The sequence below is a fragment of the Colletotrichum spaethianum genome, assembly GCF_022836535.1.
Source record: "Colletotrichum spaethianum MAFF 239500 DNA, contig65, whole genome shotgun sequence".
NCBI classification, from domain to species: domain Eukaryota; kingdom Fungi; phylum Ascomycota; class Sordariomycetes; order Glomerellales; family Glomerellaceae; genus Colletotrichum; species Colletotrichum spaethianum.
The window spans coordinates 1-103,620 of NW_026054835.1; the positions used below are offsets into that span (position 1 = coordinate 1).

The 103,620-nt window shown below is 52.8% G+C and overlaps 28 protein-coding genes across 28 annotated transcripts; 10 read left to right on the forward strand and 18 right to left on the reverse strand.

Moving 5' to 3' along the window:
• Positions 1 to 1,297: 1,297 nt before the first annotated feature.
• Positions 1,298 to 2,195, forward strand: ColSpa_12497 (uncharacterized protein; the record flags this gene model as incomplete). The annotated part of the gene is made up of 2 exons (XM_049278709.1): positions 1,298 to 1,612; positions 1,749 to 2,195. 2 exons carry the CDS (start codon positions 1,298 to 1,300, stop codon positions 2,193 to 2,195), a joined length of 762 nt encoding a protein of 253 aa, XP_049134666.1.
• Positions 2,196 to 2,452: 257 nt separating this feature from the next.
• ColSpa_12498 (uncharacterized protein) lies at positions 2,453 to 2,888 on the reverse strand (the record flags this gene model as incomplete). Its single annotated transcript, XM_049278710.1, has 2 exons — positions 2,453 to 2,559; positions 2,633 to 2,888. The coding sequence occupies 2 exons, from the start codon at positions 2,886 to 2,888 to the stop codon at positions 2,453 to 2,455; spliced, it is 363 nt and encodes a 120-aa protein (XP_049134667.1).
• Positions 2,889 to 3,962: 1,074 nt separating this feature from the next.
• ColSpa_12499 (protein pim1) lies at positions 3,963 to 5,776 on the forward strand (the record flags this gene model as incomplete). The annotated part of the gene is given in 4 exon segments (XM_049278711.1): positions 3,963 to 3,992; positions 4,088 to 4,534; positions 4,596 to 5,466; positions 5,484 to 5,776. The coding sequence occupies 4 exon segments, from the start codon at positions 3,963 to 3,965 to the stop codon at positions 5,774 to 5,776; spliced, it is 1,641 nt and encodes a 546-aa protein (XP_049134668.1).
• Positions 4,034 to 4,306, reverse strand: ColSpa_12500 (uncharacterized protein; the record flags this gene model as incomplete). The annotated part of the gene is made up of 1 exon (XM_049278712.1): positions 4,034 to 4,306. One exon carries the CDS (start codon positions 4,304 to 4,306, stop codon positions 4,034 to 4,036), a length of 273 nt encoding a protein of 90 aa, XP_049134669.1.
• ColSpa_12501 (uncharacterized protein) lies at positions 4,653 to 5,027 on the reverse strand (the record flags this gene model as incomplete). Its single annotated transcript, XM_049278713.1, has 1 exon — positions 4,653 to 5,027. The coding sequence occupies one exon, from the start codon at positions 5,025 to 5,027 to the stop codon at positions 4,653 to 4,655; it is 375 nt and encodes a 124-aa protein (XP_049134670.1).
• ColSpa_12502 (acriflavine sensitivity control protein acr-2) lies at positions 5,494 to 7,256 on the reverse strand (the record flags this gene model as incomplete). The annotated part of the gene is made up of 3 exons (XM_049278714.1): positions 5,494 to 6,202; positions 6,271 to 6,715; positions 6,839 to 7,256. The coding sequence occupies 3 exons, from the start codon at positions 7,254 to 7,256 to the stop codon at positions 5,494 to 5,496; spliced, it is 1,572 nt and encodes a 523-aa protein (XP_049134671.1).
• A 1,820-nt stretch (positions 7,257 to 9,076) lies between these two features.
• Positions 9,077 to 10,789, forward strand: ColSpa_12503 (drug resistance protein YOR378W; the record flags this gene model as incomplete). Its single annotated transcript, XM_049278715.1, has 2 exons — positions 9,077 to 9,232; positions 9,290 to 10,789. 2 exons carry the CDS (start codon positions 9,077 to 9,079, stop codon positions 10,787 to 10,789), a joined length of 1,656 nt encoding a protein of 551 aa, XP_049134672.1.
• A 4,307-nt stretch (positions 10,790 to 15,096) lies between these two features.
• ColSpa_12504 (pectate lyase B) lies at positions 15,097 to 16,089 on the forward strand (the record flags this gene model as incomplete). The annotated part of the gene is made up of 1 exon (XM_049278716.1): positions 15,097 to 16,089. The coding sequence occupies one exon, from the start codon at positions 15,097 to 15,099 to the stop codon at positions 16,087 to 16,089; it is 993 nt and encodes a 330-aa protein (XP_049134673.1).
• A 421-nt stretch (positions 16,090 to 16,510) lies between these two features.
• On the reverse strand, positions 16,511 to 17,954 carry ColSpa_12505 (protease PrtS; the record flags this gene model as incomplete). Its single annotated transcript, XM_049278717.1, has 3 exons — positions 16,511 to 16,932; positions 16,989 to 17,207; positions 17,324 to 17,954. The coding sequence occupies 3 exons, from the start codon at positions 17,952 to 17,954 to the stop codon at positions 16,511 to 16,513; spliced, it is 1,272 nt and encodes a 423-aa protein (XP_049134674.1).
• A 2,555-nt stretch (positions 17,955 to 20,509) lies between these two features.
• ColSpa_12506 (uncharacterized protein) lies at positions 20,510 to 21,488 on the forward strand (the record flags this gene model as incomplete). Its single annotated transcript, XM_049278718.1, is given in 3 exon segments — positions 20,510 to 20,527; positions 20,538 to 20,981; positions 20,997 to 21,488. Coding segments are annotated over 3 exon segments (954 nt in total).
• Positions 21,489 to 22,098: 610 nt separating this feature from the next.
• ColSpa_12507 (UDP-galactose transporter 1) lies at positions 22,099 to 23,811 on the reverse strand (the record flags this gene model as incomplete). The annotated part of the gene is made up of 4 exons (XM_049278719.1): positions 22,099 to 22,368; positions 22,432 to 23,166; positions 23,237 to 23,701; positions 23,728 to 23,811. The coding sequence occupies 4 exons, from the start codon at positions 23,809 to 23,811 to the stop codon at positions 22,099 to 22,101; spliced, it is 1,554 nt and encodes a 517-aa protein (XP_049134676.1).
• Positions 23,812 to 28,348: 4,537 nt separating this feature from the next.
• Positions 28,349 to 30,213, forward strand: ColSpa_12508 (FAD-dependent monooxygenase yanF; the record flags this gene model as incomplete). The annotated part of the gene is made up of 3 exons (XM_049278720.1): positions 28,349 to 28,558; positions 28,622 to 29,045; positions 29,174 to 30,213. 3 exons carry the CDS (start codon positions 28,349 to 28,351, stop codon positions 30,211 to 30,213), a joined length of 1,674 nt encoding a protein of 557 aa, XP_049134677.1.
• Positions 30,214 to 30,680: 467 nt separating this feature from the next.
• ColSpa_12509 (uncharacterized protein) lies at positions 30,681 to 30,932 on the reverse strand (the record flags this gene model as incomplete). Its single annotated transcript, XM_049278721.1, has 1 exon — positions 30,681 to 30,932. One exon carries the CDS (start codon positions 30,930 to 30,932, stop codon positions 30,681 to 30,683), a length of 252 nt encoding a protein of 83 aa, XP_049134678.1.
• A 2,739-nt stretch (positions 30,933 to 33,671) lies between these two features.
• Positions 33,672 to 34,043, reverse strand: ColSpa_12510 (uncharacterized protein; the record flags this gene model as incomplete). The annotated part of the gene is made up of 2 exons (XM_049278722.1): positions 33,672 to 33,974; positions 34,032 to 34,043. 2 exons carry the CDS (start codon positions 34,041 to 34,043, stop codon positions 33,672 to 33,674), a joined length of 315 nt encoding a protein of 104 aa, XP_049134679.1.
• Positions 34,044 to 38,484: 4,441 nt separating this feature from the next.
• ColSpa_12511 (uncharacterized protein) lies at positions 38,485 to 38,999 on the reverse strand (the record flags this gene model as incomplete). Its single annotated transcript, XM_049278723.1, has 2 exons — positions 38,485 to 38,901; positions 38,964 to 38,999. The coding sequence occupies 2 exons, from the start codon at positions 38,997 to 38,999 to the stop codon at positions 38,485 to 38,487; spliced, it is 453 nt and encodes a 150-aa protein (XP_049134680.1).
• Positions 39,000 to 45,040: 6,041 nt separating this feature from the next.
• Positions 45,041 to 45,469, reverse strand: ColSpa_12512 (FAD-linked oxidoreductase azaL; the record flags this gene model as incomplete). The annotated part of the gene is made up of 2 exons (XM_049278724.1): positions 45,041 to 45,294; positions 45,352 to 45,469. The coding sequence occupies 2 exons, from the start codon at positions 45,467 to 45,469 to the stop codon at positions 45,041 to 45,043; spliced, it is 372 nt and encodes a 123-aa protein (XP_049134681.1).
• Positions 45,470 to 48,188: 2,719 nt separating this feature from the next.
• ColSpa_12513 (uncharacterized protein) lies at positions 48,189 to 49,727 on the reverse strand (the record flags this gene model as incomplete). Its single annotated transcript, XM_049278725.1, has 2 exons — positions 48,189 to 48,568; positions 48,818 to 49,727. The coding sequence occupies 2 exons, from the start codon at positions 49,725 to 49,727 to the stop codon at positions 48,189 to 48,191; spliced, it is 1,290 nt and encodes a 429-aa protein (XP_049134682.1).
• Positions 49,728 to 50,384: 657 nt separating this feature from the next.
• On the forward strand, positions 50,385 to 51,567 carry ColSpa_12514 (uncharacterized protein; the record flags this gene model as incomplete). Its single annotated transcript, XM_049278726.1, has 2 exons — positions 50,385 to 50,612; positions 50,869 to 51,567. 2 exons carry the CDS (start codon positions 50,385 to 50,387, stop codon positions 51,565 to 51,567), a joined length of 927 nt encoding a protein of 308 aa, XP_049134683.1.
• Positions 51,568 to 51,814: 247 nt separating this feature from the next.
• ColSpa_12515 (calcium/calmodulin-dependent protein kinase type II) lies at positions 51,815 to 54,211 on the reverse strand (the record flags this gene model as incomplete). Its single annotated transcript, XM_049278727.1, has 2 exons — positions 51,815 to 53,984; positions 54,063 to 54,211. The coding sequence occupies 2 exons, from the start codon at positions 54,209 to 54,211 to the stop codon at positions 51,815 to 51,817; spliced, it is 2,319 nt and encodes a 772-aa protein (XP_049134684.1).
• Positions 54,212 to 58,430: 4,219 nt separating this feature from the next.
• ColSpa_12516 (uncharacterized protein) lies at positions 58,431 to 60,497 on the forward strand (the record flags this gene model as incomplete). The annotated part of the gene is made up of 3 exons (XM_049278728.1): positions 58,431 to 58,670; positions 58,803 to 60,354; positions 60,406 to 60,497. The coding sequence occupies 3 exons, from the start codon at positions 58,431 to 58,433 to the stop codon at positions 60,495 to 60,497; spliced, it is 1,884 nt and encodes a 627-aa protein (XP_049134685.1).
• Positions 60,498 to 61,052: 555 nt separating this feature from the next.
• On the reverse strand, positions 61,053 to 61,818 carry ColSpa_12517 (uncharacterized protein; the record flags this gene model as incomplete). Its single annotated transcript, XM_049278729.1, has 2 exons — positions 61,053 to 61,367; positions 61,462 to 61,818. 2 exons carry the CDS (start codon positions 61,816 to 61,818, stop codon positions 61,053 to 61,055), a joined length of 672 nt encoding a protein of 223 aa, XP_049134686.1.
• A 176-nt stretch (positions 61,819 to 61,994) lies between these two features.
• On the reverse strand, positions 61,995 to 62,392 carry ColSpa_12518 (uncharacterized protein; the record flags this gene model as incomplete). Its single annotated transcript, XM_049278730.1, has 2 exons — positions 61,995 to 62,293; positions 62,353 to 62,392. The coding sequence occupies 2 exons, from the start codon at positions 62,390 to 62,392 to the stop codon at positions 61,995 to 61,997; spliced, it is 339 nt and encodes a 112-aa protein (XP_049134687.1).
• A 1,812-nt stretch (positions 62,393 to 64,204) lies between these two features.
• On the forward strand, positions 64,205 to 65,482 carry ColSpa_12519 (uncharacterized protein; the record flags this gene model as incomplete). Its single annotated transcript, XM_049278731.1, has 3 exons — positions 64,205 to 64,714; positions 64,779 to 65,202; positions 65,268 to 65,482. The coding sequence occupies 3 exons, from the start codon at positions 64,205 to 64,207 to the stop codon at positions 65,480 to 65,482; spliced, it is 1,149 nt and encodes a 382-aa protein (XP_049134688.1).
• Positions 65,483 to 66,380: 898 nt separating this feature from the next.
• ColSpa_12520 (putative ARM-like repeat-containing protein) lies at positions 66,381 to 69,490 on the forward strand (the record flags this gene model as incomplete). The annotated part of the gene is made up of 2 exons (XM_049278732.1): positions 66,381 to 69,356; positions 69,431 to 69,490. The coding sequence occupies 2 exons, from the start codon at positions 66,381 to 66,383 to the stop codon at positions 69,488 to 69,490; spliced, it is 3,036 nt and encodes a 1,011-aa protein (XP_049134689.1).
• Positions 69,491 to 72,021: 2,531 nt separating this feature from the next.
• ColSpa_12521 (sterol-4-alpha-carboxylate 3-dehydrogenase, decarboxylating) lies at positions 72,022 to 73,380 on the reverse strand (the record flags this gene model as incomplete). The annotated part of the gene is made up of 3 exons (XM_049278733.1): positions 72,022 to 73,065; positions 73,103 to 73,200; positions 73,275 to 73,380. The coding sequence occupies 3 exons, from the start codon at positions 73,378 to 73,380 to the stop codon at positions 72,022 to 72,024; spliced, it is 1,248 nt and encodes a 415-aa protein (XP_049134690.1).
• Positions 73,381 to 79,022: 5,642 nt separating this feature from the next.
• ColSpa_12522 (extracellular metalloproteinase mep) lies at positions 79,023 to 81,046 on the reverse strand (the record flags this gene model as incomplete). Its single annotated transcript, XM_049278734.1, has 3 exons — positions 79,023 to 79,209; positions 79,266 to 80,632; positions 80,687 to 81,046. 3 exons carry the CDS (start codon positions 81,044 to 81,046, stop codon positions 79,023 to 79,025), a joined length of 1,914 nt encoding a protein of 637 aa, XP_049134691.1.
• A 2,810-nt stretch (positions 81,047 to 83,856) lies between these two features.
• ColSpa_12523 (nonribosomal peptide synthetase 2) lies at positions 83,857 to 84,501 on the reverse strand (the record flags this gene model as incomplete). Its single annotated transcript, XM_049278735.1, has 2 exons — positions 83,857 to 83,991; positions 84,046 to 84,501. The coding sequence occupies 2 exons, from the start codon at positions 84,499 to 84,501 to the stop codon at positions 83,857 to 83,859; spliced, it is 591 nt and encodes a 196-aa protein (XP_049134692.1).
• A 581-nt stretch (positions 84,502 to 85,082) lies between these two features.
• On the reverse strand, positions 85,083 to 92,401 carry ColSpa_12524 (nonribosomal peptide synthetase 2; the record flags this gene model as incomplete). Its single annotated transcript, XM_049278736.1, has 4 exons — positions 85,083 to 85,127; positions 85,180 to 89,595; positions 89,893 to 92,317; positions 92,376 to 92,401. 4 exons carry the CDS (start codon positions 92,399 to 92,401, stop codon positions 85,083 to 85,085), a joined length of 6,912 nt encoding a protein of 2,303 aa, XP_049134693.1.
• Between the last annotated feature and the right edge of the window lie 11,219 nt (positions 92,402 to 103,620).

Genomic DNA, 103,620 nt, shown 5'->3' on the forward strand with positions numbered 1-103,620 from the left:
CCAGTCTCTTAACCACCCCAACGTTGTGGAATTACTGTCGGTCTTCAAGTCCGAAAGCGGAGGAGAGCAACATTTCAACTTTGCCTTTCCATTGGCGCTCGGTAACCTCAAAAGGCTGTTTCTCGGAGAATATGATCAAATGCTAGCGGTGACATCTCGGAAATCATTTCTATGGCCGCAGATGATTGGACTTGCAAGTGCGGTGACGTTTCTACACGAATCAGCCCACACGGCACATAGAGACGTCAAACCGTCAAACATTCTCATCTACCAAGACATTGCAACAGGAAATTTAGTATTGAAGCTTACTGATTTTGGCCTAGCAATCAACCTCACTAATGCGTTGACATGGCAAGAGGGCAGTGCCGCAGCAATGTCGGCTCTGAACTACGATGCCCCCGAAATGAGATTGGCTTTCATTAAAAGTCGAGAAAATAAGCTTCAGGAGCTGCCTTCGCCGAAGCAGCTGCTATCGAACGACGTCTGGAAGCTTGGTTGTGTGTTTACCGAACTGGCAACCTTCATCGCCGGTGGATCTGTTGGTGTGACACAATTCAGAGATGCAATCACTACTGAAACAGATAACATCTCGTCTGATTCATTCAACGACGTCCGATTTGATGATGGGAAAAAAGTCAAACCGGAAGTCATGGATTATATCAAGGGGCTGAGACCCAGAAGCCGAGAGATTTCTCAGATTGAGCCAATCCTCCACGCAATGTTGGATGATACATTGGCGAGGCCTACTGCTCGGGAAGTTTGCCAACTACTGATCGACGTAAGTTGATTCCCCACAATCTACATGATATATAGTCACTGCACCGCTGGATCGAGGACTGTTGTCGGAACTGTCCAACCCTTAGCTTTAGAAGATTGCTGACCTCTATTATCTGATTCCAGAAGACGGAATTGATCAAATACCCGTACAGTGACGGTGTAAGACGTGTTGGCCTACGGCCAGAAAAGTCCAATTCTAGCGTTTTGGACCAATTGAGATTGAAAATCGAGAGGAAGTTTGCAAATCTGATAGATTGGTCACCCATGCCGCCAATCGTTCGTCCATGTCATGAGGGTGAAGTGCAGGTCGTCTGGCAGGTAAGGTCACAATGTTGTGTCGGCTCATTGTATAACTGTTTTGACCATGCATTGTTAGTTCGGAAGAAGAGAGCTCTCAGTCGTCCTGTCTAAAGACGAAGGCCAGCGATACGCGCCGACGTGCGTCGCGACACTCGAGAATGGGGAACCAATACTGCCCACATCCACTCAAAATAGCAGAGCAAGCGCGGCAACCAACTTCATGGCCAATGCTCCAGCTCAGCCTGCGCAGGCACCAATCCGAAACGTACAAAATCCAAGACCGGGCCAAGTGAAATCACCGGGACAGCCAGTGTCAACTTCCATCCCGCAACGCCTCTCCGCGATTGCCAAAGAGGTATACTGGTGTATGGACGAGATCTTTAGTGAGCCCAAAGAGACCTGGCTACGTCCTGTTGCAGGCGACGCAGACATTACGGATGAAAAGTTCTACGAGCTCACAAACCGCGCTCTTGATAAAGCCAGAGGGGGCCTGATGAAAGACTGGTTGTTGAAACGTCTTTCGTGGAAGCGTTGCGTAGGCATAGATTTCAGGCAGGTTCGTCTTGAGATTCACTGTCCCGTTTGATGAGACATATTTGGCGTACCAAGAAGTCGATATGGCCAAAAAAACACCCAAAAAACCCAGTAGAGCTGACTACATGCCTTGCTAGTTTCACATAGTCAAGACCAACAGAGACCAAGTGCTGCTAGGACAGATCGAACTGCCGCCACAGGAGCACCTCGAATACGAACACGGCATGCTGACTCCCGAAGATGTCCACATGAAGCTAGCTGCAGTACAAATGGTGGCCGGTCTGATGGACCCAAAGACCGCTCGTGGGGAGAAGACTGTGATGACCATGCTCCCCAAGAAGAAAATACCGCCAAACTTCAAGAGGGAGATGGGAATGTGCGGTTGGGGCATCTACGCGCAAATGGGCTTCTCGGTCAAGAAGATCCTCTGGTGGCTCATTTTTTGCATGATTTCGATGTCGATATTCGCTGCTGTTTGGTTGGTATGCATCAACAGCACAGATCTGCAAAACGCCTTCATGCCGGCGACGATTGTGCTCACTCTGTTCACGATTGTTTTGGGAGTAGCCCAGAGTTTGGGCTGATGGGTTTCCATTGGCGTGAAGTTTGTTGTCTAATGATTAGGCGAAGACACAACCCTAACACCGTGTCCCAGAACTTCCCTTCCAGGCTTAGAATCGCTTTGTAATTAGCTTGCCTAAGCTAACCTGAGCGAACAATAATCTTTCCTAAGCACATAGTGACCCCGCTGAAGCGAGGGAGATCCTGAATTGAAGGCGGTCTATCTAGGCAGAATCGACTTACACCACGAGGATATCGTAACAGCTAACTATACCCTCGCTTAGTTGCCGTCCACGCGACGGCCAATGTAAGACTTGACATCAGAAACGCAGACGTTCGAGGCGTTGGTAGCGAGGTTCTGGCAGTCGGCGTCGGTGTACAGCTCAACTTGTCGCGCAAAATTGGTCAGTCACTTGCACGCTTGCACACGGCTGCGGAACATGCCCGGTGGGCGACTCACAGCTGAAAACCGGGGTCAACCCGCTAGCCGAGAACCTCTTGTAGGTGGTGTTGTCCACGCCCGGGGAGATGCGGTGGCACTGGCCGGCGTAGTCGGGCGGGATAGCCAGGGACTGGCCGGTGCCCTCGATGGGAATCGGGGTGCCGGTGCAGTTGGAGGCGGGGTCGTAGAACATCTTGATGGTGCCCATGATGGGGGTCGCAGAGGCGGCCGCGGCGAGGGCCAGGAAGCCGGCGGCGAGGGTCGTGAATTGCATTTTGGGCTGATTTGTCTGCAAGATTGGTTGATTCGAGACCTGGGAGTATTGCCCCGAGATTATGGGGAGCTCACCCTATTTAGTTTTTCCATCGCGGCGGTGAGGTCACTCCATTTCGGTGCCGGGATCGTTGCTGTGGAACTACTGTATAGTAATATACGAGTTGCGACTAGGATGGCCAACTTGGCAGGACTCGGTGCTCCAAGCCTCGAAATGATCGCCGAGCCCTCGTATTCTTTGCTGTTTATTTTTGTTGTATTAACAGGACAGTATCCACAACCGCCGAGCCTCCCGCCCTGGTTCATCCAGTCGGCGGCGGTCCGTCCACAACGACGGCACCCAAGACAGGGGTGAGGCTGTTAAAGTTGTGACCTGTTCCATTTATGGGGGCTGTCAACCACCGAATAGGTACTGCAGATCGACCTCGCTAGAAGTCCGCGGGTTTCCCTAGTGCAACGGGAATCTTGAGCCGCAGTATGTAGGTTGTCGGATCCTGCCGATCGGAAAGGTCGTTGAGCAAGTTGCAACTCCGTTGCCGAGCATTGCTCAAAGTAACCATTGTAGAACCCAAGTCCTGCGCCTGGACCTCTCTCGCTCGGTGGGATGTATTTCAACGACTTGCAATTCCCTTTACGTTCAAACACCATGAAATGAGCAATGGGGAAGCACAACTTTCACAACATCAGCTTCTAATTCATCTATCTGATGTCCTCACAGCTTATCCGCCTGTCATGCACCAGTCATCAGCGGTGACTAATCCATCTCACTTATTCTGGCCAAGGACCGACCAGTCTGCTGCCTGCTGAAGAACAGAGCCAATCAATATGATTGGTCAATTCGATCAGGCATCAGCTGCGCACCGGTTGTTGACTAAGCCCCTGCTGAGATAAGCTGCCTCTGACATGACCGATATGGTCTGAGCTTCGGGGTCTGGACGCCTTACAAAATGGGAGAGGGAGGTCGACGTTGAACACAGAACACCAGAAGAACTCCGGGTCGTCTCTGCAGAACCACTTTTTGCTTTGGAACACTGGCATACCAAAGCGTCTACGTATAAGCTTCTAATTCTGCGAAATGGTCACGACACTGCCCTCTCGCGCAAAGGTAAGCAAACCACGCACTGCCTTCGAACATCGCCAGGTCACTTACACCGTTCCGCACAGCAGCCTGCGCAACCCAGATCCAGATCCAATGTACAGCCCAGCCAAGCGGGCCAAGGAATTTCCCTTCGCCCTAGGAGGCCGACTGATGTACTCGACGTCGCAGTATGGGGCAGCGGCGAGAACTGCGAACTCGGTCTCGGTCCCCGCATCACCGAGGCCCCCAAACCCCGTCTCGCGGACAAGTACCTTCACCCCGACACCGTCGGCGTCGTGCAGATCTCTGCGGGAGGCATGCACTGCGTCGCCTTGACCCATGACGGCAAGGTCCTGACGTGGGGTGTCAACGATGACGGGGCGTTGGGCCGAATCAAGTCGCCAGATACCCCTGAAGAAGCCGCCGAGGACCTTTTGGATCCGTTCGAAAGCACGCCGAGCCAGGTAAAGTTCAAGGACGAAGTCGAGATCGTGCAGGTCGCGGCGACCAACAGCGCGTGTTTCGCTCTGACGGCCGAAGGAACAGTATACGGCTGGGGGAGCTTTGCTGTAAGTCACTCGTTCCCTTGTTTCCCTTGCTCCTCTTAAATCACTGCCTAACTCTTGTCAGGGAGGAGACGGCAACTTTGGCTTCCTCCACGACAAGCCGCCCAAAACTACAGAGCTACTACCTGTGCGCATCCCTGGCCTCGAAAACATCATTGAGCTGGCCGGTGGCGCAAACCACGTCCTCGCTTTGACCAACGACGGCAACGTCTTTGCGTGGGGCTCGGGGGAGCAGAACGAGCTGGGAAGACGCATCTTGGAGCGTCGCCGCTTCGAAACCCTGATCCCTCAGCGCATAGGCATGCCCAAAAACAAAACGGCCAAGATCTTTGCGGGATCGCATCACAGCTTCGCCATCGATACCAACGGCAAGGTCTGGGCTTTCGGGCTGAACAACTTTGGCCAATGCGGCATACCGACACGAGAGATTACCGGCTTCACGACCATCATATCGCCGACCATCGTCAAGAGCCTGAACGGATACGACATCCACCATATCGCATGTGGTCTCCATCACTCCATTGCTTGCACAAAGAGTGGGAAAGTATTGTCGTGGGGTCGATGTGATGACGGCCAGATGGGTATCAACCTTGACAAGGTGCCCAAAGAGCACATCATCTTCGACTCCCGGGGACGTCCTAGAGTCCTGAACGTCCCAACCGAAGTGCCCATACCTGGTAGGTATCTTGCAAGTCCGGCTCAAAACCTCCAACATACTGAACAGAGTCCAGGCACTGGAGCCATCTTCGTTGCGGCCGGAATCGACAACTGCTTCGTGGTTGCGGCGCAGCTGTACGCTTGGGGATTTTCTGCCAGTTATAATACCGGTCTGAAGACCACCGAGACAGTCGAGTCCCCGACCGCGGTGCCTTGCTCTTATGTAAACCTGGCGTCCGTTTACGCTGGAGGCCAGTTTGGCATCGCATCTGGGCCCAGTCTACGAACCTCTCAGCTCCCTCCCTTCACACGATGAGGAAATTAAGGTCAGACGCCTTGAGCTTCTGGACCCAGGTCCGCTCCGTCAGCGTGTGCGGGTCCACGGACTTCTCGAGGCTCCAGATGGTCTGCAGTGTGTCCATGGCGGTCATGATGAAGCCCCAGGGAGTCGCAATCATGAGTCTTTTGAGGCGATCGAGGATCCATTTCCGTCTTTCGGGGTCGGAAGTCCCCGCACCGGCAATGAACGTCGGCCAACAGGTGGCCTTGAAGTTGGGGTCCTCATCGTGGATACAGGAGAGGTGGTAGAACATTTGGCTGTCGAGCTCCTCGCGGTCGACGGGCACAAGTATGGAAGCCGAGGGGAGGGCATGGAGTATGTACAAGCAGGCGGCAAGGCGGTGGGCCGAACCGGCGTGGATTCGACTTTCAACCGGGATATGCCTAAAATACGAAATGGTCCGAGGCTCATACGCCCAGTCGTGGACATCAAAAGACAGCGCTTGCTGCAGTATTTGTGCGGCGCCCTGCGCTACGTCTGCCGCAGAATCCAGGTCTTCCGTGCTGCGGTTCGACAGCTGGGATGCCGCCAAGAGGATCTGCAGGATATCAGGCGGGCAGCAGAGGTAGCTGTTTGCAGCAGCCTTACCCAGTACGGAGGAAACTTGGGCAGACTGGTAATATGACTTGGCGGCCGGCGTGGACGCGTTAAAGGCGGAAGCCAAGATGTAGTAGCTGCGGCGGAGGAGTCAGATTAGATAACTCATTACCCAATAGCAAACACGTCAGACACATCAACTCACATGAAGCAATCCGACATGACATAGTCCCGTAACGCGACATCCGCCGTCCCCACGGGGGACAAATACGACATGATTCGTCCAGCGCCCTCGAGATGGGGCTTCCAGCCGTCCCTTCCGCTCTCAATCAGCTCCACGTTGACGAAGAACAGCACGGAAGCCAGCACCACGTCACCGCCGATGCCGCCAATGTCCTGCAGCGCGGAAGACAACAGCCGCAGGGCCTTGTGCTTGGCGACCAGAGCATCCGTCAGGGCTTGCCGCGCATTCAGGTCCGACTCTGGATCCGACGATAGCGCGCGGGAGAGATTGGACATGTGAGCCGCGGAGGCGGCCACGATGATGTGCTGCAGCAGGGGATGAGCCTTGGTTAGCGGGATGAGAGACCGGAAAGGATTCCGATCCGGGAGGTCCCAGGAGACAAGATCCCTGCAGACGCGCGTGGTGACTAGAGAGAGAAGAAAAGAACCGAGTTAGCCACTCTGGTGTCTTTCCCGAGAGATGGGATCAGGAAGGCATGGGGGGGGGGGTTTACAGTAGGATAGGTAGTGTCGGTAGTGATGCTCCACACCCTGGAAGAGAGGATCGACGAGGGTCCAGGGAGCCGACTGGGTCTCGAAGGAGGCGGGCCTGGCGGCCGAGACGACAAGAGCTGTGGAGTCGTCCTGGGTAGAAGCCGGAGGGTCCTGGTGGTCATGGCGGCCCGAGGCGGACGCGGACGCGGACGCGGACGGGGGCTCGAGCGTAGAGGCCCGGGACGAGATCGTCGTCGTCGTGTCGGCCGAGAAGGTGATGGTAGTCTTCCCCGCGAGCTTGCCGCGGCTCGCGACGCCCTCTGTCCAGCGGAACAACTTCCCGTAGCCCAGGCACTCCTGCCCGCCGGCTGTGCACTTGTGGCAGTGGGGGTAGGAGCGGTCACAGCGGAGGCGGCGGCGGCGGCAGTTGTGACATGGCTTCGTTGGAGCGTTGAGCACGTCGATGCGGGCCATCGCAGCTGCTTGGTTCTTGCAGGCACAGCTAGCGAGATGCTATCAAGGTGCCCGCGGGAGACCGGGGAACGCGTGGGCTGGCTGTATGCGGCCGTGTCCGTGTTTCACGGAGCGAAAGTGTCCGCGCAGACAGGCCGATACCCAGCTCTCGGTGAACAGCAAGGTTCCTACTCCAGGGCTGCAAGTCGACAGAAGCGGAATTTGAACGACGTGTGGTAACGATAACGTAAAAGGGCAGCGTCAGACAAAGCTTGGTACAGTCAAGAGGCTGCGATGCGTCTCGCGAGAGGGGGTGAGATGGTCTACGGTAGGAGGTGTTGGCTGTGACAGAGTGGTGGTTAGGTGGGCGCAGATACTGCCTCGATTGAGAAACGAATTATCAAGATATGCATGACACGGCGTCCTGAGATTGGTCATCGGCGGGGGGTCCTGCGTGTGTTTGTGTTTGTCATGCGAGATAGGAGTGCGTCAGGAAGAGAGAGCGGCAGATTGGGCGAACGAACCAGTGCAGACAGAGGGCGGGAGGTTCGACACGGAGCTTGGCTGGGTTGAGCAGCGTAGTCCGAACACCAGATCAGAGGGGCAGTTGCGGCGCGGCGGCGAGATGAGACGGTCGATTCGGCTGGTGTGCGACGTGAAGCTTCCATGGACACTCGGTGGCCGAAGCCGCCCGCTGGGTACCCATTCGATAAGCATCGATAAGATGCGACACTAGTCTAACTTTGGCAGCCAAGACACACAGCGTGCATACCCGTCCCACCTTTTTCTGGTCGAAGAACGACGCTCGGCTCGAAGCTTGGTCGGTGTCCTCTGACGTTAAGTTCACAGTCGTGTGTGAAAGCGCCGCTAAGCCGGTTTCGGCAGCTAAAGAACCCCACCCTGCGCTGGTCCAGCCAACGACAGCCAACGACAGCAATTGATGTGTCAGCGGTGCGGAATTGCAATTCCCTGTCGTTGCGTTTCGTCACAGGGTCCCCAGTAAATCTTCACTTGTGTCATCATCCAGGGCGTCATCGCAGCGCAGTCGGTCATCACCCAGCAGCAGTTCGCAACCACGATGGCCAGTGTGGAAGGCGAATACAGACTTGTGCGCTTTAGCGCCTGAAACCTGCTCCATCTCCAAGGCCGGCGCTAGGCTTCTCGATTCATATTCCGAACCGAACAGGCGGCTCTGCGTAATGGCTTGCTTGCTTGGCTGGCTAGCTTCCCCCATCAACGTCTCCGCCTCGCCGATGCAGTCGCCGACCTTAGACTCCCGCTCGACATTGACTTTTGTTACAGAAAGCGTGACCAACCTCAATTGGAATTATCGCCCAGAAAGGAAGCCAAGGCGCACGCCATGCCTCCCCTCACCCACCCGCCCCGCGAGCCATGTGAGGCTCTCTCCGGCACTGGAACTGGGGGCCAGACGGTGCCCCATCCCGGCCCGTGTGTTGAGCTGCGGTGCTTGTTCTGTTTGCCTGCCGTCCAGTCGTCACTCCACGCTGGGCCAAGAACGTTGCTGGTTCTAGCCGTGTGCAAATCCTGACGCCCATTCTCCACACTACAAGGCCACCCCCATTAGAAATTCTCTCCTTCAAAGGAACCTTGGCTCTTTGTTTGTGACTCTTGATGTATTGTCTCTGGGCCATATTTAGATCCGAGGGTCCTGTTACGCCTCGTTATCTTGACCCGATGTCCATTATCTGCTTCCATGTTGTCAAACATTGTATTTCCATGACCTAAACATCATCCCGTCCCACGGACAAGTGTAGACCGCCAGCGAGTACTTACCCACCTTTTTCGACCGTCGAGCATCGCATAGAATAGACACAGAATCAATGACCCAGAACGACACCGAGCGGGACGCCGGGCCTGACGGCGAGGCTACCGAGTTTGATGTCGAGTTTCTTGGTCGGCAGCGGCCGGCTGTCTTCAAGTCGCAGTGGTCCGAACTGGGCTTCTGCTTCTCGCTGCTGGGATCAATGTTGATGGCGGTGAGCTCTCCTGTTATTCCACGCAACTCATTCAACAAAATACTGAACTTCTCACAGGAATACTTCGTCAGCGGCTTCCACATCATCCTTCCGCCGCTCGCCACGGAGCTCAACATCCCCGCGGCATCCCAAACATGGCCGTCGAGCGTCTTCTCCCTCGTCACGGGCGCCTTCCTGCTGCCGCTTGGTCGGCTGGGTGACATGTACGGCGGCTATCTGACCTTCAACATAGGTCTCGCCTGGTTCTTCCTCTGGTGTCTCATCGCCGGCTTCAGCAACAACTATCTCATGCTGATCTTCTGCCGTGCTCTGCAAGGCCTGGGCTCCGCAGCTTACCTGCCTGCGGGCATCATGCTTCTCGGCAAGACCTACCGACCGGGGCCGCGGAAGAACCTCGTCTTCGCGCTCTACGGCGCCTTTGCGCCCATCGGCTTCTTCTTCGGAATCCTCATTGGCGGCGTGTCCGGCCAGTTCCTAAACTGGCGTTGGTACTTCTGGCTCGGCAGCATTGTCCTGGGCCTCATCACCGCAGTGTCGTTCCTGACGATACCGCATGACTACCGCGACAAGCGCCGCGAGGTCCGCATGGACTGGTGGGGTGCCATGACGATCGTCCCCGGACTGCTGCTGGTGGTCTACGCCATCACGGACAGCTCGCACGCGCCCAACGGGTGGGCGAGCCCGCAGATCCTCGTTACCCTGATTCTGGGCCTCGCCTTCCTGGTGGCTGCCTGGTACGTCGAGAGCCGCGTCGCCGCGGAGCCGCTGCTTCCCGGCGACCTGTTCGCGCCCAAGTCCATGAAGACGCTGGTGGCGGCGCTCTTCTTCGCCTACGGCACCTTTGGCCTCTTCCTCTTCTACTCGAGCTTCTACATCGAGACGGTGCTGCACGTGTCGCCGCTGTTGACGGCGGTATGGTACGTGCCCCTCATTGTAGGCGGCGTCATCATCGGTACCGTCGGCGGTTTTACGCTGCACCTGCTGCCCGGCCGGATCCTGCTCGCCATCTCGGGAACGGGCAATGTCATGAGCGTGCTGCTCTTCGCCATCATCCCCGAGAACCCCAACTACTGGGCGTACGTCTTCCCGGCCATGGTCTGCGGCACCATCGGCATCGACATCACCTACACGGTCAGCAACGTCTTCATCACGACGAACCTCCCCGCCCACAGGCAAGGTCTCGCGGGCGCGCTCATCAACAGCCTCCTGTTCCTGGGCATCAGCTTCTTCCTTGGCATCGGTGACGTGGTTGTAGGGGAGACGAGCCACCTCGGGCCGCGCAAGAGCTACCAGGCGGCCTTTTGGCTGGCCACCGGCGTCGCGGGCGTCGCCTTGGTGCTTTACGCCTTCGTCCAGATCGGGTCCGCGAAGAGCGACCTCACGATGGAAGAGCGCGAGCAACTCGAGGCCGAAGCTCGACAGCAGGGACAGGCGGTGCCAGTTTCCGAGAACACCACGCACAGCGCCGGCGTTCAGAACACTTCGGCGACGGCGACCGACACCGACGCGGAAAAATCAAAGCTGCCAGCGCCGGAGGGCCAGGTCCCGGCGAGATGAGGACCAATGCGTTGATGAGGGCTTGACACGAGCGCATAATGCCTTGCAAGTTAAAGAAATTAATCAGAAGATGTGGAGAGTCGGCAGGATATGTCTTCCCACGTCGCATCAGAAGGCGATGATCAGTAACCACAACGGACACCCAGAGTCGCAGCGCAGCGGCGGCAACTTTTGCAGATCAACGGGCACGAAGACTCCGCCAAGGACGTGTTGCGAAAGCGAGGCAGCGTCGTATCTGTAATGAGGAGGCTTAGAAGGAGATTGCTGCCCGTGGACCGCGGCTCCAAGTTCGACAGCGATCCCGCGAGGGGTGGAGGCCCTTCCGGCGGAAGGTTGCACTGCACTCGGCGGTTCCCAAAATAATCCCGGACCCCCCCACCACTACCAATCTGCCCAGAGGTGCCATGTGGCAGCGGAAACGACTGGTTCACCATTTCTTCGTATTGGCGACGAGGACTAGAGATTGAGCTGCCCAGTTGTCCAAAACAGCCAAGACGATCGTCTGTCAAAAAGTGTTGGGAGCAGCCCAGGACTGCAACTGTCTGCTTTCCGAGATAACCGTCTTGGCAAACCGCCTTGGCATTGTCGATTCATTGCTTCAAGAGAGGCAAATGTTGTTTAGTACATTTAGCAGCACGGCCTTTGTCGGAGCCGACCAATTTTGCATATTGCATCCGACTCGTTGGGGCTTCGAACACTACGCAGAGGGCGCTACTCGGTGGGCGCCCGAGGTAGAAACGGGACGGAAGCACGAGGTTGATTAAGGACATGCTGGATTTCCCCGCCACTTACAATGTTGTAATACCGAATAGACTGTGGCAAGGGTTCAGAGATTGGACAGGGCCGCGCATTGAAACATAGATGACTGTAAAAAGAGTGGGAAAGGAGTTGCATAGTAAGAAAAGAGGGGCCGGGGTCCCATCGGTCGCCCAACACATCACCCAATCTATTGTGTGCACAATCTCTTCAAAGTTTCACCTTTCCAATATTTCGTGACTGACAACAGCGACTCTACACCCTCTTGGGGGCCGCATTATGCCCGACCAGTACCCCCATTCGTGGACTCTCATCCCGTCGGCAGTGCCATCCCCCACCTAGCCTTGCACGTTGCCTAAAGTTATAGGCACCTGGTAACCGTCCAGTGTCAGGGTCGTCTTGTGGGCTGACGCAGAGTGGTCCGTGTGCGAAAGCTTCCGAGTGGAAGGAACTGGTATGAAGGACCCTCCCGACGTAAGGACACCGATCAGGGGATGTTGGCGCCGATGAGGACGTCTACTCCTTTCCAGAAACGGGTGTCCCAGCGCCAAAAAGTTCGACATTCGAGCGCTAAGGAATTAAGGTAGGTGCCAACAAACGACATGGCATGACTGCGAGTCCTCGGGTAAATAGTAAACAGCACGCTCCCACCCAACAGCCAGCACCACGAGGCCCAAATATTGAGGTGTCATCCAGCAGCCGATTTGCAAAGTCCCAAAAACCGTGGTACGCATCTGCTTGGAATATGTTAGGAAGTACCAGACAAGGACCCAGCATCTCGCGATTCATAGGGATTTTGTGTAATATGCGAGCTGCCATCCTCAATCTCCGACTCCCTGTCAGTCGCCTCGCCAGTCGTTGTTGAAAAAGTTGAAACGAGACCGTTGGCCGCCGTAGCGACGTATACACCCCCGTCAATGCCAAGAAACCAGAAAGGCCGAGGCTCCAGCTGTAGCCAGCGCCTCCGAGACCGTTGCCCGGATGGAGGCTCGAAACCAGGCAAAGCTCCTCTGGTTTTTGACTGCATCCCGCGAGTTGGGAATCTGATTCCTTTGGGGCCAGCCGTGAGACATTGGTTCATGCTGGATCAGGGAATGGAGCCCCAAGTTCCGGGGACCAGCTACGACGTCGCCGATGGACAGGAGGATCAGGCCTCGCGACTGCGGCGTCTACACTACCTGCATCTGCTGCTAACAGCTACAGTGTTCTGAATCCGGCTGGTGACGTTGGGCCCCCCCTGCAGGTACTGGGTCCCCCCTTTCTCCAGAGTCTAGCTTTCCTAGCCAGTGACAGGGGAAGAAAAAAAAAGAAGTTGGAAAATCTCCTGCCATCCTGTCATGTCCACATTTTCCACTCCACGATCCGGTCAACGCCCAGCTGCCATGACGCAGGGGGCACTTGACGGGAGGAAAGAAAGCGGTCCGCGGACGCACTTAGCGCGCCGCTGTTGACCGGCACTATGGCATTGGAGGGTGCGAGTGACAAGCTGCATGCACGCCGCAGAGAGGCGCAGATTGGTGCGACGACCTGAACCTGAAGCTCTTAGGAAGGCCAAAGGAGCGCTGAGCTGTGCCTTGCAAGAGACGCGGGAGCCCACGACGAGACCCATTCCACTCGAGTAAGGATCGGTCACACAGCGCCGGCGGAGGCTGTCAGTCAGGTCAAGCGCAAGAAAGCCTCCGATCCTACGGCCAACGAGACGCATCGCTCACCGCGAGTTGGTGCTTGCCCGTCCTCGTCATGTTGTCATGTTGGATGGAGAAAATACCATATCTGAGACGAATCCCCGACCCCACAACTCTACCTGATTTTAAATTCAATGTACGCCGGGACCCACCCGCCTCCCGCGCCATTCCCCGTTCGGTGCCCCTGGCCCCCCACCGCACCGCCGAACTCGACCTCGCCCGCCACCCCGGGACATCCTCCGAAGGTGGACGACGGCCAGCAACGGATTAAGACCAATAATCCCCTTGACCGCACCGCTTCCAGATCCTTCCTAGCCCTCTCGCCCGATGCCACGCTGCGTCTGCTTTAGTCCAGTGTATCTGCGCGGCCCTGCGGCATGTGGGAGAATCCGGCCGCCCAGCATTAAGATGTTGGACAGAGAGAGATTCGCTACTGCCCCATTCAGAACCTGCGCACCCACGCAAACGATTCAACAAACTGATGATCACAATCGACGAATCCACGCCGTGACGTCTCGACTCGCCCAAACTCCATCGTTACCCGATGCCATCCAAGATTCATCAGCCCCGAGACCACTCCTCATGGCTGCCTCTCCACTCCAAGTCCTGGGTTCGAAAGTCCGAGCCTCCCCCTTTTTGCCGCCCATCTGGCCCGTGAGTAGTCTAAGAGCCCAGGGAAAAAAATAAAAATTCATCAGATCAACGTCGCTTCGCGATACCCCGGCCCCGACTGCCAGCCCGTTCCCTCGGTCCATAGTGTAGCACCATGGTCCCTCCTGCACCCCTGTCCGGGCTGTCAATTATTGCCAGACTTCATTTCGCACCTCTACTGCCCACGCTCACCCTCCCATCCCTGTCCGTTTCCAAACGTCAGTTCGCCCTGACTGGCTTAGCCGCTCTTGGCAGGAAATCGAATAAACGACGTCTGGCCTCGTTTCCCCTGAACGAGCAAACAAACCACCACCGGCTGGCGTTTACTCACTACACCGTGCCTCGCAGGATGTAGAGTGACCACCCCTTCCCCGTTCTGGCACCTCTGCCTCCCTTGTCCCGCGGCGTCTAATTCGTGCGATTTTCTATAGGTTGCGGTCCCCGCGGGGCCTGATTCTCTGACACCGGTACTAGTTGGTGTATGCGCACCGCCCACAGACAGCATAGAGGCACTCTACTCTGTACGTCCATACGCAATATGCTTCCTTTTCAAGCTTGAACCAGGGGGGGGAAGGCGGGCTCGCATAACCCTGTCGGACCTGTGCGTGATTGAGACGATGGGCCACCTGCTCCATCAACCATCAACAGCTCCGTGGGCGTGGTTCCTCTCGCCAAGGACCTCCCGACATTAGCCCAGGCCCAGAGGCACACGCAAGTGCCAAGAAACCGTCGTCGAGGAGCCTCCTCCTTGGTACGATTCCGCCAAACCTCTCTCTCTCTCTCTGCAATGGCACCATGATCCCCGCCCAGACCAGGGGAGCAGCGAAGCGGCTCACGCGTACGCAAGCCCACAGGACAGCTCCGCGCAGGAGGTGGGTGGGCAGAACGGATGACACGACGGGCGGGCTGCCCAAGCTTCTCCAGAGATTGGCCTTGGGCTCTTGGCAACCCAGAAGCTTGGCCAAGAGATCGTCTCGAACCCCGAATACATAAGAGCCGTCGTAGTCCGACCTCCTCGTACTTCTCATTCTGATCCTCATCCCGCTTCACTTCTTCAACCTTTCAGCTCTCGCGCTCTTTGCATTCATTCTCTAAATCACGCAACATTCCATTGCATCCTTTCGTTAGACGTAGATCGTCAACACATTCTTTTACACTTCACCACCCACCACAAACCAGCACTTTCTGCAGCTTGAAAAGATCAAATCCGTCAAGATGAAGTTCAGCATCACCTCCTCCATCGCCGTCCTGGCTGCCCTGGCCAACGCCACCCCCACCCCCACCATCGTTGACGGCTCCGCCGTCGACCCCCGTGCCGTTGAGAAGCGCGCCACCATCACCGACGCCTGCGACCTCGGCTACGGCGCCGGCACCACCGGTGGCGCCGGCGGTACCACCACCACCGTCTCCACCCTGGCCCAGTTCACGGCCGCCGCGACCTCCAAGGACGCCGCCGTCATCGTTATCAAGGGCGCCATCACCGGCTCCGAGAAGGTCAGGATTGGCTCCAACAAGTCCATCATCGGCGCCGCCGGTTCCTCCATCACCGGCGTCGGCCTGTACGTCAACAAGGCTGAGAACGTCATCCTGCGCAACCTCAAGATCTCAAAGGTCAAGGCCACCGCCGGCGACGCCATCGGCATCCAGGCCTCCTCCAAGGTCTGGGTTGACCACTGCGACCTCTCCTCCGACAAGGAGAACGGCAAGGACTTCTACGACGGTCTGCTCGACGTCACCCACGCCTCCATGGCCGTCACTATCTCCAACACCTACCTCCACGACCACTACAAGGCCTCCCTCGTCGGCCACTCCGACTCCAACGCGGGCGAGGACACCGGCAAGCTCTACGTCACCTACGCCAACAACTACTGGAAGAACATTGGCTCCCGCGCCCCCTCCGTCCGCTTCGGCAACGTCCACATCTTCAACAACTACGAGGAGAACGTCGAGACCTCTGGTGTCAACACCCGCATGGGCGCCCAGGTCCTCGTCGAGTCCTCCGTCTTCTCCGCCGTCAAGCGCGCCATCACCTTCCTCGACTCCAAGTCCACCGGCTACGCCACCGTCTCTGACGTCGACCTCGGCAACTCCACCAACGACGCCCCCAAGGGTACCTTCAGCAAGCCCGACTACTCCTACACTAAGCTCGGCTCTGCCAAGGTCAAGGCCTCCGTCACCGCCTCGGCTGGCCAGACCCTCAGCTTCTAAGCTTGTCGTCCATAGGAACAGGTTGGAAAGCAGTGCCGTGAAGAGCGCTGCCGGTTGCAGGGCCTTGGGCCCTCGGCTGGAGAGTACTATGAAGAAGTACGAAATTCTTGTAAATATTTTCAAGGCATCAGGAACGGCCCAAGGTCGCCACTTGGTTCTGTAGATAAAAGTTGCCGGTTTCAACGCATCAACCACCCGTCTCTTATTCGTGAAGACCATGATTCTCTTGTGAAGTATGAGTGCTTGCGAATATGACAGCACACATAGGGAGAGAACGTTATGCATGTTTACAAAGCCAGAGGCGCAGCTATAGGAACAGATTGAGTATGCTGTCTCAATGGTCTAGGTTTGCAAGGAGTCCTCGGTACGGCCCATCGCCGCGCTTTTACATCGGCTTGCAGGCCGGCGGCAGCTTCGGTTCCTAGTTGCCCTTCCTCTTCACCCCCACTTCGTTCCAAGCGTCCCTTACCACCTTCCCAGCCTCGTCGCCGTACATCTCCTCGGCCGTCTCCGTCGTCACATCGGCAAACTGAACAAAGGTACAGCGGGGAGGCACACGGCCAGAGTTCATGGTTTTCCACCAAATGGGACCGGCCTTTTCGTACGAGTAACCACCGAACGCCTTGGCTACAAGGTAGAAAGCGCGGTTCGGGATGCCCGAGTAGATGTGAACGCCGCCGTTGTCTTCAAAGGTCGGGACGTAGTCCTTGAAGTGAGCGGGCTGGGGATCCTTCCCAAAACGCGGGTCGTTGTAGGCGGTTCCGGGCGACTTCATGCTCCGAAGAGCAACCCCCTTGACGCCAGGCATGATGCAGCCTTCGCCGATCAGCCAGTCGGCCTCGTCTATGTAGGATGTTAGTCACACGGATTTCATGGGTAGAGCAGGTGTCAAGCCTTACCAGCCGTTTCATTCTCGACAATATGCTTGACGATGATGCCGAATACGTCGGAGACGTGCTCGTTGAGGGCACCGCTCATGCCCTGGTAGTCCAAGGGGCTGGTGTGCTCCGTGACCGCGTGAGTGAGCTCGTGGCCAATGACATCGATGGTGCCGGTGAAGTTATTCAGGAACTCCCCACCATCGCCAAACACCATTTGCATTCTCTCCGGATCCCAGACTGTACCGGATGATTATCAGCGGCGTCCGAGTACGAAGAGCACAGCAGGGACAAGATATCGGTCGAGGAGTACAAAAGGCGTAGGGGGATGACTAGGGGTGGGAGAGTCGACTTACATGCGTTCTCGTACTTCTTGCCAAAATGCACCGAGCTGACGACGTTCATGTTCTTGTTGTCAATAGACAGCCAACCGAACTTTTCCTTGTACATCTCCAAGACTTTGCCCACGTTGTCGAAGGCGTCGTTGACTGCCTTATCGTCCACAGCCTTCTGACCTTCGACACGGACGACATCGCCGGGCAAGTCTTGCTCATTGTCCGAGTTCTTTGCGTCATAAACGGCGCGATAAGTCGCGTCGGACTTCTTGGGGTCTTTGGCGGCGACAGCAGCGAGGGGCGCCTGGTCCTGGGGGCCCTGCTGGGACTGCTGGATCTTCTGCTGGAGACCTTGCAGGTGTTCGAGGTCCCGTCGGGCGTTGGCCCTGGTGTCGTCGTCTACCTCTGACGACTCCGCGATGTGGCGGAGCAATACGTCGGGGATGATGGAGGGGCGGGAGCGGGAGGACAGCTGGTTGCGCTGGGCACGTGGCCCGCCGAGAATGGCCAGTCGCTCGGCGCGACGGGTGGTGAAGAGTTCGCGGAGCTCGAGAGCCTGTCTCGCAGCGTGACGCTCGTGCTCACTATTGCACTCGGCGTCGGCGATGCCCTTGAGGAGATAAGGAGGGACAACGTAGCAGATGTGGGACATGGTGGGCGACTGAAGACTGGAGTAATATTACTCGTGAATATCTGGATGTCGAGTACTTGTGATAATTGCAATGAAGTGGAGACGAGGTGTGGAGGATTGGGGGTTGAAGAGGGGAGAGAGCTGAAGCAGAGACGGGGACGGGGACGACAGGAGGTGGTCTTTATGCATAGGTGATAGATACCAAGCCAACACCTAGCTGCTTCCTCACGTTGTCGTCAAAATCTAATGGAGGAAAGTCTTGTTCGAGGTTCGTGACCTGCTTTGTGTCAAGGTGGCACACACACATACACACACACCCTTTCCGACCTGGCCATTCCATTTGCTGGTTTGCTTTCTGGAGCTTAGGTGTGCGACATGTGGTTGACTGAGGAATAGGCGCAAGTGAAATGTATACTCAGCCTCGGGAGGCAGCCATGCGGTGCAACCTTGTTCTTCATCCTCGCTCGGTGTCCTATCGGTGCCTCCGCTGCCTAAGTCAAGCAAGGTAATCTGACCAAAAGGTAGGCAAGACATGGTGATGCAGCTGCCGTCCTAACGCCATCCGGTGTGATGGGTTGTGCGACAGGGGTAGGTGGGAGCTCCCAGCTCATACCCCTCTCTCATCAGACAAGCCCGGGGAGCTCATCGTCATATTGCTCTGGGAAGGCGAGGAGGCGGCGCCGCGGTTTGAATCTGCACATTGCTTCACATCTTTCACTTCTTGTCCAGCCATCTTCTGGCAATGACGGAGGTGACGCCAGAAGGCGCCATCGCACGCCAAATGCCCCAGAGATACGGAGAAGAGATGGGCGAGCAGAGCACGGCACAGATGAGATAAGATAAGAGATGCTGCTGCTAGGCGCCGTGCACAGAGGATGTCACCCACATGCCGTGTCCAGGGGATGTGCCTACTGCCGGGGTCTGGAACCTTGGCAAGCCAGCCAGAGACACAGGCATTAGAACAAGGCGAACAGGTCGACCAATGAGGCGAATGTTCCTTTTTCGTCCAGGTCCTCGAACCTGGACAGCCTCTGTGGCGTTTTGCGACAGCCGTTTGGCGTCTGCCGCCCCGTTGCACACGAGTGCACCTCGGTTTCCGCACATGTGCCACTCTACGTCATGATCGGGTGTGACAAAAGCTTGGGCATCGTCAGGAGCACTCTAGGCAAGGTAGCCCACGTCGTCACACGACGCCAGATGCCATGTACCTGTACTGTCTAGAGTTTCGGGAAGTGAACGGCAGGTCTTGATTCAGGCCGCAAGCCTACCTATCTGCCCGAGTCAGTTGCCAGTATACACTACCTACCTACTGTGGCCGATCCAGAGGGGAACCATTTGGTGTGAAGCTGCCCAGTGGCCCAGGACCCACGCCATCTGGCGGGGATTACCGGCGTCGCCCGGGCCGCAGATCGTGCAAGTGCCACACAAGCTCCCGCCGGTCCCGCCATGGCCATGTGCCCCGCCAAAGCCACCAGCCAGGTAAATGCTCACGTAGGCATCACCGGCGGTCTTCATATGCATCTGACGAGCGCAGACTTGACAGAGAGACACTGGCAGTCTTTGGCATTTCGGTGGTCATATGGAAGCAGTAGCCTCACTCTCTAGATTCGATTTGTCAATGTCTAGATCACGAAATAAGACTAGAAGGGGGAGCTGCAACCAAGAATCATTCCGCGACATTGCTAGGAGCGTTATGGGAACCGAGAAAAAACAAAACAAAAAAGAAAACCCCGTAAATGAGTAGAACATGCTGCCAGACCTCGAAAGTAGAACGAGAGGAAGGAAGAAGCACGAGTGAAAAGATAAACGACCGGGCCTACGCCATAGACGCGTAACGTCGCCAAACATGAGCCCGCAGCCCCTAGACCGTCCTCGTAGGCAGTTGCTCAATAGTGACGGTGAACAAATCAGTCAGTGCTGTGTGCACAACGGAGAGACGGCTGGATGCAGTAGACGTAAGTCGTCCTCTTCCCTAATGTATCTGGCAATTTTTTCTTGGTGTAGTCACGGCGACATCGAGGCTCACCACCTCCATTCGGACCAAGGCCCAATACCGATGGCTGCATTCCGTGTAAAGGGAGTAAATAAAAAATTGTAAAAGATCTTGTTCATTTCATCCAGAGAGCTCCTTCCATCTCCTGGGTAACCGATTAGGTACCTAGGCAGCCGGCTTCATCGCCGGAGCAGAACGAGGAAGGGGGCAATCGAGGCAAGGACCTTCCTTTGCTAGTTTGACTCTTGCCCAGAGAAAATGGTGAAAAGCAGAAGATCGCGGAAGGAACAGCCACTGCTTGATGAAAACCTCTCGAACCCTCCGAGTTCCGACCCTTCTCTTCCCGTCTTTTGGACCTTCGCTTGACAAGAGCCTCTGCTTCAACATCGCCTCTCTCTGATGTTCAAACCAACTTTGACTCATCTTCTCTGATTTCCTCCATCACTCCCAAAGCATAAACTCCAACAACGTGAGAACATCCATAATGCCTCCCCCTCCAAAGCCCAACCCGACGGCTTCTAAGTCCGCATCCTCCCAGCCTCACAAAGGCACACAATCCTCATGCCCGTCTCCCACCGCCGCCATGACCAACGCCGCTAGAGTCCCCCCAGTGCGCCTCTCCCCCAACACCACGCAATAATGCTCCGCTACTCCCTCTCCCCAAGAACAATCCACGCCCTCGCCTCCCTCCCCCACGCCGCTCCCCCCGAAGAGATTCTCCGCTGCGCGGCCTCCGCCACCGAGTTCCTCTCATTTATCTTCTCGCCCCCGAGAAAGGCGCCTTCACCGGCATCAACAACGACCCTTCAACCCGCTGGCACCTCCGAGAGCCCCTCGCCCTCCCCTGGCACAAGGTCTTCCTCGTCGCGCAGTGCGAGGCCGCTGGCGGCGACTACGGCGAGAAGCTCTCCCTCCAGGCCCGCAACAACCTTTACGCTGCCCGCAACCGCATCGTCAAGATCCTCGGGCAGGTCCTGCGCGCCTGTGCCGACGTCATGGGCGCCCGCCGGGACGCCGTCGGCCTCCGGCGCACCCTCGAGACCTGGCGCGGCGTCGTCTCCGGAAGCTAGGAGGGGCTGGCGACGGAGCTGCTGCAGGTCCCCGGCATCGGACCCAAAAAGGCAGATGTGCTCGTCAAACACGGCGTCCAGTCTGTACGCCAGCTCGCTGACTTGGAGTTCTACCACATCGAGAGGATTTTATGCCGCAACCCGCCTTTCGGCCAGAAGGTGTTGCGCAGCTTGGCGCACTTCCCGCGTCTTGCACTCGTTATCGACGTTGCCAGACGGGGCGAGGGCATAGAGAAGGCGATTGTCCGAGCCGTCCTGGGTTGTTCGAACCGCGAGATCCCCGTCTGGAAAGAGAAGGCGCCTTCGGTCACTTTGGCTGCCGAGATCCCGGATGGAAAGCTGGTTTTCTTTTGGAGAGGCAAAGTCAAAAGCCTGATGGCGGGAAAAGAGCTCGCGTTCCCCGTCGAGGCGGCGCCGGACCAGAAGGTGTTTGTGTGGGCGAGTTGCGAGGAAATTGCTGGCACTTATGTGACGGGCGAGGTGAAGGTTTAGGACATGGATCACGATATAACTGCATCACCTCAGAGGCTTGGCCATTGGGGAAAACCTTGGCACATCAGAGGCACATTTCTTCTGTGAAAAGCTCTCGTTGCACCATCTACTGGATTGCCAGCAGTCAATTACAAGAGAACATAGGCGGCTTGGACGGATCTGGACCATGGATGGTTGATTCATTAGCGGCTAGCGCGTAACCACCACACATCATCAGCTATCGGCTGCCAAATTCTGCAATTATAAACACTGGCGGCCGCCGCTGTCGCTTCTGCTCCCCTCTTCGCTCCCTAGCAGGGGCTCAAAAAATACAATGCATCTTTGCCCTCACCTTGCGGTTTAGCCGGGTATCGCTGTTGATGATACTGTGGTGTGGTGTTGTCTGCGTGCAAGCCGGACTCTATTCCAGGACCCAATGTCCAAATAATCCGGAGCATGCCACCAGAAAATTGCAAAACAAAAACCCCACTCCTTTCCTTTTATTATCCAACCTTTTTGCTGTTCGTCAATGCCTACCCTCTTCCGTCTCGACTCCACCCGGAACACGGTCATAAACAAACGATTTGAAAATGACGTTACTTGTCGCAACGATGCCGTCCAAATTAGCCATCTAGTCGTCGCGGTTCTTGCCCCTAGCTGAAGGAGCGCGGTGATGGTGCAACATGGGCGACGATGGTCTAGACGTCGACAGTCCCATGCCGCGAACCGCGTCGAGCGGGTCCAGGTTAAGCTTGGTCTCGTCCGTGACCGCTGGCGTGTAGGCAGGGTCGACCATGGCCTTCTCATAGCTCGCAATGGTGATCGGTGGCGGGCGGCCCTTGCGATCAGGGATGCTGTAGAGGTAGGTTGAGGCCAAGACCAGTGCGGTGCCAATGATGAACTGATGATGCGTCAGGAAAGAGCCGTGGACAGAGGGTGGGAGGGAAGGATCCAGAGTACTTACAGTGAAGTTGACTTCGAAATTGAAGAACCACACGCTAAACAAAAAGCTAATAACAATACTGATACTGGCTGCGAAGTTCTTGGCAATGTTGTCGGCATAATTGATGCACAGCGAGGCGAGGACGCCGCCGACGGCCTGGAAAACAATTGCAGTCCAGACCACCCAGTTATAACCCTCGAAGAACCCGTGCTTGGCAATGTCCTCGCCGTCGATGAAGATGACGCCAGCAAGGGCGGGGAACAGGGAGTAGAACGACAGCTGGATATTGCGCGTCCAGACGGAAGCAGGGGTGGCCGAGTCCTTGAGCATCTTCTCGAAGTAAACACCCGCAAGGCCCGAGGCGACAGCGGCGACGAGCACGGCGGACAACCCAATAGAGTAGTTCATGAGCGGTGACGGGTCCTGGTCCTCCTGAATACCTTGGTACGAGGCCGATCGCTTCACGATTTCACCGCCGACGCCTGCAAGGCCGTCCGCAGCGCGCTTGGTGAGTTCACGAGCCACCTCAGCGGCGCCCTCGGCAGCTTGACCCAGCTCGTGTACCGAACGAGGGAAGAAATGATCCGTGGTATCGTGCAGAAGGATGCTGGCGGAGGAAGAACCGGCATGGTTTGCAGAAGGTTGGGGAAGCGACACAATGGAGACTCCTAGGGTCAAGATGAAGAGCGAGATCCAACGCTTCATGCCGAGCGCGCGGCGTAGCATTGTGACAGAGAAGACGGCTGTCGTGAGGATCTGCGGCGCATGCAGGATTAGCATTCCAAGTTCAAACGGAGGGAGCGACAAATTCGGCAATTCCACGCACCTTGAGCTGGTAAAGCACCTGAAAGTGCACCGCGTCCAGGTTGCCGACGGCGACATACTGCAGGGTGTTCTGCAGAGTGTATAGTGTAGCGGGGATCGCAAGCTTCCAGCCGTCGCCGGAGAAGACAGAATTGAAGATCTGTTCGAAGATGACAGTAGCCGGCGTCGAAGGGGCCAGTGTCCGCGAGACCTCAGCGATGGAGCAAGTCAAGCAGATGGACAACTTGATGACCTCGTTGAGGAAGACGGCGGTTGACGTGAAGTATCGGTGGTCGCCCACGGGAGGCATGATGCGGGAGTAGTGCATGATCTGCCATGGCCTAGTCAGCGTCATGTTGCGAAAGGGAAGGCAGCGACGGGGGAGATGCATACCAGAATCAGCGCCGAGTTTTGGAAGGTCAGCTGCAAAAGAACCAAGGCCATTGTCAGTACTCTGCGTCACCAGAAGGCGCGGTCGCACAAGGCTCTGCGCGGGTGGGTGTTTGTGCATACCGTGATCAGGGAAACCTGCTTCATGGACATGCCGAATAGTGTCGGGCCCCCCGCCGGCGGCGCGGCAGCGTCGAGGAGAGCCATTGTGGCTGATGGAGAAAGAATTGAGGATGTCAAAACGGGAGAATTGCCAATTGACGATGCTCGGCTTGTAGATCAAGCCGTGGCTTTGTGCAGTGTTGAGTGGTTATCCCGAGTTGGTTTGCCGCTTCGTTTGTGGATTTGTGTCGTCGATAGGTGGTGTGTTGCGATTTAGGGGGGGACAAAGTGGGTGAGAGTGGGCGGGCGGCGGCGATGGATAGCTTGGCTGAAGCTCTTCCTTTTTTGCTACCCTGGGGGTTTTTTTCCTTATCGATTTTCCTCAGTCAGGGCAGCGAGCGAATCGGGGAAGGATGACGATCTGGAGGGGTCTGGAACAATGTCAGGGCGAGGGCCGGCGTTAGTAACGCTGGACGGTTGGCGAAAGGGAGAAGGTGAAGGGCAGCGTGGCAATGGGCAATATGAGGCAGACGGTGAGATAAGAAAGATGTTCCAAGTGGAGAGAAATCCAGGAAAAAGAAGGGAAAGAAGGGTTGCATTGATGGCGTCGAAGAGGGTTTGGAAGTGTGTCGCGTTTCTCAATGCCCCCCTTCGAAAAGCATGGGACGTTTCCAGCCCCAGTCCACCTAAGGCAACCTGGAAGAGTGTTTCCTCTCCTGGAGTTCTGGATGTGCCGCGTCCGTGACGCAGGTCCCTTCCCTTCCTGAGTGGGCGAGCCGGCCCCTGACGTAACGGAAGTGCAAGGGCAGGAAGGACCAGGGGGTAGGGAGACGACGAGGAAGGACAGCGGCGGGCAGGAAGCAGCAGCAGCGGACTGGACAGACAAGAGAGGCAGGCCAGGAAAGGAGGAAGGAATGTTGGGCAGAAGGGAGGCACGTACCGTCGGACGGAGTCTGGCTGGTGTTGTGGTGTCGTGACTGCAGAAATAGGGACGGAGGCCGCGGTTGCTGCCGGTGCGCTGTGCGGTGCGGTGCTCTGCTCTGCTTTGATTTGCTTTGCTCTCTCTGCTTTGCTGGCGGCTTTCCGCTGTCTGTTCTTGCAATGCCCCCCGTGATGCAATATGCTTTGCTCACACTTTCAGATTGCCGCTGTCCGGTGTCCGATGTCCGATCTGCACGGCCACTGTCGTCTCCTGCCTGAGATTCCAGGGTCTCGCAATAATGTGTTTGGAGACAACTACTCGAATTATTGGTACGCCAAAGCGGCGCGTCCAGGTATTTGTGACTTGTTTGAAACTTCAGACTGGTCTGCCTCCTCGGTTGGCAGCGAGCAAAGGTCTGGACCAGAGCTTCAGCTTTCTCGCCCTCTCATTCGTCCGTCGTCTTTCGCCTCGCCTCACCTTTCACACTTCTCAAACTCTCCCGACGGGAAGTCCCCAAGAATCCAAGAGAGAGGGAGGGAGGGAGATGGGCAGAGAACCAAAAACACGTACCTTGAGCCCTTCTCCGTTGAGGCATCCACCTTGTTCGGACGGGAAAGTCGATGCGAGAAGAAACAGCCGAACCACCAGGCCACAGAAGGTTCCAATGCCTTTGCCGGTCCCTTTATCCCAGCTCGTTTGGCCCGGTGTCTTTGATTTTGCAACTGCTCATGCGCTTGCGACCAGAGAACGGCCACACGGGGGACGCAATGCAAACGCAGAGCCGCCCACCACCGGACCCTTTGAGTCCAATGATTTCAGTCCGATCCAAGCCCGCTCAACCGCCCGAGCGTGCCGCCGTGCCGTCTAAGCCCGCCGTTTGCCTCTCGGCTTGCCTGCCACGATTCTTCCTTACCTATGCACAGATGCCCAGCCTACGGGATAGACGGCTGTTGGAGTCTTTTGCCCGGCCTGTACTGCGGCGCGGTGCACCAACCAGACGTCAATACCAAGAGCTGTACCCGATATCTAAGGCCCTGGGCCTCGATGGCAACAAGCGAGCAAGCATGCAAACCAAACGGGTCCCGAGCAAGCTGGACAAGTCAGCAGTCGCACCACCAAGCGAGCGAGGGCGAGGCACAGACACCACCGCACACCGACGATCAGTGATGCCACGACAGGGATTACCTTTGTTTTCAGCACCCTTTTTCCTGTTCCTGTCCTTTGCCCCTAGCCGTCAGTGAAGATCCGGGGAAGCTATTGGCAAAGCTTTGTTGGGTGACAGCAAGGCGAACTACCTAGGCAGGCCGCAAGACATGGCTCATCATTTTCAGACATCGATCGACCCACGATACTCAGCCCCTCTTTATGTCGTCCACGACTCCCATCTTACCCTCACCGATCATTCCATTCATCACCATCATGGGGGCGTGATCAGGAGTCCAGCAAACAAGCCTAGCCATCTAGGGCCGAGGGCGGGGAAACTCCCGATGGCCTCTGCGCCCCCATGCACAGTGAACTGTCCTGACTGGATCTGGCTCCAGCATGGCGTCACCTGGTACTTGGCCGAATCATCACGTCAACCTATTAGCCGAGACATCCAGCCATGGCAAACAGCCCCCCCCAAGTGATCCTCGAAGGCGCCATCGAGACAATTTCACTGGACCAAGACATGCTACCGCAGCCGCATCCACCCTCTTCCGTCATTCCACTATTTCCACCGTTCCAATCGGCGTCTAAAACACTCCTTCCCCGCGCAAATCTCCCACCGCCCACGTCCAACAGCGCCTAGCTCCATGACCCGCCTAAACGGACCGCTGGTGTGTGACCCTAAGGGTGCCCAAAGGGTGCTGATGGCGTTGTAGCGGCTGGGAGAGGCGCATCACGCGGGGTCCTAGGTATTCCATGATTTTCAGACGGCGCATCTCCGCGTTAGGAATCACTGTGCATTTGACAGCTGCCATTTCATTCGGACTCGGGACGGCGCAACGTTGAGACTTTCCCGGATCCCACGGAATGATTGCCACGAGGGCTGGTATACCTAGTGCGATCCCATTTCAACGCTTCCTCAAGGTTTCTCTTCTGCTATTGGATCGCTCTTGAGAAACACTTCACCGCCCGTGTCTCAGGTGGGATGGCCCGATCGGGTGCTGTCCGTTCGGTCCTCTGATGTTCGGTCTGGCCAAGAAATGGCATGCAACACCTCCACGTCGAGCTGTCATGACCCTAACGAGAAGACGGTTCCAAACCTTCCATTCTCCACTGTACTCTGGATGATCTTCGGCATAAAATCATGTATAGCAGGTTTTATTGTCCATGATTCTCTGACACTTTCGGTATCAGTCATTTGTTCCTACAGATACTAACTCTTGCAAGATAGCACAAGTCATGACCGTGAGCTTGTTTTGGGGTTGACATTCATTGGCCCAAGTTCCCATCAATTTTCCAAACTTTACCTCAACTACGACCGGCTTGCTCGGCAGCTTCTGTTCTCGAGCGCAGGCGCACCGATCAAACCGATCAAACCGGACCTTGACCTCTCAAGTTTACGGCACCAAATATTAAATCCTCCCATCTGCAGGCCATTAGATGCATACACTTGCCGTCATTTGGCCCCGTTTCCACTAAGAAATACTTCTCAGGGACTTTAATGTGATCTCTCTCTTTAGGAACCACTGTGCAGTGAGGTAATCTGAAATGTCCGCTGCTTCTCTATAGTTCAATAGTACATGAACTTGGCCCTCTTCTAATTTCACGGGACTATCCTCGTCAGGAGATAATGGCTTGCACCCATGGGACTCAAAGAACGATTGAAAAGGCAAACGAACCTCGCGGCTGTCTCTCTTTGTGACCTTTTCCAACAACCTTTACGTTCAGGGCCTGTTACACACACGTGAATGATTCTGGGTCACGCTAGAACAGTTCCATGAGACGTTGTGGACAGTTAGTATCTTCGTTGTTAGCCAGCATATGTTCCGCAAACGCCCATGACAGTTCAGAGGAAGTTCATTAGCAGCCAAACCTCATCGGACCGGTATCATCGAGCCTCCAGACTTGGTCACAAGTTTCTGCCCTGTTGCAGATCGTAGCCTATGTTGCATATAGCTTCGAGTCGCGATTGTGGGTTTGCTTGATCTATCGAGCTTAGCCAAGCAAAAGGTGGGCAATGGAGCTGTACGTCGATAAGGAATGCTTACTGCAGATATTCCTGCAGGGTTCTGACGTGCATGGTAATCACACAATCCGCCCTTGGGAAGAAATGAAAAGGAAACAATGTCTGTCTTGCTTTGAGCAAATGTCTCAAATCAGGGCTTAAGCAGTCAGCACGGCGCCAACAGATTGCCCTTGATCGCGGTCCGCCTTGCATGATGTGTACAAATACAGCAGTTGTGATTGGTAGCCTTCGAGAACTCAGCTGTTTCTTCCCGCCGCCACCGCTTAGTCTCTCGAATGTTACGTTGTCGCGAGATTCTCTTGCAGGGAACATGAGCTTACTCTGCTCTAGCTCAGGATCGGTTATGCACCTCAGGGTCGGGTAGCACGGAATTGCGAGAGACCCCATGCTTCAGGCTCCAGACTAACTACCTACCCATCCCAGCATAGCTCACAAAGGTATAAATATATGTTATACGCCCAAATTACAAGAGGCTGTCCCAGAAATGGGCCTCTTTCTACACGTCGAAGACAGTTCGGTTCTCACAGGATCAGCCTACAGTCGGAGCCATGCAAGTATCAAAACTGATGTTGGCGGCTGCTTTGGCAGCCAGCCACGTTATTTCTGTCGTTGCGCAAGACTTGGGCGACGCCGCCTCAGTAGTGGAGCCAGAAAGCTTCAACGTTGCTGAAGCACTCTTGACGCACGGCATTGATGTGTCTGAGATCCCCGATCTGACTGGCGTCGGCAAACGGTCAGAGATCGGGTGCTCTGCAGCTGTGAGTGACCACTTACTTCTAGCAATGATTGAGTGAATACTAACATTCGTTTCTCATATGCAGTGCGGCTCACTGCAGTTCATTTATGGCGACGCCGCCGTCGAGACGAGAAATGAGACGGCATACACCGCATTTGTTAGTTCGTACTGGTCAGCGAACCAGGCTGAGGTCAGGCCTCACTGCATCTTCAAGCCGTCCAAGCCAGAGGAGGTGTCAGTAGTGGTTCTTCTATCTCGGCTGACGCAGTGCCCCTTCGCAGCCAAGAGCGGCGGGCACGCTGCGATGGCTGGGGCGTCCAGTGCCGAAGGCGGGATTACCATCTCGTTCGTGAACATGAAGGGCATTTCGTTGTCTGCTGACAAAAAGGTTGCCTCGATCCAGCCTGGGAACATCTGGGGCGATGTTTATGAGGAGCTGACCAAATCTGATCTCACTGTCATTGGGGGACGCTTGTACAACATTGGTGTCGGAGGACTCACCACCGGAGGTAAGTTGCTGATAGTCGAGGCGATGTTATGGTAATGCCTGGCAGTTTCAGCGCTGTCTTCGACCAACCCATCTTCCAGGGCTTGTGTGTGCTGACTTAATCCTAGGTGGCATCTCCTATTTCTCAAGCCTCTACGGTTGGGCTTGTGACAATGTCGAGAGCTACGATGTACGTCAACTATCTCAAGGTCACATACATGAGCTTACATGGACAGGTGGTAATCGCAAGCGGACCCATCATCCGACCGACGGCAACCCAGTTCCCGGACCTCTACTGGGCGCTCCGCGGCGGCGGGAACAACTTTGGCCTCGTCGTCAGCTTCAACCTCCTCACCCATCCGCTACCCGGTGGTAGCATGTGGGGCGGCTCCAGGACCTACTTGGAAAACAGCTTTCCCCAGATCACAGAGGCCTTCGCCAACTCCATCGCCAACGCGGAGGAGGATCCCAAAGCCGGTATGTGGCACGTGTACATCTACTCTAACGGCACCAAGCTCTCGTCGACGACGCTTTATTACTCGGAGCCGGATGGCGGCAATGCCGACTTCTTTTCTGAGTGGAACGCCATTCCCGCCGTCTCAAACACGACGCAGAACCGCGTTGTTGCCGAATTCGCCAGAGAGGGTATGGAGAGCTCGCCGCCGGGCCTGCGGGAGATTTACGCCGTCATCAGCACCAAAGCAAACATCGAGATCGTCGAGCTCGCCCGCAACACCTACTTTGAAGAGGTTCTCGCTGTCGCGGACGTGCCGGGCATTGTACCCGCTTTGGTGATCCAGGGCATCACCGTGCCGATGCTGAAGCACATGCAGAAGAACGGCGGCAACGCCCTCGGACTGGACACCGAAGACGGACCGTTCTACATCGTGCTGATCTCCATCATGTGGAGCAACAAGGAGGACGACGATGCGGTGTACGGCTTTGCGTCGACGCTGTTAGAGAAGATCAACGCCGGGGCCAAGGCGCGGGGGATGGACAACGACTATATCTACTTGAACTACGCCGGGCAGTTCCAAGAAGCCATCAGCGGGTACGGGGCGGAGAACAAAGACAGGCTGAAGGGTGTTGCGAAGAAGTATGATCCGAAGGAGGTTTTCCAGAAGCTACAGCCTGGGTACTTCAAGCTTGATCGCGGGCCGGTTTCGGACCCGCGGTTCTTTAACTGGTAGTTACGTAGAATTAATGACCCTTGTTATGAGACACAAGCGTTCTTGCCTCGAATGGCAGACAAGTTCTACGTGATGCTAACACCTAGAGATAAAGGACGCCGAAAAAGGATTGCGCATGGGTGACGAATTCATGAAACTTCCGTTTCCCCGGCTACGAGATCGCGATCTGGACGAGCCACCATCCCCAATGTTTTGGGAGCCGTTTGGTGTATCGCTGTTCGCCGCTTCTCTGTCAGGTAGGAGAAGATGCGATGTGGTGCCCGCGGTTTCTACGTAGCCCTGTTCTTCTCCGGACAACTCTGCGAGATTAATCGAGCGAAGATACTCATTAATCTCTCCTGCTATGGTGGTAGCCTCGAACTTAGAACGCGCCGCTGTGCTTTCTTCCATCGTTCCGTGAACATTTCTAGCTGGGGTAGGTGTGTGGACTACCGTAGTTGGAAGAATCTGACGTAGTGATCTTGTTGTTACATGAGCCTGAGCTTGGAGGTCATCTGTGGTTTGGTCTGGCAGAGTACGGACTCGTCCTTGCATTTCCACTGGAAACCACCTCTTGTCAGGAGGCGGTCGTAGACAAGGTCGGTGATGGTGTCCACCTTCTGAAGGATGAGCCTCTCACTACCGTCACCGAGCCTCCAGTCGATGGAATGGTTCGCGCGGCACGTTGGCCGAGGCGGCAGTGCAACCAAAGCTGAACTCCCGAGACCAGCGGCAAACATTCCCTGAGACTGGCTAACACCTGTTAAAGCTGACCTGAGCGTAACGTATTAATGGAAACACCGGAAGGTAATTGTGGGAGATGCCATCAGACGAATAGTGCAGCTTTCAGGACGCTGTTGTTGATCATAAGCTTCAGGTGGTCCAGCTACGCAGAAAGACACTGTCTGAACTTCCCAAGGTCCTCGGCAGCCGCCAAAGCCCACTGTATCTTCCTTAGCCCGCTCGAAATCACCTCGCGCTGCGAAGCCTTACCTAGAGACTTTTCATAGTTTCAAAGGCTTTTATGAAAATCATCGATAACATCCTCGAGAGTCGAGGAGCTTTGCGTGATTTGGGAACGGAACGATTCGGGGAGGCTTGAGAGATCTAGGCTTCGGAGCTATTGCACGGCGGAAAGAAATGCCTCACACTGCCGTACGGCGAGTTGGAATTCAGACTTGGAGCCGCCCTTATCCTGAAGAGCCTGAATTACCTTAGCGGTAAATTTAGTGAAAAGAACGATGTCCCCAGGACTGGAGCCAAACATCTTGAGAAAGCGTTTCCGCACCACAATAATCTTGGCTACGTGTGGGTCATGTGAAGCTGCGAATGCTTGGGCAAGTTGTGAAGGAACAAACGGACAGTCGTCCTGCCCCGCAGGGGTAGGCCGACCTTCATGCAGATGGTTGCCGTAGATTGGCAGGTAAGGGCATGTCGCCTCCGTCACTTGACTGACAATTGTGCGTGAAATGTGGCTTTTTTCTCTGTCAGAGAACAGTTTTGGTCGCCTTACCTTGGACAACCATGCCGAATACCGGATGATTCTGGTTCGTGGGGCTGCCAAACTGTGCCAGTCCACACTCTCTTACCACTACGGTATGGTCATCCGACCTAAAACTTTGGACAGAAAGAGGTTCTAGATTTCCGATAAATCAAGTCAGTATAAGCCCTCTTGAAATCTGGCTACGAGTGCGCGCATCGGAGGTCAAAACATTTCCGGCCCATGGAAAACGGCTAGCCGCCTGGCTTGGCAATTTGTCTTGTCCCGTAATTACCAGGATAAGAGAGGCGGCAGCAGTCATCCAACCAAACTCGTGTTTACACACTGTGATGATATTAGGAGAATGTGAGCTGTTTGGGTTCGAGTTCGCGAGCTACATGAACGCTCTCGTTGGTCCTTGCTCTTGAAAATGCGGCAGTCTGCCTCATCAATATCCTCATCATAGTGTCACTTGATAAGTAGGCTCTCAATATCTGTAAGTAGAGTATTATATACAAATGAAGAAGGCGCCCAATCGTTATGATTCTTCAATTTTAGAACGTGGGGATATCGCTTGCAAACCCCTTAATGTTAGCGCTTAGAGATCTCAAAGATACCGACACATTCATTACCCGAGCACTGCGCGAACTGCATCAAGACATGCAGTGCATGTGGCAAAGATGCCGCCAATATACCCAGCGTGATGAATCAACCGGGGTCTAATGAGGTATTATTTTTGATGAATGTTATCCTCCGGCATGCGTGCCGAATCGCGACTGATAGCTGTGTACCCCAACCGGATTTCTTGATTCTGCCTAAGATACTCATGAGAAGGCAACCCAATGGTCCTAAGAATTAAACGTATCGCTTCTAAGCAATACTGCATGAACTGGAAACTGCATTATCAGACACGGTTTTTGGAAGCACGTCATAATCCAATAGTCAATCCATATTTTTTTCCAGGAAAAAACACTTTGAGACTACTCTAGGACCCTCTAGTCACCCCTTATTGATATGGCCTGCTCTGCGGCTTGGCATGTTAAGCAACTAATTGCCCTTTTTCCAGTTACACGATCGAAAGAACGAACCCGCCTTCGGCCTGACCATCTCTTACTTTAAACACATCCTTGGAAAGGCTGTGGACCAATTGACTGCTGTATAACAGTGGCCATAGAATTAGCCTCGCCTTTTTTCCTCGGCGTAATACTGGCCTCAATTTAGGCTATTGGAAGCGTGTAGGGTGATCATGTCTATAGAGAGCGGTGCAGTACAGTGACAACCATAACCTCCCCCTATAGCTACGCAAGATGCCTTTAGCCAGCTGCGAATCAGCTGTCCTGATCAGGTCGAATATGCCCTGATCAGGCTTGGCTGGGACGCGATGGATAAAGTAGAGACTCCCAAAGTTCTTGTGTAGAGGTAATTAGGGCGTTAGGTATTACGAAAGACAAAAAGGATGCTCCTTTGAGCGTAGAAAAGTCCGATGAGTATGCGTTTATTGTACGTGTGTGATCTAAGTCCTTTTGTATCTTTGAAGTTTCTATACCCCTGGTTAGACCTTGCTTAGCTAAGAAATCAAAGAAACTAAACGCAAAGACCACCTCAATGAGAGCAGGAAACCCTGCCCTGTTCCACTATCCACCCGGCCATGCAGCAAGGCATGTTTTCTTACTGAGATGCTACGTGAGGCAGGGTCATAAAGATCTTGTGTTACAAAGATGGATATCGGACGCCGGATATCGGCCGGACCCCTAGCGATGGGATTCTTATGGGCCTACCCACGTCATGCGCCAATATGCTTTATTGTACATAGGATAGACTTAGGAAGAACAGTGCACTTTTAGACTGGTAATAACCTTATTAGCAGGAAAGTTTCATTCCAGTACCTAAAGATAGACAGGTAGATTCTCTTAGATTTAGAGCCTCTGAAAGGCTTCCTAGTGATATATATGCCTGAACATCCCCGGTCTCAAATGTTACTCTAGTAACCCTGATCAATCTACTTCCACTCCTTTCCCCAGCAGTTGGAGTCGCCAGCAGCACCGTAGTTGTTGCACGCCGTCTTGAAGCGGCAGTTTTGCAACAACAGTGGCTGCACTCCACCAATACCAGCTCCAGCTGATCCGGCACCGCAGTAGTGGCGACCATCATCAAATTTCAGATAGTTTCCTCCGAAGTTGGCACAAGCCTTCTTCGTAATTTCATCGTTGAAACTGTTGTCGGCATTTTGACAAAGGCAGAAGTCGTATACAGCGCAAGACCAGGCAAGGGCTGGGAGAAAGGTAACAAGAAGGGCGGCAGACTGAAGTTAATATTAGCCTTTGATTACTTTGTTAAATCTTCTATTCCGACTGCTTACTTTGAACATCATCTTGACTGGATTAGAGACGGTTTATTGTCACGACCTTGAAGGGTTGAAAGAGTGAAAGAATAGGTAGAGATAGAGGAAGTCGACTTATTTGCTTGATGACTGACAAATCTTAGTGTAAGAAGAGCGGCTTCCCTTGACCTTTATACACCTAGACTTAACAGTACTTGTCAGTGAGAGATATCTAATGTGTAGCCCAGTCAAGTAAGCATGGCTTATCTTGGCAAGGCGGTACTTATTGCAGCGTGATATATTTGTTGTTATATTACTTAATCTAATTTACCTTAAAGTAGACCTATTTTGTATTTTCTCAGGTTGTCGTGCAATACTTTCATTCTTCGGAGGTGAGCCACGTGCGCCAAGTGTGCCTCTTTGACGGGTAAGCTTATCTGACCATCTGACTCATTGCAAAACGGCGGGCCTAAGAGCACCGGAAGACTTCCTCTTCTAGACACACGCTGGCTGCCACGATCATCAAACAAAAGTCTTCTATTCTCCAATCTCAGTCCTTTTTTCCTTGCACGTAAAAGTTCCCAGGGAGGTTCTGACTCGCATGAGACTAATAAAATGGCTAGTAGGGAATGATATTGGACGGCAAACAGCGCTAAAAATGGGGGCATGATATCCCGAATGGGGTTTGCCTCAATGGTCAGTATGACTGACTTGAGCTTTTAATTTGTGAGCCCCTAGAAAAAGTCTAGATTTAAACAAGAAACAAGCTGAAGCGGCGTCATCATTCCCAAGCCTCAGCTAGCTACCTCGTTTAGCCCTCTTTCCCCCTTTACTTATGCCGCTCAGATTTGTCGGTGTGTTATATGGTTCAGCTGGCGTATTGGCGCGGAAGGTGATCTTAATAATTACTAAATTGGGATTGGTGATAACGGGAGAGGGAACATGATGACAAAGAGACAGAAAGAAAGGGAAGGTACTGGCTATTGGAAGTTCGAGTGAGCAGGGCAAAACATTTAACTACATCCGTCCCTCCATCTCATAACCACATCAATCAAGACAAGGTTCTCCTCCATGTCTGAAAAGCTCAGGATATGGTCCCTGTCACATAACTAGCAATATCGGCTCCCGAAACCGTGACAGCTCGAATAGAATCGAAGTTCGATATCAACAATCTCTTAGCTCCTCCAGCACCCTTTTTAGACAAGTATATCTTCAGACAGGAGCAAGTCTGGCCCTTGAAAAAGAATCCATTCTCACCCGCGCTATGGTTAACTCACCATGACCATCCTAGATGGCGAGGACACATGACTCATGTCCCCTGTTAGGCGTGACCACGGCAACTTCCGGCTTGACAGCGGTGAGATATCAGGTTACTGCAACTCCTAACTGCATCCAGTGCACGTGTGATGGCAAAGGAACCAACGAGAAACTCGGCCGCGTGTGCCGAAATTGGTTGCAAGTGCTCTGGCACGGCAACATAACCGACGATGACTATGCCACCAGAAGTTCAGAGGTCTACTGTGCAACGGAAGGTACATCCCGAACGCGCGTTCGGAAAAGGAAACTGGGGCGGTGCGGATGGGGCAAGGGGAAGTCTAGCGAATTTGAGAATTTTTCCTGCTGATGTTTCTAGTACCAGCCATTATCTAATCTTAAAGATTGTAATATTGCTCCGGACTTCTGGGCCCGTCCATACTTTGCAATTATGCGTGCCGAAAGACTTGACTTCTTCTTCGTGCAACAGAGACTCTGGACATATCGAGATTCGGCACGGAGAGTAGGCATGGCCATTATCAATTGCCCTGATAACGATCGTTTAGCTATATCAGGTCTTCAGATCCCGATTGATGCTCTCTTTGACATCGGCTGCACAATTGGATTCAATCGAGTTCCGTCACAATGCGTTCAGTCCACGCCACGGCGTGTACCAACTTTTGACTCCATTCACCTAGAAAATGTTTCAGGTCGTTCAGCAGCGGACGGATCACCCGCCCCGACGGTTGCGCAAGCTCAAAGCGAAGGATAAGGCAGCCATCACTGCAGGCTTACCGAAACTGTTTTCTGGAAGCACTACGGCATCAGCACAGCACAGCCAAGAAGTTTCTTCTCCCTTTCGATGCTGTTGTTGAACATTGAGGTAATGAGGTCGGCATGGACTTCAAGCCTGGGGATCCTTCCAATATGCCATCAAATCCTACCGATGCTCAATATCGAGTTATCTTAGATAAGAATCTGTCAGATCCGACTGGACACTCGAGGCTGGATTCGCTGTCCGCGGAAACCCGCAAGAGACTCCTCGCTCGATGGCAAAGCCTACGCAACAACCCATCTCTAAACAACCGTATCTTTCAGGCTGGAGTCAAAGAGGTCTCCAAAAGCATAGGAATAATCATGGTCGGTTTTAGCGGATTGTTGAGCCGTGGCTCAGCTGGATTCGAACTCCCTAACGGCTGAACAACCAACCTCGACTGTATTTAAGCCAATTTGCATGCAACATAATTTATCTGAATTTTATTTTCAGAATACTTTAGTGACGGTTGAGTCTCACGATGATTTTCAAAGGGGAAAGAAATCCGATTTTGACGACTTGTCGCATAGGTAGGCCGCAGAACAGGGTTAACAATTGTTGGGAAGCAGCTGACAGGCCCATAGAAAGGTAGGGGTCAATGAGGTGGATTGAAGACTATGCTCAAAGAAGGACTACGGACGTCTCCTCCGAGTGATCAAACTGCAAACACAACATGACAGTGAGTCATGACATTCAGAAAATAAAGGGCAACTTTGGGCTTCTTCACCTCCCAATATCCTACTACTTTATTCTACAAAATACATATCTAGACTCTGCTAGACCTACATTTCTCTTTCTAAGACATATCTTTTATTACTTTCGGCCTATAAAGTCATAGAAAAATCGTAAAGAAAGCTCCTCTAGAGGTCTATTAGGATTCTAGTTAAGGTTAAAGTGTAAGATTTAGGTTAGGATTAGGGATTAGTTTAGCGGTCAGGATATGAAGATTAGTTAGGATTAGATGTTAAGAAAACCTATTTTGAATTTTCTATTGGCTACACCTGGATGGCATGACCCACTGTCGTGTTGTGTCTGCACGTACCAAGCGTGCACGGAGACTCAAAGTTGAAATTGGCGAAGAGACGAGTGAGAACGAGCTAACAAGCACAGTCTACGTCGCCGCTGTTAGCAGCTCAGCGAGGAATGGAGCGGTGGGAGTTGGTGGTATCGTTCAGAAACGCCCGAGACTACAGGACGCCCACGTAGTGGAGTCTTTCTCCTCTACACTAGGCCCGAGATCAGAGCAGAATCTACACAGCAGACAGATGGCAGCGATGGCATACGCGTTGCGCAGATTCTTGCAGGGGATGAAGGGCGAAAGAATTGCGGTGGTGACGAACAACAAGGCGGCAGCGCTTGTACTGAAACGACCCCACCAACAGTCCGGACAAGAGTTTGTACGGTGTATCTACGACTCGGTTGAGGAGCTTCGATAAGACGACAACACCGCGACGATCCAAAGGACGGCAGCTAGTAAAGACGACAAACTCCTCAACTAAGCAAAGGCATAAGCGCTGGAAGCTACTTAGAAGGGATCTACTCCGCAGGCGAAGTGCCCTACGATGAGATTGACAACGTTTAGCGTGGCGCGGTCGGAGTGCTTTATATAGAGGGCGTTGCCCGAAAAAGTGCGAAGACACTCCAAGGGAGTTGACGCAGCGTTACCAGGAAAGCATACACTCCAGCTGTACGACAAGCTTACGTGGAAGGAAGCAACGATTATTGCGTAGCTTATGACTGGAATGGCAAGGCTAAACGCATGTTTGCATCGAATCGACGCTGCATCCCTGAACTTATACGGATGTGGACAGGCGGCAGAAACGATTGCACGCTTAATGTTCCGATGCACGAGATGGACAACGTTCCGAACTGAGATGCCCCAGTGCACTGAGATGCAGAGAAGCAGTATCTTCTTCTACCTGGGAAGCAAGAGTCCATCGGACGACGAGAAATGGAAGCCAAATACGGAGGCGGTTCGAGCAACAATACGGTTCGCACTAGCAACAGGCCGTCTCGACGCAAGGTGATGAGATACGAAGTGGAGGAGACCAACCTGGAACATAATTCTTGGACAACTGGGGTCCCATTTATAAGCGTCTTACTCCACACGGGGCATAGATTTAGTCTAACAAGGGCTGACTCGCTCGCGTCGCCGCGGACTGCCGGACCCATCCCATCCGCGGAGGCCGAAGCCTACCATGGAGAAGAACCACTTTAACAGATGATTCAAGTTCTATGGAGAGAGAAGTTCATCGGGTTCTGATAGACATTGGTAAACTCTAGCTGCATCATGTAGTCTTTTGTAATTAACAACGGAAGGACAGTTGGGAATACATGGATCTTTCATTTGGCACACCACTATGTAGGTACAAGTCCAGATGAACTATTCCCATCTTTGGTCATTGACAGTAGCTTCGAGACTGTTCATTGGAAACTCGCATCCGAGTCAGCTCGTTTTCTCAAGAACTTAAGCATCCAAGGCGGTGCCCTGTCCCTGAGGCTCCCACCCCTGATGCGTCGTTCAAGCAACCACTGCACCGTCATGGTCGCCATCGCGCAATTCCATACAAAGGACACGATCATGCCCAAGGAAAAGACCAGCGAAGAAGAGATGGTGGTCGTGCCGCAGATGGTCATGATCCCAAAATCGTCGATGCCGTCGGGAAGCGCGAAGCCCGAGATGAGGAGGATCGATTGGCAGACAACAAAGTCTACAGCGTTGATAAACTTGAGCCTGCGGTACATGTAGAATGTAAGATCTGGGCGGGAGTTGAGTCTTTTTTGGTACAGGTAGAGGGGGACAGAAATGGCGGCTAGGCCGACGGTGATGTAACCTGTAATCTAAAGGGTTGTTAGTGAGTAATGGAAAAGTTAATATCTCAAACAGAGTTGGTTAGATTTACCCCGTGCGATGTTCTCGCGTGGTCAGAATTGCCCATTGCTATTATTCCGGTTACAAGTCCTGCAATCGAAAACGGTGCAAAGATTAAGATGGTGAAGACGGTCTGCAGCCGCTCGACCTTTCGTTTCGTAGGTTCGAGGAGTGGGCGGTCGATCATGATACATAGGCTCGGTGTTGCCGCCAATACCAAGATTACTGGGTACGCAAGAAAGAATGCAGCAGTCATGGAGACGACTGGCCACTCATTAGCAAACAATAATACATACTGTAACAAAGCTCTTTGGGAGGATGCAACTCACGATGAGCATAAGTCAAAACCACAAACTCATCCTCGTCAATGCCGTTCACTTGATACGAGTTGTCCGAGAAGTCGATGGAGAAGGTATTGCCGGAGCTGGTAACGTTGAGAGTAACGCATGTTGGAATTGTGACGTTGAGAAGGGGGTTGGCCGAGATATTCCTTCGAAGCAATTCATGCAACCCCGGGACGCCTTTTATGATCCAGCAATGGTCCGATGTAGAGAGGTCGTGGAAATGTTCTTGTAGGAAGTCGGTGATATAGAAATCGTCCCACGCGCTAAACGGACAGTCTCGATGAACGGGGGCGATGGTGTCGTTGATCTGTTGACGGTGGGTGGTTGCGGCGTGATTCAAAGATCTCGGAGGTATTCCTGCCTCAGATAGATCTCTCGTAGAATATTTGACGCTAACATCTCCGGAGATATCACCCTGAATTGTACTGGCGTCCGAGACTCTGGGGTAAAGGAGTGCCAGGCTAAACAACAAGATTCGTGGATACATGGCACGATAGATGGTTCGAGGAAGGAGGAGAAACTAACGAGAAAGCCCACCGTAAATGCTCAGGGATCGCGAGTAGATATGTGCAACGGAGCCGTCGGGGATTTTTCTTGTATCGACTCCACAGGGATTTCTCTCACTTCCACAGATGACGAAGCTGAGGCTGAGTTATCGAGGCGCAAATACCAGATATTTACCGTATCTAAGGCCTTGACAAGGGCATTAAAGTTTGTCTCATTACCCGACAAATACGGATTGTTTCGGGTCCGGGTGGAGACTCGGTCTCCGCGGAGCTGCTAGTGCGGGTCCACCTTTGCTAGCGGCATCAACGATGCTATGATCGTCAACGACAACCACCACGAGTAATGTGTATTTGATGTCTAGTTTACTCCTGCTGTTAGAGGCAATGCGGTGACAAGAACTTAAACTGTTGCGACTGCGCCACTCTGATAACTGAAGCGTTTTACAACTTGTTTTCCCCATCCGTCTTCGTATCAAGGCGCAAACCTGGCTGATACGAAGAGCGATTCAGAAGTTCATACAGTCTAGGTCGCCGTTGACACCCAGCTCGCTCAAGAAAAAGCCGCTTACATGAGGGTTTGTAGAGACTACGCATTTCTCTCCCGATTTTCTCCTCGAGGACTTTCTCGAATTTTCTTCAGAGTCACTCCGAGCCGTCTTCGGGGAACCATCTACTCCGCTCAACATCCTTCCCATTCCTTCCGACGTTGAATTTTGGTGGAAGAGGAAACTATAAGTGGTTGATGGTGATGGTTGTCCCGGGAACTTCGGGATGTCATGGCGTAGTTCGGGGAATCGGTCGAAAAAGTCCGGCTCCATCGTCCAGGATGTGAGATCATAAATTCTTTCTATAAATAGCGGTGAGAGACTGTATGTTCCCAGCTGGATGTTCCGAAGGTAACAATCTCGAAAGTCATATGGCCAGACGATGCGAAGATGCTCCTTAAACATATGCCAGAATATGTTACCGCAGTACCTGTGTGGTGCAACAGCGAAGCGGTATCGGAGAGCGGGCCTATACGTCTCGGTCAGATGCTTGTCAGCTCGGAATAGGCGAGGTCATATACCATGCGAAATAGTCGGCCGAGGGATCATGCGAGATTTCCTGCAACGGTCTCCGCGCAATCAGCTTAACGCTCTAGTTTGGCCTATGCTGTGGGTCCAGCACTCACGACTTGAGATACCACGGTGGTATTAGTGCCGACTTCACGAGACTGGGATCGGCATAGGCTCTCATCAGTAGGTGGATGATAAATAACACGGCGAGGCGCTCTGCTTGTCCGCAAGCCGCAAAACAGAGCTCATCGAGTTGTCGAACCTTCCTCCACAGTGGAGTCATCCTGCCAGAGTGGGCAATGTTATCCCAGCCATGAAGTACAGCGTGGACGGGTATGTCCTCACTTGTGTCGTTTTCCAGGTGGAGAACGGTACTAGAAATGACAAGGGGCTCTTTAAGGATTTCATTGCCGGCTTTCCAGTTGTTACAACTAACTTGCGAGCCGTCTGATAGCCGCCGGACTCTCTTTGTTAAGGAACAGCAGCATCTTGAGTGATTGCTTTGCGCTTCAATTATGTTGTTGCTACGTTTTTCAGTCGAAGCAGTGTACGTAGTCGATGAGGCCCGTGACTCGTTGATGCTCATTTTAGGCGTAGTTGCTGGGAAATCCGGCTCAAACATGGAGTCATCCAGGAGTTGACCAATGTCAAAGGGGCTTTCGTTCATTGATCTATCCGCGTAGCTGCCGTTCTGCTTGTGGGGATCGAGTTCCGTGAGACTTTCATGGGGAGGCATTGAGGATGTTTGTGGCGTTGCCGAAGAACCCAGAGTTGAGGGATTGCGGAAAGCCATGCCAACTGTCAATGGCTGCTCATGTAGCGTCGGTACTGCTGGAACGTCATCTGAATCCCAATTTTCAGTTTCTTTGACATGATCGATAAATAATGAGGACGTTGTTCTCAAACAGCTCATCAATTTGTTCCGTTGCTCAGTTACTTTCGACAGTTGCTTCATAAGAGACGCGGTCGTGGCATTGTCATCTTGATGACTGAGCCTTTCAACCAAGCTCTCAAGCTGGGCTATACGTCTTTTCGTCTTTTCGCGGGCGACACGCTGAGCTTTCCGATCGTATTCTCTTTTCTTGAGTCTCTGAGACGTCGCAGTTTGCAATTTCGGCGGAGATCGTACGGTGGTATCTTGTGTAGATGACATCGGAGCGCTGGTCATAATGCTGTTCGGCTTTGCTTCTCTGTAAGCAACACACGTTGTATCGGCACAAGTTCCAAAACGGATTCGGATTCTACGGTTTGAGTAAAATACATCACATGATGGGTGCGTGGTGACGCGGGTGGGGTGTGTCCGATGAGCTGCAATCCCGATGCGGGGAGACTGCATTGGGGAACGGTGCCTCGGCAGCAAGCGGCAGATGGTTTCACTTTTGATGTCAGTACTGACACTTCCCAGTCGACAGTTTGCAGCTCAGCTCTACGTTGGGCATTTAGATTGCAGCTACAGCGAGCTGCTACTGTATTCCTCACACAATCTACGCCTTGCTCTGGGCAATTCGGAGGAGTTCTTAGTGGGGACTATGAGACCGCGCGAGATCTGAACCCACCTGCATGTTATCGTTTTCGGCATGCCTGTAGACTTAGTTTTCATGCTTGAGATCCCTGACATGCCCTCATGTGACCGTGGTCGGACACCCATAACGAGAAAACGCTGCTGGATACGAGGCGCTACAAAACTTACGGAAAAGAGCGTGGTGCTTGACAGAGTCGGTATATGGTGGCTTCATATCAGCCAATGGCTCACCTCAAGTCCCTTCCCATAAACTTGCCGATGAGTAAAATTGGGTGAGATTCCCGTTTCTGGGCGACGATTCTACCAGTATCTGAGTCTGATTTTATTACCAAACGTAGATCTTACTGTCGTCAAGCCCAGATCAGAGCAACGATCTCGGGATGGTATGAGAAGTAAGTATATGCAAGCTAGGAGAATTGCTGGACAACCTGCAGGATTGGGTATAACATCGTCGCAACATAATAATCTTGCCTTTGCAGGTCGGATACATCTTGTTACGATTGGCCATGACAACCATGATGGAAGTAACATCGTAGGTACCTTTCAACTGCTGGAAATTGAAGCCTTCCTCATTTGCAAGTGCGGCCTAGAACGTCGCCAGTACTTGATAGGGGTTCTGTTGTCGTCAACCTGAGGTGCAGGGCTGGGTGATCACTTGCCACAGAATCCATTGCATATTCATTTAATCGACTTTGAGCTACACATCGTAAGACACTCGCTACCAAACGCTACGTGGCCGACACGAGAAGAACAACAGAAGCAGAAGATGCCCGTCAAGTTTAGTTGCAGCCGAGTAGCCGTTGGTATATGATGAATTACGCGCGGGTCTGCTTTCGTGCTGCGCCATGGGTTCTCAAAAACAGGATAGGTTGGTCTCTCGTTGCTCTGGACTTGTCTAGTTTCGCTTAGGCATTACTAACCCCTTCTCAACTTTTCGGATGCTACAGCGAGTAAGGGCCGTAAACCTTTAGTTATGCAGCAATCTGACTGATTCACCATGATGACTTTTGACTATCATTTAGATGTGTATTGTCAGGGGCCTAGACCCACGGACCTATGGACTTACGTGGGGTATGCCGGTAGGCCCCTATTAGTCAGCCATATGAAGGATAAAACACCTTTGTTGGGCCATGTATGGGCAGGCCAGAATCAAATGATGTTACAACACCACACCTACCTATCGTTAAATGCCCTATCGTTGACTTCTTCATTCTGATGCCATAGCCCTCTGACATGTATCATCGTCAATACATCGCTCAGACGAATCATACAAAGAACCGTCCAGAAAACGCAGGAATTCCGTTGAACCTGTACATCACTGTACATCAAATGCTAGTTTAGCATAGTTATTGTATCCAAATTACTTCTTGTTTTGGTCATCTCAAATAGTCGGATTCTCCACATCATGTAGCATGGGGTTTTCAGATGGCTAGGTCAAGCCCGATTGTTACCAGTTTCCAGGAGCCGGCATGCTGCGTTGCATGCGCTAGTAAATCGCAATTTCCAAAATTCAGCTCTCACAAGTTGATTTAAAAACGTGAACAAGCAAGAAGCTCTATTGTTCAGTTCAAAGTTTCTTGAGTACAATTGTTGTCATACCATTCACCCATTTGAAATGTAAGACCAAGCTTTAGGGCCCTTGTTATTGACTAATATTTCGTGGCTCAAGAGACCGAGAAATGTGTCAGAAGAATGCCTTAAATCGATTCGCAGGGTCATATTGACGCCGTAAGCTCACTAGCTTCTCGAAGTGTTCGCCAAATACCTTGTCAAAGGTTAGTCGTGGCCTTTGGTACAAGCAGTTCAGAATTGAAGTTAACTTGCCCCTTTCACATCGTGATAATCAGGCTCAAGGCCAGCAGGATTGATCTCGGCTTCATCAACTCTCGGTCCCAGAATTTGCTTCGGTGCCTCCTTGGAAAGCTGGCGAAGTGTTTTCTCTTGCTCCTCCGAGCCATCTCCTGGACAGCTGAATATGAACAAAAGCAAGTGGTTCAAGTTATGCGATCTGGGCCAGGCAACTTCCGAAGAGCCTCCGATCGGGGACCGCTAGAAGATAGATCGTTTAATAGGACTATTCATAGAATACGACCAGCTTGGACTTACAAATAGAAGAAACTCGAAGACAACCGTGGACATCATTTGTACAGTTTTGTCCACCTCACCTATCTTGTCGTAAAAATCAACTGCCCGAGTGATGGCGTCTTTTTCCAAGTCGGCAACTGCCATAGGTGCATAAAGGGTCTTCATTGTTCCTCGGAGAATCGCCGCATTCCCTATAGTTACTAGATTAGTGGATATTTCTGACAGTTCATCAGGAAGAGATACTTTGCATGCTAAGGATTCCCTTCATGTTCGTCACTCTGGTCCGATCGATTGCACCAGGCATTTGCAATATCCATTCAAAAGCGTCTCGGCCGTGCTTTTCTCCAAGGGCGTCGTAGACATGGAACACAACCGAATCTTCTGCACCAGGCTCGTCCCTCTCAAGTATCGTGAACAGAAGCTGTTTGGGTACCAAGTAAACGAAATAATTAACCTTTGGATGCGGTACGGAGTGATTAAAGGCGTAGATCTTGTCAACCAGCTGCGGCAGATATTTGCGAGGCACTAAGACCATACCCGACCAAATTTCAGTCGGATATGGATGGGCTCGAAGGAGGACCTTGGTGACGACTTGATTAATCGTCAGTTGCGGACCAATACTGACACTGCTTGTTGTACCCACCACCGAATCCGCTGCCGCCACCTCTGAGAGCCCATAGAAGATCGGGCTCTTTGGACGCCATGATGACTGTGCCGTCATACTTGACGACCTCCGCGTCAAGGAAGTTGATTGGATCACTAATACCACCGTATTCAGTGGACATCCACGAAAGCCCACCGTTCAGTATCGACCCCGCGACTCCAATACTCGGTGTACGGGCGGCAGGAACTTCTCGTGCTCATATAAGTGACTGTCCCACTGCGACATATGACGGAGCTTGCTAACCTGAGTACTCGGGGTCCACCCGTTCCATGAACGATACTACCTCAAACCAAGTGGCACTGGCGCCGACCGTCGCAATCTTCTTCACAGAGTCGTATTCCAGGTCCTTAAAGCTCAACATACTGACAATTACATGTTTGGCAGATGGAGATTTGAAGCCATGGCCTCGGATTACAAAGTCCAAGTCCGAGACGTAAAGGAACTTCAAAATGGCGGATAGTTCCTCCACCGTGGTTGGATTGAGTACTACGGATGGATTAAGCTGCTTCTGAATAGCATACGGTTCCGAATGAAGCTTGTAGGAAGGATTGGTTGACGTGATTACTGCTTCCGAGTTCAATGTCTGTATCAGCGGCTTTAGTATAGTGAGCACGTCTGATTGTGTTTTGGAGGCCATGTTGTTCGCGAAGGTGGAATATAGAGTATTTTGATGTATGGCAGAGGTGAATCTGAGATCGACTCCTTTGAGGGCAGCCTAAAACTAACTGAACTGATATGCCCTGGCACCTTTGATCAATGACAGCGAGACTTACTTACGTCTTTTAAATTCAAACTTTGGCCTGTAATTTTGTGTCATCCGAGATTAGAAGAAATGATGTAAGCTTAAGCACATAACCTATGAGCTTGGTGAATTTGGCAACCCGTATACCTGGAACATGTACACAGACATCACTTGCCGCATTGCGCTTGTAAGTTCGTGCACCAGTCTCAGGATCCAGGACTCAGCGTTACAAATCGGACAGTCTCGGAATAAAGGACTGAAGCTTGTTGAAGCTCGGCCCAATAGTGCACTGAAGTCCGCGATGGACCGATCCGGCCAGTAATCGGGGTCCGGCCAAACGTTGATCGTGTTCATGTGAATATTTCGTTGGCCAGTGGGCAGGTAAGAATCGCATTTCTCCATCTCGGTGCTATGAAACTTTCGACTAATTATTCGCATGGTTGTAGCACATGTAGCTCAACAGCTGACACTAACACTTTGATGATGGGAAGAACAGTCTTGCTTCGGGTGATTTTGAGAAAGAGACTACGAGTGCCTAGCCTACTAAGTTCTGGTGATGGTTTTAAGACACGACGGCATTGAAATCATTTGTTGGGTTGCAGTCAGCTAGCATAACTATACGACTCATAGGTCAAAAACAAAAGGACCATCCATCCGCGAATGAGTGCCCTTGTAATCGGGCTACTGGAGCCGCCTCCGCCTGAATGAAAATGAATGTGACGCGACCTCGAGCAAATGCCGTGAGTTGTAAGCAGCTCGTGTTTTCGTCGTCCATTCAAAGAGCGAGGGCTTGTTGTTTTCTTCAGATAATAGGCATTCTTTGTAAGCTTTGCGAGAGCAAAAGCGTTCTGCAAGCATTCTGCAACCAAAGAACAAAGATCATTTATCTATTATCCTTCCTGTAGTCGCTAGCCACGTGTTCGTCACTATGCGTTACTACCATCATTGTAAGACAAACACTGTGCACCAATTCCGAAAACCTGGAAACTGTACAGAATGGAAAGTTACATATCAAAAAATGCTATGCCTCCGTCATCATCGGAGCTACTACTACCTCTTCCTCAGGATCTTCAAGGTCAAACCGCACTGGTAACGTTAGCTTTGGTCTACCTGTTTAAACGAGATTTCCTCTGAAAGTCGTGCTTTTGCACAATTCAGCCCAAAGCGCAACAACGGAATGGTGTTTTAAATCTTATGACGCTGATGAAGTGATTCCAGCGGCGCTTCCCGGGGAATCAGCCGAGCGATTGCTTTCTTACTTGCCCGTCGCGGGGCAAGCATCCTTGGAACTTGGTCCCCAATAGCATCGCTGGAACAGATTCAGTCACTTGAACGGGTAGTGAAACAAGTGTACAAGACAGCGGACTTCGAAGCACCCAAGATCATTGAGCTGGCTGCTGGTGTGCTTTACCTGAATTTCCTAACCTCGTTGCCAATAGAGTTCGGGATTAATTTGGCAGCAAGCTCAACATCATTGTCAACAATGCAGTGTATTTCGGGACGCGCCCTATGGGCGAGCTAGATACCGAATACATTCAGCGAATACTCATCGGCAATGTACAGCACCTCGTTCTTCTGATGGATCGGCTCCTTCGGGATGGGTCCAAACAGCCAAAGTCAAGAATCGTCAATATCTTGAGCGATCTTATTCGATTTCATTTGCCTTACGTGTAAGCTATGTCTCAACAACAAAAGTTCGCTGTTTGACTCCAAGCTAACTCTTACAAGTGGTATGATGCTATATGCATCTGCCAAGGCCGCCTTGGAATGTCCCACGCGCTCTTGGGCAGAAGGTTTGATTCGGGACCTGAGGACGCTAGGGACCACGGTAAACTCGCTGTCGGTCGGTGGTACAGCAACGCATGGATTGCTCAAGAACAACGCAGGCATACGTGATGTTGCACTCAAGGTTCTGAAAGATGGAAAATCAGTCCATAATGGGCTCGGGCTTCCTGAGGACGTTGCCAACGTTGCCAGCTTGCTTGTAGAAGAGGCGGTCCGTTGGACAAACGGAAGTGTTGTAGCGGCCAATGGTGGTGCAGCCAATGTTCTCTATTGATAATATCACTTTTGACTGCAAAATACGTTTTTTTGCTTAGATATACATCTAGTACGCAAGGCAGAGTTTGTTTTCCTTGCACTGGAAATGTAGACGGAAGAAAGACTGCGATAGCCAGTTGACCTCACTGTCAAAAACAAACTTCTGGAAAACAGCTTTTATAGTCACTGATGAACTATGATTATGGAATCAATGTTTTTTGTGTTACTCATGATTTGTATAGAGCTTGGCATCAAACTACAAATTCTAACAGCTGCATCCAGAACCTTTCGTCATTGCTCAATACCCCAGCATCCGGATCGTTTTACTAAGACTATGCCCACTTGTCAGAGCAGCAGAGTCGATAAACCTCTTGCTCAGGCGATGACGCGTGTTTGAAAATGCTACCAGGTCCCACGCATCTCGAGCGTCTTGTTCCAAATCGAAAGGCCACGCGGCCCCAACATCGAGAATGGTTGCGCGGTCAAGCACTGCATAACGAAACGCAAACGTCCCATACTCCCTCCAGCTCTTCCACAACTCCATAGTTTCCAATTTGGGCATGTGCAATGCCGCATTCGCTGCAGCGACCAGGAGCTGGTTCGCCAGCAGCGGACTGGCGTCGGGTCTCATGGTGCTGTGAGAGGTGAGGGCCAGGAACTGGAGCGTCGTCCAAGGCTCTGGAGGAACTAGCTGCTGGGGTATACCAGGATAGAAGTCCTTGAAGAAGTCCACGGCATCAAAGGCGTTACATCCGTGGAAGTTTGAAAGACGACGACTAGCCTTGACGGCAGCCACCGCGACGGCCTTGTCGTTTACCTTTCGACATGATTCATGCAAGTTGTCCTCGTAGATCTCCATAAGTAGTATATCCTTAACAGTGGAGGGAGAAGATTCCAGCAGGGCAATGTTTGCCAAATCGCGCAGACTCTGCTCCTCGCGGTCGATGCCGCACCAGTACACGTACTTGATTTCAACCAAGCAAGGTAGGCGCCTAAGAATCAGATCAAGCGCCTGCGCCGATAGACTCCGGTAATAACGGCGATCAATTAGGAAGCGCCTGACCATCCGAACCTGCGGAACCTTGACGCACTCTTTGTCGTTGGTGGGATCGTCGAAGACCATCTCACCAGAACCGATATCAAAGTCTAGAAGACTGCCGAGGGTGCGTTTCTTGCAACCCTCTCGTGAGAAGTGACGGGATTGAGAGTGTATCAAATGCTGCGGCTCCCGATCCACCGCAGCGCGCTCGATGCCTCCAAACGTCGCATAATTGTGCTGTACATCACTCCTTGAAGCGGCACCCAGCACCAAGGTCAGGCCATTGTTCTTCGGTTTTTGGTCTACTAAGTTCCAAGTTGAAAGGACTTCGAAGAGCAACAACAACGTCCTGCCGAACACGATGTTATTCCACGCTTTTTCGGCATCGCCCTCTGCCTGATCGCAGTGACGGCAATCGTAGGTACCGAGATCGACAAAAAGCACAATATACTTGACGAAGGCCTCGCGACGACCGTTGACCAAAAGATTTAGTTGTATTAAGTCGTCAAAGTCTTTGACCCTCAAGGACCTAAAGTTGCGTCTTTCGAAGAAATCCCGCCATTCGGAGCAGACGGTAGGCAAGCTGCCCTTCCTAGGCGGCGGATAAACCTTGGTGAGCCACGCAATCTTCTCAAGGAACAGAAGTCGGAGCTCTGTAGGCATATCATTCCATTCTAGCGAAGGTTTTGGGGCTTTGGCAATTTGAAGAGTTTCGGGAGGGTCCAGCGGTGTTAATGGTGCTTGCAAGAGTGTGTCGTTGAACAAATTCGTGCAAGAAGACTCGATAGAGAGATCCATGGCGTCTGATGGGATCATTCTTCCTCCAAAATAATGAGCCAATGCCTCGTTGATGCTTTTGACGTCTTTACAAACGAGGAAGTGTTGTCCTTGAGGTAGACGTTGCTCTGCTGGGGGTCTCAATGTGAGATTTGAAATATAAAATGTTGAAAGGAGCGGGGAGCAAACCTATGCAGAATAGAGTCAAGCTTTTCTCGAAGTAAAAAGAAGGAATTTTTTAATTTCCTTGTAAACCTACGGGGAATCAAGCCCAAAGGCCATGGTGGTTGCGAACCCTGCCGACCACTTGATCCATGGAAGTCGAAAGGCCTAATCTAGTAAAACGTACTCTGCCAGATGTGGCCTGTTCCGCCACCCTCTATATTCACTTCATTCACTTATCGAACATTTAGACATCATGTTGGATAAAGCCATGAATTGTACGTTACTATAGTGGAATGCAAGGGCCCTTCTCTAAAATGCTGCGGAGTGCGCACTTTGTGATGCTATCGACTGAGCTGAATGCACTTACACGATAAGATAAGACAGTACCGTTAGATTCGATAAGATTAGATAAGGTTCCGCAAAAGTGACGATCGCAAAGCTCCAGCCGAACTTCCTTCCACAACCACACGATGTGAGAACGAAGCATAAGACTGCGACGCCCGCCGCCAAAGGATGTCGCCGTCCCAGTTCATACCCGCACGCAGCTCCCGTCACCGCATCGCCTGCGTAGCCCTCTACCGTGCCCTCATCCGTGAGGCGCGCGCGGTCCCCCTCCCCGACGATGTCCTCCGCAAGGGCACGCAGCATCCGATTCCGCGGCTCGTGAAGAAGGCCTTCGCGCGCAATCGCACTGAGACGAGCTACCGAATCGTTTTCTCGGCACTGGGGACAGGGTACAACGTAGGTTTTTTCCCCATTCCTGGCTTCCTCGGCCATCGAGCTCCCATTCCCAGGCCGACGCTGACGATCTCTCCCACCAGTTCCTCAACCTCTTCAAAGCCGCGCAAATCCCCGACTCGAAGGAACACTCCCAAATCATCGCCCACCTCCGCGAAAAGAAACTCCGCGACGCGAAATCCGAGGCCGGCAAGCCCCCGCCCGAACCCCGAGCCCCGAAAAACCAAAATGGCCGCCCCTCCTCCAAAAGGTCTCCCAGGACGGCGAGCCCCCGGCCTACGTCTCCCCGCGGTTCCCCGTGCCGCGGGAGAACCTCACTGGTGCGCGGCGCGTGCCATACGTCGCCATCACGGCGGAGGGCATTGCTTTTCTGCGACAGAAGAAGCTGCAGGACCACTCCGTCGCGCTCTACATCCAGCACAAGACCAAGGTCAAGAGGCGCACGATGACCCTGCTGCTCAGCTCGATGCGCGAGGACATAACGTGGGCTGCGGAAGAGGATAGGTGGGAGGAGATTGTGAAGAGGGAAATGTACGCGGCGCAGCGGCAGGGGGCGCGGAAGACGAGCGCGCGCGCGGGGAGGCCCGACGACCTGGATAGGTCGGGGAGGGAGATGCCGGACAAGTTGAAACAGGACGAGAGCTACGGGCAGATGGTATTGGAGAACTGGCGGTTTGCGAGCAACAGGCTGACCAGCCTGATGGAGCAGCAAGCCGCGCGGGCGAAGGCGTTTGTGGAGATCCACAAGGCGGAGAAGGAGATGCTCGACAAGGAGAACCAGGCTTACCTGTCGATGGGACACCGTTGGATGGTGGACACCCCCGAGAAGAAGATGCAGAGGCACAAGAAGTTCCGGATGGACTTTAGGGCGGCCAAGATTGAGCGGAAGGCGAAGAGGAGGGAGAAGAACAAGTGGCAGAGGGTGAGAGGCTTGGAGCCGGCCCCTGTGGGGGTTTGAGAGGTCGGTCTGTGGACAAGACTCCTTTTACTATTATGTGCCCATTTGCATTTTAAAATGATACCACCTTGCTGCCCATTCACGCATTACTACAATATCGAAGAAAAACGAACGCTTTTATTGTCATAAATTCGTAGTTAATTGTTATGTATATATCTTTAAACGTATGTGTCGATCAAGCAGCCGTTCTTCCGAGTCGTGAATCATACCTCATGATGTCGAAAATAGCTCGGCAGCACAATCATAGTCATCTAACCCGCTCTCTGCTCCTACTTGGACTGGCAGGGGTCGCATTGATTGGCGGAAGTGGCGGACCGACCATCTTTGCCAGTGCGTGGGATTCGCCCGCTACGGCTGCCCAGCTCTTTGTTGGCTGGAACGAAGGGATCTTGGCCTGGCCCAGACCATCTCGCGAGATCTCACTTCCAGCCACCGATGCGAGTTCCACCTTGGTTGTGCGGGGCGAAGACAGTGCAGACGACATGGACGGCGGAACAGATTGAGTAGGGCTCGAGGGCTCGAAGGACGGCTTCGTATCGGCAGTCTCCCGCACTACGTCGTGAAAGTCTGCTTGCTTCATGGCCGGGCTCACTGCTGGTGGAGTGAACGTTTCCGTGCTAGTCTCGAAGCTGCGAGCCGAGAATAAGGATGAAGACATGCTGGCCTGGGTGCTGTCCGTTAAACTGGGATCTCTGGCAAGTCTAGGTGTACTCGACCGTGGTGTGGCCGGAAGCTTGGCGAGGATTGGCAGGCGTGAATTCGAGCCTCGGGAGGACAACGTGCCACTTCTCTGCGGATTTGGCGATGGAGTATCTGACGACTGCGGCACGGGATCGGGTTTGGAACCCCCCGACATGACAGCAACATTAGGAGTGACCCATGCCTTGTGAGGACCGCTTGGAACCCGTGTTGAAGGTGTAGGACGAGGAACTGCAGAGCACGAGGTGTTTGTTGAGGGAGGCGGTCGTATCGCGGCTTGGGGTAAAGGGTGGGTTCGTGGCCTGTTGGTGATTCCCAGTCCGTAATTCAAGCTCGTAGCGGCGGTGTTGGAAGCGAAGCGATGATCGATGTTGGCGTCTGGTCGGGGTAAACCTGTTCGATTGTGCCTTCTCGACTGCATCTCCAACTCGTTAACCCGTTCTTCGAGTTTCCTTCGTTTTTGCCGTTCCTCGTCGCGCTGCTTCGTCAGAAGCTCGGTATCCCTAGCATGCTTTTTCTCCTGGTTTTCTAAGCGCAATCGGTAGGTCTCGTCCATGGCTCTGAGTGCCTTGACCTCCTTCTGCAGGCGCTCGTTCTCAGGCTTCAATCGGGCATTCTCGGCGGCGGCGGCAGCGAGTCTTTCGTCGATCCGATTGCCAACGTGCCGAGCGCTCTTCCGACAACAGCTGTTATGATAGACTTGTTCGATGCCACCGAGGTCGACGAGTTCCTGGTCCACTTGATCGGCTCTGGGTCTAGCCCGTGGATCAGACGAGACCATGTTCCCTGCCAGGCCAAGTATGTGGCGCGGCGCGACAGTTGGTCTTTTCTCGTCGTGAAAACATTGGGTTGCTAGAGCGTGGAGCGCCAGATTTTGCTGGTGCGCTTTCAGTTTCTCGGCACGTGAATGGGGTAGCAAGTCTGCGACCACTGAGTGGAAGTCATTCAGGTCACCATGATAGACAAGCGTGGCAATATTCAGGTATATGAGGCCTAGAGAGTATATGTCGGCACACTGGGTGGAATACTCCTCGGGGATATACGCCTCGGGGGGACGCCATTTGGGCGTTCCGTGCAGGCCCATGGTGGCGGTGTTTTCCTGATCGTGGAAATCACGAGCAATGCCAAAGTCGGCGAGATAGACTTTGTTGGGGTTAAGCAGGATGTTACTTGGCTTGAGATCAAGATGGCGCACTTTGGAGGCGTGGCAGTGGGTGACGGCCTGCGCAACACAGCCCATGATGCGCTGCAGGAAATTGAGCGGGCACTTCGACTTGCTGGCTTCCGCAGCATCGTGGCGACCGCGAGACTCGACGAGACTCACGTCAGCGATGTCTAGCTCCTCGAACCTCTTCAAGATATCCTCTCGATCGCCCTGGCCGCTTTTCAAGTCAGCAAGGTCGGTGAGCAGTTCGTCGAGGTTGCAAACGGCAACGGGCCATATCAGGAGATAGAGCTCTCGGCGTTTAAAGGTATATGTCCCGATCAGCTTGACGATGTGGTCATGATCCAGACGCTCCATGGCTAGGGCCTCCCTCCGCAGCGTTTGGAAGTCCTGGTTTCGTTGGGGCTTGATCCATTTTCGCGCTAGGCGAACGGTGCGATGCGTGACTCTCTCAACGCGGCCGAAGGTGCCCATTCCCAGGTCGTTGTCCTTGGGCGCGATGATCTTGGAGTGTATCTTCTTCGCCTCAGTGAAGTCGTCTGGATGTTTCCCACTGGCGCATTGGCGGTCAGCTTCGATGCACCTGCTATCTAGTCGTCGAGAAGCAACGAGCAGAGAGGGTTGGACTCACATGCCAGACCAATGACCGCTGGACGTCTCCCACTCCCGGATCTTGGACTTTTCGTACACTTCGCGGTGAGCAGGCGGGAGGCGATCGGGATGCGCCTGGGATTTCAGGTGGACGGTCGTCCAGCCCGCATTGGGACTGTCGTCGGCCATGACGTCCGAGGTAGGATGGCGATATCCCTGCGAGTTTCCTTGACACCTCGGGGCTCGGACAAGTGGTTGCTAGCCTTCACTGAGACCCATTCAGAAGGGGAGAGTGGTCATGATGCTGCCCGAAGAACGTTGCACATGGTGGTTGTCGGCGCGTCAAGAAAAGAGACGGACGGAGGCGATTGCGGGGTGTCAGCACAGCGGTTGGAACTAACCAGTCGAGGTTGTCGATCTTTGCGGAGGGAAGTGAGAGGCGGAGTAGGGGGCAGATGGCAGGCGGGTTTTTGGTTGGGGCTTCGGCGCACAGCCCTGAAGCTGGCCCCTTTTCAGGGCATCCGGGGCCGTGGAACTGCGGCTAGCTTACGGAGCTAAACTCAGCCCAGCACCTAGGGACGGAGCGCTGAGGGGCCCCCATCGTCCCATCATTCAGACCTGCTAACGATGCTTACATCATCCGGCCTTCACCCTCCTCAGTTCTCACTGAGAACAGCCACTCACTCGCGCATCGTCTCAGTCTCATCAACATGGCCTAGCAGTCGTGCAACCTCAGCCAACCCTCCCCCCTGAGCGGTTACCACACCATGCAAAGGCCGTATGAACCGAACCAAGCTGCAGAGGTCTCTTCGAGTATTCGGCCACCAAGGCATGCATACGTTGGTCCTCGGTCGCTGTTCAACCGGCAGCACTTTGGACACTCGATTCATATACAAGATGCACGATGCCATGCAAGATGCCATGCACGATGCCCGGCACGTTATGACTGCTCGCGAATCGCTCCCGGCATTCTGCTCTGCTCTAGGCACTACTGAGGTCGCACTTGCCTAGTTGCTTGTTCCCGTTAATACCCGGAAGCTGAACGGGCGGTGAACGCTCGCAAGGCTGGCACAGCGACTGCCAAGCGTTCGGCAGTGTATCACTCGAGACGCTTGAGAGACAAACCCACCATCACTTGCAACTATGGTGATGATAACTGACAATTCTCTGTTCGCTCAACTTCCTTGGACAGATGATGGGTCACCTAAATTCATAAGTTTCATGGCATGAAGTTGGCGATGGGAGACTAAGCCCGCAGCCCCACCTACAATGCGCTGATCCAACGGTCGTCTCAGCCAGTTCCTGAGAGAACCTGCGTACGATGCGAACGTCGACCTCGAGTATCTGCAATCATGGCTGCTGCCGAGACACTGGCCGCGTAGTCGATCCGGCTAGGATCGTCACTGTCGCGACGAAAACGAGGCGGATGCCCCGGTGTGGCTGGCTTCCTCTCGAGCTTCGCGAGATTACTAATGATACGATCTCGCCGCTGTTTGACAGAATCCAGATCGGACACGTGAGTAGTGCCACACTCGACGTCGTGGTCATTATGATGAACCGGCCGCCACGCCATACCCTGTGCCTAGGAAGATTCTTAACTCAGAGACAAAAAAAGGGGTCCAACAGACGTGGGGGACGGACCGAGTGCCTCCTGGAAACTGACTACCTACGGTGAACCAAGAAGCAGCCATCTTACGCCCTCGTCTCAGTTCAAGCTGTCGTCGGCACGTTGATATGGCGCTCACCGTCAACATGCGCACGCGTCACGTCTTACCTCATGAGTCAGTACTGCTATACTCGTCTAGATTTGGATCTTGCTATGAGAGCCATACCCGATGATGTAGGCGAACTGGACTTATCTCTCGAGACCGAGCAGCAGCTGGGGCGGCGGCCGCTGGCGAGAATTCCTTGGACGATCCCGCCGACACCCTGAGCTGAGCCAAGATCATGAGGCTGCTGCCCGTTCAAGACGGGCCCCAATCGACCCTGGATGCTGCACTCGCCACTGCGTGCACACCATGCTTGCGACCAACTTTACGCCCACTTGCGTTCTTTTTGCCGGCCAGAGGATGCAAGCCGTGGCAGCTTGGCCGGAAACGCTGTCCCGCGTCCAGGGCCGCTATTCTGACTGATTCCGTACTAGAGGGTACCGTTGCTGTTTCCTGTTCTCGACGATTCCGAGAACGCAGATTAAAATACTTACCACTGGGATTTGCGGCACGACGCTGCGACGATCTTTGCTACTCGAGGACCCAGAGCGACCCCCAGAGTGAGGCTGCCAGGTGGGTTGCACCTTCACTGGCGAATATCGTTGCAATGGATCTGGACTAGACCTCTCGCCGTTGTTCCCCGGTCCAATTGAAGTCTTCAGCAGCTGGGTACGGGTTTCAATCACTTGCAGCTTCACACGCTATAGTGAAAACCGGCGCGCCGGGTCCCCTAATTGGCATGGTTCTAGACCAGGTTGCCACCAAGATACTCCGCCCGCGCCATCCAATGCGGCATCCTCAGGTCAACCATGGTCGTCGCTCGGGCGGCCGAGTCTACGATGCTTCCCCGCGAAATGGATATCCCTTCATATCGATGACATGCTCCCGCGCAGGCGCAGTTGCAAGCCGCAGATCTCATGCGACAACTCCCGTCCGGCGGTGCCCACGAGGCAAACAAGGCCCACGAAGCGGCCCCTTTCTCGTACTCCCTCCTGTTCGAGCCCCCCGAGCCAATCCTTTGTTGCGGGCCATATCATTTCGTGCTTCACGGGTGTCTTTGTCTTCATTGTTCTCTCTCCGACAGCCCCCTGGTGTTGCAAACGACCCTCGTCAACCAGGTTGGGCCGGCTACCCTAGATCTTCTTTCCCGATGGTACCACTTCAAGGATTGGCAATAGGGGTTGCATGTCATGATGTCCATGTCGGTTGCTCTCCCCCATGAGGAATCGCCGTGTCAACCTTTTGCCTCTTTGGCACTTTCTTTTTCTCCTTGGCCGGTCCGGCTATTGTTAACAAGACTTGCCCCAAGGCTTCTTTCCTTAAATCATGTACAACCTTCCCCTCAGACAGCTACAATGTCCATGTGTCATGCAAATGGCTGGGTTGTCTCATCCATAATCGAGCTGTATTCAAAAGGAAGACTGTCCTTCCTTGCGGGTGTCTCCACTGAGACGTTGTCATTCACCTGCGTATCTTCAATAAGCTTTAATCCACCTTTACGACTAAGTGAGTACGATCCAATCGCCGTCAGTAGGCTCCTTTTACTTCCTCGTTACCTTCCACTTCTTTAGGAACCCTGTGCTTCGGACGTTTACTCGTACAAGAGCCGTGGTCCTACTGTAAATGGCCAGCGGGTTGCTAGCTCTGCAGTACAGCGTAATGCCGCAGCTAGCAGGCCTTAACAGATCCCAGCTGTTGCCCGCAGGAAAACCGTACAACTTCCCGACACCCTCGATGAGGCGCGTTAGTCGGCTACTTTTTTTTTTAAAGTTTCGCGAGGACCCATTCTTGCCGGTGCGCTCACTATACAGTCGGCGGATATGAGTAATCATCCCCGTCCCAGCGGTATGGAGACGCCGACCGACACGGCCGACGATTTGGACGAGCCTCCTCCTCCCACTTGCCAGACACATATTGTACACGGGTTTCCTGAGCAAGGTGGACACGGCGTTTCCACTCTCAACCGTCAGCTGCCCCAACGACGGTCAACGCATCGCCATCAATTCACTGATCAGCAGCAAGAGGGATACCCCAGCGGCGTCGGAACGTTTGCTTTCCCATCCGTCTCAACGTCGGTGTCCCAGGGAGAACGGAGCCCAACCGCCGTCGGTCAAACTCCAGTGTACTCGGCTTCTCATTCTCATCTTTTCCTACATCCTTCACATCTCCACGTACAACCCCGCTACGAGCAGCTTCGTCAGCAACAGAACCAGGGTGACCGATATCACAACGACCACGGTCAAGACACGGCAGTCCTTTGCGGCCCCCAACACTACGGACAGCTCAGACACCAGCCCCGGCAAAGCCGACAAGGTTATCAGCAAGCGCTCTCGCAAACTTCTCCCGCTGACACTCACCGGCCTGCCTCTATTGTTTCCTCATCTTCAGACTCTACCTCTCTGCTTCGTCATCCCCACGACCCTAGGTTGTTGCAAGCCCAGTACCAAGCTGTCACTGAAAGCGGCTTCCAGCTCCCTCACCAGGACCCCAACTTTCCACCACACCCTGGCGATCTAGTCCCGATTCGATTTCCGGGCTTAGATCCCACGCACATCCCCCAAGAGCCCCTCGCTAGTTTCTCTTTGTCAGCCTCTTCAGGACAAGCCCATTTATTCTACCATCCAAACAGCGACCACGACGTCTTGCACCACCGCTATCCTGGGGTCCTCCAGTATCCTGGTGGCCACCCGATATCATTCATGCAGAACCCTGAGCTCTCCATCCTCAATGCCGAGTCTTACGACGATGGCACGTCGAAGTTTCGTGCACCGAGAAGTCTACCTTCGGGGAGATCCCGGAAAGTGACCCGCGATGAGCCGACGACGTCAAAAAAGCGGACCAAGGCCCAGTCCTCTGAGGCGGGCGAACTTGAAGAGGAAGAAAAGAAAAGATCGCGAGGTAGACCACGTCTAGATACTAACGATGAGACGGCGAAAGATGTAAGTTTGCAACCGCCAGATCCACCGCCCTTCTTACGGTGCGAGCATCACCTTGATGTATGCCTGCAACGTTCATGCCGTGCACCAATCTAACCAGAGCAGCGTCGCCGTACACAAATCCGACTCGCACAGAGAGCCTATCGCAACCGCAAGGAAACAGCCATTCAGTCACTTGAGAAGAAGGTTGACGATCTCAGGCGCACTAATGAAGAAATGAGCAAGGCGTTCATGAAACTCTATGATTTTGCCGTTAGCAAGGGCATGCACGAGAGCACACCCGAGTTTGGACTGCAACTACAGGTGACGACGGAGAAATTCGTCTCGTTGGCACGGAGATCGAGCGAGGAGCCCGAAAAGGACGGCGAACCGCCCGCCAGCCAGGAAAACGAGGGCGAGGCGCATGAGGCCAGCCCAAGCAGATCCCACGAAAAGCACAGCGACAAGTCGGGCTCGCCCGACGCCGTCAAGCCCGTGGAGACGCTGTATGGAGGCTATACAGTCAGCCACGGGGAAGGTCCGCCGCACTCGACACCTCACTCCTCCCAAGCACTGACGGCAGTGCATACGACTTCATGGGCCGGTGAGAGTCAATCTCACACGTCATACTCGGCACTCACCCAGGCTCCTCTGGGTTACGAGATTGTGACAGAGCCGACAACAGACAATGCTAGTTTCCCTTTTGGTATGTCTCTAGAAGAGAGCTTTGACCAGCAAAGCTCCCTCGGCCTATCTGACCAACCCATCTCCGAATCCCTCTTCTCCCTCATCGCTGCGCCGAGCACGTTCGCGTACCAGGAACGCACGTTCGGACGGCGGCTCCAGCGCTCGACGCTGGAGAAGGCTTACCTACTGGTGCGCATGCCCGACCCGCCACCGAATCTCATGACCAGCGCCTTTGGCTTCTGCCTGCTATTCGAGCCGAAAGAGCGCATCTTGGAGCGAGTGACTAACTGTCTCAGAGTGAACGAACGCGAAACAATGTTTAATTGGAAGTTCCCCTTCTTGCATCTGGGCGGTGGAGGCACGTGGTTTGGGGAAATGAACGAGATGGATGAGTCGGCGTACCCGCGTGCGCTGAGGAATCCGGTGGGGAATCAGGGCACGACCGAGCCCCATCGGCAAAAGGTCGAATCGATCTTTGGATTGGGGCCCTGGGACGCCGAGACGGAGGAGATGCGGGATTTGATGGTCAGCCAGGACCTTGACAAGCTCCGCATGAGCGTGCCAGGGTTTGAAGGCGACTTTTATGATGCGGACGAGGTGGAATGGGTCCTGCGACAGCGCGGAGTCGTCATCCCGCCCGCCGCCGACTTCGTCACGGCCGAGATCGATCCCGCTGATTTCTCGGTCGACACGAGCCCGGGGGGACAGGCCTTTGGGACGGGCACACATAGCAGCGTCGCCGATATCATCAGCGGGCTGGGTAACGGTGGGACGGGTTCCCTGGAGAGATATGCCAGGGATTTGCTTGGTATGAACTTGGAGCCGACTCGAGCATCCGATATCAAGCTTGACGACGGGCAGTCCGCCGCCCATACGAATGGCGCGCCATCTGCTCATAAAAATATTGACCCAAGCCTTGGAGGTGACGCGTCCAGACCCAGCGAGGACTCATCCAGCCAAGCTTCGAACGCAGCGTCGAGGAAGCGATTGGTGACGATCAATGTTGGAGTCTTGATCCAGGGTAAGTCTCGGCGTCTCTGATGCGGTAGGGACATATACTAACCATGCACAGAAATTGGATTGAAATCGGTTTGCCTCGGACGATCTCCGGGCGTGCGGCCGAGAGATCTCAACGTTGCATTTTGGGCTTCGCTGGCTGCGTGAGTCGGCGTCGGGGTTCACTTGTTTTTTGGAAGCGCTTGTTTTGAATATTAGATCTAGCCGGGATCGGCACGGCTAAACGTTCCGACGGTGGACCAGGCGCAAACCATCACTCTAGCGGGCTGGCTGGCTTTCATTGACTTACTCTTTTGTAAGGTATTCTTTATGGGCTCGGTATTGTCCAAGGGTGGCGGAGCCTACGTGTATGCTGTACATGTCGGAGGCAAGAAATGGGAAAGGCACAGGAGCGTGAGGAGCATCATTTGTACCTCAAAATTTGCAACCGAAAGACACTTTTCTTGATATACAGTCCGCTCTCCAACAGCCGGGCCGCGAAATACCACACCCTTTTATGATTGTGTTGTGAAACCGCATCGCTATTCCTGGTCACCTCGGGGCCAGTTGGTAATGGTACCCGTCGACAACAGAGCCAACTCAGGACGACTGCAACCACAAGGAACCTCTACTTCGGAGGAAATGCCCTCTCATTACCTCATTATCATTACTATGTAACATCTCCATGTACGCATACCACCATACCCGGCCCGGACTGGCCGTCTAGTTCCGCACATACTCGACAGGCTCCAGCTCCGCGTCCGCGCAGCCCTCGGGCCCGTTGACGGGGTTGCAGCGCACGGCGGCGCCGCCCTCGAAGCGCACGGCGTAGTCGACGTTCCAGCGGGTGCTCATGCCGTAGGCCTGGAAGTCGGTGGACACGATCTGGGCGCCGCTCGAGAAGGCGGCCTCGCGCATGCCCGTCGTGTCGTTGGACAGGAGCGTGTCGAGGGGCACGTCGGCGCGCGTGCGCACCCAGTAGCCCGCCTTGACCTGGGCCTGAATGTTGGCCTGCTCGGTGCCCGTGGGGTCGTTGAGCTGTTCTTGTCAGTCTTTTTCCCGTACCGAGGGTTCGTTGATTTTGCGAGCGGAGAAAAGGGGAGAAGGGGCAGGGGGACGCTGCAGGACTCACCTTCTGGAACGCGCAGTCAGAGTTTCCAGGCGCCGAGTTGGTGAAGAGGACGCGACCCTCGAGGTTCGGGCGGCCGTCGGTGTAGGTGTCGCGGATGGGGTTCACGGGGCCGTTGTCCATGAGGAACAGGAATCTGCCCCTGGCGCTGTCGAGGTCGGGCCAGCCATGCTGCAGGACGGACTGCTCGAGCGTCAGGTTCCCGCGGCGGATATCGTCGGGGGTGATGAGCTGCTCGGGCTCAAAGACGCTGCGGATCTCGTCGTCGAGGCCCTGGAGGAGGGCCGTGTCGTTCCAGGGGATCTGCGAGGCGCCGCCGGCCGCCAAGAAAGCCGCCTCGGAAGTCTTGAACTCGATCATAAAGGGGATGGGGACGTGGTCCGGGTGCGCCTCGCTCCACTTCTTGACGATGCCGAGGCACCCGACCAGGGTCTTGCAGGTGACGTGGTAGTCGGCGTCGGCGACGTGGAGGACCTTGATTCCCGGGGCCAGGAGGTCCGGGTCCGGGGTCGTGGAGAGGTTGGCGAGCTTGCGGATCAGGGCGTGGCGTAGTGGCCGCCCTCCGGGTCGGCGAAGAGGTCGAGCTCCAAGTTGCGGATGGACTGGTAGTTCAGCTGGACGTCGAGGGCCGGGTGGGAGTAGTAGTAGTTCTGGACGTTGGGGAGGATGGTGGCCTGGGTCGGGTGCTCGACGAGCGGCGCCTCGCGGTGGTACGAGTTGTGGGTGCCAATGACTTGCACCTGGTTCATGCGCACGGCGCGCGGGGACCAGGTCAGGCCGTTGTGGGTGTAGCTGCCGTTGGCGCACGAGGCGGCGTTGACGAAGGGGAGGAGGACTGACGGGTTAGGCCTGGGTTCAGGAACAATGGCGAGTGTGAGAGGAGGTGAGGCTTACAGAGGGCGGCCTTGAGGCCGAGGTTGGACATTGGAGCCATTGTGAGGTAAGGTTGGATGAGATGGACTATCGAGAGGGCGCACAGGACGGAGAGGCAGAGCGTTACTGATGCTCTGGGCGAGGGCATGTTTATGTACGTGGAGGGGTCGCATTCATGTCCCTTGATGTCGACCGACAGCTCCGCGAAGGTTGCGCGATGACGGAGGCATCGGCATGGTACCGGGGGTTGGTTGGTGCCAGCCAGCTGGGCCAAGTCAAGGCACGTGGGGTGAAAACAATCGATGCAACGGTGGACAGGGGTTCGATTAAAGATGGAAAAAAACACTTGACTATAACTATCTTAGATTGTCGGGGGTAAGCCGGTCAACGAGACGGAAGAAACGAGCAAAACTTGATGAACGGTTGTAGAGGCGGGATGGGCTCCATGGAGCTTCCCCACTAGGTACCGGATGCTGCCCGCTTCGCCCCCGCACGGCGAGCTTCCTGACTTGGCAAGCCTGAGGGGGGTTCGGCCAATGGGCGGGTGAGGGGCGAGCATGTGCCTGGGAGTTCATTTCGGGGCCCCTGAAGTTTGTTTTTCGGGGGAGTTGGAGAAGGTGATCCGGCCCACGTGGGTGATGTACCAGCATTCCATCTGAAAGTCGGTATTCGCGTTCTCATAAAAATGACGATTACTGTCTCTTATCTGTCTTGTACTGTAAAACTGTGTTTACAGGTTAAGGAGCCTTAGTCGCTGTTTACTGCAATCGGTGGGCTTCTATTCGTCTATTGGCAGCCCGTAGAAATGGGCTTGCTGTGACCTAGGGGCGGAAATTCGACATGCATGCATACCGACAATGCCGTGTGGGAAAGCATTGAGTAATTCGGTAGCTCAATAACTTTGTTGCCTCTTATCGTACAGGGACCGAGATGGTAGCATCAAAGACCTTCGCTTCGCTTCGATACTGCATGCATAGAGAACACCGTCTCGTGCAGTATATCCGCTGATCGCCGAGCTAAACCTGCTAACCAATTGGCCAGTACAAGCGCGGCATGAGTCTCCTATTCAAAGTCATCAAACCTACCTCACGATCAACCGTGCCGCATGCAGAAGATGCTCATTTCTCTATTTAGACAGGTGTCATCCTCCAGGATCTAGCCGGTTTCTAGATACTATCCTGCGGCTCTTTATGAATTACAGCAAGCCTTCCGGTCGGCTGGCTTATTTGTGGTCCACGGATGAGACTCGAAAATCCAATTTACGCAAGCCAAAGCGTGAGCAGCTATGCGACTCCCTTCAAGGCAACAAAATTACCACCTCAGCGGCCAGTCTCCGTGATGTGACAGTCCAGTTTTCTTGTTCTTGCAAGCCGGCAACGCTATGCTTGAACCAGGATGCAATATGGCCCGCACGGCGCCGTGGCGTGCATCCGGCGTTGTGCATCTGTAGCCCGGCCGTCTGTGCCTCGATCTAGACTGTCATGCCATCGTGAGCGCTCATCCATCGCCCAAGTTCCTGTAAGAGTGGAAAATCAACATCATGGAAGCTAGGTTACTGCAATCTAATAGTGGCCTTACTTATAAAGACACTTTCCCGACCATGCATTCATGCTTTTCAACCTCAGCCTCCAGGCGCTTGCGCATATTTTCACATTTGTTTGATCCTGTCTTGAAATCTCAATGTCATTCGCTTCCACATTCTAGTCTTCGTCCAACATCGACATCCATTTGAATACAGCCAGATCGACTTTGGCGTATCATTCTTTTGCTCACTTCTACACCGAGCGTCACCGAGCTCATTCGCTCCTTTCACAAGCACTCCCATTCACCCGCGCCGAGGCTGTAACCCCAAGATCGGAAGATCGACGCGGCAATGCTCCCGACCACTCCGCACTTCCCACCCCTCGCGCTGGCCGCTCTGTTGGCCACGGCAACCGCAAGAAACATCGCCAGCGCACATACCCTTGCCCTAAGAATGGACAGTACCACGGCCGTCGGAACAAACCCCATCGTTAATCCCAAGGTCGAGTACCTGGGCCTCCAAAAGGCGGATAACAGCTGCTCGCACCGCGACCTGGGCTTCACGGGCGCCATCGCGGGCAAGTGGTACGCCGTCTGGGGCGATGTGCTCTGGTGCGATGCGGGTGTGAAGGATCCCGAGAAGGACACGCCCGGGTTTCACGGCATGGTCCGCGACGCTGTATCGGCCGTGACGAGCGATCCGCTGCTGGTGCACGATTTGAACATGGGCGACAATCAAAGGCAGAAACAGTTTATCCCGTTCAACGCCTCTTGGGGTGAGAGGTTCGATACCGGGTTTGGCGGGACCAGCCTGGTTGAGACCGATGCCGCCACCGGAACTGGGGCCGTCTTTTATCTGGTTGTAAGTCTACCTTAAAATGCCCCAATCTTGTTGGATTTGGACCGCATACTCATAAAGCCCTTAGAACCAAAACGCAGCAGGCCTCGTCGGCGCTGGCATCGCCCAGGTGAATGTCATCAACGGTACGCCCACGGTGACCAAGCGCTACGGCGAAAAGGGCTACTGGTGGCCTGCCGACACGAACCCGCGGTACGGAGACATCGCTGCGTTCCGTGACCCACGGTCCGAGTACATATACGCCTGGGGCGGCCCGCCAACGACCATCTCCCGCAGCGACTGGCTCCAGAGCAGCTACGTCTACATGGTGCGCGTCAAGGCGAGCGAGGCGTTCGACCTGTCCAAGTACGAGTACTGGTGGGGCCGGCAGCGGGGGTGGAGTACGGAGCGGTTGACAACCTTCACGGCCGAGACGGCTGCGGTTTGGGGCACCGGGCAGGGACAGGTTGTGTGGAACGAGTTTTACCAGTGCTATATTTTCGTTCACTTGGGTAAGCCATCCGTTAAGTTACTTTGGTTCTCCTGTTTAGTCTCCACGAAGCTAACATTCTATTAGGTATCGGTGGTGGCTCGGTCTTTTTGAGGACGGCTCCCAGTCCCGAGGGCCCCTGGACGCCGGACGTCAAGATCTTCGACGCGAAGCCCATCAACGGTGGTCTAGTCTACGCCGGCGTTGCTCACCCGTACCTTGATGAGTCTGGCAAGACTCTCGTCATCTCCTTCACCAACAACAACAGGATCCAGGTGATCAAAGCGACCTTTACCCAATAAGATGATCAGAGCTTTACGGAACTACTGGGCGTGTGGAGCTTGTTGTTATCGCCTGAACAACATTAACGTACATGTACCGTAGAATACTCTGAGATTCATCTTGGTATACCCGATGCACGTCCCCAGATACCCTAGCTTGATTGTCGTTGACTATATAGCATGCAAAGCAGTCTTTCTTTGACGACTGTAGGGGTCAGAAGGCTTTCATTCTCGAGGATTAAGCTTCATCAAACCGAGGTTTGGGCCAATCACTTTGCTTCGATTTAAGAGATTTATGCCAAAGCAGGAACACTACCCCATTGACTCATCAAACATGTTCCTTCCAACGGTGTGGCCTGGTAGCTGCGGCGTGCTCTCGGCAACACTAGCAGCAAGTTGCGGCCTCATTAAGCCCGTCTGGTCCCTTGCGCAAGCGTGAAAGCAGCTCACAGTAGTTCGAAGAGGCCTCTTACGCGTTTTCCGGTGATTATTATCAAACATTGCATTAGTCACGACAGTCTACAGCTCAGTATGAAGTTGGTCTTGATGTTTAATGTCATGATCAAAAGTTCATTTGTGGATTTCTTAGGGAGGAAGGTGGGAATTTGGCCCAGCCGAAATTTGATCGCTTTCGGCGAATGACACGGAACTTCATGATACAGTTGGTCTGACGGCGTGAGTCAACGCCCCAATTGGCCTCAAACGCCCGGCCGCTGATGTATAAATAAGCGCGCTCTCTCCGACCTGCAGACTATCTTCTTCTGGTTTTTTTCTCCTACAAGCAACAGTGAATCTGCGTTCTCGGCCTTTTGCTTGGGCTTTGACGTGTGGGCATTATTTCTCCCATCTGTCTTCCATACCCTTCACATGTCGACATATGCATACGGAACAGAGAGAAAGGACCCAAACCTCGCTCACCATGGCTACCAACGAGCTATACGATCTGCTGTTCCTGACGGACGCCACTGCGTCTATGCAGAGTTACATCAAGGCCCTCCATCAGTCACTCCCAGAAATCATTCGCATATCGTCTCTCACAGACTCCTTCTCACGCATAGGAGTCATGGCCTACCGGGACTATTCCACCGACAATCTAACGGAATGGTCTGGCTGGCACGATGCTTCTGCTCGTGAAACCAACGCCGGTCTTATCACCCAAGATAGTCTGCTGGACATGGCCGGAAAGATTCGAACGGACTCTGGTTGGAGAAGCGTCGACTGGCCTGAGGCTGCAAAGACTGGCCTCGCCCGGGCTTACAGCGTGATGCGACCAGAGGCTACCACCATCATTGTTCTCTACGCCGATGCCCCTCCCCATCTCCTAGGCACAATGACCACCAACAGACTTGTAGAGATTGAGCACCTGTCCAAGTCAGACACTTTCGATGGGTGTGGAAAGCTGTTCGAAGACTGGGTTTCGGGCGCCAAGACCCTTCGGGACAGCGAGAAGAAGGCCAAGGTCTTTCCCGTCGTTCAGGGAGCCATCGCTGACACCGTCTCTCCTTTTATCTATCTTGCCTACATGACAGGTGGGGTCTGCTTCAAGCTAGACAATGCCCACTATGACGTCCCAACGGCGAGCGCCATCTCCCAGCTGACCGCTAGCATCCTTCTCACCTGGATGGGTGTTGGAAAGCAGGGTGCCTCCGCCTCCGGCCAGCGTCGCTTCGCCCGCGTTTGCCAGTATCGAGATATGCAGATGGTGGAGACCATCAAGGACGAAGAGGACATGGCTGCTCAGATATTTTTCCCAGTCCAACGCTACATCGAGGACTCCATCAAGAAAAACATTAAGGCTGTGCACTGTACTCTCGACGAGCTGACCAACGTCATCGAAGCTCGGCAGACGCCACTCTTGGACTTCTCAAAGCGGTATCAGGTCGACAAAACCTACCGTGATTTCGTTGCTGATCAACTGAAGTCGCTAATCGAGGCTGATGTGACTGTCATTGCCGTCAATCCCGTCTTCGGCAGCCTCTGGCGAGCTATCTGTAACGATCGGGACAATCCAGCCCGAGATGAGCTCATCCAGGCTTTTGGTTATCATGTCGATCGCATCTCGGAGCCTGATAAGAAGGCCCGGATGAAAACCTGGCTCGAAGAATCCTACGATTACGCTGCCGAGATCCTAGAGATCATCAGGAAGGTACCTGAAGCCCAGAGATTTCCCTGCGTCTTCTTGGACCCTACCCAGTCTTTCCGAACCACCGACATCCAGGTCGAGGACGGAAATGGTGACCTCAAGGATGAGGGAAGCGCCGATGGGCCTGTCACTACAGCATTCACCCGAGACGAGCTTCTGGAAATCGGCCGCTCCTGCGACTACCGCGTTCTTCGTCGTCTCGGTCAAGCTCTCACGCGCCTAACCTATGTCAATTCAGAGGCCGAACTGCCGGCTCATATCAAAGCGTCTGACCAGGTCGCCCAACTTCCGATGGCTCTTGCGACTCCTGAGCACCAGCGAAAGTTCTGGAGGGTTCTGCTTCACCTCGTACTTCCAGGTACAATGTTGGCAGCTCGCCCAGCCGCACTTCTCGCTGCACTCGCTCTTCGGATGGGCATTCAGCCGCTCAGAGACGCCGCCGACCGAGAACTTCTCTGCTTCGCCACCAAGTGGAACACCCTGGACGTCCCCGAGACGTGGAATGCCAGCTGCCTCTCGCTTCTGCTTGACGCTAACAAAGACTTTGAAAGACGTGTGGCTGAGGGTGTGACGCAGCGCCCAGCGCCGGATGCTCGCGTTCTGCTTGAGGGAGATGCTCGCCTATTCAAGATTCTAGTCGACTACAAGCTGCTTGAACTCAACCTAGACACCACTCTCCAGGCAAAGGTTGGCTGGTGTCCTGACAAATCAAAGGTTGCCATTGGGCCTCTGGTTATCTGCAAGGGCTGCAAGTTCCCGCGTTCGGTCACCGTCATGGGCAAGGACGGCATCTGCGGTCTCTGCCCCCAGGACCACCGGTGCAAATGCATCATTTGTCAGCCAGCGGTAGACGAGGAGCGCCGTCTCTACAACAATGTGACCCACATCGACACAGAGCATACCGAGGCTACCTGGGTCGAATGCTTTACTCCGACATGTCGGGCCCAGTACGTCGTCTATAACCCAGAAGCACTCAATGTCCGGGCCAAGTGCTATCATTGTCGACACGAAAACTCGTCCCTGGCTGAACACAAGAGCGCCCCTTGTATCGAATGCTCTCAGTGTCTGAACCGTGTCATCTGGCCGGAAATGTATCGCCCGTTAGACCTCGATAGTTCAACCTTCAAGTGTTATGCCTGTGCGACAAACCGAGTTACTGTGATCAACTACGAAACTTCTGCCAAGGGGTTGAGCACTGAGAACGGGAAAACATGGCTTCTACGCAACGAAGGTTCCGCCATCAAAGATCCCTTCAACGGGCGTTCTCTCTTCCACACTATTTCTCAGGTCCCCGAAGAAGCACGGGGGACTCTTTCGGCCAATGTCGAGATCGTTCCTTCAGCTCAGCAGTCAACCCAGCTTACCATTCGCGGCAAGACTGTCCACAACCAGACCGAGCTTTGCGACAGCCTCCGCGGATGGGTACAGTCTCGACGAACCCAGGCCGGCATCTGCAGCCTGTGCTTTTCTAGCGTCAAGAAGGCGGACCTTCGTAGGGCTTGCGGCAGGAAAGGCTGCCATCAGCAAGTCTGCAGCGGCTGTTTGAAGGAGTGGTATGGTCTCAACGCACGTGGTAGACTGACCAACGCTGCCGCTCTCTGTTGTCCCTTCTGTCGGCGTCAGCCTACCGCCAAGACCGTCTCCGCTTTTGGCGTCTCGCATATCGGCGATTTGAACACGGCGGTGACGGACGCCGAGTGGATATACGGATGGTGTAGGGACTGCGGGTTTGCCCAGAGGTACGCCGAAAGGGTATGCGCTGCTGGGGCCCCCGAAGTCTTGGGATGGTCTTGCGATAATTGCAAACAAGAAAAGGGCGCCACTAGGGTGCGGGTTCGAAACTGTCCTGGCTGTGGGACGCCGACGGAGAAGATAGGGGGATGTAACCATATCACTTGCACGGTCCCCGGATGCTCTGCACACTGGTGCTTCTTTTGTGGGGAAAATGTTGGGCGGGAGGGCATTTACCAGCACATGAGCCGTGCACATGGGGTTACTGGTATGGAGACATTGACGAAGACGACGAGTATGATACGGATAATGAGTAGGACAGTCACAGCACATATATCCTTTCCTGATTGGATATTAATCGACTTCTTCTGCACTTTAGGCTATACCTCTGTCCAAATCTCTCAAGATCTTGTGACATGTCACGAAGACAATGCAACACCCAAGACAGAGGCAGGATGCAGAAGGCAATATATACCAATACAGGTAGGCGATGTTAATCAGAGGATGATCGAAATGGAGTCCATTGCATTTTTATTGCTTGTTGTGCCAGGGAAGCTTTTGTCGGGCTGTGATGAGCAGGCGAAGGACAGGTTAAAGGATTGGTTGGAACGGATCAACAGGAGGGGGACGCCGCAGAGTAATCAGTTTCGGCTCCGTGCGTCCATGAACTCGGCTTTCGTTGCGGCTCTCGCGATGGTAATGGAAGTTGTGAGAGAGATTATAGACCAAGATCTTCGACTTCTGTGCACATTCTATTTGTCAGTTCCCATTGACAAGGTGGGAACGACCAAGGGGCTTCTGCTTCGGCATATCCGGTGTTGGGCGAAGCATCCTCACATATGCAACATGGACGGGATACTAAAAGCTCGACTCAGGTACCCCATCATATTTCCGAGCGAGAAATACAAGTGCCGCAGTCCATGCACCGGTACCTGAAGATTGATACTGTTCTAGAGTTTCCAGAGGACAATCTTTCATGAATAAGAGAGTTGTTACCTCATCTACAGATGGCGGAGGTTTCCCTTTGCAAAGTTCAAAGGCAGATGATGGGAAAGAGTTACAGGTAGTCAAGGTAACCCGGTCGCTGAGACAGGTTACTCGCAGCACTCTGGAATACCAGTTTTCTCTTGTAGAACTTCAAAGAGCCAGAGGCAAAGTATGGCATGTTTGCGTACTCGTCTGCGTTCGTATCTGGTGTCCCGACTGAGTCCTTGCTGTCGCTGATGGGTCCAGATAGCACCCTTTTGCCAGCGTTGAGGGGGTCGAGAGATAGAGCGTAAGATGGGAGCTAAAGGATACAAGGATCGAGACAGTGGGGGTTCGAAGATGGAAGGGAGCCTGTCAGGTGCCGGCGTTAGTTAGTGTTTGGAAGCCGTAGGGATGACTTAACTTATGGGATGGGACAGCTTTGATGCTCATTGTAGAGGAGTTTCCCGGATGGTATCTTCGCGTTTACAGAGCTACATGGGACCCTGAACAAGTCTTTCCGTCCTGGTTGAAAATGTACAGACTGTGAATGGAGGATTTGCGTTCAACTCCCATACATTGGAAGTAACCCCTCCTGAAAATGGTAACCAGTAGATGAATGGCCGCTAACACACTGGCAGCAATGATAATTTTCTATTTGTATCCGAGACTAAGTTGATCAGTCTAGCCGATTCGGTCATCCAGGGAGAGGGTTCGAGAGGAGATGTCGGCAAGTGGGCGTGGGTGACGAAGCCGGATCCCAACAATAACCTCGACTCGCAAAGAACATTCATATCTGCGCTGAGCCATCGGTTTATTCATTTTCATAACGAGAAATTTGGAAAAAAGTTGTGCAATTATGCTTGCTGTGCGTGGCTTTTAGTGTGTTGCTGTCAACGCTGCGGCTGCGCTCAGTTTTTAACAAAGTCAGGGGTATGTGGAGAAGGAAACCCCACATAGATTACGTCCAGGGTATGAACCGGCCGTCCACCTTCATGTTTGTTTGATCCTAGCATTTGATGAAAAATGCCAAGGATGGGGCAGAGGGCTATCAGAAAATAGCTTGACTGGTAGGGACCAGAGTGTGCTTTCGAGCAGGAGAAAAAAACGGCGAAGCCCTCTAAGAAACTCCAAAATCAAACCCCATTGAGCGCTGATCTATCTCATCATATTATTTCTTCGTTACAGAGAGTATCCAAAACTGCTTCCCAGGACTTGGTCAGAGAGAGGCAAGCTGTTCACCGGAAACAAGTGGAAGAAGAACAACGATGGTCCAACGGTATCGTGTGTCTGCCAAGGTAAGCAAAACGTCAAGTAATGCTGGGGCTATAGCTCGGAGCATTCCGCCCGACCAGATCTCAAAGTTTCTACCAAGATTATCTGTGTTCATCAAAATGACAAAGTTGTATGCGGAAACTTTGGTCTTCCTATACGTGTGACAAAGTTTTGCTCATTCCCTGAGGTTCCGCCTCTCCAATTCCCAAGCCCACGGAAATCTTAGGCTCCAAAAACCGTCTCATCCTCTCTAGCTTTCCGCCAAGTCCGGCCGTTTATATTGTGGTTTGAACCCTGTGACTCCCAGCTCCTCCGGATATCTCACCCCTGTTAGGTAAAAGCGCTGTTCTTGCAATGTTGATGCTCCTGTAGCGAAACGCCTTAAAACCTCGCTTAGCATCTTTCCCGATACCCAACTGAACAAAATCGCAAGCAGAAAACAAGACTATAGAACAATGGGCATGGCGTGGACCATACGGTCCAGTTGCACCTCGTAGCCACCAACTCCAACGACCTCTATGGGCCACATTGCCAGTTCTGCCCAGGGCGTCCCGGCTAGTTGTTGTGAAATGATCGACATGAGACATTTGGTCCAACCGTTCAAAAACCAGCAGAAAGGCTCGGCCAAATGAATGATGACACAGTAATGTGCCAGTACTACCAAGGCGGCCGGCTGACGCCGTCGAAGCAAATCAAGATAATCGGTAGACATCAAGATTGGCCACAAGAATACGGCACGAAACTCTACCGGCGCCGACATGGCGTTAACAGTTGAGACCTTGGCGATACATTCGCTCAAGGCTATAATAGAGTTCGTGATTGTGTATTTTCCCTCGTGCTCGACCAGACCAATCTCAGCCAGTTGGGTGCTCAGACGGGGGAGCCTGTCGAATAGGGGCTGGAGCGTTGCCTCTACCGTCGTGGGCGTGGTGTCGCCGGCGGCACGGATGAAAATCTCGCGCAGTGGACCCTTCCGTAGATCATCATCAGACGCGCGTAAAATCACACTCATGCCGTCCGTCAGGGTAAAGATGTCGAGCATGCTGTCGATTGGGGAGAAGGAAGGGTTGTATTTTTCGTAGCTGGGGTAGGTGGCGAAGGCACTTAGGGTAAGGAAGATCGAGGAGGCGAAAAGTGCGTGACAGTTTGTTGGCGAGATTGTGCCCAGGAGGGTCCCCCGCATGCCGTTGATGGCGTCGTTCTGGTGCTGAGCGGCCTGCATGAGGTAGGCATGGCGACAGTCGGGCTGGAGGTATGCTAGGTGGTAGGCCGAGAAAGCAAGGATTTGGTGAAGCAGGAAGGGATAGGAGAGTGCTTCTCTGGGAACATCGTATTGGAGGGCCTTCTGGGCGATGGAAGACTGTGAAAACGTTCGGTATGATACGGAAGTGTAATGATGCATAAGCTCAAGATCAGAGATCCAGCCGCTTGCCGTCTCAGACTTATTGAGGTCGGTCAGGAATCTCGAGAAGTAGGGAAAAGGATCCGACTGTGACGAAGGGGATTTCTGGTCCCCCTGGCTAGACGCGCTCTGATGTCCGCTGATTGATCCGGCGGCTGATTGTGGCGACAAAGATGTTGAGGAGTGTGCGCTTGGCCGTCGCCCCAGCGTCGATGCCGACCCCTAATGACCACGCGTCTCGTCAGTTTCCAAACCGAGGCCCAGCAAAATACCTAAAATGGAGTAGGGAGACTCACTCTCGAGCCCGATCGCTTGGTACGGTGCCCGACGCTCCCCGGCGGCTGCCGAGTCGTCATTTGTGACGACGCGCCGGTTTGCACTCCCGCGTTCTCTAAGCTGCATGGCAGTCCGTGGCGTACACAAGCGCTGCAGGGCTTGTTCTCATCACACTGCGTTAGAAAGATCAAATGTCAGTCCTGGCCGAATGCACCAGCGCGTAGCAATAAAAAGCAGGACCTCGGGGATCAACGGCTTCGTTGCGACTTTGAATCAGACGTACTTTGACTCTTCTCTCCTTGCAACGTAAGCATCCGTTGCGAGATTTTCTGTACCCAAGTCGCTTCATGGTGGAATCGTGGCTTTTGTAAAAATTCGATGTGGCCCAACGGGCATGTTCAGAAGATAGCACAATCACCCGAGAACGAGGACGATAACGAGATTCGGAGAACAAGGTCCAGTATATAAGGACGAGCTGGTGGGGGTGAGATCTTGCGGATCGGATGTGCGTCCCTCTGTTTATACTACCAGACCGGCAAACACCATGGTCGGCGATCTGCCTTCAAGTTTTGTGAGGTTATTCTTATGTTGAGCCTTGCCAAAGGTTGTTGTTCCTTCTCTGCCGAATGTGCCTAAGACGAATGTGGAAGTCAGCGGACACGTCCGGGCTTCATCTGATCTGGGAGGGATACAGTTGGGCACAGGAAAGCGCGGGACTGACGCATGTTCTGACGGAACAACGGACAATAGGGCACACTCCTATCTAGACATCGATAGAACATCTGTGTAAGCGCCAAGACCCGAGTCTGCCATGAAAACACCTTAACGTCAACAATCTAATTCTACCCCGCCAGACGGGGTTCCGGAATTGTGTTAAAGACGACAAGGTAGAGGGGCTGATGGAAGATTGAACGTAGGGTAGAGGAAAATTGGAGAAGTGAAGCTTACTAGGTTCCTTGGTATCTCAGTGGTTAGGGGTGACAGTGTCAGCGCTGTGGAACTAAATCGCGCCAAGACCGTTCCACCTCTCCGTCGTACGGGCGGAGAGCCCTACCCCTGACCGACACCGGTCACTAGTGAGCGCTTAGGAGACCAGACAGCTCGCGGGAGGAGCGGCGGTAGCAGACTGTAAGGGCTAAGCCTTTTGTGCGTGCGTCAGTGTGGGGTAATACCCTCCCTCATTCGGATGCTTCCAGCGTGGCTTCAACACGCATTAAGAGTCTTACATGGACAGGCTGAATATAGAACCAGTGAAACGTCGTGCTGCTTGGGATATACTTTGTTACCGATGTGAAAGAAATGGGACGACGGAAAGTGACGGACTATGATTGGGAACAGACCACTGAAGGGGAAAGGACGGACAGGAAAGTATAGCGGCAAATCGCCAAGACATTTCGTTAGAGGTTGTGTGTCTGGTTGAAAGCTTTTATCACTCCCCTCTCGACGATACAAACGTCAAGTAAAACTTGTGTCGTCAGTCGCCTCTCAAACTATCATTGCCAAGACCAGGCTCAGCCTGACGAGTTACAGCTAAGCCTCAATCTTTCGTCACGCGACTGGCTGCCAAATCCAAGGTTCCCTTTTCGCCCACAATTGTATCATCGGAGTTCTGCGTTATAGACGTAAAATCTCAAGTCGGAGGAGTCCAGCACAAGTTTAGTAATCCAACGTCAACAGGGAAGCATGGGCTGCGGCAGGAGCTTGGCAGATCGATGCTGGTTCTGTGCCACCCGTGGAATCCGTGTACAGAAGAAAGTGCCATGGGCACGGAGCGGCCTCTACTCATGCGTCCACCCCGGTCCATCGCCGGCCGAGAGAACCTGAGTCGCCGAGCAGGGTGTCGACCAATGATTGATGGGTCCGAAAACGAGGTGCCTCCATCATATGAACTAGGACTCAGCGTCGTACACAGAAGGGGAAGATTTCTACTGCCACCGTCAACCAGCCAGAAGCGGTCGGACTCTGGGGATATTTGTTCTCCAGTGAGCCTTTACCACTCTAATCTTAATTCTGCCTAGCACCAGATGCCAGGTTATTGGAATTGACTCCTATATCCGATGCACAAACACCTGTCACCTTACTACTTTACGCTAGAAGCATAAGCGTTTATATGTGGCCTGGCTAGAAACCATGGCAATGAACAAAAAAAAATTAAAAATTTATGGATTATGCAAAACAGTAACGGGTACACACATGGGTATGAAAAGGACCGATAACCAACTAGCGAAGTTGAAGTCTGATGCATATGTGGACTCTTGTGTCGAAGGCCAATGCTGACGATCTAGGGGGGTGATGAGAATTAAGCTCAATTCAATTTCTATCTCGATTTTCTATTTGCAACGTTCTTCAATCGTGTTTTGCGTAGAACTCTTGGAGTGGAGTAAAACCCGCTTCTTCTCTTGTCTTGCGTCATGCTCGAATCAATCTTGGTTTATTTCCGCAGAAGAGACAGAATGCCTGCGATTGTCTTATTTCAAACCTAACGGTCCATCTTAAGACGATAGCAAACTTAATGGCTCAATTGCAGCTGCTTAGATGGAGAACGAAATACATAGGGGAAGGATGATGATGATCATCGGGCTCCCTATCCAGATCGCGTTTTCTGCGTTCTTATGATGGTTGCGGGTCTGTTCCACAATCGTATCAACCTCAGACCCACCTCTTCAAGTTTGGACATGACTACTTCTTGACGGCCTTCGACTATTTTCACTTCACAAGATATATCAACGGCACTAGGGAAATCAACTTTTCCAAACTCAGAGGCTGAAAACTAAACCCACCGGTAACTCTGGGCTTGAGAGGGGCCATATAAATGGAAGATGGCTCGCGCACGAGTGAGACGAGACACTGCAGGCGAAGGTAAAAGGTCTTGTCAGTAGAAAGACCTGCCGTTTTCACCTGTATAACTGCGTCATCCTCCCAAATTGAGTCCTTCTAGTGTGGCAGAATGTTTCAAATAGCAGCTCGGACTAAGCTAACTTAGTAACATGGGTAAGGGAACTCACACACAGGATTCGCTATGTTCTGGCTTTGTTTGTCAAGAGGCTGAAATTGCTTGGTCCATAAAACTTCCAAGCAAGAGCTGCATCAGAAAGTGACAACTGACGATCGAATTAATTTGGAATATAATTACTGAACTCTCGTTTGCCTTGCTGTTTCAACAACTCAGTGTCTTGAACAGATTCAAATATGTCCATAAATATAATCCGTCTGATTGGATCAGCAACACTCCACTTCGGTTTTTGGGGCGATCTAAATACGAGATGATAGTCTAGACCGACTCGAATCACTCCTCATCGCACCGGTTCTGTCCTTTACAACTGTATCCGAGCTTCTCTAGCTTGGCACGCATGCGCTCGAGTCTACAAGACACGCCCAACAACAACAATTGGTGGAAAACATGCTGACGACTGAGACAGTTATGTTTGGCATGCCAAGAATGACTGCAGTCGCAACATACTGAGACTGATGTGGCTAGGACCTCGCATGATTGACTGCTGATCATTCTGTGTCAAATAGCTTCTCTTGTGCTCAATGCTCTAAAGCTTTTAACCACTACATACTTGGATACTAGGTTAGCCTGACAGAAATCTAAATGAGATCAAGCTGCCAAGAGTCGCTTTCTGAGATGGTTTCTCAATTTATACGCCAAAGCTTTAGAGTGGTATATGGGATATCAAGATTCAACCCCAAAGGCTCGCAGTGCACTTGCCTATCGTTGGTCTTCGTAAGTGCATACCGAACGGCAAGCCTTTCTAGCCACTTTCTCCTAATACTGCATCGCGTCCACTTTCTTAGTTAGTTTCTGTTTATTTACAGTGTCACAGTGAAGGCATTCGGAACGGCCCGTTAAGCTTCCAAATGCGAAACTGCTCAAGGAGGTGGACCCTGAAGTATTAATGCTGCATGCTTGAACCGCCAAGAACTCCAGCAACTTAATCACTGCGAGGCTCTGGTACATGTATAGAGTAGCGCATGTGGCCAGGCACTCGCCAATGGAGACGAACCATCTTGGCGGGATGAGACTAGCGAGTTGGCGCTTTGAGCATCAAACAACACCCATCTGGACGCGATTTCCGATCCGTCGGAACCGACTGCAACGGAGTTCGAACTCTATGATTCACCTTCAGCTTTCAACAACTTGAGCCGGGATGAGGTCACAAAAACGTGGCGCAAGACTGACAGATGTGGCCAAGGGGCCCTTGCTCGAAGGAATTTTGCCTTGGGGCCAAGGCCGCCGACCCCAATATGCCGCCAAGACCCCTATCTATCTAAATTTATACTACGGTAAATGTTTGATTTCCCCGCATCTGAGCGAATAAGATTAGCAGACAAAAGGCTTTGCCCCTCCTCACATGAACAGTCGCCGCTGCCTGTCATATCGTGGTATCTTGGCATTCTGTTTTCTCTTGGCATTTACGCCGATTACCCGATCAATCTTTGAGTGTAAGCCTGCCCATCTTTCTTGGCGTTGCCATCATATCCAGGATTTGAGTTCTCCAACATCCTCAATAGGAGTTCAATAGTGTCTTTCACTATTATTGCTAGGCAGTGTCTCGATCGCCGTGAGAGTTGCTGCCAAGACAATCCTGACTTGGTCACACTGTGGCTTCATTGTATTCGCGTTCAGCAACCGGCTCATTCAATCCGTGCCCGGTCTAGAGCATACTTACCAGCAACAACTCTATGACAAGTTGTCTTGGCATCGATAACCAAGAGGCGTCAGCGCAAGGCAGAATTATGATCTTGGCAAGGCGAGGTTGGACCTCGGGTTACTCTAATGCTGGCCACTCGTCAACACGTGAAAAGGGTTGATGAACGGCGTGCCCCATGCCCCTTGGGCTGATTCTATCCAAGGAGCCCATCCAAAGAAACCCTTTGGACGGCGCCGTATGCAGTAGTAATCGTTAACAATGTATGAAACGCTGCTGACCACCATATACTTGAAAACAAGCGAACTGATCCAAACCTAAGTAGTTTCGATACTATGAATTCTTAGCCCTATGGACACCCAACAGCATTCTCCATTCTTGATCATTTGTTTCCAGGAACAGCGACTCCACCGCATAGATTTGTTGATCGTAGTGTAAAACAGGGCACATAAGGGTTCTAGGTTTAATGCATAAAAGTCGGCAACTGTTTATTCTATTTGATGGTGAGCGAGTAATTAATGAGAGTGCCTCAAACAAACCTCGGGTTACTCATAGTCCTATGGCTAGTATCGTATATATTCTGGAGAAACTAAATCTTCCTAGTGCACATAGCCTTCGTCGTATAAATCGTTCCGTACTATTAATTGAAAATACCAATTCCAAATGAAATTTGAGTTATTTGGGCTTAACTATAGAGATAACAGAAACATGCCACTTAGCGGATTTACCAAAGAAATCATTCACCGAAATATCGGTCCACATGGATTACCTCCTCAACTTATATATCAGTAAAGCCTAATACGCCAAGGGTTCCCTCGAAGAAGGCATAGAAATTTCTCTGAAAGTGGCCTACCGACTGCCTCCTTATGACAAAGCTTCAATTAATGTGGTCTTCTGATGATTCTATCCATAATGGCAAAGGCTTCTTCCTTTGCCATATAGGAAGTGGAGGCAAATATCCAGTACACCAAAGTTGTGAATATTGATCAAGAAGGGCTCACGTCGTAGGGTACAATATTTTCACAACTGTCTCGCTGAAATTATGACTTTTTACGCATTAAATATTCATATCCTAGCTCTGATGGCTATGGTAACAACTCTTCAGATATTTGCTCTTTAGCAAACACCAGTGGGGATGGTGAAGCCGTTACGGCGGTTAGAAGAGCTGTAGACAGCATCGGAGCCAAGACCACGCTTGGCGAAGGCGGTCCAGAGCTCGCACTGGTTGTCACCGCCGGTAAGAGCGGTATCGGCGTCGAGGATGGCGTCACGAGCCTGGATAAAGTTGGGGGAGCAGGGTTGCCTGTAAGAATTGTTAACTAAAACCCTATATTGAAGATTTTGATACTGGAAACATACAGAGCCATGCCATCAAGGACGAGCTTGAGCGTGAGGTATTTGCCGTCGGTTGGGACACCGTTGCTGTCGAACTCGGGACGAGGGCCGTCATTCTTGCCGTGCTTGTCAATGAGGTTCCAGAGAACCTCGTAGAGGATGGTGGCCCAAGTCTCGCCAATTCTATGAACGCTCGTTACGCCGTTGATGGTCGAGTACGTGTTGGGGGTGGTAGTCAAGTAGGTGGAGTAGAGAACAGAACGGATACCTGCAGGGTTGTTGTAAACCCAGGCACCCATAGAGTAGTCAGTTGCGCGAGTGTCGGTCGGCTTGAGACGGATGGCCGTGGCGAAGAAGTCGCCCCAGCCCTCACCCATACCGCCGGACTCGACAGCGTTAAGGCAATTAGAGTTGGCGGGACCGCCAGTCAGACGGGTAGAAAGGCCGTGAGTATACTCGTGGATAACGACACCGGCCTCGAAGCTGCAGTCGCGGCGAGGAGTCGACGAAGTCCAGAGGTACATGCGCATTCGGCCGTTGGTGCCATCAGGAGGAGTGAGAAAGTTGGCATTGTTGGTTCCGGAACCGTCCTGAGCAAAGAGGACGACGAAGTCGTTGCCAGTACCGCCCTTGCCATTGTTATTGATTTGGAAGTTGCCTGCCGACTCGGTGAAGCCAAGAGTGTACAGCAGGTCGTGGTAGTGGTTGGCAGTGTAGTAGAGCTGGGCGATGGAAGCGTCGATGTAGGAGGACGGAGTGCTCAAGCTGGTTGTGTACTCGTAGTCGAAGTTACGCGACGCACTGGTAGGGCGATAGTTGTTGAGATACGCGGTGCCGCCACTGGGGTTGGATTGAGCAATAGCGTTGTTTCCGCGGGTGGTGGTGTAGTTGGTGGTACCGTCACTGTGCCAGGTCAAAGGAGAGGCAGAGATGTCCCAGGGGTCGGTAACCAAAACGCGATCGCCCTCAGTAGGGTCGTTGATACCCCAAGGGTAGACGCGGTAGTTGGCCAGGTCGGAAACATAGTCAACGACACCGTGGACGTCGGTTCCAGTCTCAGCATCGACGTAAGTCAGCAGCCAGTTCTCAGTGATGTCGGTCTCAACGCGCCAAGAGAGGGTGAGAGAGCCGTCAGCCTTGACGAAGTAGACAAGCTTGGCCTCGGGGTCAGAGACAGCACCAGAAGTTCCCTTGATAGAGTAGACCTCTGTGCCCTCCTTGGGCTCAGCGGAGGCAGAGCCGGCCTCGACGGGAAGCTGAAGAATATCCTTGGCACCCCTGAGTGCGGAAACCGGGTCCTTGAAGTCCCGTTTCTTCAAGGGGCTAGCCTCAGGGACTTCTCCCTTGAAGAAGTTGTTGCCGAACGAGAAAACCTTTCCATCCTTGCCGATCTGCAAATCTCGTTAGTGAACTCCTGCGAAGCGCGGGTTTGTTATGAAACTTACGTTAACATTGAAGTCAGCGTTGTCAATGTCAAGCCCATGAGCAGTTTGCTTGAAGTTAACATGACCAATACCATTGGTACCGACGTAGTGATCACCAACAAGACGGAACTCGGCGTTGGGGGCGAGCTTCTTGACCAGCTCGGTGGCCGTGTCGACGTAGCTCTCACGCTTCAGAAGCGCAATCGGCGGGCTCGCCTCCGTCTGAGTGGCATTGGTGTAGGATCCAAGCTGAGGCAGACGGAAGGCCTCAATGTCAACACCACGACGGCCAATGTTGTGACCAGTGGCGGGGTGGGCAAAGACCTGCGAGGTCGGGCCCAGGAGACCCAAGAGGGCCAAGCTCTTCATGCTGCGGTACATGGCGACGGCGGTGGGGTATGGAAGGAGGGAACGAGAGACGGGGGACTTAAAAGTGCCTGCTGAGCTCCTAAGAGACAAAAAGCGTCGGATAGATCATCTTATACTCAAGTATGCGATGCCGTTGAGGCTTCAGACATCCACAAGAATACGAGGGTCAGCTTCAGAGCCAGGGAGCTTCCTGTTTAGACATGCATTCGGCCGACAGGTTTGCGGAGGTTGCAACCAAGCAGCACGACCAGGGATGTTACGGCACTCCATAATCGCTATCCTTAGTCAACCGGACAGTTTCGTACGATATTCAAAGCTCTATTAGGGAGGTTATTGGCGACTTCGGGTCACGATGCATGGCGAGCGTGAGGTGGTGCGCTTGCGTTATCCGACAGGGCCGCACGCCACTGCAGCAGATGGCGATTATCGGATCAGTGCGCGAGAGAAGAGGGAAGGTCGTTTCCTTGCGACCTGAACATTAAGCGGTGGTATGGTTACATTGGTGCTTGCTTTACGCTGTTGGCGTCTTGGCGACGGCTTGACTGCCAGTCGACTCTTGGCATTGGCAAGGGATTCAGCATTAGACAACGGTATCGCTTGGGTTTCTCCAGGCTTATTGACCAGGGATATTTTGAACACATGCTGGCAAATGATGCTAAGATAACAAATCTAGCAACAACTGCGAGGTGTATGGTGAAAACCTCGCTGAACACGGACCGTAAGAGTAAGCTTATTTTAGGATCATCGAGAAAGGAGGATTTTAAATGGAGATTAAGCTTATTGTCAAGTAGCTCAAGGTCAATTGAATCAGGTCCTGCGACGCAAGTTCGTCGCGTGCCCCGAACAAGGCAGTGAACACATAATAGAGCTATCACGTAACAATATGCTCCGCACATCATCTCGGATAACGGCCCCACAGTAGCCCGCCGCGGGGATCAATACCTTAAACTGCAGTTCAACCCAGGTATGCCGCTAGCAGACACTTCTCTAGAATCGCATCATTTGGTTGAGTCAGTGTCACTCAGAGACAGGCTTCAATGCAGCCTTTAGCTAGGAGAGCATGAGACTAAAGAAACTCTTGGACTTTTTTGAGTGTCAAAGCTGGGGGAAGGCAGAGTTCTATCTGTTGAATGGAGAAACTCCTCGCGAAAATTGTAATTTCGAACGACCCTCGTAATGCCGAGATCTCAGCTGCCGTCTCTGGTTATTTCAGCGTCGTAACACAATACTCCGGGCCGAGAAAGACACACCCTGATGCAAGGGGTCAAAAGCGCTCATTCGCTGCAAGGTACGGATTGAGGAGGTAGTAATTTGGACGTTCGACTGGTTAGTCTCACTTTCTAGATAGAAACATAGCCAGAACGAGCTGCATGCGAGCGAATACGAGATTGGATGCAATGAATCAGCACTTCTGTCAGGGACTGACAGAAGAAAAGATATGCCGCGCGCCTACCGCTCATCCTTCACGGCTCCAGATTCACAAGTCCAAGACAACAAAGGGTCTTGACACGGCGGGATGAAGGGTAAATGCGTGATGGTCTCGGCAGATGATCCCTGTACGCAGGGAGCCGCAGACCTGCCTCATTCGGTATGACTCGCCGGCGCAATGGAACGGCGTTATCGATCTAGGGACTCATATCCGGCGTATGCCGCCCCAAGCTCTAAACCGTCAACGATGACCGTGAGTCTAAGCCCACCTCGGCTATTGGCCAAGAGGCCGTCAGCGGTTTTCTGTGATTTGATGGGGTTAAATTGGCTAATGTGACTTTCTGCTTTCGGAAAGTCTTTGTGGTTCGTGCTTCAACAGAGCTAAGCCAAGTCTTCAACCAAGACTCCAGTTCTGGCAAGAGGCACAGAAATTTGGTTCTTGTGTAACCCTGATCCCGTTCTAGCAGGCGGATGAACATGTTCGCCACAAGACATTATCAATCGTGCGGGGAGGCTCGGTTCGTGCCGAATCATTCCATGACGCGCTGATTGCCAATCGTCCCGCGGTCGCAAACCGCGGAAAAGCCACGATGGTTCCGACGTCTCTTGACACATGTTGGAACGGGGCAGGGTTTCCTGCTCCGGTGAGGTGGTCTTTGCGTTTAGTTCCTTTTATTTCTTAGCCAAGCAGAGTCTGATCGGGGGTGTAGAAACCTCTATGACACAGAGGGACTCAGATCAGACAAGAACAATCAACACGCACTCATCGGACTTCTCTACGCATAAGGGAGCATCCTTTCTGTCTTTTGTGATAACCAACACCCTTATCACACCTACACAAGAACTTCGGGGGTCTCTACTTTATCCATCGCGTCGCGGCCAAGCCTGATCAGGATTCGACCTGATCAGGACAGCTGATTCGCGACTGGATAAAGGCATCTTGCGTAGCTATGGGGGAGGTTGTGGTTGTCCACCGCACCGCACCGCTCTCTATAGACATGATTACCCTGCACGCATCCAACATATAATTAGAACTTGGATTATGTTTGAAAAAGTAAACCAGGGGATGGAGTTGCTGTGGCACATATGGTACTTGTTGTTCCAAGTATTGTTGCGTCGTTGTCCTCCAACGACCAAGCAGCACACAAAGTCGGAACAGTGTAACGGCAATTCTCTCCATTGTTTCTTTTTCTTCTCAAATTCATTATCCCAAGTGGTGGCACTGCTGCTCCTAGGTATAAAGAGAAGAATGGGGGGTTTTGTAAATTATTATTTACGTTGATAAAGCTAACTGAAGCAACATCAAAAATTGGAAGTTAGAAGCGAAAAAAGAAAGAAGAGACAGAATGCACAAACTACATATCCACACAGAAAATATTGGATGGCAGATGCCCTTACAGCTCCTTCAAAAGGCCACTGAGAAGCCCAATGATCTCATTAGCACTAGTCTCAGAGGCCATCGTGGAGGCCCCAAAGACACCAATGTCCATCCCACCTGCATTGATCGAGGCTTCGATGTCCAGTGCATCCTGTCACTATATTAGCTGCTGCTTGCTTTATTCACAATATCATGGATCACATACCGGGAATGCATCTCGAACTGCATTATTACTCAGCCAGCGTGTCGAGCATTTCGTCGAAGCGTCATTACTGCCAAAAGTCTGCTTGAGGCTTTCGATCTCACGGGCATCAGAGACAGGCTCCAATGCTATATCTCCATGTTTCAACGTTTCCGTGCTCTCGTCATCGAGATGGAGAAAGTTGACAAAACAATTAATCTCAACTCCAGTCCAGTCCTTGATTTCCCAGAGTCCAGCGGTCGAGTGTGAAGAAATGAGATGCAGGTCCTCTTGGACCTTTCTAGCAATTTGCAAAATGGTGAGGTCGTGCTGGACTGAGACCTTCAGTGGCACTAAGTTAAGGGTTGGATATGTGGTTTCCAAGTTCTCTCCTAGTGACCTGTTCGCATAGTAGATGCCAAATGCGACCTCATTGAAGTTTTGCTCAGATGATGAACTCTGGAGCTTTTGAAGAGTCATTGCCGCTGCCGCAAAGAAGAGTGCAGGGAGGCCAATGCCAGCTTGAGAACACTTTGATTGTAATCGGGGGACTTCTTGAACGGTGGAGCGCATAAGGACAGACACTCGGTCCTCAACGGCAGTTGAGCCTGCGTGCCTGCTACTGAGCGTTTTATGGACGCCCTCCAAGTATCTTGTCCAAAATACCCTGTCGCGATCTTTGGTATCCTTGTCATTGTTTGAGACAAGGAAGGACTTCCACGTGTCAATACGGGACGCTGCGAGAGGAGGCTGTGCCCCGAATATCGAAAGTAGTTTCCCCAAGAGACTTGGGAGAGTGAAACCATCATATAGGGAGTGATGAAGGCTCAGGCGAAGCAGCCAATCCTTGTGGTCTCCTTGTATGGCACTGAGTTGAATTTGCGGCCAGCAACGTCCTGATTCTGCTGAGATAACCTCTCCGTCGAAGGAGATGTCCCGGTGTGGCCCTTCGCCTCCCGACTGGATAACAACTTGCACAAATGGATTGGATTTCTTCCCAGTCGCGATAAGGCAAGTCCTCAAAATTGGTTCCGAGTCAACCAGAGCAGTCCATGAAGACTCTAGCTGACTCTTTTCAATGGATCCATGGAGCCGATAGAAGAAATCTGGGAAGAAAACATGTCCTTGTGCATTTTGCCATGACGAGATCATGTATACCTGCATCGGTAGCGGCGGCAATATCTCTTCTACCTCGGATTCTGCAAGACCGGCATCGGCTAGGAGTGCGTTGATGTTGATGGAATCTGGGACCTTATAGGTAGTACTTGGAGTCCGCGGTGGTTGTACCGCATCTCTATCGTTGCCAGCGCTGACTTGAGCATGCCGTGCCATCTCTTTGATTGACCCCAAAGTCAAAAGAGCGCGAACTCCGAGGTTGAGACCTTCTTTTCGAAGAAGCGAGGAGACTTTAATAGCGCTGATAGAGTCCAGACCCAAATTGTACAAGGTGTGACTTTTCTTAATCGATTCAACTTCGACGCCCGCAGCTTGGGAAAGCACTCTTCGAATACTGGTTTCGGTGTTCGTCCATTCGCCATTCTCTGCGTCTGACATGGCTGCTGCGTCGGAACTTGAGGCCGAGAACATCAGTTTTTTGACTTGGAACGACGGCAATTGGCAGATGGAGACATCGTCGCCTTCAAAATGAAGAAGGTTGTCATCTGGCATCCCAATAATGTACTGCAACGCCCTGTCGAGTTGATGGAGCAGCTGTTGTGTCGTTTTCTCGGATACAAAAGCGTCCTGGCCCGCGATGCGCCAGATGAGACTTTTGGAAGTTACTTCCAGCTCAGCGCATACCGCAAACTCGGTTGCTGAAGAGCCTTGAACAGACTTCATGATAGTATTCTCAGGCTCTGAGTCAGGATTCTTCTGAAGTATGAACAGGGTATTGAACAAGCGTCCTCCCGCGACACTTTGAGCTTTTCGCAGAGGGTAGTTTTGGAATTCTGTAATGTCTCCCATGGTCTCTTGAAGGTAGTGCAAGAACCCGGTGGTTGAACCGTGAAGGAAGCATCGCACGGCTACCGTGTTCATGGTCGGGAACATCAACTTTTGTGCTTGTTCCGAATCACGACCGGCCAAGACAACGCCGAATGTGACCTCGAGAGTTTGAAGTAGAGTCGCGAGGGTCGAAGCCCAGCAGGCTTGGCCCAGGGCCTGCAGGCTCACGGCGTGGCGTTTGCAAAATGCTGTCACTTGGTCGTGTTTGATGCTGGAAACAGCCTCTGTTCTGTGAATTGAGTCTCTCGATGATTGATTGGGATAGTGCCTCTCAGATATAAGGGATGGCTGAGTATTCGCAAGATACTGGGACCAAAACTTCCTTGACTGGTCAGTTGGCGTTTTGACAAGGTTTTGAAGGAATGGCTCAGTCGGGGGGCGTTGAACAAGATGACCCTGATAAGCAGAGGCAACGTCCTGGTGCAACAAAGTCAAGGACCAGCCATCGTAGAGAGCATGCGCGATCGAGAGTACGAGCAGCGACTTGCCATTGATTGATACGACTGAAAGCTGAAGCAAATTATCGCTCCCTTGAGCGGCTCTGGCGTTTTCTCTGTGAATATTGATGATGTTTTGAACCTTGGCCTCATTTTCCGCTTCTTGCCTGGAAATTACAAGGGGTCTGGACCTCATTATGACTTGGGAAAAGGTCTGTTCCAGCTTGGGGTCGTCAATCTGGATAAATGTTGTTCGCAAGATAGGGGAGCGCTCAACGACTTGCTTCCAAGCCTCTTCGAGCTTATCAATGTCCAGACCATCCATTAACTCCAAGACATCATGATTGAAATACTGATCAAATTTTGACTGCAGCATATCGGCTATCATGGACTCTTGCAGAGGAGTTGGCGGCAAGACAGCCTCCACATCTTGGAGATCAAAATTTGTTGCCTCGACAGCCCTCCACAGTCGAGACTTGAGTACTTCAAAGCCGTGTTTTTCGTCAATGACTGTTGAGGATGGCTTCTTATCATTAAGGACCTTGGAAATTGCAGCAATGTTTTGTGATCGCATAAGTTGTGACAGAGTGAGTTCGTAACCGATGTGCTTGAGTCGAGCCGACAGCTTGACGAGGTCGATGCTGTCGAGACCCAACTCAAGAAGTGCCATGTTCTCGGTGATGCTATCCTCGGACGACCCCGACAAGGCCGCGATCTCCTTTCTTAAGGCCAGTGCGGCTGGTGTCCAATCAAAGGCTGACGCGTTTAGGTCCAGGCGGTGATCTTTCATCACGTCGCCGTCAACGGACTCGGGCCTTGACGTAAGAGGTGTTCGGGGCGACGTCGCCGCTGAAGCTTCTCTGGATGGGTTTTCTGTAACAGGCAAAGAATGCGTACCACTCGATGTGACATCGACCATGGCCTCGTCAATCTCTTCGAACAAAGAGCTAATTGTCGTTTCGTCAGCCAAATCTCTGTGCGCGACGATTTGGATACGGAGCTGGCCACCAGGTGTAGCGGATGCTTCAAAAGCCAGAGGGTAGTCTGATACACTGTAGTCATCCATGATGGACCACATTCCGGATGGTTCGTTTGATTGGGGAGATTCGATCTGAAAAACGAAGAGGTTCTCAAAGATTGGGCGGCCTCTAGACTTCGTGCACCACTTCTGGATATTCCGTAGTGGTACATGTTGGAATTGCAAGACCGCAGTGTTGAATTCGTGGCACTTCTGGATCAGCGACAACCAGGTATCTCCCTCTTTGATTCCCGCGTGAAATAGCAGTGTGTTAAACAGTGGTCCGATGGTGTTCTCAATCTGGTCTATGTCGATAGATCGACCGGATACGATGACTCCAGTGGCTGCGTTCACCGGGAAATGCTTCTTGAAAACTGACGTCCATAAAGCAAGCACAATTGATTGAAGAGTGACGTTAAGTGATCTTCTCAAAGTCTCAAGGTTCCTTGCTGTGTAAGTCTTTGTCTTGGTTATGACGGTCGTAGCGTTGCCAGAATGAAGTCTGGGAATTGTGTCAAACGAACAGTTCCTCAGGTGCTCAACCCAAAATTGGCGGCTTGCGTCGTAGTTGGCCAAAGGACCATGTGCCAGTGTATCGAGGAAGGAGGGTGCGGTCTCATGTCTCTCGTGGAGATATTCTGCAGAGACCCAGCGCAGCATGGCCTCAAAACTTGTGCCGTCATAGAGGGCGTGGAAAATGTGAACAACAAGGACGATCTGGTCGCCGAGCTGGGCAACGATCAACTCCAGAGGGTTGGACACATTCTTGCTGTTCTTGTGTATCATTTCGGGCAGCGCATTGGAAAGCTCAGATTCAACCTCTGCAGAATCCTGTTCCCTCAGGTCTCTCCAACGGAGCCCAGTGGATTTGATGGCAACTTGAGCGAAACCTGCCGGTGTCTGGATGAAGCTAGTGCGAAGGATTGCATGTGACTTGACCAGTTTTCCGCAAGCACTCTTTAGTCTCGCAATGGATACCTCCGGTGCAAGTTTGAGACGAAAGGCAGTGAAGTAGGCTCCTTCGTCTTGGTCCGACATGAATCGGGAGAGCATACCTTCTTGGAGGGGCGTGCATGGAGCGACATACTCGACGTCTCCATTATCGGCAATACCAAGTTCTTGGACGGCCAGAGATCGGTAGCGGTGACCAAAGGCTTGGATGAATTGACGTGCTTCTTGAACACCATTGCCCTCTTTCAAAGACTCATTCTGCTGAAGTGTTTCAGCCAGGTCTGTCAGGGCCGGATTTCTCAATATCACCTTCGGGGACGCGCCCGTCAGACCATTCTTGCGCAACAGTCTAGACAGCCTGAGAGCGGAAATGGAGTCGACTCCCAGATCGAAAATGTTGCTTGACAAGGAAACGTTGGTGTCTTCTCCCAAGAACTCTTGCATGGTTGACAATATTTGTCGCTGAGTCTCGCTGGTAGGCTCGGAAGCTGCTCTTGACGATGGCGACAGTTGAACCAGTACTTCGGGTGTAAGAGTGCGGAAAAGCTGGTTCAATTGCTTGATATCCGCCTTGTTATTGGGAGAAAGAGGGATACGAGGAACGTGGAGGATGTAAGATGGCACCATGTACCCCGGCAACGTGTCTCTGCAGGCTTTCTGAACAGACCTGACAAGGGAGACGGTGTTTTCGTCGTTAAGTACCTGGAGCTCATCCTTTGAAGCAGCTTTTGAATTGCGGCTGATGAAGGTGACTAGCAGGTCTTTGTCCAAGCTTCCATGCTTGGTGACCAAGGTGGCGACGTCGCTGACTTCGGGAACCCGTGTGCGGATCGAGTGGTTGATCTCTCCGATCTCTAGACGCTGTCCTCTCAGTTTGACCTGGTCGTCGGCACGGCCAAGAAAGTCGAAGCATCCATCATGCAATAGCCTTACGAGATCTCCAGTACGGTAAACACGCTCGCCCAGCCTCTCGAGGAGTGGGAACCGTTCTTGAGTCAGCTCAGGCCGGTTGAGATATCCTTTACCCACCAATTTTCCAGACAGACAGAGCTCACCAACGGCACCTTTCATGACAGGAATGTCTGTTCCTGGCTGCAGAACAAACGAACCCACGTTGTCGAACTGTTTACCAATGTTTGAAGCACGACCGTTCTGCGGAACCCGCTGATACATGGTAACTCCAATTGTGGCTTCGGTTGGGCCATAGGCGTTGTAGATGACACCAACAGGCCCCCAAGCATCTAGGATTTCCTGCTTCAAAGCCTCTCCACCAGTAATAAACACCCCTCTCGACAGACTCGGTACTTCTGACGGATCAAGCAGACGTGCCAAGCTGGGTGTTAGATCTAGGTGAGTGATGTTGAGTCGGCGAATCGTGCCAGCAAGATCGTCGAGGATGAGATCTCTGGGTGCGGCAATCAGCGGTATTCCCACTGACCAACTCCAGTATTGTTCCAGAACCGAAACATCAAAATGGAACGAGGCAAACTGCATCCATCGCGAAGTCTCATCCCAGTGGCCGGCAAAGAGTCTCTGGAACGCTTTCATAGCCTGCACTGCGTTCTCATGGGTGATCTCGCATCCCTTTGGTGTTCCCGTAGTGCCGGACGTGTACAGGCAATATGAGTTGTCCTGCAGAGTCAGAGACCCGGGAGATATATATGTCGGAGATGCGCCGTCGAGCAAGGCATCATCCACGTGGATGAGCGGCTGTTCAACGGTGAGGTCGATGTTGGTATTGGTCAGCAGTGCCAAGGCACCCGAGTCTTTGAGGATGAATTCCTTCCTTGCTTTTGGAGCGGATGGGTCAAGAGCCAAAAATGCACACCCTGCTTTCAGGATGCCAAGGATCGAAAAACACGCCTCCGGACACTTGTCAAAGTGGATGGCAATAGTGTGTCCAACTTTTGCATGAGGTGCCAGAACATTCGCGACCTGGTTTCCCCGCTCATTGAGCTCGCGGAAAGTCCACTGTCTCGATACTGGAGTTTCGCCATCAAACCCAGTGACGAACTCCAGAGCGATCTTATCGGGGTGAGTCTGGGCTTTTGTCTCGACGAAGCTGTGCAAGAACTGTTCCTCAGAGGGAATCGTAGGCTCGAGCGGTGGCGTAATGGAAAAGATTGATGGATGACTGATCCAAAGATTGTCGGTGCTTTCGTTCGGCTTCTGCGCAAGATATTGCAGCGCGGCGTCAAACTGATTCAACAAATGCACTGCCTGAGGCTTGGGCAAGATATCGTTTCTGAAAGAGAGACGCAACTGGATCTTTCCGCTGGGAAGTGGCTCCACCTCCATGGACACCGGATAATCCAAGTTACCCTCATCTTTCATAATTTGCCATGGAAAATCTGGAGTTGTGTCTTCTGGCATCCGCTGGTACACAAGTAGTGTATCAAACACTCTTGTGTTCGGGTGTCCAAGCCATTGTTGAACTTGTGCAAGAGGGGCATTTTGGTGCTTGAGGAGCTGATTGTTGTAGTCGAGTAGTTGCTGGAGAAGTTCCAGGTTTGACGATTTGTTATGTGCGATCACAGGGACCGTGTTGATGCATGGAAAGACAGCGTTCTTGGTGTTTTCGCTCATACGGCCGGACAGGACGACCCCAAAGACAACATCCTCTTCACCCAGATAAGCTGAGAGGACTCGGGTCCAAGCTGCTTCCAAAGTTGCTTGAATCGTGATACCGACTTTCTTCGCGTTGTCGGAAAGGTCGGTCAAATTTGTGCCACATACTTTTCTTGATACCAGAAGCTCAGGAGACTTTTCCGTCAAAGGTGTCAAAGTTGGGAAGCGATTGACCACGACCTCGGACGCCTTTTGCTCCCAGAAGCTTTTCGATTGGTCGGGTTTGACAGAAGCCTGTAGAATTGGCGAGAGTGCCTGCTCAATCAAAGGATACTCCGACATGGCATTGCCTGAGATGCACGAAGAGAGATCCCTCAGAATCAACTGCAGAGAATATGCATCGTAGAGCGCGTGATGCATAATGATGTGCATCCTAATAGAGGTCCCACAGTCAAGGGCCAGGGCCCATGGGGGCTGATGTAAGGAATGTAGAATACCATGGGCAGTGTCCAGCTTCCACTTTACAACATGGAACGATTCCGTAGGGTTGTTATGAATTGTGATAGGCAATTGGTAGTGTTCAGACGAGTACTGTACCATTGCAAAAGAAGCGTCCCGATGCTGCGTAGGCATGAAACCAGTCCTTAATACCTCATGGTGTTTGAGGAGAGCTTTCCACGCCTCTCGAATCTGGTCCAGTGATATGCTTTCCTTGAGAACAAAAGACAGGTAGTTGAGGTAGTCTCTGCCCTCTGACTGGATGAAGTCGTTGAGCATGGCGCACTGTAATGGGGAGCATGGCAGGACTTTGTCGGACCCAGGCCACGGAGAGCCCCCAACGTCTTGCTCAAACTTGGTAAAGTCGTATTTTGCCTCTTCTTGGGTTGAAGAGGTTCCTATGCAACTTGACATTTTTGCGCAAGTCGGAAACTCGATGACGTTCAGGGCAGACAGCTCTATACCGTGATCTCGCATCATTGCTGCGAGTTGTACTGCGTTAATACTGTCCAGGCCGAGCTGATAAATCGAAGTGTTTCTTCTGATCTTCGAGACAGGGATATTCGAGAGCTCGGCCACGACTGAACGAATCTGGATTTCTGTCGCATTCCACTCTTCCTCTTCAGCAGGCGTCTCGCCGTCCAGCTGGTCGTCTTGAATGACGGTGGCCTCGACAACGAGGCTCTCCAAAGCTCGCAAAGAGTCCGATGACAATTGTTCTCGGGTTGGTATACTTGATGCAGGATGGGCCGCAATTCGAGAAACAATGTCCAAGAATACGCCCACGAGCCCGACAAGAACATGTTCCGTCATGTATTGGCTGCATTCGCTGTTATTCCTGTATTCAGACGTTTTTGCTCGTGTGAACGATGGCTTACCTGTTTGAGTGAAGTTTGATATCCATGGAGTCATTGGACGGTTGAGGCGTGAGCTCACAGACAAGCGGAACCTATAATTCGCAAATCAGCACATGCATGGTCTTCATCCCTGTCATCGCTTCCACTTACATCCATTGTTCCGTTGTCTTCAACTAACTCCCAAATTGAAGACAAACGCTCTGCCCTTGGCTGTTGCAGGAGAAGAAGAGAGTCAAAGAGTTGCTTCCCGCTCTTCGATACTTGGTTTTGGATTGAGCGCAAGGGCGTGAACTGGAATTCCAAAAGTCGCGGGTTGAGTGTGTGGAACCTCTTGAGCAAAGTCAGGAGTTGGGTCGAAGGAGATATTTCAGCCCTGACTGGCAGCGTATTAAAACAAGGGGCGACCAGACGATTGATGCCGTCTACTGACAGTGCCCTGCCACTCATGACGTTACCGAAGCAGATGTCTGCCTCTCCATAGACAATATTTAAGAGAACCGACCAGGCTGTTTGGAAGAAGGATAACGTCGAGACTCCCAATGTCTTGCAAACACTTTGGAGCTGGCTGAGTGAGGTTCCAAGTGGTTTAGCTGCAATCTTAGCCGATTTTTCACAAAGACCCGGCGATAACTTTGCAAAAAGCTTGTGTTGTATGGGTCTGAAGTCCTCGAAATGGCTCATCCAAAAGTCATTTGTACCGTCAGGCGAGTTGAGGACTTCCAAAAGGACTGGCACATAATCGACTGGGGGGCCGAGAGTCTTCCCGTTCGCGAGCTTCTCAACCTCTGCAAGCAGTGATTCCATTGCTACACCATCGTACAGAGCATGATGGCAAGCAAAAGAAAGGAAGATGCCCTCTTCAGTCTTGAGCACAGCGAGTGATACTGGTGGAGTTTTCGAGTCCAATCCATTCGGGATCTCATTCGCGTGTTGATCAGCCGCACGCCGCAAGCTGGTTGCTTCTACCACGCGCCACGGCATCGGCCAAGAGTCGAGCACCACTTGGGCAACAGCACGTTTGGTATCTCGAGTCGAAACAAAGCATGTTCGGAATATTCCGTGCCGACGGTGCATGTGCTCCCAATAACTTTCCATATCTGTCTCGGGAACGTGCAGTTTGAAAATCATCTGGTTGGCGTAAGAGGAGCTCGTCGTTGAGGAGAGCATGGCTTCCTGAAGCGGAGTGCAGGGTAGAACTGCAGATACTGCCTTGTTCTCCCTGGCGAAATTTTGCTTGACTTCGTCAACGAAGCTTTGGGGAAATAGCATTGCAGTATCGAAAGCGCCGCTGGAAGATGCTTCAGGTTTTCGAGCTTGCAATTCCTGGGCCAAACGAGCTACGCATCCGGCTCGGAGAATTACCGAAACAGGAACTCTGTGCTGCAGGACAGCCTGGAGCCCCCTTGCAAGAGAAATGGCAGAGATAGAATCTAAGCCGACAGCAGCAAATGGCTGCCATCGAGTGATATCGTCCACCGGGACGTCAAGAACCTTTGAAAGGGCTATTTGGATCGTCTTTTCGTCTTCTGACCAGGAAACTTCGTCTGCATTGCTTGGCAAAGAACCTGCAGCTCGGTCCAAGTAGGCCCGGTCAAAATCCCTAAAAGAGGACTGTAATTTGGCTCTGTCGACTTTGCCGCTCGAGGTCAGTGGGACAGAGCTGATGGGAACCAAGTAGCTGGGCACCATGTAGGCAGGCAAGCAAGATCGAAGGAGTCCGAAAAGGGTGTTGTTTGCTTCAAACAGTTTATCATCAACTGGCAAAGTCTTGTAGTCGGCTTGTGTATAGTCGACAGGCACATAGAAGACAGCCAACTGAGATACGGACGAGTTGGCACGGTTGACAATGACAACTGCGCTTGAAGTCGCAAGGCCAGAGGTAGTAAGGATACTGCTGATTTCACCAGTGTCGATCCGCTGTCCACGCAATTTCAACTGGTCATCCATTCGGCCAAGGACCATCAGGGAGCCATCTGGCAGCATTCGGCCCATGTCTCCTGACCGATATATTCTACCAAATTGCGGATGGTCCAGGAACTTTGCATTGGTGAGATCAGGCATGCCTAGATAGCCCGCTGCGACTTGGTCGCCCCCAAAGCAGAGTTCACCAACGCAACCAATGGGAACTACATCGGCAGTCGCAGAGCCAAGAACAAAAGTTGAGGTGTTCTCGAATGAGAAGCCAAGATGGTCGATAAAGTCACCGGACTTCATCTTTTTGACAGTACAAATATTCGTCGTCTCTGCCGGTCCATAACCTGCGATATCGGTCAGTGCCTGATGACCACCATTGTAATGACGTAAAAACATACCTTGAAACAGATAGCCTGTCCATTTTCTAGCCACGACTGTGGTCATGGGCTCGCCTGCAGTAACGAGAAACTCGACAGTGGGTACATTGCGAGGATCAATCAAAGAAGCCACCGTTGGTGTCATGCTGAGGTGAGTGCACTCCAGAAATCGGATCGCGCGCTCCAAGTCTTCGAAAAGGGTATCATTGGTACCGGAACACAAACATGCGCCAACCTTCCAAGTGAAGAAAATTTCAAAAACTGATACGTCAAACGCTTGTGAGCATGATTGTAGAAGACGAGAACGATTGTTGTGGGGGTATATCCTGGACAAAACGTCGAGATTGCTCATGATATTTTCCTGAGTGACAACTACGCCCTTTGGCGTGCCTGTTGTTCCAGAAGTGTAAATGACATATGCTGGCCGAGAGGGGTCCGGATGCAGGCACAAGTTGTGGTCCGGAAAGCCGGACACGTCGATCGATCGAATGTCTATAAGCTTGCAGTCCGAAAAACCGTCCAGGTTTGTCGATACTCTCGCATCGGCCACACAAAGCTTCACCTCAGCCTGAGCAAGAATTACTCTGATTCTCTCGGGTGGTGTAATGGGTAGAAGAGGCAAATATGCGCAGCCAGCCTTGAGAATTCCGAGTATCGCAGCATATAGGCTGATCGACTTTTCCATAATCAAGCCAACAATGTCCCCTTCCTTGACGCCTTGCTCCTGGATAAAGCGAGCAATCTTGTTGGATAGAGAATTGAGGTTGCTGAATGAAATTGTCTCAACCGCCTCTCCGTGCAGAGAATTGGCGAAGCTCACGGCTACGGCATCGGGTGTGAGACATGCTGACAGTTCAAAGGTTGCCGCCAAATCTGAAATTGTTGAAAGAGCCGAAGGGTTGGCGTTGTATATTGAGGTCAGTTCCCGGGGCAAAATCTTTCCAACAGAGTCAAGGCAGCTTTCTGGCTGGTGGATGAGATGCAGAACCACCGAATCGAGTTGCTCGGCCAGCATGTTGACGTGCTCAGTGGAAATTGCACTTGTGTGGTAGGTAAGTCGACAGACCGGCCCGTTGGATGAGGGCTCAATCTCAACAAGGAGGTTGGTTTCCAAGAAGTCTCTATGAGATACTTCCTTCACCTGGCCTTCACTCCGTTGCTGGCTGTAGAGAGACTCCTGATACACAAAGAGGACATCAAAGAGCGCATCGCCTGGTTTCACTCCCGCGATTTTTTTGATCTCGGACAATGGCAAGATGCCGTGCTGCAGCACTTGGCGATTTGACAAGTGAACATCGCGAACAAGGTCAGCAACGGTCGTGAGTCCAGCCAGGTTGACTCTAAGAGGTGTTGTGGCGATAAAAGGACCTATTATACGCTCAACGCTCGCCACTGGAATTGTCCTGCCTGACGAGACCGATCCAATGACAACATCATGTTGCCCTTGTATGCCTGCCCAAAGCCAGAGAAGACCAGCTTGGAAGAAAACCTGCGGGTGACAGCCCACACGCGAGGCTGCTTCCTCAAAAGCAGTCTGCAAGGTGTTGAGTCTTCTGACGATAGTTTGAGTCTGAGGAATTTCGACTGGGCGTCCCATGAGGCGTGGCAAGTTATGACGTTGCCAACCAAGCAGATGGTCAGCCCAGAAACCACGTGCCTCATCCATCTGGCTGTTGGTGGTGGGATCAGCGTAGAATCTAGCGACGTCGCGAAACTGTGGTCGTGACTCTGGCAATCGACAAGCGGACAAAGCGGAAAAGTCTTCGACAAGCATGTCGGTAGACCATCCGTCATATTGTGCGTGGTGCACTTGCAAGAGGAGCGTTGGTCCGCTCTCTGGCTTGCCCTTGCAGACCTGGGCTCTAAATGGGTGCAGATAGTCGTCGTCGGACGCCAAGCAGAAGTCGCGATTGAAGTCCTCTACGATCTCAACTTTGGTATGAGGCAACCGATGAAACACGACTTGCGCGAAACCTGTGTCGAGCGATACGAATCCTGACCGTAGAATTTCATTGTTTGCTGCCATCTGATGCGTCCATTTTTCAACATCGTGAGTTGTGGCCTCGACTGGAAACTCGAGCTCGACCCAGTTGCAATATGCTTGAGAGTTGACAGAAGTCTCGGCAAGCATCGAGCTCTGTAGTGGTGTGCACCAGTGTACGCGTTCGATCTCGGTTGACATTGAGGAGAGGTCTGTCCGCCACTCTAGTAATTGGTTCAGAGGTATCTCGCACGTATCTGCGGCACTATCCTCAAAATCTTTCGAGTGAGATCTTGGTTTTGAGGCTGCCCGGAGCCTCGTACACAAGGCTGATAGAGTCTTGGACCCGATTATGTCCGTTGCCGACACTTGGAACCCACCGTCTCGCAATGCCGAAGCAATTCTGATAGCCTTGAGAGAATCAACACCGGAAGATGCAAGCTGCGTTGACGACGAAGCCTGAATACCAACAGACTTGAATACAATGGCTGAAACTTCTTGCTCCATTGGATCAGCCGTTCCTGCTTGAGTGGCGCTTTGTGCCTCCATCGTTGTCTCATACTCGCTCCTGAGTTGCTTCCGGTCCACTTTCCCTGAGGGCAACCTCGGGAAGCTTGTTTTGACAACCACATTGCCCGGTACCATGAAAGACGGGAGCCAAGTCCGACAAGTGTTGATGATGTTTTCCGCTTGGTCTTCTGAATCTGAAGCGTCGTCGATGGCGCAAAATGCGACTAAGATACCCCCAAGAACCATGGCAACGGCGCTGTGGCAACCTTTGGTTCGCATCGCTGCCTGCTCAACTTCCCCCAGTTCAATTCTCTGACCACGCAGCTTAACCTGCCCGTCGGATATTCTCCCAAGACACTCCAGGGTCCCATCGCGGTTCATGATGGCCTTGTCCCCTGTTCGATAAACACGGCCATATGGGGTATCGAGAAATGCCGATTGGGTTTGTTCTGGCCGATTGAGATACCCGTTGGCTAATTGATGTCCTCCGACAATAAGTTCACCCGGCTCGCCCATTGGAAGTATCCTGAACTCATAAGCACTCCCCTCTTGAGGTATTGAGGCCACGAAACAAGACACCGAGTCCAGGGGAAATCCGATGTTCGAAGGAGCACCATCTCCGGGGCACTTCGGTCGAAGAGTACTGGTCAAGATTAGTTTGTATTCGTACAGCAATCACGGCACAAACTTACCAATGGATTGCGGCTTCTGTTGGGCCGTACATGCCCCACAGTATGCTTTCTGACTCTTCGTTGCCGCCAAACTCGCGTATGACGGGTTCCGTCAACATCTCACCAATAGTAAAGAGTAACTTTAGGCAAGGAGCCTTTTGCCGCGATCGGAGAAGACTGCCAGCAACAGTTGGTGTTAACTCGCAAGCATCAACTTGCAAAGTCCTTATGACAGCTGGCAAATCATTGAGCATACGGCCGCGATCGCAAGCGACTAGTGTAGATCCACGGAAAAGGGGGAAGAAGATTTCGAACACTGATACATCGAATGTTGGCGAGGCGAATTGAAGAAAGCGCCGGAATGGTGGAATATGTTGGTTGTGTGCGAGGAGGCTCTGAGCTGCTGCATCATGTGAGACACCAACACCTTTGGGTGTGCCGGTGGACCCAGATGTATACATGACATATGCCAGATTGTGCGGCTTAGGGTCGCGGACTGGATCGTAGTTTGATGAAGTCGATTTCTCTGCTTCATCTTCATCCACTATCAAGATGACTCTGTCAGGCTCATCTCGGGGTATCTTTGAGACCATGTCTCGGCTGACAATGACAACTTTTGCCGACACATCTCGGAGAATGAATTTCATTCTCTCAGGAGGCGCGTCTAGATGCAAAGGGCAAAAGGCTCCACCAGCTTTGAGGATGGCTAGAATCGCGACATAAAGTTGCGGAGACTGGGGAATGAGAAGCGGCACGACAAAGTCCTCTGATGTTGACACCTTCTCCACGGAACAAGAGATTCGGTTGGCCAGATTATCAGCCGCAAAGTGCAGCTGCGAATATGATAATGATGACTCTCGACCATGGCTGTCTAGGTGATGAATCGCAGGCAGCGCTGTGTCTGATGCGGAACGCACAAGCTGGTGAAGAAGACGAGGTCCTGGAACCCTTTTGGGATGGGGGTTCAAGACTGAGAGCTCAAGCTCGGGCTTGGGGCCAATGTCGGTCATGTTGATAACGTCGTCGAGCAGACGGATACTACTCCCAAGTCGACAGAGTGATTCAAGGAGAGCTCTCGAAGAGCTTTGCAATGTGGTCCGATGCGCAAAGCTTCCTGTTGGTTTGGCGTATTACAAAAAATGTACTCATGTATTAGTCGGGCCCTCTATTCAACGGGAGCTTGCACCACGGTCAATGCACCCGGGTCCAGATCAAGATGGACCTGCAGCAAAAGGTCAAAGAGACCACGCGCCGAGGGGCTTGTCGTCCAATAAGACAAGTGATGATTCACAGATCCGGTCGTGCAACAGCGTGTTTCCTCAATCGGATGCTGGGTGAGCTACCATGGGGTTCATGCGAGGGGCCCTCACGGGGTCGGCTGCAGGCTGCCGGGCCTGTAAGATTGCAGCAATTACTCAGCTGGTGGAAAATGTCGAGGAATTCTGCAACGCAATGCACAACAGCCCCCCAGAGCTTCGTATGTCGATGATGAAATATGAGATCGTTCATTCGTGGATGATGACGGCGTGTTGGTGCGAGATGACTAGCTCAAGACGGCTCGGCCCTGTGCGTAGGGCTATCGGCAGCCTGTGCGAAGACTGGCGGATAGCAATGCCTGGTTCGACTGGCAAGGCGTTGCAGGGGGAGAAGGCGGTGCGCGCTGTAGAGTAAAGACATGGACTTCTGGTCATCTACAACTCGCGTGTGTGTGCGCGTGCGACCACTCGGGAATAAGTGTGTTAAAAGCCCAGACTAATAACCAAGCCAACTACGCTTACAGCATACAAAATGGTCGGGCGGTCGCTGAGCTGGCTGATGAGGGGCGGCGTCAGGTGTTGGACAGCTCGAGCGACTAACACGTAAGCCCCCCCAGTCGGGTCAGTTAGTTTGGTCAATTCTGACTTAGGGGATTGCCATGCAATGTACTTAGCTATCCCACACCCACGTCGGCTTCGGGTCGGTCAGCCATCGTTTCTCCGAATAAATAAATAAACATAACATAAAAACAGGTCCCAGAGGGGAGACCCAGGGTCTGAAAGGCATTTCCGCGCTTATTGCGTCATGGATGAAGAACCCGCCGCGCCGCTAGGAATCACGCCGGGCCGTGTGGCATAAGCTTGGAGAAGACCATCCATTTACTTTAGGTAACCTCAAGATAGGTAAGACGGATGTTTTCTTGACTCGCATATCCTGCTCAGACGTGCGACGTTCAACGCGTGTGCATAAGGCGGCACAATTACCGATGCAGTGGCAGACTTGCACAGCATGCCGACACGCCTACATCTAGCGCCAGCCCTACTCGGGTGTAGTGGCTGGGCAAGGCTTTTGACATTTTCTGTGTCCATGGCATCCACTGTTATACATGCTCACCCGTTCGTTTATGTGACAAACGTAGGCCATATTGCCATTACCGGGGCGCTGGTTAGAATGGGAGAACGAGTATGTGACAGCACGGCCAGCGGCAGTCTCCGGTATGACAGCCAACTCCCAAAGCTTATGTCTGACCATGTCAGGTCACATCTCCATAGGTAGGTCTTCGAATACCGAAGGCGAAGGGAGGCACAAATGGCTTAAAATAAGCATGGACTAGGGGGTCCTTCTGCAACGATAGGGCGAGATCTCATGGCGCATCCAGAACAGGCCATTCTGCTCCAGATGCCACACCATGATCCGCGTCAATGCTCGGCCGTGATCGCAGTGGGTGGTCGATCTCGTCTGACTGCCGGAGAACAGTTTCTAGAAGCGGTAAACCCTCCGGGCACTTGCCTGAGAAGTTTGTCACAGAGAAGGCGATTCGGAGCACCACGACGCGGGGCTCTTTTGGGAACCACCCTACTACCTCGTCTTAGTCCAGGCGTGCAAGATGGTGGCAGAATGTGAGGATCTGGCTGGTCGATTGTTGCCAGTACTCATCTGGATCGGCGGGTGTGACACACAACGTAAGGTTGGCCTGGCGAGATGGTCTGTTGGGAAGCGAATGTGCCCCAAGACGGGATTCTAGATGCGCGCATACCATGGTGGGCGAACTGGGCCATGGCAAGACAGCTTACGCCGCTCGCTTGGTATGTGCCTCTGTATGCGACAGGCGATATTGGAGAAGCACCCATGCCTGACACCCTGAGATTTGACCGTGGAGTTCCGTCACAGGCCTGAAGTTGTGTCACCTCTCCGGCCCGTCTACGTGGAGGGGTCACGTATCGCCGGAACAAACAGGAAGGTAGCGTGCGGCCAGGATGTGGGGTTACAATGAGTCAAGTGAAGGCAGTCCGTAACTCGGTATCTCGGGGCGTGTACGGCGCTTTCCTGTGAAGTCTCCCGCTGATGTCCCGTTTCTACGGCCAAGAAATATAAGAAGCTACCTTCGCTGTGAGGTGAGTAGGCGTACGAGGCTGCGTACGTCACGACCAGAGCTGGCCAGATGTACGGTCAGTGGCTGGCGATAATCGGACACACTGGCCGGGCCACGGTGGACGAGGTCCCAGAATCAAGTCTCGACAAATTGCTCTCTGCTCCATCCGGCCCACCGCCCATCTGATCTCCTTCTTCAGGAATCATGGCAAAGGGCGGGAGGAATGGCATCGCAAGGGCCAAAGGCGGAGACGGGATAAGATGAGTCGGGATAGGCGCGTGAATGATGTCGGTGGATGCCGCCGTGTCCCATGCTGTGGATGGATCTGATGGATCAGAGAGGGGGGATGTGGATGGGATGGGATGGGTGCCGTGGAAGGAAACGAAACGAGGGCTTGAGTTGGGTCTTTCGGTGCCACAAGAGAACAGCGACTTATGCGAGACAAGACGAGCTGGGGACGCAACCCACGGTTGATGGACGGTGAAAGACGGTCTGGTGGTGTTGTGGACATTGAGCTGGTGCTTGACTGGTGCTTGGGAAGCTGGGAAAGTTCTGTGTGAGGGCGTGTGGATGGGGCGGCGGAGTGAGGAACGGGGGAGGTGGAGGTGGAGGTGGATGCGGATGTGGATGTGGACGGAGTGTCAGTGTGTGGTCGTCGTGCCTTGCTTGCTTGGATCACAGTTGTTCGGGCAGGCGGGCGGGTGGGAATCCATGTGAAGAATTTTTCCCTTCCCACCTTCCCTGTTCTGTTTCTTGAGTCCTGCCCTGTCCCTTCCTCGAGTCGACGGGAATGTCCCCATCTCGGGCAGGAGCAGCAATGACGGGAGGGAGGGTGGAAAGAACGAGAGCAGCATGGGCCGTGCTTTCCGTCTGGTTCTATACCCTTCCCTCTTTCTTTCACCCGTTCTCTTTCTCCTCCTCTTGATTCAATCCCCCTTCTCCCCTAGTAATTGGATCGCCAACTGTCTACCAGAATACGAAGAGACCAGGCTGGGAACCCAACTCTTTAAGCCCATCTCACAAGTCACTGCTTGCTCAACGGGTTTGTGCATGATCGCCAGTGGATGCCCGGCGGGTTTCGGCGCTAGAGCCAGCCATGCTTAGCGACAGGGAAAAGCCTCGTCATGAACAAGGGGCCGCATCGGTGATGGACTGGGGGGCGCTGGAGGGGCCTTCGGGGGCATCGTGGCATCGTCACTGGGCCCCAATACAGTAGTTGCGTACGCCTTACCTAATTAGACCCGGATCTTATCAGATTTAGATAATCAGATCATCAGATAACTCGGGCAAAATGACGCCAATTCCAGTACCTGCCAAAGCGCGCCCAAAATTCCCGCAACACAACCCACTGCACAGACTCCGACGATCCATCTGCCATCCTCGGTTGTGAGAACTCGGGAATCAGAACTCGGCTGTCCTTAGCCACTTTTTATTCTTCTTGTGTTTCATTCGACCCATTCCAGTTGCCCATCGAGGTACCATACAATACAACAGGATTTCCACCGCAGCACCGTCAAACCAATGAATGGAGCTTGGGATGGCTCTTGCGAGGCAATCTGACCGCCATCGTCCACGTTTTCAGGTCTCCGTCTCCTCGTTCAATTAAAGTCTTCATTCGGCTTCGCTATGGGTTCTTAGATCTTTCTGTCTGACTGGAGAGTGCGGGACCTGACGCTGCTTCTAGATGAAGGTGAGGCAAATTGATAGCCATCTTAGCCCGTTTAAGTACGATTGGCCTGAGTAGTGTACGTACGTAGTCGACTGGCTGACGGATTCCTCCCAGTTGCGAGCCCACATCGCATCAGATTAGATCCTTCACGACAAAAGTACGAATACGTACGTTTTGGGCGAGGCAAAGTACCTCATTCTGCATGATGCCAGGGCTCAAACTACTGCGCGTGCTTTAATTCATTGTCTGCGCTAAGGCAAGGTTCCTCTTCTATTGCTACACAATGGGCTCATGGGCGCAGGCCAGCAGTCTCTAGAGCGGTTAAACCGCAGACCACGGTACCGAATACCTCTGGAGCTTTGGATGTCAACACGCCCCCCTGGCATCTCCATCCCGAGGACTTCTCGTAAACCCCTGGTCGCTTCTGCCCGCTCTCGGAGCAAAGATTCGCACGACCAGAAAGTCCTCGACTCATGTTCCTTAGTGATCCTGCCGCCTCCACAGCCCACTGGCTCACTGGGCACTGGGAGTGTACACGCCCAGGTTCGTTCCATAGTCCACGGCCATTCCAATCCGATGCGAAGCCTCTGGAGGCTTTGGTGGGCATCTGCACCTTGGCTCTTCTTCCTCTGAGCTTCCAGACATGTTCGCTGGCTCAGAAGAAGATGTAGAGGGATGTCAGAGTTCTTCATTACAGAGCATGGTTTTTGCTGCGAAAACGCTTCACTTGCGCCTGTACCTCCCAAGTCCAGAATCCTCTAGGCGGTTTCCTCAAGTAGACTCTGGGAAAGAAGA